At 43.7% G+C, this 121,896-nt stretch overlaps 1 protein-coding gene across 2 annotated transcripts; it reads left to right on the top strand.

Annotated features, from left to right (window-relative positions):
- Positions 1-55,918: 55,918 nt before the first annotated feature.
- On the top strand, positions 55,919-117,581 carry nrp1a (neuropilin 1a). Of its 2 annotated transcripts, none has more exons than XM_064332360.1 (18): positions 55,919-56,461; positions 57,882-58,280; positions 60,356-60,530; positions 77,841-78,022; positions 85,605-85,832; positions 88,722-88,877; positions 90,768-90,934; positions 99,423-99,578; positions 101,651-101,795; positions 105,193-105,524; positions 107,202-107,346; positions 108,551-108,661; positions 108,977-109,024; positions 110,415-110,561; positions 110,932-111,209; positions 111,947-112,043; positions 112,205-112,258; positions 114,298-117,581. In XM_064332360.1, exons 2-18 carry the CDS (start codon positions 58,214-58,216, stop codon positions 114,585-114,587), a joined length of 2,778 nt encoding a protein of 925 aa, XP_064188430.1. In that variant the 5' UTR covers positions 55,919-56,461; positions 57,882-58,213; the 3' UTR covers positions 114,588-117,581. The 2 variants fall into 2 exon arrangements, with proteins under 2 accessions (XP_064188430.1, XP_064188431.1); XM_064332361.1 differs by having other exon boundaries at positions 55,920-56,461; positions 108,551-108,640.
- The last annotated feature ends 4,315 nt before the right edge of the window (positions 117,582-121,896 follow it).

The raw sequence follows: 121,896 nt of genomic DNA on the forward strand, positions 1-121,896 counted from the left end.
CAAACAGGTCCTCTCTAATCCATCTAGCCTACATGTTTATTACAGGCACAAGGGCCTCATTAAAGCTGATTGGATTGGCTTAGAACAGCGAGGCTACATCATATTTCAGCCAGTATTCCAATTAAGATTTACAGCGGCAGGAGTCTCAGGTATGTTATTAAAAAATAAATGGAAAATTAAGTGTCTCTCACAGTACCTCAATTTAACTCAGTTGTAGCAAGCAATAAAGCAATAAAGAAATAATAAGCAAGAACTCATTTGTTTTTATGTTTAGTCTTTTTGGGGTTTTTCTGGGTTGGGGGGGGCGCTGTTGGGGCAGAAGACCAGGGATTGCTATGTTGTCAACAGGGCTACAGGGCAATCATTGAATCCACCCATTAATTAAATTAGATATGTGTCACACATTTTCCATGAATATTCCTGTTTTAAGAGTTCTAACTCCCCCGTCCCCCCACACACCCCCTTCTTGGCCTCAAATGGATGTCCCATAGGGGCCTAAAACACTGTCTTCCTCATCTGTAAAAGGTCTTCAGAGAATTGAGCTCTCTGCTAAAATTAGCTACCGAAAGGACACTGGAAAAGTGGATCCATTAAGTGGAAATTTGAAGTGTGTGTGCGTGTGTGTGTGTGTTCACCACATGTGCATTGGTGTGTGTGTGTGTGTGTGTTCACTTTTTTCTGTCTGTTATAAATCACAGAGAACATTGAAGAAAGAAAAATAATTCCTTCTCTATGTCTTTTGGCCATCCTGTAGTCGTGGATAACAGAGGTAAGATGTGAACATATACTGTACATTATACATTAATAAACAAAAAATTATATATTCACAAATGGTTTAAATATAAATCCTTGTGTTCTGTTTACTTATTAGCATCTGTGAAACTGTTAGCCTAGGTCAAATAGACCCCAAGACACTATTGAGATTTTAAAGCAATACAGAAATAAAATACATATTTTCTTTATCTTAATTCCAGACAGTGTAAACTATGTATGGTTAGTGGTTGCCTTTTACCTCTGCTAGTTCACATTTAACAATGAAAGTTTCATACATTTTTTGTGAAGCTGTGATTTACATAAAAAATCACTATAATTGAGGCATGGGTGCATAAATAATATTTACCTTTGAGAAATTTAAATGAAACAAGGTTTTCATGCAACAGACTATTGATATTTATTATTTTGAGCTTTGAGCTCATGAATTTTAAATCTTTTTTTTTTTTATTTAAAAAAACATTTAAAGACAAAGTAGACAATACAAAGGATGAACAACAAATCGAAACGTAAAACAAGAACCAAATTTACTCTGATTTATTGTATTATGTTTAATGTATTATGAAATCCATCTCAAAAGTGTCATTCCTCTTTTACTAAAATGGTAAAACGGGTCAATTTGGCCTAAAATGAACAAAAGGGTTAAAAGTGATATTATATTTTTGATCTATTGGACAAAGACAGTTTTGCTCATGATTGACAAGGATCTGTCTCAGTTTCAAAGTTACAAGATGACAAAGCATTTATGCAATCAGGCAGTTTTGTAAATGATTAAAATTAACCATTTTAAATCATTCATGAGACATTTATAAGCAGCATAAAAACTGTATATACATTGATTTTGAATGCCTTATGTTCTCAATATTATTTAGGCTGTTATGCCATGGACAAAAAATGTATGTATACAGTATATTCCTGAATGTATCTCGAATGAGCCCTTCATTATACATTCCTTACAACCATACAAAGACTACACATCATCTGCATACACATTATTTCACTATTTGGGATTGACCTGATCTAAGGACCACAGACCCGAGAATGGTACACATGTAACACATTCTTAACACTTTCCTGAGTACTCCAAAAAGAACATGCACAATAGCAACATTAAAAGTTTACAGTTAGCAATTAAAAGTGTGCAGTTTAGATCCTTGTGGTAGCCCAGGGGATTACTACATGGATTAAGGATTTGTCTACCCCAGGTTTCAACATATGGTAGGTGTTGTTCAAATGTCAGCTTTGCAAACAAATGAACAAAATTAAGTGTTCTATTCAAAGGCCCTTGTTAATTAATTGCTTATTAAATTATTTGTTAGAATGGGTATTTGCAGGGATGTGAACAAATAGTTTGGGGGTCAGGGGCTCAAAATAGGGCACCCCCCATGCTTCCACTTACACACTATTTTAATGTTATCATCATACCCTTCAAGTTCATTTCTTTAGTGTGCCATCTATGGATCGTCCTTACTCTATATTTATATCTCTCTCTATATATACTCTGTATCACCTTCACTACAGCATCAGTTACAAACTATCAGCCATAATCTTATATGTCATTTATCTTATAGGAAGATAAATAGTATAACAGAAATTCGATATATAGCAAAATATTAGCAAAAAATAAACTCAAGGTGAAGCTGAATGCATGAATTGGTTGTAAAATAACTCCCTCTGTCTGTTTATTTGGATCTGCTGCTCTTCTACCTGTCCCAACATTTGACCTGACCTGGCTAGAGGATCAGATTTTAATGTTAAATTAGACTCAGTTCCTTTCGGCAAGAGACATGTCTCTCATATATAAAATGTTACTCATAAATGATTCATAAAGGAATGCAAGCTCCTTTGACTTTTTACCTCATCATAATGAGAAAGAACAATTTTTTCTTGTCCAAAAATGAGTTTTAATCACACAAACATGACACATTTCTAGTTCACATTTTGATGATATATGGAATGTCTATGATTGCAAATATTCCTGAAAACCATGACAATGAAGCCTTGATTGCCATAGGTACCCGGCAAGCTTGCCTAGCCTGCTGACCGAGCAACTTTTCTGTGATGAAGGAGGATGGACTAGCCTAAAAAAGACATTGCTTGAAGGATAAAGGAAATTTAAACTCCAACTGACTTTCCATGGGGCTCTTCTTGTTCTTTTTTTCTGTTTTTTAATTTAAAAAAAAATGCATTTAAAAGTCTTCATATTCCCTAAATTAAGAGCTGTGGTACTGGACAAGTCAATCAGCTGACCCAAGTCAATGATTGTAAAACTGGATGGTTGTTCATATAAGCCAGCTATTGCCTTCAAATAGTGGGGAAAAGGCACCATCTGTAGCACTTCTTGGTAGAAGTAGATTCTTGGTTAGCAAGCTAAATAGCACTTATTGAGATTTCTCAGATATCATACAATGCAACAAACTTGTGTCTTTATTAAATTTGGAGGAGTAAAGGCCCTTTGTATTGCTAGATTAAATTTAGTGAATATCAATTCAATCACTCTGTAGAAAGCCCTTCATTTTTCAGCAAGTTTCACCATCTGGCTACCTGTGCTTTAGGTCACATCACCCAGTCAGGGCTTATTTTGAAACATAACATAGACATTTATAGGTGTATTTATACATTATTTCTAGGGAAATATGATGCATACATATGATGCACGATATGAATTTGCGATTAATATAAACGACAAGATGCTATCGCATACATTTGGGCTTGCTCAGGACTTACTCAGCTTGAACACTAACAACAATTTTACCTTGAGCTATAGCGATAAAACAGATATAATTGCTGTTCTAATAACTTTACTAGTAATAGCACTTACAGTCTTTTTTGTAAAATATTTGTGTATTGGTTAGTGTTTACCATCATTAAGACTTATTGCACTTCTTTTAATTGTTGTTCTTTCTTTTGCCTCTACTCAATTGTTTGTCTAGTTTCTTTTCTTGGGGGATTGGGAATTGAGGGGGTATGGGGGAAGGGCTGGTATCAGTTCCAGCCCTAAACTCCTGTACTGAATTTGTGTGTTTTTGTTACTGTATAATGTTATTTAATACAAAAAAGGCAAAACATTTTTCAATTGGGAAAAAAAACTTACCGGCATGATCACAACCTGTTTGGGTGCATTATTTACTGTTAAAATATGTGCTCATTAACTTCTAAGATTTTCTACCTTCTCTTTCAAGCCTGTAGCTTGTTGCATCATACAATGAGGTGATACTTAATTTATGGTTAAGCTGCATTGCCAAGCAAAAACAGCAAGTCTGTAATGAGCACTGCATGCTTTACTAATGACTTGCAATCCCAAATGAAGTGTCCCTGAAGCAAACCTCAAGCTTAATTAGTGTTGTATTGTCACAAACAGGTCTTACTCTGCAGTTACTCTTTACCGCATCTGTTTTGGCTCTTCCTTTTAACTGAAATTATCAACACTCACAAAATAAAAACCAGTGTTTTATCACACAAAAATCTAGCATGCATGGCAAATCTTTGCTGAGGTAAAAAGATCTAAAAAGTTCTGGAGCTGAACATGAATTCGCAAAAAAGGTGAGAGACAAAGGAAAATCAATTTGACAGCCTTTGATCTGTGCGATGAATTGAAACAAGAAAGGCTTGGTTGAACCACCAGCCGTTTTAAACTTGAGCGGTAAAGCATCTCAGTCGACTAATATTCCCAGATATCACCGGGGGAGGCACAGGGGAGCCCCCTTCCAGCTGGGTGAGGGAGCCAGGAGCTCTGTCTGTGGGGACTGGACCTTGCCTGGGTTCGACAGGTAAGGTCAGTCCTAGGGATAAACGGCAGTCTGAGAGGACTCTCAGTGGAGATGCAAGGAACGCGTCCTTGGGGGTGGAGGCATCTCACTTGCTTCAGCTAGGGTCAATTGGCCCCACGTACTGTGTACGGACTGGGCGCCATTTTGGATCAACAGGTCAGACTGACATTTCAATCACATGATCACGGCTGGACATACTTATCACATGGTGACTGGGTACAGTATATCAGTATATCTCCTCTTGTCTGCTACGTTTGTCAAGGCACAGTCTCTTCATCCCACCAGGGAAAGAGAGAACCATGGCCTGGAGATCACTTTGTTTACTAATTTTTACACATTGTTATCATTCTGCAACATAGCAACAAGTAAACGTGTGTAGCCGATGTACCTTCCCGTTACAGCGAATCAGCTTCCAGCTACAGGAACAAATCTCTGAAAAGACAGAATCTCTTCACCATACCAGTAACAAGGAACACCACAACAGGACACCGGCTTCTACAAGGACTCCCAACCTGCAGATGCTGCCCACGTATTTCCTTGGAAAAGCCGGCACCACGTGGACCCATCTGAGCTCCAGTAGTAAGACTGAACACCATCCAGGCATTAGCTAAGTGAAACTTTTTTACATTTTCACCAAGGTATGTTATCAATTGTTACAACGTGTTTTGATTGTATCACGTTGCTTCTTAGTTAGCTACAGGCACCTAGCACCACGTAGCTACCGTATATACTTTGTTACTAAAATTAGCTTACCATCCGCCTCTTTCTTTTAACCGAGATTTATGCATGCCATTTTCCTTGGACTAATATCTAACTTAACACATTAGACATATCGACTCATGTGTTTAGAATGGCAAGGTGCACTGGGATCAGCTAGATGTAGCTAAAACTCCAGGAGCCGCCAGTAGCCTTAGCCTCACATGCTAAAATCTGGTTCATATTTCACTCCATCAAGAGGAGCCTTTGTTATCCTGCACCACGTGTGATGTTGAGCACACATATGACTCACGTACTTTACAACACTCTAGTCCACTTCCCATATCCTCCATTATTAAACCTTTTAGGAATGTTAATTAAGATGTGAATAAATTCTATTTTATCAAACCTCGTCATGGGTCTGATTTATTTGGATAAATGCTTGAGCCAACCACCTCGAAGAACATTGCTACTTTATTATTTTAATATTAAATGTTGAAATTTATCATCATGATTTAACAATTAATTTTATGACTGATTAATTATGAGACTGATTATACTTTTTCACCAGTTGATTATCACATGAGATATTATATATTTATAGTCCCTATATACCTTGGGGCCTACGTGTGAGGATTGTTGAGACAGACACGTTTTAAGTAGTTATCCACACTATTCTTTAATTCGCAGAGGTATTTGCCCCTACAATAATGTTCAGCTGCACTCTCCTCCTGCTCCTCCTCCTCCTTCTCACTTTTTTCAAGTTCTTTTTTTGTTGTTGTTTGTTTTGCTTTTTGAATTGGCTGAATATAATCCTGGTGTCTCGTATTGTATCAGACTCTATTTATTTAGAGTCAGGACCTTTGTCTGCGGGAGATTTGCTTTTCTGTAGCATATTTGCCATCCCCCCCACCCCCTTGGGCAGCAGGTGGTTGTATCTACATCAGATTTTCTGGCTTTTTCCCGGCTGACTATTACATGCATTGATGGCTTGGTGTCTGGTCCTGGCCCCAGTCACCTCCGCCTGTCACGTTCTCCAACCGATCATTCAGGACTATCAGCTGCCATCGTGATGCCCCCCAGCCATCACTCCCTCCTCCCCCAAACCCCCCCCCCCCCCAACCCTCCCCGTACTGCTTTCATTAAACCAGTTCCCTAAGCTCCCACTCTGTCTGTCTGCCTCTCTCTCTCTCTGCCAGCTTCATGTTAAAGTCCACTTCTCTCTCTCTCTCTTTCTCTCTCTCTGCCTGGCCTCTGTGAGATGAACAGAAATAAGGAGTGAAGCATGGCAGCAGAGTGGCATGCACTCACCCACAGACACTTGAAAAACCTTCTGACTGTTTTTCATCTTGGGTCACAACAGAAGGGTGGAAAGGGTCTTATTTTTTTTGTCTTTTTGATGAAACTTTCCATTGATTTTTCCACAAGGCTGGAGTATATCAATATCTCTGGTTCCAGGATCAAATCAATTGAAAGCACACTTCCAAAGGGTGGTTAAAAAAAAGCATGAGACCATTGCTTTATTAAAAAGCCTCCATCCACTTCCTGCTATTTTATATGCTTTGATGTTCCCTAGCGGCCAGCTAGCTTTCGTACATCAAATCCATAGCATATATTAGTTTGTATCTTTGAATATGTTCTCTCCCTCTCGCTCATAGCTGCCTAATTTGCGTGCCTAACCACTTCCAGCTTCTTTTCCCCTCCAAACAACACATTCTGCCCCCCAGATGGACTGCCCATAAGTGGAGTGGTTTTTTATATGGATTTTTACAATTCTTTAAATTAGGTGGACAGGATGATTATATTTTAGTTACTCGTTTTTGTGTAAGGACCTGCTAAGATATAGTATGTTTTGCATTTTCTGCTGCTGTTTTAACACAGCATTGTAATTTACCTTGTTACCATAGTATTCCAGCACAGCAATTTCAGACCCAGTTCAAAAACCTATTTGAAATTCTTTAAATAAAGAAATTTGTTCTGAATACTGCTGAAAATAGATTTTACCTTTTTTAGTAATGTGCGGGAGTTTCAGAGGTGTCTAAAAGATTTATGTATTTAAAATTAGTATGTATTCCCATACACACACACATGCACACACAGGCATGCATGCACACACACACACTCACGCACACACACACATGTGCATACACACATGCACAGGCACTCATGTACACACGCATACACACACACGCACAGGCACTCATGCACACACACACACACATACACACACACACACACACACACACACACATGCACACACATATGAACCAGTATGTTACCCATTATTCTCCTCACTCTGACTGTTGCTGTTCTCTGTAACTTTGAATAACATGACTGTACTCTGACATGACGGGAGGCTGGCAGGAGTGGGGGAATGGGGTGTTGTGCCTAGGGTTCAGTTGGGGCGAGGGGGTGGGGGGTGGTGGTAGAATAATTGGAAGGTGGTTTTTCCTTGCAGTGCTCCATTGTGCACAATGCTAATTCTTCCTGCCGAGCTCCGCGTGGTGCAAGTCTCACATGGTGATGTCAGCTAATTACTCAGTGCGAATATTTAGGCCCATTAAAAGGTGTGAGACCCCACTCTCTCTCTGCCTGCTTCCAGAGCAGATGGTATCTGCAGCCATTAGGACACTGTTTAGCTAATTACCAGTGCTTTGGCGGTCCAAAGAGGGGGCAATGGTGAGCCCCTCCTTCTGGTACCTGGGGGTCGAACCATGGTTAGCTCCCTTGTGCAAGAGTGGATTGCAGCTTAGGGTAAATGTGCAGGGGGGCATTGGGGCCCACTGGAAGAGAGCCCACAGCAGTACACTGTGTGGTGCCCCTCTACAGGCTAATCGCACCGCTGTGATCCCCATGGAGGTGGCCGATGTTACATCCAACTGAGAATGGCACACCCTCGGAGGTCAGTTCAGGGAAGCTGTCACACTGGAGGACCCCTGTCGCCACTGGCACAACCTTCACATACAGTCACATGCAGACATTGCTCAAAATACATTTTATATAGTATGTTTCATACCAGAGTGCCCCGAACATTAGTAGAAAATGGAACACATTTCCCTCTGGGTAACTTCCATTTCTTCCTGTAGCAACTGAACGGCAGAAATAAAGTATTTTTTAGCTGCGACCGCAGCTCTATAGCTCTGACGGTTGGTCAGTTGGTTGGCACAGTTTTCGCCCCAGGAGGCTGAAATTTGGCATGGACGTTGGTCATGAACGAAGGTAGAGGTGAGTAACTTTCAAGGCCGATTGACCAAGAGGGGGCGTGGCGATGGGCGTGGCCTATCACAAAAAGGCACATAACTCCCGAATGGATTCACAGATTTGCACAAGATTTTGTGGAAAGGTTGGTCATGAACCAAAGAAGAGGTCACGTGTTTGTGTGAGGGTGTGTGTGTGCATGCATGCACACATGGATGTATGCACGTGTGCGGTCGCAGCTATTGCGGATTCGCACTTGTTTAAGTGTGGGCAACACTGCCTGTCACGCACAGCGCCAAGCTCTGGGCACCTGTCACACATGGTGCTCACCAATGACGAGCTGCCACACACAGTGCTCACCAATGAAAAGCTGTCACACACAGTGCTTACCAATGAAAAGCTGCCACACGCAGCGCTCACCAATGACGAGCTGTCACACACAGTGCTCACCAATGACGAGCTGCCACACACAGTGCTCACCAATGAAAAGCTGCCACACACAGAGCTCACCAATGAAAAGCTGCCACACACAGAGCTCACCAATGACGAGCTGCCACACACAGAGCTCACCAATGACTAGCTGTCACACGCAGCTCTCAGCGCGGGAGAAGCCTCACGCAGCGCTCAGCACGGGAGGGCCACCACGCTGTGCTCAGCGCTGGAGAGGTCACACACGCTGAGCTGCTCTGTAAGAGCGCGTAGTTCCTCCCAGGTGGAGCCCTGAGAGGCTGTCCTCTAATTGAATACCAGATCATTAGGGCGCCACTGATCTGAGACCAGGGAGCTCGGGATAAGGACAACAAATCCAGGCGCTTATGCATTTTATAACAAATGTGACATTTACTGGATAATTGCATGCGTGGCTCCTTTTTTCATGCATACATTATATGGAGGAAAAAACGAAAGCTGGGTGATTAGACACAATGAGCCTCAGCGATAAATACAATGCGAGACCAATACAGCTCATTTGTAGGATATTTGTACATGCCATTTGCGTATACAAATGGCATGTCCATTTGTTTGTGCAAATTGTATATATTTGAATGTATACATATTTTATGCAATTCACATATAGTTCAGTAAAAGCACGGCTTCTGAATCAACATGCTTGTGCTTTCCTGCACATGAATAATTGGAGAATAATACAGTAAATTGTAGCTTGCATTAAACCAGAGCTTGCCCTCTGGTGTGTAGATCATCATACAGGAATAAAGCAGAAAATAACCACTACGCCAAGATGACAGCATGTAAAACCTGTATGGTGCAATGAACCTTTAATATTATTGATGTTTTCATATTTCCATGTTCACACTGAAACTATAACTCAGCTGAGCTGAACTGCTGTCTGTGTACTGTATACTGTATATTATAAAGAGTCCAAGGTAAAAGTAAAATAAATAAATGTCATACCTTTATAGAGTGACTTGCAGGCAAAATCCTTGAAGACTATTGGAGACAGTTGATGAGACTGTCAGAGTTATGAAACTGACCCGCATAATCTTCCCTGGTGTGAGCCATCATTATTAAAACTAATGAATATGTCACACCTCTTGAGTGACAGATGGAGGAAGTGCCCTAAGCCAAAGACATCATTCGGGGGTAAATATATGCCATTTCAAGACACCGTCAGACCAGATTTGTGGCAGTGACAGAGATCCCAGACTCTTTTCACCTGGGTGATGCGTGTTCATGGGCAATGATGGGCCTCATGGAATACCCTCTAAATCTAACAGCTGTTTTTGGCCATGGGTTATGCCCAGTTTGGATAAAGAAGCGTTACCAGGCATCAGTGCGACTGATATAAAGTCAGGCCCATCACTAATGACTGAATTTGCATTGAACCAGAGAGAAAAAGGAAGTCTGTAAGTTTTCAAAGCAGGTATAATTTCACACTTGCTTACACTGTAATACCTTGGAAACAGTGGACTGCCTGCTTCATGTTAAAGTCCACTCCCCTCTCTCTCTCTCTCTCTCTCTCTCTCTCTCTCTCTCTCTCTCTCTCTCTCTCTCTCTCTCTCTCTCTCTCTCTCTCTCTCTCTCTCTCTCTCTCTCTCTCTCTCTCTCTCTCGCTCTCTCTCTCTAAGGACATTGTGCTCCCTGAGTTCGGGGTTTGTCAGTGGGACCACTGCGTGTGTGTCCGCCCAGAGGCCCTAGCGACCGGGACAGAATGCCGTATTGCTATAGCAGCGAGCGCAGGGGGGCCCGTCTCTCCTAGCCTCAGCTGCGGGCAGAATCCAGAGCAGGGCAGGATGGCCTCTAATTATCTCTGCCCCTGTGGCAGCTCTCCTTTTCACTATGGGCCCCTGCAGCCTGCGGGGTGCTCTCTCCCATTTGTGTATGCGTCCTCCGGTGGGGAACCTGCAACCTGCCATTCTTGATTGCTGCCGTTTTACAGAGACAAAGGAGCATTTGGCAAGAGGACTGTTCTCTCAAGGTCAGGCAAGGATACAGAATCAAATGCACCTCGCCGGTAATGGGGGGGGATGGTTATTTTTTTGTTTTTATATGGTGGGCCGAATTTGCAGGTCATTCTTGTGGAAATGTTTGGCTTATTTTTCATTGTCATCTTTTCATATCCCGCTTAATTGAGTCCAAGCTACTTTTCACTTTTACAAGAATGATTCTGTTTATAAGGAGGGAGGTTCAGTAGGTGAAGATCCGAAGCCTTTTATGTAGGTCAAAAATTTAAATTGATTGTTTTGACTGGAACACCACCATATAAGAGATCAGAGCTGAACTGAACAAATGCATTCAAATGTTTTTTTATGAATTTATTGTCTCTGTTTTTATTACCTACAATGTCTATCATCAATTCAAGGCTTTTGTAAATGGAGAAAACAGATGCTGGTTAACTGTGATGAAAACAGAACTGAGTAAAGCAAACATCCATTCGCTAGATGTCTAAGGAATAAATCTGTGAACTGTACTGTTGCTAAGAGGATGAGACTCACTTAGGCATCAGTTCAGTCTAAACACAATGCCCAATTAGTCTTAATTTCATCTTACTTAAGTTTTATGTATACTTATATTTATGTTACAAATTTAAGTTCGTCAAACATTTTTAATTTCTTTGTCCCTCTACATTCAGGAGCCACTGAACTGATAATGCTGCATCAGAAAGAAACAAAAACAGGAAGTGATCGTTTTCATACGTTCATTTCAATGAACTATTCTGCTTTTTTCTGCTGATAAAAAACATGCATTGTGAAGCACGGGAAACTCATTGCACATGTAGAGTTCCCCAAACACCAGGCAAAGTACAATGTGAAATGCCGCTCCAGTGCTACCTCTAGTCTAACGGTCAGTGTTGTATTTTCCGCAGCACATTCAAGGATGAAGTGCCATGTCATTGTTCTTAAGGAGGCTTGCGTTAATAAGTCTTCTGGCTAATCTGGAAAGCTGCACCTCTGCCTGTTTAGAATATTATCTTCTTAAGAGTATCATTGAAATGATACAACCTTACTTGTAGTCAAATGAAAATCATTTTTGAATCTCCCGTAATGTATTATTAATAAAAATGCAGCTTCTGGAAATAATTTGGGACCATTTTGAACTTGTAGCTATATTTCGTACAGATGTGTCACTGTGATTGTCCTTTTGCCTACTCTTAGCTGACAAACAGAGAGTTTTATAAACAGTGGTAGGATATACCTTTCAGAATTCAATAGCTGAAATGTTGGGTTGATGGAAATTGCATTAAGAACACTGGCATTTCTATTGATGACTGGATTAGTATGCATTATATTGGCAGCCCTGCAAGTCCTTTTCTCTAATTATTAAGCATTTTATTAATGAAATGCAGGAAGGGCTGATCATATTCTGAATTCAGGGGTGTGGTTGGGGGAGGGGGCTGCAGGGGGGCATTGGCAAGGGAACTGTGTGACATTGTGTGACAGGAATGCATCCACTTTGGGTTGGAAAGGGCATTAGCAACAAGGGACCACCAAACTATCTCTTCTCCAACCCAGAGGTATGAGAGTGATTATATCTGGTCTGATATTGTGTACTGTGGCCACAGGCGTTCCGTGGCTGTTTCAACAGTTTCAAAAGAAATGTCCCCAAATCCCCATGAGAATTTAAAATTTAAATATTTTAATATTCCCCTTAAAACAGCCATGCATTTACCATTCACAGCCACATCGTGGCACATCTGGGTACTCTCCTAAATTCTGACCTTTCAATGATAATGTCCTTGACAACTGTAGATGCCAGTTTCAAACTTTCAGTTATATTCTGTACACATCCATCTGTAGGTGCCTCCCAGAAAGTAAATAAAATAACTAAACATTGTAATATTCTGGTGTAATACTATAGGGAGGCACTCCATTTTTAGACTAGTCTCTGATAAAATATAGCATGGAGGCTTCTGAAAACTTTGCTGCATGACTATCTAGCTAGCTTGCTCTAATGTTAGCAGGAACCCCATGAAAATAGTGCAAGCGCTACATCATAACAACATTACTCTGAGTACTGTGGGATTGCAAAGGCAAGCAAGACACCCTTTGATGTCTGTGATCTGGTTTTTTAGCAGGCTTGTGGGTGAGCATGGGGACTGCTAGAACTGTGTAAGAACTAGATAGGAAACAAGATAAAAGTTATGGCGAGCCATACTGCCTAATGTTAATTAGCTAACAAGAAAGATTTTTCCTGCTTTTGCTCATCTGATGTGGTAAGATGCTGCATGTGTACAACACAAAACTTCCACGACACTAATGATTCTTTGACTTGTATCGCCAGAATGCGTTGCGCTTTTTTTTTTTTTTGTAAATAAAGTTCAGCATTCACCTAAGCGTTTGCTGGTGATGAAACTCCAGTGTTCTGTAGGCGTATATAGGCAAGTGGCTGGTGGGGCAGCAGTGAAAGGAGAGGAGAGGGCCTCACGGCAGAATTTTAAAATGGCCTCCCATGGGCCAGGGACTGTCTCTGACTGTGGCCAAATCATCTCTGCAACCACACTTCACATCAGGGCTGCAAAAAAGCAGGGCTTTTTAATGCCCTCATTTTCAGCTTCAGTGAGCTCAGAGCAAGCATAGGCATAGGCCCTCATTCGTCTTCAAAGAGCGGTTTGACTGATAGGAAATATAGCCAGAAGTGAGGTTTAATTATGAAAGTAAACTAAGTTTCCCCTGTTGAGGGAGGATTAACCAAAGGTGATTTATGGTGTGGGGTCCGCCATCCCGACGTCAGCTGACATTATTTTTGTGCCTGCTTTTTCGTCAGAAAACACATAGTCATGGTCCAGTGGAAAATGAACATGATTTGTAATTAAGATTCAGGCTTATTGTATCCTGCACTTCTCAAATTTAGATTTATTGCCCGGTAAGTAGCGACCAAGCTGTTTGCCATGTTTCTTTCAAATGACGTTGAACCACCGAAAGCTGATTAGCAGTGGAATAACTTGACTAATTATCCTTGAAAAAGCCTTGTGGAGTTGTGGACGCCATTAGTATACGATTATGCGCCAGCATTCTCATGCTGTCCATAACGTGCGGGAACGAAAAACACCCACAAAATGGGGCGCCTGCCACAGATGAACTCCACGAACGGTTAGCTAATTATGATTGAGATGGAAAGGTATGTTAAAAATAATAATCCCACCTGTAAATGTTCAAACAAAAAAAAAAACACTAATTGCATTACCATGGAAACTGCAATTACGTGTCTTTGAACGTTCCCGTTTCCCCACAGGCAAGGGGCAGAGAAGGTGCACAAGGTGGTGGTGGACTGTACGGGTATGACGACGATGAGGCACGTCAGTGATTATTAGAGCTCCAGCCCCCCAGTAAATAACAATGGCCTGCTGATGTTTCCTGCTGGAAAGCTCACTTTTTTCCAAGAAGGTTACCTTGGAAACCATGAGGGAAAAATGCCCCTAATTTGTTATGGATGGTGAGAGAGGGACAGGAACACACGTGCACACGTACACAGGCACGCACGCAAACACACGCATGCATACATATACACAGGCATACACCAGTGGGCAAAGGGAGAGAAAACGCACAAGTTTGCTCCTTTGCATTGCAATCATTCACATTATGCAGCAGTCTCCAGCAGGCGACACTGAGATATGACGAAGGAAACGAGCCCCAGAAGCAGCCGGGGGGCAAAGACACCTCCCGTCTTCCTCCTACTTGCTGCATTAACCCTGATTTTTACTGCATGAGAGTGGCACAGAAAATAACATTTGAAAAGGTGCCCAAGTTAACGCTTATATTGTCTTTCCACTGGTGCTGATATCGACATACATGTATAAAAAGGGCTGTAACTCCTACACAAATCGCTCAGTATTGATGTAAATACCCTCAAAATAAAGCAGACAGTCTGCACTTTTGCCACATATTTGTTGTTTCAAATTCAATGCGTTGGAGTACGGAGCCAAAATTACAAACATTGTGTCCCTGTACCTATACTTCAGCGCTTAACCGTATATTTTGCAATGTATGTTCTCCTTTGATAGTGAAATGCTTTGCAAAGTGATTAAAAGAAGAATGCTAATCATTATGGCCAACTGAACCATAAAAGAGATTTTGAAAATAATTTAGTAGCATTTTTCCCCCAAAATTGAGAGTCTCCAGTTATGCCAATTGAGTTGTCAGTGTGTCTTTCTATTTTAAGAAAAAGAAGGAGAGAGCAAACAACCCACCCTCCTTATGTTTTTTAAAAAACTTTATTCAGACAGAGGGAACACAGAAAGGGAATCACAGTAGAGGAAGTATCATGACTGGGAATCGAGCACAGTGGGATTAGTATATGGTTTGTGAGTTGGTGGCCCTACATACTGCCCCACTCATCTCATCTGCTGGTCTGCCTCTTGCTGGTAGCACTATAGCTGACTGGTGTGCAGCCAACATTTTTGCAGGCCACCATGATCTACAGGAAATCTTGTGCCAGTTGTAGGAGATGCACATCTCTCCCTGATGAACGTTTGCTGGCCTGTGGGCTACTAGTCTATTTGAATGTTGCAGTTACCAGAGCATCCCTGACCAAACCACCCGACCCACAGCGTATGAGACATTGGGCCGTTACAATTGTCACAAGCACGTTCACCTTCTGAACCACTCAGGAGCCCCTGAAACAGGAGCATTCAGTTCTATACTGCTCACTTTGGGTAGCAACCAGAATGCATGTTGCTATTGTTTTGTAAGACATTTACATTGCTTTTAGACAACAGTATTGTGTTTTCAGAATGCTGACTACTTTCTTTTTAACTGACAAGTGAAAGCTGTCGCCTCGTGTCCTAAATCACTCATGCATTAATTAGTGATTTTTCTTCTCTTCCAATTACACAAGCATGAACAGAAAAACAAAATAAATCATCCCGACATTGGCCTAATATATTCAGAACATTTTACATGCACAGATACTTCCTGGTGTTCATTTTCATCTAATTAGAGACTGATCAAAGTATCGCTTGATATGACAGGAAGCATAAAAATAACTTTGTTGTATAATTCTTTCAGAAAATAAATGAATTTATAACTAGATTAATTAGTAAATTAGTAGTTTAATTATAAGTTTGAACGTCTCTTCAGAAGACTGTATGGAGAAAGAATACTAAATTAGCGCAACGAAGCGCAATGTGATTCTCAATTTGAAAGTGTTGCACAGGTTTTAAAATGCATCTTAATTTTGTTAATACGGAAGTTTTATTTGTCTGCCTTTGTTATGGATATTGAAAGATTTAATTCCATGCTACTGAAAATAGTGTAAGCAACATCACACACACAGAGGAACTGACATTCTTTGAAAACCGCAGACAATAAAAAAGGGCGGCAGAGAAATGTAGTTTGCCCTTCAAAAAACAGCATCTCAAAACCTTCTGTCAAATTCCCACCCAGCAGCTTGGTTTAAACACTACTGTAAGGCTAGATTATGTATGAATTTCAGACACTGTTTTTGTCAGTTTCCATTAATTGTGTAAATTAATTTAGTGGTTCCCAAACCTCTCCTCGGGTACCCCCAGCTGGATCCAGATATTTGATGCATTCCATCTCAAGCACACCTGATGCAACTAATCAAGCCCTTGGTTAGTTACATCAGGTGTGCTTGAGATGGAACGCATCAAATGCCTCAATCCAGCTGGGGGTACCTGAGGAGAGGTTTGGGAACCACTAATCCAACTAATCTAATCTCATTCAAATTCAAATCATATCTAATTTACATATTTGAAGGTTATTTTTAGATCTTGGTTGTTTTTGTTGTTATTTCCAACTGGATTAATTTGCATGGATCATTCTACTCAGGGGATAAGAAGGATTCCCTTCACCTCATCTTCTCTTCTGAAACCTTCATATCAACCTTCATATTCATATCAATTCTGCATATCAATGTCAGATCAGACGCAGTCTCATTTTACCAATGGAATTTTTTTATGCCAGCAGTTCCTGTTTTGTCTGACTTTAAAAAGTAAATCACGGTAATAATAAGTTCACTATTGTTTCCAGTGGAGTGGTATTCCTATTTCCATTTCAAATACTTGACTGAAGCAAATCAGTTTAATTCCAAGAATTGAGTGGATGCTTTATAGCTGAGGGAATATCCAGACATTTTAACTGAATCATTGAATAATTATATATAAAAAACATAGTTTATATAATTTTGTTCCTGAAAACTGTTGCAGAAACAGCTTACACAAAATGTCCCCTGCCACTCCCCATAAAATGGTCGCAAGGTGTATCATGTTTTTAATATGGAAATGGTAAAATGGAGTTGGGGCGGTCAAACTTAATTTTGTGATCCATGGTTTACACAACACATACCCTCCAGATAGTATGGTCATAAAGCTTCAAATGGCCTGAGAAACGATCTGCTTTTCCCTTGAAAATAAATATAAGAGACATCTATCACTGTTTTCCAATTTCAGGAGGACAGAGCGGCAACTTATCTTGCTGTGACTGTAATAAGAACCGATTATTTCTTTTATTACTCAGAGTTTAACAGCAGCCTCCACTGCTCACTTGTGGCTTGGCAGCTCTCCATGCTGATATTCTGATGAAGTTACTGAATCTTTCTGATTCCCGTTGCAGAAATTATGGAACACAATTTTCCAACCCTGAATCTTCATAATGCACAAGCTCTACAGGAAGCCTAGACCAAAAAACCGATAGAGCAAGAAAGAGAAAGAAGAAGAGAGAGATGAAGGAAAGACAGACAGCTCAACAAATAACATGTGCATCTGGATTTCCAATTTAATCTATAATGTATGAAGAAATATGCTCACCTCACTAAGCATTGTTCAAACAGTCAGTCCTCTGGCTCTCATCCCAGCACAGGCCAGATCTACAGTGACTCCAGAGGGGGTGCAGAGGGAGGAGTGGGGGGCGGGGAGTTGGGGGGCGAGGTGGCTGACCAAAAGAGCTGCTGCTAAAATATTGATCAGCTGCCTTTGTTTGCAAAAACTTCAGTTCTTCAGTCGGATTTCTTATGACATTGAATCACAACAAACAGGGGAAAAAGGCCACACAACAAAGAAAGGAGATGACTTTGATGTGCCATCTCTCCCTCTGTGTGCATGGTGGAGCAAGCTCTTCTGGTATTGCTGGGAGACCTGGGGCTCACAATCCCAACAGGCAAGCATGGCCATCATCTTAAGGGTTCCCCTTGGCAGTCGGTCAGTCACAGTGGAATAAAGAAGGGTGACTAGACTTTGAGTGAGGTTAAATCCACCTACTGCGCACTACCTCCTTGTACATATTTACAAACCAATGGTTAATGAATGTGTCTGTTATCATTTATCATTTTATCATTTTTACATGAATGCTTAATTGTCTATGTATCCATAGTTTTCCTGGATAATATTACCCTGTATGCTTTGTGCATGGTTAGAAAGAGAATGGGTGAGACTTTCGGCAATAAGTGTTTTTCATTGATTGAACATTGTTACTGCTGCAATAGACCATGAACCAGATGACATCAACATACCCATTTGCTATTACCACATTAGACTACCATTAGCTATATCTACCGTACATTCTTTATATAGCCACATGTTGGCTACTGTCAACATATTGCTCCCATTAATTAATTAACTTAATTACATTTTGTGTATTTTTTGTGTCTGCTGTGGTAGCTGGACAGCACAAATGAATCTAGCATAAGTATACAATTTTAAAATACTTTAAAATATCACTCAGAGACTGTAAGCCTACATGCAAAAGAAATGTGGTTTTATAAAGGACAGCACAGTAGGTTACGCCATTTCATAAATTAAATCTCTGTTCCTACATAGCATGTTTATATGTATTACACAATAAACACTATTTATGGGTTTTGGTGTGATGACTTCTCAAGCTGCAGAAGCACAGAGACTTGATACCATACTATTTAATGAAAACATCATGCTCACGGTGCTGTAGAATGACAGTGTGAATAGATGTAGACAGAGTAACTACATATAAAGTGACTTCACCTGGTGATAGAACAGGTAATACTGTAAATAGTTTTCTCAGATCTGCATACTTCCATCTTTATGGCACTAGTCGAGCAGGTTATGTGCATTTAGCTGCTGATGAATGGTGGATTTTTGCCCTCATCCTCCTTTGGCAGCTTGTGCAATGTAAATAGCTTTGGACAATGACTTTCTGAACTCTTCATAGGTTTGTGATAATCACATTAATTTTATGTTAACATCCTCGGACAGAATATATTGCTCCCGTGCTTTCGCTTGTCAATATTGTGAACACTTTGTCTCTGTCGCTTTCTCAATCAAAACAGATATTTTGCCCATTTTGCAGGAAGTTGTGTAACATAACAGCCATTGAGAATTGGGGGAAATGGAAAAGAAGAGATCAGAAAGATACAGGGCTCATGATCATCTGATCTTCCATGCCCTTCAGCCAGTTCAGGAGTGAGTGTAACAGAGTAACAGTCCTCAGTTCTAGTGTTGACAGGTAGCATGCACTGCCACACACACACACACCCATAGATACGTACACACACACACACACACACACACACACATGCAGGGTTCCAGGCCTGACTTTGGTGTGACAGGCATGGGACAGTTGCGAAGCTGCCCATTGCATCTCTTCGGCATCGGCCTTCTCTGCCAAAAGAAAGAAGCCAGGCCATGGATGTGACACCAGGTCTTTCACCCTATCATCCTGGACCACAGCCCAACCATCTGCCACTGCTGGAGCAGTTGCCAGTCTCAGCGGCCGCTAGACAAACCCCCAATGGCGACTCCAAGCCTCAGCAACTCATGGCTCTACGGACTCTGCGAAGACCGTCAATTGGTAGGCATATTGCAAAAGTATCCAAATGCTTTTAACAGGGGGAAAGAAAGAAAGGAAAACATCTTGAAGAATAAATGTGTTGTTCTAGTGGATGTGTGTCTATAGGCTGTCATAAATCCTTTCCCTGTCAATCAATTTCTCTCCTGAGAGAAAGCCTGGGCTGAGAATCAAGATGGGCTACCGATTTGACTGATGACATTTCAGAGTACATTAGCACTTTAGCTGGCTTCGATATACCACATCAATAGCTCGTCTGTTTATATGGACAGACAGTTTTTTTTTTTTGCTCTTGCTGTTTGTTCTGTCTTTCATTAACTCAAACCCAGATGGCAGGCATTGGTGAGATTTGTTTACTTCCATGACATTTTCTTTGACATCAGTAATACATCAGCTGTGCCATACCTGTCCTTTTTCCTAACACTTCTGTTGATAACAAACACCTAGCAATAATAGTGCACTGTGTCCATCATAAAAGAAGAAGAGGAAGCCAGTCTTCCCATCATGCGTTGCTGTGGATGACCTGGCCTGTACGTGTGAAGTTACCTTGTAAAGGATCCATCATCGTTTTCCATTATTATTGACATTGAATTTAAACTGAAATCACCAAGGCCACCACTACTTCTCCACACAAGCACTTAAGCACAATGTATTATAAACTTAATTCACAGGTTAAATTTGCTCCAGCTATTTTTATTTATTTATTTATTGTTGTTTTTTTGTGTGTGTGCGTAGCATGGTTGACAAGGAGATTAATGTTGTTTTGGGAATGTAAATACTGAAGTTGTTTAAAGGGTGCGGGGGAAGACAAAATGATGAATGTCTGGTGGTGAAGTGCCACATCCCTCCACCAGAATTTCCCTTTAGGGCCAACCGCTCCCAAGAGCCTCAGAGCAAGCCTTATTCATGCAAAGGGAGGCTGTACCAGGGGTCATCATGCAACACTAAGCTCAGCAGGGCAGATTCCCAAAGATGCCCCACAAATCTTCTCCTTAAAACAAAGTGTACTGCCAAGTAATGATACAGCAGTCAAAGCTGTGGGCAACAAATGCATGCATATCTATACTAATCAGACTCCATTGCTGTTTCTGATAAGAGTGCAATATCAGTCACTTTTAGGGGTCTCTGTATAGTTTTAAGATATGAAGATTTATCATTTTCAATTTATATAATAGTATTTATAATGATAAATATAATGATAATTGCGTATATCATTGTGTATAGTTTCTACATTAGTTTTACCATTTAAGAATAATTGTAAACAGTCATATATTGTATAGCAAAATGACAAGAAAAATAGCAGTCCACTATTAATAACCACTTTTGAATAAAGAATTCTGATAGAATCCTATAAAACTAAACTCTCAGGTAGCTGTAAGGTATAGTTGGTTTCAAGATGGGAGAATGTAGAATCCTTGTGTGTGTTGTCGGATATATAATTCACCATTTGGTCATTCTCAGCCATAGGAAGCTTGAGTGTGGATTGGTGTGTGTATGTGGTGTGTGTGTGTGTTGTGTGTTGTTTGTGTATCAGATTATGTACATTTAAAATGGGTTAATATACCTACAGGCACTATGATGCACGTTCTGGGCAGGCCATACCAAAATAGAATGGAAGTCAGTGTCACTGCAGACTTGGTAAGTTGGTTTAATTATTGCTTGATTTAGTGTCTCCAGAGTAGGTCACAAACATTTCCGTAATAAACAAAGCTGTCCATCCCAGAATAATCTGAAAATCCTTAATATGTAATGTCACCATAATGTTCACTGTGAGAGAGGGTTAATTGACCTATAAACTTAAAATGATGTGTTGTACTGTAGATGGACCTGAACCAATAACTATATAAGGGAATCAATTAGTACTTCCTGGATCCTCCCTGTTTAATAATTAAATATGCACAGGTCAGGAGAAGAGGGGGTGTCCATCCCTCTCACCCCTCTTCTCTGTCACTGTATTAAATATGCAGCTTTCTTTTGGTTAGTAGTCAGTTTGAGAAACTTGGCGAGAAGTCAGTTGGTAACATTTAGCTGAAAGTGGGCATCCGAGTCCTGCATCCAGGTCTGGTGTTTCATTTAACCTCTGGTCTATTCTACTCTGGTCTGTGGAATATTCTACTGTCTTTTCATTTTTGAGTTTCAGTCTTGCACATCCTTTGCTATTATGGGACAAACACGTTGTGGTTTGGTTATTTTCTTTCATTCCTTGCTGGTGTGACTAACTTGTCCATGTTGGTAACCTTCATTATTTTCATTTTCATTGCACTCTTGTGCTGATAACCCAAATTGTAAAACATTTTAAAATTATTAAAAGAATTAAATGTTGTGATGTCTGATATGATCAACAGCAAAACAAATAACATTTTATCAGCTTCTTTAATGGAGGTTTGCTGTTTTCATTTAAAGCAACAAACTGATGTCTTATGTTTGTCCAATTCTTTGTTTGAAGGCATACGATGCAGGATTTTTAATTTGAAAATATAATAAAATAACTGTGCTAAGGCACATGATGCACTGGCTCTATGCACTTTCGCCGACGTGCACATTTACCTGTATTTGTTATTCTAAAATGTCGGGACGTTTCTGCGTGTGGCGCTCTATTCTGTGTGGGGAGGGGTGGGTGTGACTACAGAGCCTGTAGTATGGAATCAGATTTCAGCTGAGTGTTTGTTGCTAGCTAGCTAGCCGCAGTAATGGCCCAGATACAGGGAAGCAAAAAGACAAGCCGATAGTCATTCAGAATAGGTTCTTAACCTTGCAATGGTTTCATCAGTGACATCAGCTGAAGTTCACCAAGGCAAGAACATAGTAGCTGCTTGTTTCGTTGACCGTAAGTAACCTTAGCTATGAGCTAGAGATGCAATGTCCGTTAACCAGAATGTCTGGTTTTCAAATTACTTGTACATGTCCGGTTCATGGTCCCAATCAGACAATGTAGCTTAATGTCCAGTCCGAGTAATTGATGGGAGAAATTTACCAGTAGTTTCTAATTAATTTGTTTTTGTGACTCAGATGGGTCTCTGATTGTAAACACTTTAAAACATTATATTTGCTTTAGTTGCAAAAGTGAGCAATTAAGAAAGAAATTGCTGTACATTGATAAAGGAGCTGAACTTTTAATGGTAAGATTTAGCACTGCGATACAGTCATATCATATACAGTAACTATTTTCCCTGTGATTTGCGTCAATGTTCTAAAAGAAACAAACAAACAAAAAATTTCATGTAGAAATTTGCACAACACATTTTGGGCAGGGCCTTGGTTGCAAGCGATGACAGAAATGAAAAAGTATTACCTAATACACAATTTCACCCAGCAACTCACAGAATGCACTGGAAATGCCAGAAGTTGTCCTGCTGTAGTGAACAATGTGAAATGATTTATTGCTTTTTAATACAGACTTTCACCACTGTTATTGTAAGACTTGAGGAAATAAATACAGGAGGACAATGCTGTGGCAAACCTGGTTTATCAATGAATGATACTTGCTATGAAAATTTCTATTTGGCGGGTTTTTCTTTTTTCACAAGAGCATTAGCATAATGCCTTATTAACTCTTTGATGTTTGCAGGTACATGACATGGCCAAAAGTATGTGGACACCTGACATCCAACATCTTATCCAAAATTATGGGCGTTAATATAGAGTTGGCCAATCCATTGCTGCTATTACAACTTCCACTCTTCTGGGAAGGCTTTACACTAGATGTTGGAGCATTGCTTCAAGTATTTGCTTCCATTCAGACAGAAGAGCATTAGTGAGGTTGGGAACTGAATGGACAATTAGGCCTGGCTCACAGTTGGCTTTCCAATTGATCCCAAAGGTGTTGAATGGGGTTGAGGTCAGGGCTCTGTGCAGGCCAGTCAAGTTCTTCCACACTGCTCTTGACAAAACCATTTATATATGGACATCACTGGGTGCTCGGGAGGATTGTCATGCTGAAACAGGAAATGGCTTCCCCAAACTTTTGCGGAAGCGCAAAATCATCTAGAATGTGATTGTATGCAGTAGTATTAAGATTTGCCTTCACTGGAACTAAAGAGCCTAGCCAAAACCATGAAAGTAATATCTGCTGGCTGCAAACAAACTTGTTTGCCGCAGTAAGGTTATTGCATGCTGATTCACAACATCCACCAAAATAAGACACAAGTCGCATCTTGTGTTCTCATATTTGACTCAGCTTTACGAGTGGAACATAAATCTCATAAGAATCCAGACTTCTGGCTTTAGTCTAGCAGCAGCATTGAGTATTAAACAAGCCATATGATTTTCAAAAGGAAAAAATACAGATACACCAGAAACCCAGTACTCTCATGTTCTAATTACTAATTAAATATAATTGTTCAGTTGGACACTCAATTTGATGTTATAGGAACACTATAAAAGGCAATGCCCTCAACAGTGCTAATTTTGGGAAAAACTGGAAATTGGCGTATTTCAACAAATGAGGAAACATAAAATGGCTATATGGCTAAATACATAGCTAATTTAGCATGTTTTTTTAAATCATGAATACATGATTATAGGGATAGAAAGACTGGAAACCCTGATGGATGCTGTCCTCATCCAGTGACATCCCTCTTTTGCATGTTAGATTAGACCCGCGGAACAGAGTGGGATTGTTCCTTCTGATTGTTTAGCGGCTGGCCATCAGTCCATGCACCTGAGATACAGTACAATTAACAGAAAGGAATTCACCTTCCAATGGGTGTGGATCTCTCAGCTAACTGACAAGCTTGTCAGTCTACCAAAAGAAAGATAAATCAGGTATATAAAAGACAAAATGTCTGTCTCCTCACTTGCTAGCTGAGGACCCGCCACAGATGTGCTCGCAGTGCCTCGGCACTTGAAGTTACTTTCACTTACCGCCACCCAGCTGTGCGCTTGGTCTCAGGGCACTCTCGCACTGTCACCATGGTAACGAGTCCCGACAATCTCATCCACTCAGGGTCAGGATGGAAGTGATGCAGCCTTTCCCTCTCTCTCTTCATTTAATGACGGAGCACAACATTGTGCTTTACTGTTTTCCGCTATTTATGCGGCTATTGTTTCAACAGATAAACCGCCTGGGAATTCTTTTGTTACTCTTTAAGCAGCAGGCTACACTTATATAAGTAAGTCATGGTTTTATTTCTCTGACTACATTCTCAATAGCATCCATGCTTTTGTTAAAATATGAAATGGTCTCTGAGCAATATAACAGTACAGATACAGTCCGTGGGAATTAGTGTGGAGGAGCAGCGGCTTAACATCTGACCTCTCTCACAGCTGAGGTCGATAACGGCCACAGCCATTGCTGGCCAGTCTGTCCGTGTGCTGTTTTTCCACAGTCTCAACTCCACAGTCTCATCTCTTTGTCAGAGCTCCTGGACTTGTTTTGATTATTGTCTTTAAAGCTGCCCATGTACCCTTGAGAGCAGACACTTACTTCCATTTCTCAGTAGCCCCTTAGATTGGGCCTCTCCACCAAACATGCTTGGCCATTTCAAACCCGATCCAGGCTATGAGGTGTGGACCCAGTGTGAAGCTGGAATACCAAAATTGCACAGTGGATTGAAGACCAGGCAGAGCTGCCCTTGCAGACTGTCAGCCAGGGTACGACAGCACCATTTATTATGTTTAAGCCTCAAATCCTGCCACTTCTGAATCTCATGTAAATACTTCTAGACTTATGTGAATACATTTGGGTGGTCCCCAAAATCTACACCACACTGTGTATTGTATCTGAAGTAAAACACGTTTTCAATGCTCCATGGAAGAACACATCATTTAAATGAATGTTTTCAACCGCTGATGAACACTTACAGACCTGAAAGGATATGCTTCTGCATATCTTTTCAGGGGTGGTGTAGGTAAATGTCCAATGGGGAGACATATTGTTTGTGGGCTTGCAGCATTGTGATGATGTAATCAGGCAGGAAAAAGGATAAAACGCAAAATCCCCTAAGTTCGGGGTGTTATTGTGCGGACATGTGAAGTTGTTCGCAAATTCTGTCTGTTGAAATGGGGTCAGAAGGTACAGGAATTAATGTTTTTAAGGGCTGAGAGTCCCAGTGTGGTTATTTCTGTAGGAAACCATGAAAAGTGCCAAACTCTCGATGCTGTATAAGTATGGGGCATGCCGCCCCGCCAAGGCGTAACGTGGCGGGATGGCATACCTGCCATCCCAATCATCTGTGTGCCATCAAATGGGATGTACCCTGTTGCTGCATTTGTTCATTTTGATTTAAAACTTTTTGAAACATTTTACTTTTTAAAAGTAAAAAGTGGAACCTTGTCTAAAAACTTTTTTTCCTGAAAATAACAGGGCAACAAAATCACTCTGCGTTGATTCGGTGGTTCCGTGAGTGTCGAACGCACGCCTCAGTCAAGATGTACTTTACAATCAGCGTACACACAGTTGTGAAAAGCTTTCCTTCCTCTCCGTTCGGGCCATTCAAATTTCAGACTTCAACATATGATTACGTGAAGTGATGATACTCTTTCATCTCCTGTGCCTCTCACAGCAGGGAGGTCTATTTCCTGTGTAGGCCCTGGATCCCAGAAGGAGGCTGTTTGTAGCGCCGACGGCAGAATGCAGAATTCCCCCTTTCGGGATTACTATCATTATCGGCGGGTCATTCACTGATATCATGCCAGATAAGTAATCTAACCGCCACCTCTGTTTGTTGCACCAGAACAGATGTAATATGTTAATGCACTTCACATCTATTAAGGCCAATCATCTCCATAACGTTTAGAAATGAAAAGTGAACAAGTCCTCGACAAGAGCTTAATTTATCCCATTATTATAACAATGTGTAACAAAGCTCCCATTGCTACCTGCAATACATGGCTAATTAACTATTACCGGTAGAGGGCTATTGCTGACAAGCAGACATTAAATAATAATTTTGCTGCGTTAAATATCATAAAAGTAAGTAGATGACTTAATGTTTTGACATGAATTCATTGTTGAATACAAGAAAAATGTCCTAATTTCCACACACAGTTCCCTGTGTCCCTCATCCCCTCTCTTTCCACACACAGTTCCCCGTGTCCCTCATCCCCTCTCTTTCCACACACCGTTCCCTGTGTCCCTGATCCCCTGTCTTTTCACACACAGTTCCCTGTGTCCCTGATTCCCTCTCTTTCCACACACAGTTCCCTGTGTCTGATTCTCTCTCCTTCCACACACCGTTCCCTGTGTCTGATTCCCTCTCTTTCCACACACCGTTCTCTGTGTCCCTGATCCCCTCTCTTTCCACACACAATTCCCTGTGTCCCTGATCCCCTGTCTTTTCACACACAGTTCCCTGTGTCCCTGATTCCCTCTCTTTCCACACACAGTTCCCTGTGTCCCTGATTCCCTCTCTTTCCACACACCGTTCCCTGTGTCCCTGATTCCCTCTCTTTCCACACACAATTCCCTGTGTCCCTGATTCCCTCTCTTTCCACACACCGTTCCCTGTGTCTGATTCCCTCTCTTTCCACACACAATTCCCTGTGTCCCTGATCCCCTGTCTTTCCACACACAGTTCCCTGTGTCCCTGATACCCTCACTTTCCACACACAGTTCCCCATGTCCATCATCCTCATTCTTTCCACAGAATACCCACAGCAGGTGCATTTTGACACAAATCATTCGCTGGTGCATTTTAAAATCCACTTATGTCGACCGCACACTGTGCATTTCTACTGCCTGTGCTTAGGGAGCCTTCATTAGAAGTTCAGTTTAACGAGACATCACGTCATTGTGAAGAGTGCGGGAGAGAGGTCAATCTCATCTGTTCCTGTTTCCTCCCCAAGACCGGGAGGCCTGCAGGACCATGGACAGCAGTAACCTCGCCTACATGTGTATATATGTACACGCTTCTGAGGTTGACTGTAATCAGCACAGGTGTTGCTCATTGCCTGGGTCAGGCACAGCCTGCAGCACCATGTGGGGGGATAACTTAAATACGGATATACAGATGGGTGACAAATTAAAGGAAAAACCTGAATAATTGAGTGGGGAAACATAACTAATGCAGATGCATCCATGCAGGAGTACTGCATGATACAATTAAGCAATTACCATCCTATCATGCTCTATGGCATGTATAAAAATTCTGAGCAGGCCCAGTTGACCTCAATCAAGATGGCAATAGGAAAATATCTATGTGACTTTGAAAGAGGGTTCATTATTGGGGCATGGATGGCAGGAGCTTCAGTCACAAAGACTACTCAACTGGCTAGATTTTTAATAGGAACAGTGACGAAAGTGACATCTGCTTTAGATCTATGGGAAAGACATCAGTAAATAGGGTCATAAATTGTGGTCAAATGTGTACATGCAGAAATTTGTAAGGAAAAAAGAAGAGAAATTCTTCCTCAGGTGACTGAAAATGTCAATGCAGGGCATGATCAGAATGTGTCAGCAAGAACAGTCTGTCAATAACTACATAGAGAGTTGGTGGGCCTCGATGGGCTTCTTTGCCTGGGGCCTCTCAGACTCTAGGATCACCACTGATAGAGAGGGATATTATAGTAGGGTTGCCATTCATAAACCCCTCATTACATAGACAAACGCACATTTGAGAGTTCAGTGGTGCAAAAACCACAGACACTAGTCTACAGAGATGTGGAAAAAGTGATATGGTCAGATGAGTCACCTTTCACTATATTCTCGACAATTGGGCGTGTGGTGTACTCCAAGAGAACAGTACAGGCCTGAATGATTGACCCGTACAGTGAGGGGGTCTGGTTTTTACATTTTCCTGGCATGGTTTGGGTCCACTTGTCCCCTTGGGTCCATGGTAACTACAAATCAATAAAAAGTTGTTCTGAATGATCACCTTTATCCTATGATGAAACATTTCTTGTCTGGTCTCTTTCAGGATGATAATGCCCCTATCCACAGGGCATGAGGGGTCACTGAATGGTTTGATGAGTATGAAAATGATGTGAATCATATGCTGTGGCCTTTTGGGTGAATGGTGTTCCATCCCTCCAATAGAGTTTCAGAGACTTGTAGAATCAATGCCAAGGTGCACTGAAGCTGTTCTGATGGCTCATGGTGGCCCAACACTTAGACACTTTATGTTGATTTGTCTTTGAATTTTTCATCGGTTTGTAATTGGTGCATGTTCTCTTATGGTTTGTTCTTCACCCTCTGTGCTATTCGGAGACACGTACCGTAAACAGATTTCCATTCTCACTGCTCCTTGGGGAGAACAACCGATTTTGAATCATATAAAATCAAATATTTTTGTCTGTTTTGAATGCAGATTCATTGGGCCTAATTCACAAAACATCCATACAGTCAGATTTGATTGTAAACTGTGTGTAAGAAGATTTTCATCAACATTTCAGCATTCATGATTTTTTTCTTATCCTGACTTGTTCTTTGGTATGATCCAAATATACGTCTGCATGGAAACAAGCACAAAGGCTTATACGCAGCTGAGGTTTCTATTTAGAATGAGAAAAAATAACAAAGCAGTCAATTAAAGTAGTTACAGACCTGTTATGTCCCAAATCCGCCCACAATACAATAACAAAGGACAACAAAAACTGGAACACAAAGTCCCTTGTGCCCAAAGCAAAGTAAAGTTCAAAAGAAACGTACACAATTATTATAAAGACATACAAGAAAACAAAATCAAAACACCACAAAAATGTGTATACAAAGCAGGGCCTACAGAAGACTACAAACCCTAGGCTACTACAAGTAATCAGTGTCCTTCCCGATGGAAACAAGAGTGGTGAATCTTCTGCAGGTTTCCTACTTTGACCTAAAACTGCACTAAAACAAGTGCATAAAAGAAAACAAACATTCCCCTTCTAATTCCACATAAAAAGAATGAGAAATAACTGAAACAAAGTCACAATTCTGCATCACGGTGCAAGGCCCAGCCACAAAATTGCTCAGCAAAAGCATCTCCCCTTTCTTCAGCTGCAGCAGGGCTTTTGAGGGCCACAGGCAGGTGAAGCCAATCAAGTGATCAGCAGCTCCTTAAGAGGGAGCACAAAGTCACAGGTAGAGAGAGAGAAGCACAGATAACCTACAGGGGGTTAGTTTAAATCACCAGCACGTAACCGACAACAAAGTGTTTACCAATACAATTTTATAGGTATAAAATAGATTGTATTGATTTTAACAAAATGCACGTATCTGAATAAGCTCAAATCTTTTTTAATTTTTATTTCGTTTTCTATTTTGACTTCATTTTCAGTTTAGTTTTAGGATTGAGTTTTAATTTTAATTTAGATTTTGTTTTTAATTTTTTGTTTTTTAATTTTTGGTTTATGATTATATTTTTTGACATCTACTTTTCATCTTAATTTTTGTTTGTGATAATAACCTTGTTGGCAACACATGTACAGTAATTAATTTCCTTTACTGATAAAAAATGATGATCATGATGGTGATTGATGACCATACATAAAGTCCCATATGCATGCAGTCAAACCTACGACAGCAATGCTGCTTTTGGATTACTTGTCTAACTGTGCTTTGGGGAGAGAGTGTCTTTAGGGACCACAAAGATGTTTGCAGGGAGCGATTATCTTTGACATAGTCACTATGCCTTTTATGGAATTGTTAGGGTGTTTCCTTATGCTAATCAACATGAACAGGCTTGTGCATCAAATTTAAGAATAATCAGCATTCATTGTCTGATACACCTGGGATTTGCACAAAAACAAAGGTTTGTGTATACCTCATTAATCCAATGCTGCTTTTTGTAGAAGCTTTTCTTAAGTAAGAAAATTTTAAGAAAAGTTTTGAGAATTAGGCCCATTTACAGTGTTTTATTTTGCAGCACAGAAAACTGAAAAACATGGCCATCCATCCATTATCTATACCCACTTATCGTGAGCAGGGTTGCAGAGGGTGCTGGAGCCTATCCCAGCATGCATTGGGCGAGAGGCAGGAATACACCCTGGACAGGCCGTCAATCTATCGCAGGGCACACACACCATTCACTCACACACTCATACCTATGGGCAATTTAGAGTCTCCAGTTAGCTTACCTGTATGTCTTTGGACTGTGGGAGGAAACCGGAGTACCCAGTGGAAACCCACAGGGACACAGGGAGAACATGGCCACGGTGGTCCTATTTACAGACCTCACTTGAATGTGATTTTTTTTTTCATTAACATCAAGCTTTATGATCACAACCTGTGCCACCGGTGTCTTAAAGGAGTACCATGGTGATTTTCACACTTTCTCGGTTTTATGTGCTATTTGCACAAGAGGCATTGAAGAAACACAATGAGTGAAGTATTAAATATGTCCGTTCTGTATTTTTGGAGAAATATGCATTTTAAATTTATCGTCCTATTTTCAACCGGTTGAGAAAGTTGTCAACTTGATGCGTCAGGAACACAGTAACCACTCCCCTTTCCACGCCCCGTAAACCCATGGATAACTCGAGACCCATAGTTTGCGCCGCTGGCTTACAGGCAAGACAATGCACATATTTGACTAACGTTAGGTTCACTTAAATTAGAGTGCCTTTTAAGGACTATTAGATTATTTCTGGTTATATTCATTTAGCTAGCTAGCTAGCTAATGTTAGCTAGCTAGGTAGTTTGCTTTCATAAGGCAATGTTATTGTGGTGGGGTGGGCGTGGTTTGAGCATCGGCTGCAGAGAGAGAGAGAGTGTGAGAGGAGCGGCTCTCGGATCCTTCGCCACAACTGTCAGGTGGAGGTAATCAGCGCCGATAATTATCAATTGTTTAATTGCGCTGATTGCCTCTGATTGTTTTTCAACAGTGAGCCTGGGGTTTTTAAAAGCGGAGACCGGGAGTCTTAAAGAGAGAGCCGGAGAGGAGAACGAAGGCCCGTGAAAAGAAACCTACGAAAAACCCTGTGTTTCGTTGTTTCCGGAAAAAAAGCCGAGGGCTTTAATAAAAGAGCACGGAAGTGCTACAAACTCAAATGGTTGTCTCCCGTGAGTGTGTTGGAAAACAGGAGGGGTGGCACTGCCACAGTTATGGATAACGTTAGCTAGCTAGTTTGCTTTTATGAGGACGTTATAGTTGTGCTTTTACCTTAACTTGGCTAGCTAGATAGCAAAAATTATAATTGGATATAAGTCAACGTCCTTACCTTAGCTATCTATCAATACTTGATATACTACTAAGCTAGCTAGCTTGTGAAAAGTCTCCCAAAAAGAGCGCTTATCATGGGGGTAGCTATGGTAACGGGGCACGGTCTGTCAATCATAGCTAACAATCATTACCACGCCCAGACGGTTCGGGTGAACTTTTATAGTGGGAAATTTAGGCTTAGAAAAATACGTTTCAAAGTACATTGAAATGACTGAATAATAAAAAAATTATGCACATTTGTTTTGTTGTTGCCTAAAGACGACTGGGAAGTGTCACGTTCAACCACCATGTTGCTCCTTTAAGAATCAAATATCCCCTGCATCTGTCAACAATGTGGATTCACCTCTCAAAAGATGCAGCCCTCTGCTTTTCAGAAGACGCAAATGATAATAGCATGTTTTCGCCATCATAACTTGGCACCTAAATCAATCTAACCACATTGATTGCAAGCATGATTTGTTTTGTTTTTCTAATAGCAGAAGCTGTCTTTTCTTTTCATTAAGCTATTGGACTGTGTGAAGAGCTTTACAATAAGATCTGCTTCTGGGTGTTTTCCGAAGATACCATGGAAAACTACACAAAATAACTTTAATGATTACAATGAAGCTTCAGGAAAGATCCACACTCTGTTATGTTTAGTTATGAAAGATTCATTATTGATGCTGTAGATATGTTAAGTACTGATTAAGTACCTCCCTGAAACTTGAGGCTCAGATTTGCAGTGACTCTCTAGTTTTACCTGTTGAGATGCATTAGGTATATGAAACTGCCATCAACAGACAACACCGTTTAAAAAACATTTGAATTTTAATGAGGAGCCAGCATTAAATATGTTGGGCTTGAGCGATTGAAAAAATTCTACACTTTTTTTCTGTGTCTGAAATAAAGCAACAGGATAGTTTTGTGCCTAACCCGCCGACACAAATTAGTATCGTTACTGTGAAGGTCAGCACTCCTTGGACCCAGACTGCACTCTGTTGATAATTACAATGTACTGAACATTATGAGACTTCACTGAAACTCCCATAAGCCCTATTTAAAGTCCCAATACAAATTTAAGCTGAACCTTTAGGTGGAACGTATTTGGGGGCATACGGCGTAATAGCATTTCCGTGTATCTTTCTGAAACAGAAGAAAAAGACTCAGCAGGATCAGTTTAATTATACGACATCCAGATGTTTGCACTATTACAGACTTCTGTGGAAAGGTGTCGTCACATGCACCTGTAGAACATGAGGCATCCATGTGCAGCTCTCTCTGCGCTGAGCTCCAAGCTGGTCTTTATGAGGGGGGCCAAGACTCGATATAGCTGGGTGTTCAGGCAGGGTGAGGTCCTAACCCCCCCCCCCGCCATGCGCATCCCTGAGAGGAACGTGGCATCCAGGAACACTCGGCTGATAGCGCATTCCTGGAGCGCTTTGTGGTCTGGGGAGAGGTGAGAGCCATTAGTCGGAAACAAAAAACACACCCCAGAGGGGGTGACAGGAAGAATGTGAAGCAGCATCAAGTGGAAGCAGGTGCATTTTAATGGCTCGCTGTCTTCCTGCTCCAAAAGAGGAGCTGCCAGAGACTGGCACAGATGTGCTGCCTCTTATTAAAAACTCCTCACTCTCACATCATCCCACCTTGCAGCATATGTGTGCGTGCACAGGTGCTCGAGTGTGTGTGTGTGTGTGTGTGTGTGCATGCTTTTAATTGTGTCTGCGCGCATGCACGTAAGAGCTCGCTCCTGTGTGCGCGTGTGTGCATGTGTGTGTGCTGCGTATGTGTATGTATGTGTGTGTGTGTGTGTGTGCATACATGCACATTTGAATGCATTTGGGTGTGTGTGTGTTGCGCTACTTATTCACAACAGTTTAAATCCCACTTCTCTTGTTTCTTCATATTGTTTTGCAGCTTTGACAAAGCTGTTCTCTGAGTCTTTGGCAAGGTTAACCTTACAGCATTTTGTTTGTTCTGTTCGTTGGCTGTGAAACAAAGAGGGAATCTTTCTGCAGTTGATACTGTTTACTCTACTCTGACAAAATGTTATAACTTAACACAGCTGACTATCAGGATTTATTATTTGCCAGGACAAAAAAGGGAAAATTTGTATGTCCTTGCATGTGTTTCAATTATTCTTGGAACATCTTGCTTGACTCAGTAACTGATAATATGTAACAATGGGTAATACTTTTATTCATCACCAGCTTATCCCCTCCCTTAAATTATTCTGCACTTTGAACAGTATTTGAACGGTATTAAGTTCAAAAGGGAATTAAGCAAGGACTCCCCCCATCGGTGGCTGATTGCCTGTTTACTTGATTGTAGAAAGTATGTGGTAGCATTAACTGTTGTGTTCATTGAATTTATTATTATTATTATTATTATTATTATTATTATAAATAATAATAATAATTCATTTTACTTTTTTACATTTTTAAAGAGATTGGTTACAGTCAGTTCACAATCAAGATTACTGATACAGACCTCACTCAGGGCTGCATTTTTACGATAATGGACGTTTTCATTTTAAAGCACACAGAGCTTTTATTGGCATTGCCAGTAAGTTAGACACAATATCAGTATGTAAGATGGAGCCATCCACTAATGGCTCGCTCTTTTTTAGATTGCCGTGTGTGTTAATCAGAAGGTAATCAAAGACAGGCTAAGAATAGTTAACAATTTACAGGAACATTTCATTCTTTTCTGCCATGCTCGTGTGCCTCCACTGTCATTACTGTATCTATTACCAGAGACATTGATTCTCACAATGCATTATTATTTGACTGGCACCTGACTTTTTCACACATACCTTTATAGAACAGCTTATTTAATGGGTGGTAGCAAACCTTGGATAAAAGCGAACATCCGTTTGGTTACGAGGCAAAACCCCTGAAAACTATAATGCCAATAACAGTGTTCCATTTTAACTAAAATAGGTAAATTAGGCGAAGATGTCATTATTAGGGTGTTAGTCTCTGATCTTATGAACAGTTCATGGTTTTATTACTAAGCAGTTGTGTTGATTGGCACATCTCATTGACACAACTGCCAACTGCCACTGCTTCTTCTCACTCCTTAGTCCACCAGTCACACTACACGCCTTGCATCAGAGGAGTGTACTTCATGTGACATGGACAGACTAAGATGGGATTGTTAGCAAGAGGAGGTGTTGGTGCACATTGGCAGGAGTCATTCATGTGAATTGTCATCTTCCCTTGGTGGGTGATGGCATATGATTTGTTATTTACTGCCTTGTGGCCTACTGGCCACCAACAGCAGTAGTACAGTCAGAATTTAGTAGCAAACCATGTTTAGTACCAATAATTAAGTATAATTCATAATAATGCATTATATTAATTTTGATAATTACTCAGAGGAGGTTTTTAACAATCAATAATTATATATCTCAAAAGGAGAGGTGTCATTATGGCACTTCTGTTTTCAATATTCTCCCTTTGTAAATCATCTTCTAACATACTGGTGGGGATATTTGAACATTCAGAATACAGAATCTTTTAAAAGTCTTCTGGTCCTTTGGTCTTTGCTTGTGGACTGCCCTCTTCATTTCATACCACATATTTGTGATTGGGTTCAAGTCCAGAGGTAAAGATTACAACTGTAATGCAGTATGCTTGGGATCAATGTCTGGCAAAGTTCCAGTGAAAATTTTCAATTTGAAAGTTTTTTTTGTTATTTATTATTTTTAACTTTCTGGAGGAGGATACCTGGTCTTTGGCCAAAATTTGTTTTTCCTTGCTGGGGTTCTCACTCTCTCCTTCCAGAACAACCCCATAACATCCACCATGGCATCCACCACCATATTTCTCCATAGTTATGATGTCCTTTTCAATCAGAATTTCTTCTAACACCAAATCCACTGAGGGTGTGCCTGGCTAAAACTATCAGTTTTGGCCTCATCTGACCAAAACACCTGGTTCCAGCCGAAGTTCCAAAGTTTAAATTTTATTGAAAGCAGGTGCTATGGTCAGATGAGACAAAAACATAGATTTTTGGCCAGGCACACTAGCAGTTTTGTTTAAAAATCTAGTATTCCCTGGCCCGGAAGCTCAAACTTTCAAACAATATTTTCCCCTAGCATACCTAAAAATCAACCAAGAAATCTTCAACTGACCACATAAATTATGTGTAATGACCTTCTCAGACTCCCAAACTGATCAAAAATTAGTGGTTGAATTGAGGACACAAGTGTAAAATCTTGAAGGATCTTGTATTGTGAAACGGTGAAAGATCCCTCAATATGTTTATCAATCTCATAAGTCATTGTAGAATACAACTCAGTAGTCTTTTCCTCTGCAAAGAGAGAGAGAGAGTACTGAAGTACTATTCTTTTCTCTGAGCAATTGTATTACTTAAAGAATATTGTTTTCCCATATTTTTGAGCCTATAATATAGCTCATTGCCAGTGTTGTTTGTTTTATGCAGCCTCTTTTGGTTATCAAGGGTGCTAATAATTTTGGAGGGGACAGCACGTATCCTGCAGTTGGCTGCTGCACGGGATGTGCTCATCTAGGAGCCACGGTGATATGGGAGGAGTCTGTGAAAGAAACACAGCTGCAGGGTGTTTCCTCCATAGAAACACCGCTAAGGTTCCTGGCTGAGGACTGCTGTGTTTAAGACGTTCCTCGATTGCCTGCTTCATAGCCCCCCCCCCCACCCCACCCCCCACCCACCACTACTATTTGGCGCGGCGTTGCAGAGAAAGTAATTATATGAGAAGAAAGGCAGTGCTGAGTTTCATTGTGTGCGCAATTACTAATTTTGTTATATGGGATCTTAGACGTTCCTTGGAAACACAATATATCTGTATGTACATTTTCCTCTATGTTTACATTTATTAAAGCTTTGAATTTCAAATGTCCTTCTGATGACAGTAAAACCTCAGTTATGATGCTGGTCACAGCAACCATGGTTTAATTAAACAGATAATAAATACAGCTGGCAAGTGTCATCTTTGTCTCTGAAAGAAATTGCACAATTACAATCAGTAAAATTAAGCCTTGTTTTCAGACACAGGACATGTTCCCTTTTCTAAATTGCAACGCCTGTGCAGACAGAATGGGGCAAAGAGAGCAGAATAAAACTTTTAATCATTATAACTCAAATTACGTGTTACCAACTAAAGCAAGGGATTTTTTGAGAAGAAAAGCATTATTTGAAAAGAATTGCATATTAACAAAAGATGCAAGCAATTTGATTCAGAAGCAGTGGAGGGAGAGGAGATTAAAAATTTTAATAATCTGCGAAGGAAGAGTACAATTCATGGTTAAGGGCACAACAAAACAATATAGCCCTCCAGGGGAGAGAAAAATTATCTTCATCAAAACATGTCCTGTCCTCCCCAAGAAGGAGCCTCCGCGTCATTTGTTGGGGATTAAAGCATAATTGCATACCTGGCCCTTCTGAACACAATCACATTCCTGGCCTTCTGAACATGATCACATTCCTGGCCCTTCTGAACACAGCTGCATTCCTGGCCCTTCTGAACACAAAAACGTGTGGCTGATTTTCACTTTTACTTGCATCCTCATTAGAGCAGACAGTACGAGCCCCTCCTCAGATGGGCCTACCAAACAGTCAGGGAGATGGGGGGGGAGGAATTAGAGACAGAGTAGCGAGAGGGAGAGAAAGATAATGTCACATACATAAAGAGAAAGGGAAGGAGAGGAGAGACTGAGAATAGAGAGAGAGGACAGAGAGAATGTCAGAGACAAAAAAGGTAAAGAGAGAGAGAGAGAATGTCAGCAATGGAGATAGAAAGGGATAAGAGAGACAGACTTGGTGAGAGAGACCAAGAGAACGAGGCAGATGGAATAATAAGGAGTGAGAGGGAGAGATAAAGGGTGCTATCCCCGTGCCCACAGATGCTACATTCTGGAGCTTGGCTGACAGGTCCAGTGCATGACAGGTCGCATGTAATTACGCAATTTGAAACAATTTAAGGAGCGACATTAGAAATCAAAGCCTTGTCCTACTCTTTTTTTTTTTTTTTTGCTTTTCAAAAAAGCAAATGCAGGGTGTGGACAGGTGTTTGTTTTTAAGGAGGGAATGACATAACTCAGGCAGCTTTCTGGAGCAGGAGTAAAGGTTGAAACAGCCGTCCTTTCTCAGCCTAACAAAGAGGCTCAGTAACCAGCCTCTTAACCTTAACCAACATTATGCGGGGTGACACAGCTGGGAAAACAGGCCTGTAATGAAAAGTTGCAGGTTTGATTCCCCCACTCCTCACCAGCGCTGCAGTTGCATCCGTGGGTTAGGTTCTTGCAACAGCAGCCCAGAAGCTGGGATTCCAACCCATTAACTTTGGGCTACAAGCCTAGTTTCCTAACCATTTTACTGCACTACAACCCACCTCCTAATAAAAAGGAAAGTGCACACACAAGATTGAGATACCTTGGTTTGTAGATAACAGTCTGATAACAGATATCTGTGGTGGCTGTCAGTTGGAATCAGACAAAGCAGTGGATAACAAGAACACCTGTCCAGAACCTCATAACTTATATCATCAAGCAAACTATGCGCTGAAGCATTTTTAAAAAACAACTACAAATCAACATTAACTTATTATGAAATTAAACTATCATTATTTGTGTGTACATTTAACTGCATATCAAGATGAGATAATGTTAGCAAAAGATCATAATGCTGACGTAAGATCAGATCACATGCTCGAACAGCAGCGTGATAATAGAACACTTCATCAACAGGAAGATGCTCGGGGGAGAGAGAAAGCGAGAGAGAGAGAGAGAGAGAGAGAGAGAGAGAGAGATAGCGAGGGGAGGCCGGGGCACCATGGGAGAGAATCGGGCCCACGTTCCAAACAGCTGCGCGGAGGGGCTGAGCCTTCCTCTCTTCCTGTTGTGTAGGGGAGCTGCTCATTGTCGGAGCTTCGCGTGGCGGCGATGAGTCGTGCATCGCCGGGTCGCGGGGCGCCTGCGGACGCCGGCGCCGTTCGCTCTGCTCCTGATGGATGTGGAGCGTCGCTGGCCTCCGAGTTCGGGGGGAGACGCGGGGCCCAAACAAAGAGGGACAAATTGAGGCGATTATTAAGTCGGCGGCGGTGCGCAGTTGCGTTGTTTGCGTCGCGTGCGGGCGAGCCGCAGGCAGCCCCCTCCTTCCTCCTGCCACGCCCGCGCTGATGAATCCTTTGTGTTCGCGTCAGCGGGGCTCTCGGCAGCGCCAGGCAAGCGGGTACAGCGAGGGCATGACTGCTCCCTCACACAGGGGGTTGGGTAGACTAGAGCAGGGTCCACTCTTCTTTTGATTTTGTGCATTTCAATTGCTGGCAAGTGGTCACTGTGGGTTTGTCACTTTGTCCGAAGGATATAAACTCATTTCAGCAGGACGTGACACGTGCACACCCTGAAAACAGGGTGAGGCTGTAATTCATGGATCGAACGTTTTGAATTATAAAGTGCAAATTTATCTATTTATCTATTTAAGATTGGGCAGTTTCTGTTTGGGTTCAAACGTGAATGCCACTTTCCTGCTCTGCTGCTTTGCTTCGAGTGGCCACCGCCGACTTCATGCGATTGTGAATTTGTTTGCAGAGTAGAGATTACGTCCACGGCCCTGTCAGACCTTGCTACTGCGCCAACAGAAGCTTGTGTTTCACCATCATCAAAGACAAGATAAGTGATGTCGTGCATGTGGTGCTCGCAGTATGACCTCTGTAAACACACCCAATCTGCCCCTCCATCCATCAGAGTCCAAAGCGTTTTCCATTGAGTTAGGCCTTTGTCTCCTCAAACTGCACATCACATGCAGGACTTCTGCTACGGGGGAACAGTTCCCCACGCTCCCTGAGTTGACTTCCTCAAGACCTTCTGTCTTTAGTAAAAAATGCACAATCCTGCCAATTATCCTCCCTGTTGCACCCAGTGGCGTTTTGAACACAGACGTGTTTCTTTCTAAATAAAAAGGTGCATTATGTTCAAAAGACACATTTCTTAAAACAATAGAGGCCAAGAGTCTTCATTGAATTAATTATGTTGCTAAAGTATTAATCCTAACACGCAGCCAATACCTAACAGGCAATAAACAGAACCATTTAAAACTTAGTCCGGACGGAAAGTCAAAGTCATGTGGAAGTACTTTGCAGTGTCATTGCACCCCCAGATCTCAGCTGAAATCTCAGCTCCATGACATAATCATTTGTATCCCTGGTGCTACTTGTTTTGCTGTGAAACTTGTTTTTCTGTGGCTTTTCTGTATTTTTGGGTCTACTCCACATTAATATTAATTGCATAGGTGCTCTTTTCCAAGAATTTAAAAATGCACTTCCCACAGAAATGATAAAGTAACATTGATAACATCCACTTGATTTAACCTATATTTCCTAATAACACTTACCACTTGATGTGTTTTATTATAACACAGAGAAAAGCCTTATTTAAAGTGTGTTTGCAGTTCCAAGTCGTTGCTTGGTGGCATTTAAATTGAATGAAATATCAGGCTGTAATGCAGTTTTCAGAGAGGGATCCAATAAGAATGCAGAGTATTAAAATAAAAATGGTGATAACACAGTTATGTCTTAATGCATGAGAAACCGGAAGCCAATGTGGAGGGGAGAGGAGTGGGGGTGATTGTTTCCTGGCTTGTGAATGGTCATTTATTTTACATCTGTCGCACGCGTTTCTTCTTCTCTCTTTAAGATGTAAAGAATGAATTGAGGGGTTATTTGTTTTTGTAATGGCCTTTAGATGTGAGGTAATTGTTCTCGCACATCTCACCCGGGCGTCGTCCATCACCCGGGGGATGAGGTCTGCCAGGCTGAGAACAGGCCTGTCTCGCTCGCCTTAGTGAATAATAATGCACAGCTCAGACTCCCGGATTGACTCTACCTAACATGTCACCAGGCACAGGGGGTGATGGAGTTGGGAGGTGGGGGGAGGGACGTGGGGCAAAGGTTTGGTGCACCCTGACATTCAGAAAGCAGATTGGGAAAGAGAAGTCTATCACCATGGCTCAGATGAGGTGTCTCTGTCTTCATCTCTATCACATTTAGGGCCTCTGCCTCTTCTAGTTGGGTGTAGAGGGACATGGAAGTCCCCAAATGCGCCTCGCTTGTGTGATGGCCGAGAACTGAGGCTGCTCTGCAGGACAGCAGCATCTGCACCCATGGCCACAAACCTCCTGCTGGCATCAACGGGCAATGTCCGTGCCCCGCCAGGAGGATCAACAGCACTACACCATTTCCGCAGGCACTTGCAATATTAAAAGGAAAACTATTATTGAAAGGGAGTTGTACGGCGCCTTCTGGCGTGGGGTTGTACTGTAAATGCAGGACTCTCCTTCGCTATTCAGCTTCTCTCCAAACTCCAGAGAATAATCTCCAGCATCTGGAGTTAACAGACAAGATCATCCTATGTCCCCAGGTACACCACAAGCCAGGATACATACCTGTAAGAAATAACAACGAAATCCCCTCCGTTTTCAGGCAAAAGGACAAAATTATTGTGAGACGGTGCTGGTGAACTGTGACATGCAAGATTCTGTCCCCTGAAAGAACTGCAAAAAAAAAAAACGATTGGTAGTTCTCTCCACATGGGAGCCCGTCTCACCCTAAGTCCATGGGACAGGAGGAGGAAGAGGAGGAGGAGTAAAGACTCCCATTAGTCTCCTCTCCTCCCCTTTCCGAGCTGTTCTTTCACTCTATGATGCAGCAGTTTAGTATCTTTTTTGTGCTTGAAAGTGACAGATGAGCAAGCTTCTCCTTCTTACAGTAGGAAATAGTACATTAAATTGCATCTTACATGGTAAATGCACAGAGAGGCGATTCATTTATCAAGTAATATACTAAATGAGCTGGAATTTTTAGTGGTGAACACAGAGCAGTACTTCTATTAATAGCCACGGTGCAACACTAGGTGACATTTAGATGGTGATAATTTATGTTGCATTTCCAAAATTCCAGTTCAGCTAATTCTAAAATAAACAGATCATATTATATCATGCCTTCATAATATATGTTTTAATGTGTTGTACAGTCCAGGGCCTCATTTCAAAAAGCTTGTGTCTTTTCCAAGCAACATCAAATAGCTGAAAGGCATCTTAATAGAGTAGTCTGCAGCCTGTCTCTGAGCTCCCAGCATGCACTTTGTTTTCTTCACCTCATCTGTTTCTCCTCAGCATCACTGTGGGACACCTTAGCTGCCCGAAATAGCGGCATGCCTTATCACAAGAGTCTGTGGCTGACAAAGCAGCATACTGAGCTGATACAGTGGAAACACTCACTGCGCTTGATATGATTAGGCTAATTAACCAGGGGAGTGCTCCTAACAGTCAGCTTGCACCAGAATCTCACGCAAGACACATGTTCAGGCATACCGGTTTCATGTCTGGAGACAAGCAAGGAAGAATTCCATTGTGAATAACCCTTCCAAACAAATAGAGACAGAGTCTTTTGGATATTGCTCATATTCAATTGAATGTTGTGTGTGTCATCTGGGATTTTTTTCTTTGTTATTTTCCCCTAATTCTATTTCAAACCTATCCTTTATTATATTTTGTGTTCAGTATTAGCACATGCATGTCACTTCCCGTGAATGCTGGGTAATCCATCATGCTGTTTAAATCATTTTTTTCCTCATATGCGGTTTGTTCCATATTAGCTTTCTTGAAATTAATGTTAAATTAAAGCCTTAATTGGCTCCGTTGCAGCAAATACCAAGTAGCTCTTATTGGTTCTCTTTGCTAAGACGTGGTTTATTTGTAGTACTTATTCTTGCAATCATAAAATGATATATGAGTTTGTAGTTGAATCAAATTAAAGAAAGCACACCTGATGATTTGGGTTGTAATGAAGAATACATTAATGAAGAGACAATTCCTTTGTTTTTGTCTGAAAGCTGATCATTTGTTTTCCTCAAGGGTGAGCACCCAAGACATGGGCCACTTAATGAAAGTCTTGTACCACAATTAGTATATTCATAAAGTCAACTGACAAAGGTACCGAGGAGTTATTTCCTGGTGAGATCGTTATGAATTATGTCATAAACAGGAATTACACTTGATATATGGCTCTCATGCTGGAGTAATCACAAGGCAACAAAAGGACATTAACTTCTGCACTACCTCCAGGCCATTAGGTTGAAGGCACTGACGTGCCAAAGTCAAAGACACCTCCTATCAATCTGGGAGCCACAGGAAACAAGCAAATAATAACAATAAATCTATCCCTGATGCAGATTATGATGGTTCAGCTTCCATTATCAGCCCTTTTCAACTTCAGCTGTGGTACTCAGTGGGCCATTTTGTTAGAAAATACTGGGAGCTAAATTATTAAAGGACTTAAAAGATGTTCCAGGGTTCAATTCAGTCTTCAGCTCTCTGTAATTCTGTGCTTCTTTCCAATTTTCTTCAGGTTTTTTAAAACTTTTTTTTTCTTTGGGGGGGTAAATATTTATATTTAATATTCATTAATTCATTCAGTCAGTCAGTCAATCATTCAGTCAGTTTATTTAGTTTTGACTTTTGTTGAATGTCTTCGAAGTGAGGTTTCTGGCAGCAGCAGTAGGCTTAACCACATACTGAAATAAGCCATGTGAACAGATCCCAGCGACTTTCTGCAAATGTAAATATGTCAGAACTTAACAGCTGTAATGTAAACTGTCAAATAGAATCGTCAAATCTCAGGAACCGTTCTGGAAAGAGAGATTTTCCAACTCTAACAGTTTATTCAGCTGAAAACATTTAGGAACACATTTCATAAAGAATATCCCGATTAGTTATTCATCAGCTTGGAAATGCAAAATAGTGGCAAATACATCTCCTGAAAACATGTGGTTGCTGCACAAGTTGATCACACTTTCTGCTGCAAGATGAGCAATATTCATTGTTAGACAAAATTAGCATCATATCAAAGATAAAGCTGTATGTAATAACTTAAATATTATATTTGTATTTGAGAGCATCTAAGATTTGGCCCGCTGTTCATTGTATTGGCTGTCCCAAAGAGTTGGGTTTGCACTTGGTAACTACTGATTCTTCAAAAACAGGTAATTTGATTCTGAAATCCTCCTGAAATTGCTGTGTTTTTTCCTGTATGTATAAAAGGAACGATTCAGCCAATATTCAATAACATAATATTGTTGCATCAAAATGTGCAAGTTTCTGCTGCCTTACTACCCTTGTGCAGATTGTACAATTACTGAGCGCCATTAAGGTCCACATAGTTACTGACCTCTCAAATAGCATTCTGCTTTATGGGAACCAGTGTACAATATACATACATATTGTCTCATTAAGTGCTGCATAAGACAACATAACAGCCGTCGTAAACATTCATGACCATTCATGCTTAACAGCCCAGAATCAAACCGCGGGTGTGGACCTGGTTCAGCAGGCCTCTGTTGCAGACAGTGTGTGGTCCACTCTTCCACTCAGAAATAGCTTATTTTACACAGGGGTCCTTTGTAATTATGGAAGGTGTGCTATAGACGGTATTCTCAATAGCTTTTCTCATTAAAAAAAAAAAAACATTCAGAGTGTGTAACCAAAAACTTCATGCCCTTCAGGTAGGGCTGGGCGGTATTATTTTTAGGTATACCGGAAGGCTATTTGCAACAGTCGGCTATGTGGTTTTTCAATACCACCGTAAACACTGTGTTAGTGTTTTTCATCCAATGAATATTAAAAATTGCACATAGCAACAGTATGATAAAGAATTTGCTAAATTAATTTTATGAATTGTTTGTTTTGTATGAAACTAGCACTATTTCATTTTAAAAAGTGATGTTACAAACGACACCTTACAAGTTTGTGGAAACGCATGATGCAGTCAGAAACAAGTGACACCAGCAATAAAACCTCTGCTGCGTCTGCCCGCAATTCCAAATTGTGAAGGAATACCTGGAAGTACGGCTGGGCAATAAAGCACATTGACAATTATCAAATGTTTTTTTAAGCATAATAACATTCACCTTTCTTTCTTTTCTGCAATCATGTGATGTGTTTTTAACAGTCACGTGTAAGCTGCAAGGATGTGCTGCCGAATGGATGTCATATCAACAACACAGATAGGAATGTTGTATATTATCCCCAAAGCATTTATTTCATGTGGCCTCTGAAGTTTGGATGTTCATGTTCCTAATAAGCACTGTGAAGTTGATTGTTGACGCATTTTGATTGATCCTTATTTTTTTACAGTTACAGTTTATTTCAGTTGACTTCTCGCATAATTTGTAAGCCTATTGGAAAACCAAATACTGTCAAGTGCCATCATACCATCAATAATATGAAACATATTATGATATGATACTCTGGCTGTATTTTGGCCCACCCCTAGCTTCAAGCACTTCCAAATAATAATAATAATTCAGTACAGTTCTGCACTCAATTATTGTTAGATGTTCGTTCGTTTTTTGTTTTTTGTCTTTTTTTTGTTAAAAAAAGGCTAAGTGCTGTTTAATCCAGAATTTAAAATAAATGTGTAACGTGTAGAAGTTCATCCCATTGTGTATTGCATGAGCTTTTTGTTTCCATTGAACTCCTTAAGGGCCAGAGCAAATAGACACAGACAGTCAGCTCACATGACTCCGATGCCATAAGTATTAGAAATCAAGTGGTGTCTAAAGTCCAAATATTGCATCATTTGGACGAGCCAAAGAAAACAATCCTTGGTCCAGAACTCCAGAAAGAACTTTTGAGGAGTTCTGAGCTGACAAAAGGAGTACATCTGAACTTGATTAAAATCACAACTGGTGTTTACAAAAGGGGTGTCAGTCTGTTACATTTTCCCAACAGTATCCTCATTAGTCCTAGTTATCATTTTGGCAGAGCAAATTAACGCCAACGCTGCTGCCAGTTTGGCCTTTGCAATTGTGCGAGAACGTGAAGCTTGTCTTTTCCTTGGTCTTATTATAAATGTTCTGTCCTCAAACCAACTGTTTTGTTTCTTTGTGTGCACTTTTTCAAGCTGCCAAGTTCTCAAATGCCCTTCTGTGAACCTATTTGCCATGTATTTGTGTTTCCAATTGGTTTCTCTACATTGACCTCACAAAACAAAGATGAAATCATCTATTTAAATGTCATGTACTGTAACTGCCCTTCAACAACCCCCCACCTCCCTTCCACTCCTCCATCACACACACACACACAATAGGTTGAACAGAGGGTGCGATGTTGAAAAAAACATAACCTTTGCATCAGCCCCATTCATTCTAATGCCTACTGCCTGTGAAACCATGCTAATCTGACAAGCCCTTTTGAAGGCTCGTCAGATTCAGTTCAGTGGTTTGTCAAGCATCTGATTCTTTTTTTGGGTGTATGGCAATGTTAAATTTCAGAATTTTTTTAAACTTCTATCTTCAACGAAGCAGCTGTTTCAGTTAGGGAAGAGCCATAAGAATTAAGAAATAGCCTTGTCACAGTACGTAAATAAAAACAGAAATGTGACTCATATTGGTCTTGCTGATAATAGCACTTTACCATTGTTGCATTATTTCACAGTAAAAAAAAAACACTCCTTTTCCTTAGAAAAAGCATCATTATAAAGCTTCATTTCCCTGTGATGATAAGGGTATGTTGTGTAATGGTACACCAATATATATATATAATAAATATATAATATATATATATATATACATAGAGCAAATTGTGGAGGCTAGGAAAGATCCAGAGCACCCCCCCCCTCCAGGTCTGTGAAATATGGTGGTGGGGGGTGTTATGGTTTGGGCATGCATGGCTGCTGAGTGACACAGCAGTGTATTTTTCAGATCAATTCACACATAACATACTCATTAATTTTCTGAAATATATTCCATCAAATTGGTTTTCGAAAAGGGTGGTATGTTAATTCAAGTGGAATTCAGGTGCAGTCAAACCCAATATATGCAGATAATTTACCCCAAAACGGAAAGTACTAAGCCCAAAACAAATGCACACAAGCTCCCCGTCCAGGTCTAGCCAGCAAAAATGAGGGTGGTAAATTTTATTTGTGGTGTACCAAGCAGACATAAAACTCATTCGGTTCACGAGGGGGTCATAACAGAATACTCGCCATAAGGAAAGTACCATCCGGACATGGACTATAAACTTTGCTGTGGAGAAAAAACTAAAGTTATCATCACAACTTGTTCTTGGTCTTCACAAAGAGACCCACTACACATTCTGAATTACCGAAAAAATACATATACTCCGAGATATTTCTAAAGTAGCCAACTGAAAACATGGTTGCAACTGCTCTTTGTGTATTAATAAGACTAAGAAAAACCTTTGTGTTGCCATTTGCAGTTCTCAGCAGCAATCCAGTAGTTAAAAGTGTAAAACTAAATATATCCTGGATGATCAAATGATTTATTGATTGATCATCATATTGTTATTAGCCTATCACATAACTGACTATGTGAAAGCCAGCTTGTAAGGCCTAACTGTTCAGGTGCAAGGTGTGTGCGTACGGTGAATTTACTCATTTACTCATTCTACTCTGTACTCCAGACTCACACTTGAATCAGAAATGACATGAGCAGCTGGCGAGAGCATAAGTTAACGCCTGCTCAGTGCACTCCACCCCAGGTGTCTGACACCACATACCTTCCAGGTAGACAAGCAAAACAGGCCAGAAACCAAGCAATCTGGCAACATGCCAAACATTTATGTAAAAACAAGAGTAACCATGGAGATGTTTAATCTAAAAGTGTACTGTTTTCTGTAACTTTATTTGACTAACGGATTAGCTGGGACATAGACCAGCATGTACGGGGAATGGGTGGGGGGGAAGGGATGGAGGGGGGGGGGGGCTGAGTGTGTGCATAGCTCTGATCCTGCCTATTAATCCTGAGACAGATGCCACTGCTTACATCTGTCTTCGGTTTATCTCAGCAGAAATGATGACATATATAATGACACGCTATCATTCCATTTTATCAATGTGACAACAGAGCTGGCATGCATTGTAGTAAGACTACTCAAATGGTACAATATGATATCCAATACGGAGCAGTGTTGGCATGGGTTGCAGGGCGTCTCCGGGACTAATGACAAAGAGATAAATTAAGTCCCCATTTGGATGAATTTCTCAGGGTTTCACATGACAGAACTGATGTCCGTGCTTCACAAATGGAGAAAAAAAGCTGTACATAAAACTGATTTTTAAACGCATTAATCTCCATAAGCATCATCTTGAATGAGTGTGTGATGTGATGTTGATTGCCCATGCCATACTGTGATGTGATAAACTGCACCCCTGCCAAAGGTTTGAATGCGATCCTTTCGCAGTTCTGAGACTAGGCAGATTAACACTGCAGTGATGTGCCTCTGAACCAATAGAGTCTTTGGAAGCAGATGAGGTCAGAGGTCAACCCCATTGTACTGACAGGCACAAGTACAGTTGTCAGTCGCATTCATTGGACGTGACAGGGTGAATTAGACTGACTTCTTTGAATGTGCTGGTACACTGTTGGGTCACTGTGTTATCTTTTTTATATTACCTTCCCCTCTTTCTCTCAAATTTGGAGTGCCCAATCATATCATAACAGAGCTCATTGCTGCAACACAAGGGTGGGCAAATATGTGCTCTCCTCCGAAGAATGCTGTCAGCTGCAGTTTGAAAGTTAGACCGTGGCTGACATCAGGAGAAGACATTTTGTGTGCAGCTCCACTAGCAGACTTGCAGGCATCCAGATGGACCAGCGAAGGCCGATAGTAAATGATGAGTCATTGTCTTCCCAGCCGAATAAAACCCTCCCATCCCTGAGCTATGCTAGAGCCAACTGCATGTCACCCCACAGAGCTGCCAGCCATAGCCAGTACTGGCACAATCCAAATTTGAAACCAGCATGTGAGGCCCATTCATGCACTAATATTGTGTTCCTTAACAGACTGAGCCACCCAGCAACCCTGGAATTCTCTTTTAGCAGTGTTTTAATACCGCTGGTAATTGTGTAAAACAGCAGCAGGATAATCTAAGGCCCTGCTAAATAGACTGGGTTTTTATGAATGCTACATACTTCATTATCAGAAACAGGCAGCATATTTTCATATCTTTATATGTAATCCTGCCCCAGGTTGTGACACCAGCAAACCACAGCATGTTTTCAAACCTGTTGCTCTCTAATTACTGACATAATATTTACATTGAAATGTGCGCGCTAAATTAATATTCAGCTAAATATGGACTGCCTGTTTATTTATATCTTTCTGCCAATAGGCTTAGAAACCTTTTTTTGTGAACATAAGCTTGTATAACCATATGTTTCACTTTAAACATTACTATAGGCCATCTTGCAATTTGCATGTCCGTTCAGCAAAACAGCCACTTTGATTAAACACTTGTCAAATGACAGATGAACATCACTAGAGGCGCTGTAGCAGTCTGCCATCCGGGTTTCTGACCTGACGATGCTGGACAGCAAAGACATCACGATAGACACAGGCCATTATCCGCAATGTGGCTAATCTGGCACCGCAGGTCTCCAGGACTTGACCTCCCTCATAAGATCTGTTCCCACGTATCAACACGTGGCCAACTGCTTATCTCTGTCCTTCGCTCCTCATATGAAAGCTTGATCGGTACGTGTATATTTCAAATATATATGCACATATTTCAGCAAGCCAGATAAGCAATATCCTTGAGATGTGTTTACATTGGGAGACCCGCATTCCTCGGGTTTCTGATAACCTGAGCGGGCCGCAGCCGTCGCACAGCGGAGCCTCTGTCCATCTTTATTTGTCTCCGCAGACAGCTTGATTTCTCCCAGGGCCGCTCTCTGACACCGCGAGATGGAGTTGCCGCCTTCGACGTGCCGTCGGAGTAACAGCCACAGGCATTGGCAGCGACAGCGGCGCAAACTTTGGGGGCATGATGCACTGCAAGCCCGGGGTGGCCGAGCTGAACGCCTGCGCTCAACTGTCACACTTTATCCTTAATTAACCCCAGGTCTGAGAAAAATGGGCAGGTTTGGGGGAAGGGGGTAGAAATTTGGACTTTCATCCAAATGTGTCAAAGTGCCATCATCTGTGCAGTACCCGCAATTCAGGTTAACCCTTTAAAATTACTGTGAGTCACCACTATGTGTAAATATGTTTTTCATTAATCCCAAAGTTCAATGACTTTAATTCTCAAATAACACTGGGTCACCAGTTTGAGAAAATGCTGACACATTGTAGTTGAATTGAATAGATCCTCAAGTTTTATACAGCGGCTTCTCTGTCCAAGGCCTTAGTACAACTCCTGTACTGTACGTTTTTCCTATTTTTTATTGAGTGCTAAGAATGCATCAAGCACTTATTTTACTTGCATACAGACTAAGCAGATTACAGGTCTGTTGCTCTTAAAATGTTGTTTCATGGTTAGTGTGTTGTTGTTCATTTTTGTCATGGAGACAGTGAAATCCAAGATAGTTTTCCAAAGGATAAATTAATACCAACACATGTCCTTTGATATCTCCGCCCACTGTGCTGAGCTCAAAGAGAGGATTGATCTTTTGAAGACACTGCTTCCCAGATAAGAGAATTATGAATTTGTTAATTCCTCATTCCTCATTTGATTCCTGAGAAAAACCTTTTGTTGTCTCAGGCAGCTGTTTGATCATACAGTATCAGCAGTCTGTGACCTCTCCCCACATCAAAGGCATTCCCAGTGAATGCTCACGTTCAGAAATGTGTGCACATGTGTGTGTACAGTAATGATTAATAAGCTGAGTGTGCTCAACCAAAAATGTGGGCACTTGTTTATGCATCAACGGTTTATAAGCTAAGTATCTGAACCCAAGTATCTGTGGGCATTTGTGTGTGTGTGTGTGTGTGTGTGTTTGCGTGTGTGTATGTGTGTGTGTGGGGGGGTTGGAGGGTGTGTATATGTGTGTGGTTCCACCCAACAAAATTATCCACAATCCAACAACATGGTGCTCCTCCACCTTATTGAGTCATAGAATTTGACTTGTGGAATGTGCTTGATTTTTAATGCTGACGACATGACCTTGGTGTTTAATGCCATTTAACGCTGAAAGAGATTGTAGCTATTAATTGAGCACCCCCCCCCCCCACACACACACACACACAAACACAAACACACATGTAATAGCACATAAAATTTGTATGTTCTAATCTCACACACCAACCCTTCATGACTCTTTGGGTAATCATTACCCTCCCAGAAGTTACCTCCACCCTAGTGTTGCCCGCTCATCATTTTAAAGACAAAAACCATTGTGCACAAAGTGCTGAGGCCTCAGTCCTCTGTTCCTTTTGCCCCTCTTCCTGAACCTTCACCTCCCGCCAGCAGGAAAGCCAGCCCCAGCCCCAGCCCCACTTTCCATCCATGCTGAGTGTGGTAGCAAGGATTTTCCATTTCAGCCAGGGCTGGTTTGATCTTGCCATGGAGTAGACAGCAGCATCATCCCATGATGCGCACCATACATAGGACTGCCTGGGCTATTTACTTCAGTCACAACTGCACCCAGTGATAAGTGGGAGAGGGTGGCAGGAATTTTTGCGATTCACTCTGAGATGGGAGTTTTATTTTTGGAAATGGATGATTTCTCTCTTTTTTAGAGGGGGGGGGTGGTTACTCATGACACTTCTTCAAGCTGAAAGGCAGAAGAAATCCTGGGGAAATGGAATCAATCTTCCTGAGAAAGTTTGTTGATACAGGGCTGTACTATCTCAGCAGCAATCTCGATTGACCTACATACGTTTTCTCCAATACCATCCTCAGCCAATAGCACTTTTATTCTATGATTCTCGCCTTTATTTTATTTTTGGGAGGGAGGAGGGCTCTCTGTGGGGTGTGATGTACTCACTGCAAACCCCTCATATACACACGCATGCACTGAAATCTTTTAATCTGAGATCAAAGGAAGATCCACAGGGCGAGAATACAAGCAGCCCTGCAAAAACATCTATAGTCATATCATTTAGCTGTATCAATGCACTGCTGTCTTACCCCATGCAGTGTTTACAGTGAAGTTGTCGGGGAAGACTTCAGTATGAATTTATAGCTAAAATTTAATTGGGCAATAGGCCTATCTAGCATGCACCATCTCAAAAAGAATAGGCCTGATTGGCTATTACGCATACCCTGCGAAGCACAACGCTAGCGCTGCAGAGTTCACCGCATGTGTGCGTAAAGCTATGCGTGCCCAATTACAGCTCCACCGCACACATGGTTCTGGCCTCGTCATTAATGCAGCACCCATCAGTCCAGCCCTCCATGCCCACAAAACCCTTCAATATTCTCTGGCGGCCTTATGCATATATTCACTCGCATTTCATCTGCTCCACTAAATGTCACAGTAAATGTCTTTTCTTGCCTAATAAATGCATTTTCATCTTTGTTTTATTTCCTTCTTCTCCACATTCATGTATTCCTCATTATGCAAAGGAGAATGAATTACAAATGCAGAAGCTCATTTGACTGGTTTTCTTTCTCGTTCTCTCTCATTCGTTCACTCTCTCATAATGAACAACTTCAGATGAGTTTCTCTCCTGAGGTAATTCCATTTACACCTGGTTTCACCTACGCTGGAGCCTCTTGAGAAATACATTGCCTGTGTTAATATCACCTCTGACTCTGCTCTTGTGTAATGCCCATGTTGCACAGTGGTTAGAAGCATTTTTATCTGTGGTTACTACAGGCAGCACTGTGCACGACAGAACAGGGATCACTTTCCAGTGAATGGAGCCACCCGCGGTCAGATCTACGAAGGTACCTTGGGTAGATAGACCCCTTCACACAGAAGTCTTCCTCTGAGTTATTTAAACCATCAGTCATGGGATCCTTGTACACTTCTGGTAAACTACATGCTTGAAACATGTCCAGGTTGGAATTTTCTGAGTAGTCATAACTGGTTTTGTTAGTGTTATTGATTTTGATGGAGCAAGGCATAAAGGTGCAGAGCACACCTGCGCTCACTCAGACTGCACACACACATGCAAAAGTGCAAAAGACACTCTTGGCTGTTCAGCTGTGTCATACAGGTTGAACAAGTATGTCATCCATTTAATTTTCTCTGGAAACAAACAACCAACATCTGCAATGAGCACGGACACTGTGTACTGATGTTTTACCACACTACTCAAAATAAAAGCACCATTAAGCCCTGCGGCAAAAGATAGACAGCTTGCAGAAACAAAATAATGATCTTGTTTGTAGGCATAAGTGTGAACCAAACAGACTTCCTGATTGGGAAGTGACCGTGTATTTTTTTTCATGGCACACATTTAACGCCACATAATTAACATTTCAAAAGAAAAGCTTATGTTTAAATGTTCTTACTGGTTCAGAAATGCCAACTTCAGTGGTTAGATATGGCAGAAGGTCAAGAAGCCAAGCTCTTCAAGGCTGCTACCACATGCTATAATTTGGCATGTAAATGATCATTTAAACTGTGTTACATGGTAATATTGAAAGCCCTGCATGGTAGTCTACTTTATTAATGCTTTGAGGTCCAATAGCTAATTGGAAAAAAACTACACCAGCTGAACCCATAAATGGGATCCAGTATTTCCCAGGGTGACATGACATCAGCACTGGCACCATACACCCAATCATTTGAGGGAAGTCTCAGAATATCTACAGTGGCTGCAATCAGAAAAATAACTGACTTCCTAAATGGGTGGCCACATCCATTTCTGTCACGTCACTTTAAAACTTTGCATTCCTATTTGAAGACTTTTTTATTACAGTATTTTATACATTAATTAATTTATTATCTTCTCTGAATTAACATCACTTTTTGTCTCAGCCAGTTACATTGGAGGAAATGCAATCAACCAGACCATTGTCTTGAGGGGTCAAAAAAAAAAACGTCAGCCATGCAGGCCTAATTATTCTTTAAAGATTGCTGTGAAAGCATGGAACAAATCCTTTAAACTAGTATTTATTTGTTCCTTCACAATCCTCATTACAGTTTAGGCGGCAATCACCCCCCTGAAATTATGCAGTCCAATTTTGTCTGTCGCTTGTTCTCCAAACGATACCGGGTCCAGTTCATATTGCTTAGACTGGGAGTCCCAGTGTCACTCTTCCAGTGAGTGTTATCTATGAGTACATTAAATTACCCACAGTGGCTGTTTAAAGGTGATGCATTCTTGTGTCGAGGAAATATACCATTAGCATGCTGCATCAGTGAAACTCTAAATCAAGGGTTCCACTTCTGTGTGAGCATAACTGACAATCTCAATTATGATATTTGGAAATGCACTGCAAGAAGAGCATGCATCCATATCCTCTTATTGTACTCCAGACAAGCGTATTGCAATATGAATTGAAATTTTAGTTATTTTGAACAATGTCAGACCAGCACACACACATATACTGTGCACAGACATTAACATGAAACGGGAGGCTTTACCTCAAAATGATATTTTTCTTCTGCTGAATAGATAGTGCAGCTCATCCACTCAAATAGTTTACATTATCAGCTGGAATTTTACTGAACAGACGTGTGTGCAGTGCTGCACCACAGCAGCAGTGTCTTTACTGGTCACCTGAGAGCTTCTGATTACGGTAACGTCCCCGTGATCTCGTTATATCACCACAAAATGGGAATGCGCGCATCGTGCTGTATGAGAAGGGTGTAACACATTAATATTTTTGTATAGCTTCAAATGTGCTTTTGTTTTGCTGGAATCATCTTCAGACACATGGAAACCTTCTGGCCCTGGGGTTTGAGGTACAGCATAACGTGAGTATCCACAAGGATATCTTCTGGGCACATCTGCGATGCCAAAGCATGAATTTTCCAACGGACGCGGAGTGTAATGTATTTTTTTAAATCAGGTTTTAAGACCTTCAAGCACTATCAATTAACCTATTTTGTGCTACCCCCAAATGATAAAGTATGGCCTGAGCATAGCAGTAAGCCATACAAAACATATTGTGTTTGACTGCAAATAACATCGGGGTCCACTGTCGATGGGACTAATCAAATATAATACCTCTAATCCGTCATGCTGCTCGTGTCACTGTCTAATTTCATGTTACATTGAAATTAATATGTGATCGTGTATTAAATTATGAATTTAATAAAAAAAAGTGCAGAACAGACTGTATCTTGACCTGCCATGACGCTTATTTCAAACGCAGGAGAAATAACTCTGGAAACGTTTTTGGACACCACCTGCAGAGAAAATCGCAACATTAGCAGCAAAGATGAACGCGTCTCTTCAGCAGTTCCTCCCTGTCAATTCTATTAATTCTTCCTTTTTTGGAATTGTAAAAAGTATAGAGCATGCTAGAGATTATTTGCAGCCCAGTACAGAGAACGCGGGTAGTTTGTATTCTCTTCGCTCTCTACTGTTTGTTCACCTGAGGTTCATCAGCGTTTGAGTTAGGTTTGCCATCATCAGGCCCGGCTGGCTTATCTATGTCTTGCGCGCTCCCTGTTGGGGGCTGAATCCAGGGCATCCGCGGAGTTTAAGCTTTTCGTTCTGAAGAACTGCCCTGCCGCGGCGAGAATTCACTGAACAAAAACATGTCGATTCTACAGTAATTCCGCGGAATGGTGCTGTATGTTCGTTTAATAAATGGAGTTGAAAGTATTTTGTCATAGCGGTTCAGAATTGTGTTGTGTAACTGTTATTTTAAGCTACTGTTGACAATAGTCACAACAATTACTTAGCTTATATTACAATGACAAAAAGGCAAAATTTCCTTAAAAGGATTTTTTTTAAAGAAAGTTTAAAAGTTGATTTATGTTGATATGTAATTTTAACTTTTTTAATAGCAGTGTAGCAATACATTTTAATTTTCCCATTAAAGTACACTTCGCATTACTGTCCTCCAGTGTCAAACTTGTGTGTTTCAACACGTTAACTGATATTTAAAAAATATTTTACGCGCGACTGAGATAAAGAATAGTCTAATAGGCTACCACTAAGCCTACAGTTGCTCATAAAATAAATTCGATCGCATGTCCCATGTATTGGAAGCCTGCTGACAATTGAAATAGTCAACTTGTGAAAATGGCTCCCATGTTTAGTCCTGTTGGCGTGATATTTCACGACCCGGAGTTGGCATTTTCTATATACGATAGCATACAGCACTATCTCAGAAAGCTATAAACGTGACAATGTGGCTGTAGCTTATTGTGTACACGCTAGTGCTTCGTGATTTTAGCAGATTTATTATCTGTACTGTTATCAAGCATTCGTTGTTATCTATTTGACAACCCCGGTGTCAAATCTGGTTCGATGAGGCAACCCTCACAAGAGGAGCATGTGGCTGAGTAATAACCAACGTCTCGGGCGAACTCCTGTCTTCAGTGTTTGCTTGCGCGTAGCATACAACACGGTGACGTGCGGAGGGAGAACTTAATTCAGTTCTGAACAAGGGAAGAACCATCTACCCTCTTCATTTTTACCTCCTCCTACCGACCGTTTCCTTCACCCGCCCCACGCTTTTTCGAAGTTCGTCGCCGTATCTGTCAGCAGACCCGCATTTGATCTGATAGTGGTGGGCTGGCTGTCCTGGTCTCGTGGAAGTGGCTCCAGCATCAACGGCAGCAGCTGTTCGTTTTTGCGCGGAGCGCCACTTCTGAATAGTGCTGCTTGATATCAGTAGCCAGGAGAAGAGATCTGCAGAACCCAACGTGATTCACAGTCTCCTGTATTGCAAATACCCGTCCTGTGTTTATTTCCAGGTGTACATCATTTGGGAAGGTTCGCATGCTGCCGATTGTATGTTACCGTTCAGTCTGGTAAAATCAATGGATGTGATATTCCCTTCGTCCTGAAGACACTGGATGTATATTTGTGGATCTTCAGGAAACAGGTGATTATTTTATCATCTTTATGTGATGCGCGTAGTAGTTTGGAAGAGGTTGCGGGTCTTTGTCAGTCAAAAGAACACTGCGTAAAAGTGGATATTATTTTCTCTGTTAGACACTTTATTTGCCATTGATTCTAGTAAAGGTTTAGAAGTAAAGCTTAAGATGTAACGTTGTATGTTTCAAAATAGCTATACTGAATGTTTGTTTATTACCTATTTTATAGCCTAATTTAATAGGCTATTTATCACAACAGGCATGCAACACGTAATATTCATGTGACCGAAACATTTGTTTTGGATTGTATGTCTGTTAGCTGTTAATGTTTTATAATTCATTTCTTCTGTGTAACAGTCTGTCCTTCTGGTTGTAGCTACAGAGCAGTGACCGTATTCTCAGTAGCCTATATTGCCTACGTGCATTACATTGACAAGAAACTCCACGGTTCAAATATGTTGCCTATGTATAGAGCGCAAACTCATTTCAGTGTTTTTAACACCTGTGATGTTGAACCAGTAATCGCGCCTGTTTAAATATGTGCTTAATTAAATACCCATATATTTTGTCTTGTACTTTGAAATTACACTGAGCTCCTGCTGTGCATGTACCTGTACATTCATGCAGCATATTGCTGAAATGTAATCTGAAGTAGCCTTTTCTTTATCAGTAGTTGCCGATATCTACTGAACGGACAACGCACATACAAATATTTATTAATTTAATATAAAACTACATAAAATATATAGCTATATTAAATATCGAAGGTTATTCTCTGTTGCGTAAAATAAAATCTTCGTCAGAATATTGTGCTATAGACTACTACACGAGGAAAAGGACGTAGGTCGAGGAATGTAGATATGTCTGCTCTGACAAAAACGAATCAAGCAAAAGATACAAATGCTACAACGTGAATCTGGTTGTTTCTCTACGGGATTGCCCTGTTGATGGTGGCCGACTTTGTTGATTAGCAAGTTTAGCGACATGCGGTAGCTAGTCACAGCCCTCTTCAGTGCGCGAACAGAGGGCGTGTGCGTTTGTGTCCTGTCACTTGCATATCTGCTTGAGACGGCCGAGAGCGCGTCCAAGTCTTAAAGCAGCAGTGACTGCGTCTGCTCTTTTAATGAGGGCTCCCTAGGTCAATATTGCATATCGCAATTAAACCAATTTGAAGCGCCTCCGAGGTTTCAACACAGCCAGGCCAGTTATCCACAGGAAAGAAGCAATTGTAATCAAGGAGAATATCGCTTGCCTTAAATTTTTCTAGGGGTAGTGCCGCTCTACTGATGTTTGTATTACTAACTCCTGTCTTGTCAGAACTGAGACTGTGCAGGACACCAGAGACAACACGAGCTTCATTTGCTAATCTGTCCACTTTTAAAGGGAAACATCGCTTAGTCTCTCAATATTTTTCTTCATTCTTGACAGCAAAGGATTACGTCTGCCCAGTCATCGTTTTCGAGGAGTTTTGTGAAGCGGGAGTTGTTTTTTCTTTTTCTTTTACTGGCTCAGACTTTACTAGGAAATGGCAACGCCAGCGCTTGGGAGAGGAACAGGATTGGAAAAGGAGAGAGGAAACGAGAGCTAAATGACAGGATGCTGGCGACCTTAGACACATAAAGACGAATTTCTACAACATTTAAGACACTTCTTGTTCTTTTATTTCTTTGCTGAAGTCAAGCAAGAAGAATCAAATCCAACAAGGATAACCTCGGCGTTTTGTTTTCTTTTCTGATTTTATTTTTTCTCACAATACAAGGATGCATTTTGGATTAGCGCTGATCCTCTTTTCTGGAATCTTCTTCATTGCCAGGGCTTTAAAAAATGGTAAGTAACAACTGATATCCATTTTGAAATGTCTTTCCTCAACACTGTATAGCCTACAAACCTCAAATAGCACTGAATCTTAACGTTCGCTTCCTATTCACCTGCCTACGCGTCTGCGATGGAGATACTGCTCTACCCGGTGCACCCGTTTTGAAATCCAATTGTTTGAAAAACTTACCTCTTCACTTTTGGATAACCGACTGTCATATCTCTCGCAAGATTCACTAATAATACGTTGTTTCAGCTGCAGCCTGTGGATAGTGGACGAAGAGTCACTAGTTGTAAATACTGAAAACATTGTAACCAACCTCATAAAGGTAGCCTATGCTTTCGCAACCATGAAAAATTAATACGTTTCTGGTTCGGAATAAACTGGATCAAATTAACTTATATGGCTGGCTGTATAAAAACCATTCCTATTTACTTAGTCCAGCGAAGAGCTTCGAACATACCCGCCAAACATTAAGTGTGGAAAGTAGCCTACAATTCTCCCCTCAGAAGTATGTAACACTGTTCAATTCCGTGGACATGGAGTGAAATAACTTAAAGTAGCCTGATTACATCGTTTATATACCTTTACAATGGCCCAACATCCGTAACAGCGGCAAAGGTGATGTTTTCTGTTTTCGTTTCTCATTGATTGTTTCGGGCAAGATTATCCCGATGAGCTGTAGTATCAGTAAAGACCCTGCTACATCAGATGCATATGTTACCTAAAGCTATCTAGCCCAGAAGTCGCTGAAATGAACATTAACCTTGTCTCGTGCTTCTTGGGCGCTCTCTTAATGCCACTGACCAGTCCTCTGTGCACATCTCTGGCCGTTAAATTCATTCATTATCCGATCTGAAGCTAATGGTTCTCTTGATCATTTAAAGTTGTTCCTCTGAACTGTTGGCGATACTTCACAGAAACTATGATTTAACGCTTAACGTCATGTCATTTTTGTAAAGGATAGCCTACCTCAGATTTTAAATAAAAGTGACAGAGGTTAAGAGTTTAATGGTTGAAAGAATGCTCACTCTGGCCTTTCCTTTTCATTTTACTACAAATAGGCTTTAATCATAAACACTAGCTACTTTTTAAAATTTCAGTCTATTTCATTCGTAATGGACATGCGGTAGGCTACCATCTAAAAGTGATCTTTGTAGTTACAGGATTTTTTTTCCGCCGACAAAGAAGCTTACCTTTGTTGATTCACCTCTGTTCGGCAATAAACCACGCGACTGATTATTAGTAATTGCGTGAAAACATTTGCTTTAGGAATATGTAGTGCCTTTAACTTTTTGGTCAACTGTACCTTAATTGCTGAACCATACGACATTTGGACTTAAAATTAATTCATTTTTGTTATATAGGCTCCTGATCAGTGGTGTTTGATAATTTCGTTGAGAAGCCAATTATTGTCTGGAATTTACTAATGTATTTTTTTAAGGCTGCTTTCATGTTAAATTTATTTAGTTAGTTGATTTAGCATATAAAACTATTTTTCAAGTTTGAAATAGACTAGGCCTTTTTGATGGCAGCCTAAAGGCCAACATGCACTTTAATCTATTTTGATTGTATAAACATCTTAAAATATGCATTGTGTTTTAGATGAATTCGTGGATTCATTTATTTAGCCTTGTATCCATGCTTTGTATCTTATGTGAAATTGTGCTGGCCAACTTGCGGGCCTCATTGCAGTTTGTAGCCTACTAGCCTACTGTAAAGCATGTTCGCTTGGAAAAAAAAATATTGTAGCACTGACTGGATTGTTTATTTAAAATTTTATAATCAAATACACCTATGTTATAGGTACAGGAGAACTAAAAGATTTATGTTAAATTCATGCTCTCAGTGATGTTCGAAAACGTCATTATACTGCTAACCGAATCCATAATTCGTTGTATATTGTTTTCATAATACGGCAAATAGACCCACCTATTCACTTATGAATTCCTTATATTATTAAGTAAATTCTGTCCCCTCCCATGATTTAAAGAAATACTGAAGATCTGACATAGCCCAACCTATATGTACTCCAGTTATGTTGATAGCTTCTAATGAATGATGTTTTCTTTTTTATAATTTACAGATAAGTGTGGGGATAACATCAGAATTACAAGCGCTAATTACCTGACTTCACCTGGCTATCCAACGTCGTATTCGCCATCTCAGAAGTGCGTGTGGGTGATAACAGCTCCAGCACCGTACCAGAGAATTTTAATCAACTTTAACCCGCACTTTGATCTGGAGGACCGAGAGTGCAAGTAAGTATGCGGTCTTTTTGTTTTTGCGTGAAACTGCGCCATCTGCTGGTCATGTAAGTGTTTAAATTGAACGTACCTCCACTTAAATCTAACCGCTTTGTCCAGAGGAAATTACTTGGTTTCTGTTTTTTTATTTTACTTGCTATAAAAGCAATAGATTAGATCCATCAGATCAAATATTTAACCATGCATTTGTTCTGCTAACTCAAGCAAAATATGTTACTTTAGTCATATTTGTCACTCATCTTTCAAATAGTTTAGAAATGTGGTTTTTCTGTCCCTTTATAATAGTATAAAAATATTTCATTTTTACAGTGCTTTGTGTATGCCTAAATCTATCTTGTTGAAATGTGTGTTTCAGTTTAATGAACAGCTGTTTGGTTTCATTTTCAGTGCTTTCTGGGGTGCTTTCCCTCTTGTGTTGCGTGTAAACGAGTCTGTAGATTAACAGCAATGCCATACCCTTTCTGGGGGGTGGGCCTAATGGTGTGGCTAGCTGCCCATGTTGCTTGGCTCACGTTGTTTGCTCACTGACTGTAAAACAAGCATGCCACATCTTTAGTTTCTGCCAGAGGGTGCAAGGACATATACTTTGATACAGAGAATACTGTTACTGCATCCTGTATCATTAACCTCACCACCCACCCCCACCCCACCTACGTACCCGCCCCGTTTACCCACCAGATAAATCCACGTATAATTTGCACTTTTTACCAAGGTCCTTTCTGTTTTACAGCTCCGCAAACTATCTGTATTTTATGGCCCTGGTGACTACTTGCCTGTCTAGTCAAACGGGACTCTCATCTACTATTGGGCAAGATTTCATCTGTTAGGTACAAATTTCAATGTCTGCAGACTTGAGGATACTCCCAAAACCTGAAAAGCAGACGTCTATGACAGAAAACTATACATTGTGTTAATGGACTAATGCAGGAATTTATTTCCTGTATAAAAAGTGATTTATAGAATGGAACATTCTGGTCCTGGATGCTGATTGCTCAATACAGTGTTCCAACTGTGCTATAATACATGATACATTAACAGCTATGACGAGGCCACCTATTCACCTTACATGTTAAAATGTTTCCAATAAGCATTCCACACATCTAATGCAGCATTACAAAGTTAGCTAGTTAGATAGCATCTAATCACTGTCCACTGAAACGCGCAGTTGTAGGCAACACTAACTTGAATTCTAGCTAATTTGTGTTAATATTTCCACTGCATTGTTGTGTTGGAAGTTGGCAACGATTCAGTAAGGTTGTTATAGAACTATATTGCTTGGTAGAAAAATGTTACTATATTTTCTATTAATGAATGTTTGCATGTATTGAACAGTGCTGTCTTTTTTATTCAGCTATAACGTTAACAGCCGTTTTATAAAAGCAATAAGGCTGTTGAAGCTGTGCGATATTGTGAGCATAGTCACAGTTAAAGGGGTTGGAGCCACTCTACTTCACATCGTACCTGACAACGCCCTTTAGCCATGACTATATTCACAATATAGCGCTGCCTCTCGTGCCTTATTGCTTAATTATAAAACGGATAGTTTCGGTCCTGGATGCTCATTGGTCAATACAGCGTTCCATCTGTGGTATAATCCCTGATAAACCATGTGTGAATAAAACGTCTGCACATCATTTTAATATCAATTTGAGTTTGACCATTTAAAATATTATAGCATTAATGGATCCATTAGCTTACACAAACAGTAAAAGTTAGTTAAAGGAAGCTTTTTGCACAGAGCACAAAAAACCTCAGATATGGGTTCTCGTCCTTGTTGTTTGTACATCCCACCACACAACGATGTAAGAATTTCTATCATTTTTGATGATCCGCTGACTGATAATAATGACTATGGGCCGCAACTGATTATTTTCCCCCATTATGGGCGTGGCCTTTATTGTGTGATGCATTATGCATTGTCTGTATTTTACTTTTTTACCAAAATGACGAATTTACTTTTTATGGCATCCTAAATCTGCTGAAAATAAAGGTGATTTTGCACCCTCATTTTGGGGTTTTTCCATAGTAAAACAAGACGACAAGAATTGGAACTAGGATTTGATAAGAACTAGATTTGATAAGCAGAATCGAAATGGTAACCGTAATCAATAAAATCAAAACAATACCCAACGCTAGTTTTCAAATGTTAGATGGCAGCACTAAGACTACAAGTTTCTACAAGTTCTTTCTGCCAGATGATATTATTTCAGAAATGTTTAAATCATGGCATGGATTAAAATATTTAATTATAGAATAGGCATACAGACTCATTTACAGATTTTTTTTTTTTTTAAAGTGTAATTATCTATGGTGTAATTACCCTTTAAAGTTGTTGTGTTTCTTTGGTGAATTTATTTTACAAAATCACAGCTACGGAGTTTGCCAGCACTCTGATTTGCTTTGCTAGCCATGCCAATATTCATGATATACTATGGGTTCGAGTGCCATATCCCTTTATTAATCTGTGGTGACAAAATACTTTTTTGTATAATTCTGCCTTGCCAGTTGATTTGTTTTTTCCCTCCCTTGGGTGAAAGCAATAAAACACTATGCTCTTTGGCCTGGATTAACTTGCCCGTTGTGTTCATGAACAAACAACAAACTGTGCATTTATAAATTAAGGGAAAGCAAATGCAGAGTTAGGGGCAAAGTTAAGGACAAAATTATGACTGAAACCTGGCCATTCTCTGGGATAAAAATAGCTGCTCTAGCTTGTATATTCGGTGAAGTGGACATATTGTTGCTGTCAGTTCGATCCACAGTTCAGCAGTCACATGTTCAGAGAGTGTCTTGATTCTTGTTCAGAGAATCAAGATAGGCACATGTTCAGAGAGTATCTTGATTCCTCAGATAATTGAAAGTGACGATGGTTAGAATTCTTACGTTATGAGACGGTATATCATGGATCTATGATGCGTTCCTCAGTGTGCTCCCTGCAATGAAATTATCTCTAAATAGAACACACAATATGCTACAAAACATAGTTGTCATCAGAAAAACAGACAAGAAACACTCAACATCCACTTGTAATGCAAGTAAGGACTGAATTCAGCTTTGTGGCTTCATCTATAAGGCGACACTCCTGTGTGGAAAATATTCAGCTTACATCAAAGGAAAAGGGGGAAAATTTCAATTACAGGGCAAAGTTAGTCGTGTAGTCAGAATTTACTTGTGTTTATTTTTCAAGTTCTCCTGAGAACTTTAAGGCCCCAGCTCCTTGTCAAACAGAACTGCTTGGGAAACTAATAAAATTAGTAGTAGGAATGTCTGTTGATAAGGCAAACATTTGAACTATTTTTCAAAAGTCTTGGCCCGAGTGAACCATTTCCCATGAGCAAATGGCCAGAAAATATAAATAACCTCAATAAGCCTTTTGTGTGCCAGTGTTACAGTTTGATGCAATGTTGTGTGAAACTGATGACATACTGCAGAGATTATTTATCTGAACTTTAAGTTTCACAAATTGTGGATAGTTTCTTTTAAGGGCATTTTAACTGACCTTAGTTAAACATTGGCCTTCTTTAATTTACCTTTTAGAGAGTATTTGTGCAAGCTTATCAATGTAAATACACCTATGTTGCTCTAGTTGCTTGAGTGTGTCTCAGAGTAAGGCCATTATGCCCCTACCCTACCACTGTGGCTGTTGTTGCTCTTAAATTCCATTTCAGAATCCATATTTTCGCTGACAGGCTTTGACAGCGCAATGAATTATTGATGCGTCAGGATTCGCTGACGAACCAGAAAGCTGGATGTGTTTTCTGCCTGTCGGCCCGGTAGAGTCCTCTGCAGCTGCGCAGACTGCAGTGACCCCTCTGAGGGTAGAGAAGCCTGAGAGCACAGCGAGAGAGCCTCATATCCTCCCTGTGAGCGCACCGCTGGTCCTCTCTGGCTGGACTTTGGCCGGAAACACAGAATTCCAGTGTGGCAGACCCATCGTGGAGCGGTCAGGGTAGTTTGGGGTGGAGGGGGGGCTCGCTGGAAGTATTCCGGGAATGCCCATTCAGAATGGCCCTTTGTGGAGGGGGATAGACTTCAAAGCCCCCTCTCACAATGCCCCAGTAGTGAGCCCCCAAAAACGGAAAAAATGGGTATCAGCAGTCTCCCCCCCCCCCTATTTAAAATGTGAGTGATCCCTGGAACATCCGGAGAGGCTAGTGCTTCCCTATGGTGAGAGCAAACAGCCACCGCTGTGAGCAGGGACAGTCGTCAGCCCCCAGCCAGGACGCTCTCAGCCCCCAGGCATGAATTGCAGGCCCCGCTGTCCCGTCCCACACCTCCAAATGAAATGGACTCTACCAGCATAACGACTGTTGTTGTCATAGCTGACAATATCCATGCAGGTTGGAACGGTTGCCATGGTTTCAGGAATAGTGCAGTCAGAGTTTGTTTAGAGGTGTTATAACCTGGAGGGTATGGTCCTCCTTAACAGGTCCATGGGGGGTCCCATGCCATAGCAGGTTTGCCGGCAGCGCGTGCTCCCAGGGTTGCTGTATGGAGCAGCCTGGGCTGAAATTCTAGCACTGGGCATGCCGATTTGTATTGGGTGGGGACGGAGCATGGAGGAGGGACCTACTGAGGGTGCGTGACCTGGGGAACGAAGCCATGACCCTGCCCCAATTCAGGGGCTCTCTCCCTCCCAGTCTCTTCCACAACACAAGGAAGAGCAAAAGAAACACAATGTGGAAGTTGACTCCTTTCACACCTTTACCCCTAAACCTTCATAAACACGAGAACCCCAGTGTTTTCTGGTTCAGCCAAAGGGTCTGGAAATGCATACAGTGCTGTGTTGAGTCTGAGTTGCAGATAGCGTGTGAAGGAAAATAGCATTTATTTATTCTATGTGTCCAAAGCATAAAGCGCTGAATTTTTTTTTTTCATCAAAAGGCGTGTGGTAATGTATCCCCAATAACTCCTGTCTGCTAGACATGCTGATAAAGAATCTGTAATTGATGCTGATGGAAGGGGAGGGGGGTGGGTTCTGCTTGAAAAAAAATGCTGGTCTAGAATTAGCGCATCCAAAATAATGAGCTAATAGCTAATTTGTGCCCCAAGTGTGTCCAAAATAAGTGAATTGCTGTTCTATAAAGAAAGCAGGCCATTAAACAGCAGGCTAAGTTGTGTTGTCATTCGAGGAAGTTAGCCATTATGGAAATTGTACTGCCATTTCCCGACCCAAAACTATCCCAAATCGAGTTTGTTCTGGGTGTTTTAACTTCTGCAGACACAAAAGAGTCAAAAGGGGAGGGAGGGGAGCGTTTTGGCCCAAACGTACACAGCAGCAACATCAACTGACAATCTGTGGCCAGTGGCATTTAGGCTTAGTCACAGCTGAAATATTCCCCTCCAAAAAAGAGAGCGGTGTCACAAGACTGGTCTATCTCACTGCTCGGCTAGTCATGTGAATCACCGTGCATAGAGAGTTCAGCCTCCTCCTCATGCTTGGATTCTGTTAAAAGACTAGCAGGAGTAGCAGAGAGGGAGAGATTATTGTACAGTATAGTCTCTCTCTCTCTCTCTCTCTCCCCCTCTCTTCCTTCCTCTCACTTTTGCCTGTTCTCTCGCTTGTTCTCTCTCCTCCTCCTTCGCGCGGCACGTCGTGTTCGCGGCGGAGAGGCCTGGTTGGTGGAGGTGCTAAGTGGAGCGGGTGCCAGGTGGGGGTTGCTGGAGAGCGTTCACCTTGGCCGCGCTGGAAGGGCAGCCTGATTGAAAAGCTTCTTGCAGTGACATCTGCCTTCCTCCCTGCTGCTCTGTCATGCACTTGATTCATGTGCGCCTGGCTCGCGCTCTCGCACCATGGCAGGCTGACGAGCCACTCTTTTACCCCGCATGTGGTGTCAGGACTGGGGACTGAGATGGAGGAAGAAGTGGGGTGGGGGATGGGGGGGGGGTTACGGTGGCTGCAAATAAGATGCTGGATTATTTCTCCACTACTAACAAATTTATAGCATTCAGGCTTTGGAAGCAAGGAAGCAGGCCACCAACAGAGGCAGGAGCTTAATGCCCTATTTACTCACATTTGTTTCTTTGCCGTTCTGCAGCTGATGGTAGTGCAGTATGGCAATTTCCACTTGACCACTGTGGTGTCCAAATAGCTGATGCATTTTTCGGTTTTATTCTGTGGGCTTTTAGCTGGTATTGGTGGAGTGTTTATTTCTCAGAGGACAACCTGGTAAGGAACCAGATTCATTTTCTTTCCTCCCAATTTAGCTGAAAAGCATAAAACACTGAAGTCATAATTGAATTGAGTGCTCTAATCCAACAGAACTGGCACTTGAATCATGCCTTTCATGAAACATAATATCAGTAACAGGTTTTTTATTTAGTTCATTTTTTCATTATTCAAATTTACACTGTTTGGCCTTTATAGATGTGTTTTTTTTCTAGTAAGGTTGCTTTTTACAACAACAAAGGAGAAAGCAGTGAATGGGTAATTACAGTTCATGAATAGGGAAACAAAAGCCCTGTCAGATTAATGGAATACCTAAAAGAGTACCTTTGCTCAGTCCCTTCAGGACAAGAGAAAATTAAGTGCAAAAAAAGAAAGGAAAGCCGGTTTTAATTGATGTGGCCCGTTGGAGTTTTGATCTGACTCGTCTGGCCGTACCAGCAGCGTTTAGTTTCATGTAGTGCTTCAAAATGGGACCTTTGGTTTGATTGATGTGCCGCGCTCTGCCACAACCTGTATGTTGCCGGGGGCCCTAGGCGATCGGGGTGCAGACTCTACTGATTGGCCCGTCTGTATGTTTTTAGGTTTACCCGTGGCACAAAGAAATATCCAAAAAAAGAACATATTTTTAGTCACCACCTGGTCTATTTTCTGGTCGGCCTCTTGGAGACTATATCATATCAGGCATTTTTTTTGTTTCTCCCAGACGTCTGCTCTCCCCTACTCCCTTCCCTCAATGCTTGAGGTTGACTGCAGCAGGTCTCAAGGAGACAGTGATTGATGGAGCCAAGCGGGCCCTCCCTGATTCACTTAGAGGGGCCGTGCGGTCTCCCGCTTGGATCAGTCTCACAAAATCAGTTTTGCTGGCCTGAATTTCTTTTTCACAATGTCCTACGTCTCACTTTATTAACAACAGTGGCAGGTCAATTTTGAGTATAATTCGAACTCCTACTCTCCAACGCCATGCCCCCCCACTCGCAGAAATGCATCGTGGTGGGGTACTGGAGATCTCACTGCAAATATCCCTGTCGCCCAGGGAGTCACTTCCAGCCCACCCCCTGGGTCGGCTGAGAGGGCCCTGTCTCCTTAGCGCCCTCCCCTAATGCGCTGCCGGCGTGAGATTGTCAGAATGTGGAGGCGGCTAATTACGAGGCCGCCTGGATCCCACTTGGCAGTTGGAGCAAGAGCCGTTTGAGTGGGTAGGTCAGCTTGCCCTCCAGAAATTTGGCAGGAGCATGGGCCATTGGTGCTTTGATCGGCCTGTGGCTCACTACAGCCCCCCCCACCCCCCCATTTTCAGACTGAACCAGTTGCTTCAGAACGGTGCCCGTTCTTGGATCTCGATACACCGATGTGTCTGAGCACCACGAACAAAAGTAAAACAACGGCAATAGATAAAAACATGCAGATAGGACGATATCATCAAGATCAACCTGATAATGGGAACAGCTTCATATCTCTTCCAGCAGTCTGGTAACTTCAACAGATCTTCTGGAATAGCCTATACCCTAATATTATTGAAAACTGTCTGATGAGTAGTATAGTATTATATGTATGATATCGTCTGGAAACAGTTTGATATCAATGATAACTGTCTGATGTCACTGGGACCAGCCTGATATATTTTGGAACAGTCTGATATATTTTGGAACAGTCTGATATAGGGGAAAGCTTATATTTTTATAAATGTTCTAAGCAGGAATGAATCTTGTGGAGTCCCCGTGTGTGGAACATGTGTGGAGCTCTAGGATTCCACCATACTGTGTTTCCCCATATTAACAGAAATGGCTGAGTGACCAAAGATGTAGCAGATTTGTATGCATCCTTGTCCTCTTTCACAGCTGTGCTGTTGGAGTACAGTCATAACTGACTGCTCAGCTGACTTGGGCACAGAGACAGAGCTCAGGCCCAACCTTCACCTCCACCTCCGCCAACACACGCATGCACACACACACGCACGCCACACGCACGCACACACACACACACACGTACACACATGCAAACATGTACACACACACGCACACACAAACATGTGCTCTCTCTCACACACACACACACGCACGCCACACACACGCACGCACACACACACACACAAACGCACACACATGCAAACATGTACACACACACGCACACACAAACATGCTCTCTCTCACACACACACACATGAACGCACACCACACACACACACACACACTCACACACATGCAAAAATGTACACACACACGCACACACTAACATGCGCTCTCTCACACACACACACGCATGCTCACACACTCACACACACACGCTCACACATAAATGCACTCACACACACACACACACACACACATGCACGCACATTGCTCCTGGCTTTTACTGAATCAACCCCAGTGCAGTTGTTACTGCCACACTGCCCCCCCGGTCAAGCTAAGCCAGATAAAAGAACCAGGAACGGCTGGATGAGAATGGCGCAGCTGGGCCTGAATAGAGACCACTGCGTGATTCATTTTGTCACCCATTAGTCTGTCTTTTACAGTCTCTGGCTCCCTGTTTCTGTCTCTCAGCCTGCATTGTTGGGGGGGGGGGGGGCAGCACCCTAGGGCTTTACCTCTGGGTGACCCCTATCCTGTCCTCTGGGGCATTCAGTAAACAGCTCATTAAGCACAGGGGGACATGTATTTCGCTAGGGCAAATAAATTGGCTCCATAGTTTGTCATTGTCTTTGTTTGCTGTTTTTTTAGTATATATATTTTTTTTTTTACATTACTGTGTATATTTTGTCTCACGCTGCTGCAAATAATAAACCATAGCACTAGTTTTGTCCTGATAGAGTTCAGTAAGTCATATGCCCTGGTTATTATTTTTATTGTATTTTTTTTGCTGGCTGCTCACGTCAAAGCCATTTTATTTTTGTTTCATTATTATTTATTGTTGTTTTTTTGGTTTCGCTTTGTTTCTCGCTCTGTTCTCGGGTGAGTTACACATACCTCTGTTCATTTTTATCCTTTCCAGAGTTGGCACATTATGGTGCATGTCCATGTTATTTCACTTTCATCCGTCAAAGTCCCTGTTCTTTCGTGCTCTTGTTATTATTTCTGAATCATTTTTGTGCCCTGTGATAAACCTGGTGTACAGCTGTCGTGTACAGAAGATTCTGCATGGGTGTGTAAAATATTTTTGTAAGTATATGATCGTTGCTCATGCTGGGCTGGGATGACCCGCTGCTGACCCACTCATCCTGAATGACCAGTCTCTGAACCTTTCTCTTTGGCTTTGCCTCCCGGGACACTGCCAGAGGGAAAGCTTTAATGAACTTTCTTCATTAAATAGGAAGTTGCTCAGTTTCTTCGTGTGGCGTTGGTCGAGGGACAAGGGGTTGGGGGTAGGGGGCAAAGACCTTGGCACTGAGCTTCAGCACAAGAAGCCGGGGGTGGGGCAGGGTTAGGGTTGTTTGCTTATCAGCAGACGGTGTGCGTCTGTTCGCTGGAGACCACTTTCACCCCCGCCTTCTCATCGCGGTAATAAGGCTGCGCCGATTGCCGCCACTTCCAACAGTAGAGCCACTCACTGTAATGGCAGCCTCCTCGGGTGTCAAGGTCAGACAAATGGGGTCCGTTTCTTTCTCTGTGATTGTCCCAGAAGTACGCTGCTTGAACAGAGGCGGTTGGCAAGAGACTGTTTCCTCCTCTCACTGCTTTTGGTTTCCTTTTTTTTTTTTGCCCCTACTGTTTTGTGAGAGGTATCATACAGATAATCATTTACTGGAGAAAGCTTGAAGAATCTTTTAGGTGCACAGAGCTGGGGGCCAAAATCATGTGATAACCGGGTCAGTTTCTATTTAAAGTCGTGTAGCCTCAGTTGAATGTGCCTTTTATTTATCCCATATCCACAGGAAAACTGCAAGTAGTTTTTAGACTTCTTAAGATAACAGTCTGGGGAATATCCAACATATATGTTGAAATGGTCTCCTGATAAGATTGTTTGCCTATATTTACTAGCACTTGTATATTGTAAATGATTTCACGGGTGCCCCAGAGAAATAATGCGGTTCATTTACGTTGTGAAAGCATATTTCCCCTCTGCCTTAGGCAATTTTCTAATTAACTGTAATGGCTCTTTCCAGACTTCTTTGTAATAACAGGATGTGTTATCCACAGTAAGGACTTTCTTTGTCAAGTCCCAACCTCCCCCGTTCCGCTCTGAATACTTTGTTCTTTACTTGTATTTTTGTTAATGCTGAACCATCAAAAGAAGGATATTGCTATTCAATGTAAGGTTGTAAATTAATATGTTTATTAATTTTCTTGATGTTACTTACATTTTTAATTACATTTTCACACTGTTCATTATTCACCTGGATATATGCGAAGCGCCATGTGCAAATTTAAAGTTGTGTTGCCCAGCGAAGCACTTGACCCTGCAGCCCTGTGAATTCAATGCCAGTTCACTATGCACACCAGTACACCACTGTGACAACCGTACAGTCAACTCATTTCTGGCATCTCTGATATGATTCTTAGTATTGAAAAAATCCTCTAGTTGGGGGCTGATACACTGGTAAAAGACTGTTTGTGCAAAGTGAGGGGGACCGAGCTATCTGTTGAAATGTTATCGTAAGCTGATGTGCGTGTAGCTCAAAGTTCATAGGCTGGTCAGACGTCTCTACAGATATCTGCACAGCCTAAGGATTTAAATACATTTGATTAGTCAGTTCATTGCTGTTCTGTACTTTGTGTGTGTTAACTCGGACAAAATATTCTTAGATTATTTGGAGTGAGCACTAGCTGTGATGGCATTAGATTTCCGGTACAGAGCCAAGCACTGACCATGATGTGAAATTCCATGTTCTGACTGGCAAATTCCCCTGGTGTTCCCCTCTCTGACAGCCGCTGATCAGTCCTATGGCGTGTTCTATCACGCCACTGAGTTCACCAGGATGTTCACCATCCTGTGATACTGCAGTGTACGCATCTATAACATGATGGGAATACTGCAGGTCTTTTGGCACGAGGGGTTTACCGTGGGGCTGGGGAGGGACTGGGGGGGGGGGGGGTGGACAGATTCCAGGCAGGGTGAAAGTGCCAGCTGGCCAGGCTTTTGATGCTGAGTTGCATATGCTGGATGAGGCATGCTCAAACAAGACATATCTGAGAACCCTACTAACCCTTAAGAACACTGGGGGGGGCCTTTGTAGCAGCCTTTTCTATGCAGGAATCATGTGTGCAGCCAGCGTCACACTGTCCATCCTCAGAACATTATTGTGTGTCCAAAAAGAGACCAAATCGGGCACAATTGGGTCTGAGAAACACAAATTTGTTTCATCCGGCCGTTCGGATCTCTTTGCAGCGTAGTTAGACTGAAAGGAATCATGCTAATCCATCCATGGTGACAGTGATTTTCCTGTACAGACCCAAGTCCAGCTGAATCGAGAGATGAAGCAACTTGTATGTAGCTCAGCAAGCCTCGGGCAGCTATAATGGTGGGCAGAGATCCCAGCAGTGAGACCCATTTCATCAGAGGCATCTTGGTTGGATTGGTTAGAAAACAGAAACCCAGGAAAAGGGCCGTGTTGGATGTATGACGAAGTTGATAAGTCAACTCACCAGGGCCAGCATCTGCTTTGTGTGCCCAACCGAAAACGTTCTCCATTATGTTCGTTTTTCCAACACTTCCCAGAAATGTATTTAGATTTTCAAGTGCATAATGAATGGAGGTTACTGGAAGTTGGACAACTGGTAATTCTCCAATGTGGCATGCTCTAACTGAAAAGTCAGCTGAAGTCAATTCACAAAGAGTGCACAGAGTCACAGAGCTTTTGGGTCTATCAAGCTCCTTGAGAGAGCTGGGACTCTGGTCAGCTCTCCAAACTCTTGTTTTGTTTTTTTTCCTCAGATGGAAAAAAATCTCTTAATTGTGCATCCTTTAGCCCTCCTCCAAAGTCTGATTCTAAACAATATTCAACGGTGGGCGTTCCAAGCGGGCGGCCTGAAATCACAAAGCTAATAACTGTTAGAGACTGTTTTCATTTCAGACCACTTAATGCACCGACAGCTCCAGCCTGTTCCTTCCTTGTCTGTCAGAGCAGCTGACGAGAGGTCATTACCGACCCGAAAATGGGCCGCGGGGTGGAAAACCATTATTTTTGGGTGGGTTAATTAATGTCACATGTTGAAGGAAAGCGCCGTACATTTCAATGAGCTGCGAGTCCCCTCCGGGCACCTGGAAACACGTTGATAAACCCGTCCCAGTCTTGTTCTGCTGGTAACAATGTCATACTTTTGGCACTAAGTGGCAGTTTGTTGATGGTTTCACTTACAGAACGGTGGGGTTAGGTGCAGATCCCCTGACAGCTGACAGCAGCCCCCTTTCTCTCGAGCCTCCCCGCTGCTTTTCCGCGACTTTTGTTTGGACTTTCCCTTCTAAGACGCTGGTGTTACCCTGAGATGTTATTTTATGAGTGTTAGGAGAGACAATTTCAAGAGAAGGTCCAGAAGGACGTCTGTGCTAGAAAGGGTATTATTTTAAATATCAAATGCCAAAAGTAAAGCATAATGCAAAAAAATGAAGGACACACATCACTTTTGCCCTTGCTGGTGGGTTTTCACTAGCTCTCTACAATGTTTTTCTGCCTCTTTAATTATTTAAACATTGACAAATGTATATGCAATGACACTCCATACATAAAATCATTAACTGTCAAAGACATGCATGAGATGCACATGTCATGGAAGATAAGCGTGTGAGTCTTGGGCATCAAGTCTATGCTAAGATCACACAAACAGGGCAATAATGTGGTATTACAAGGTGAACAGATGTTCATCATTGACACTGCCAGATTGCCCATATCTCCAGGTCCACTGTGCTAAAGGATGGGCCGTCCACACCGTTGGATCTAAAATTAACCGGAGAGGACGGGTGGCGGAAAATTAGCACAGGGCTGAGGGGAGGGAGGGAGGAGGGAGAGACGGCGTCTGGTCTGTGAATTGTTGCGCTGACGGAAAGTGGGCCGCCGTTGCTGAGATCGCTCCGCTCAGCCGCCGGTCTCCAAGGTTTCCCCCGGCGATGGAAGAGAAACAGATCTCGCGCCGCATCTGTCAACCGTTCCGAATTTGTTAAACACTCTGGGCTAGATTATACTACTCGCGGCTACAGCTATGGATTAGTGATGAATTTATACAGTGACTCAGGGTTGGCAACCCCAGAGTCGTTCCGAGCGAGAATGTGATAGGCGAACAAGCTACAAATGACCCCGTAACGGCTTCCAGTTGACAGGAGAACCTGTGACTGCCTCGGAACATGGCCGTTAGGCCTATTAAAATGGAATGGAGCAGGAGCGGGGACAGGTGAAGTGCCATTTCAGAAAATGATGAAAGGATGTTCAGAGAACCATTTTTCTCAGGGGCATAAAAAAAAGCACCTCCGTATTTCAATCTACATCTCGTCTTCTCGCTCTAAAAAGTCCATCACGCGAGGTGTGTGTAGTGTGCTATAAATGGACTGTCTGGAGGAGGTTGGGGGTGTTGACGAGCAGCCCCGTGTTTTTGCGGCCTCCTCGGCGCTCCTGTTGGTGTGTCACCTCCCCGCGCAGGAGGTGGCAGATGGAAATCCGGCCTGGCCTGACCTCCCTTTCCTGGTGCGTGTCTGTCTGGACCATCCCCAGCTGAGGAATATCCAGGTGCAGATTGTGTAGGTGAGTTACGAGCTGAGGGATGTAGCACCTCGGCTGAAGATTGATGCTGGTGGAGATGGAGTAGCAGCTGTTTGGAACACCCGCCCCACCCCACCAGCTATCTCTGTGGATACACTTGCTCCCCACCCCACCAGCTGTATCTGTGGATATACTTGCTCTGCCCTGGTGTAGAGCGTGCAAGCCAGATTAAACCATGAAGTGTGAAGTACACGACCCCGGCCAACCCTGTCACACACACATATATACGCTTACAGCTCACGTCTGCTCATGTGGGATACTGACAAAGACAACGGTGCTTAGCTGCTTTTCCACAGAGAGAGATTAGCTATTTGGCCCTGAATCGAGAATACAATTTGGCCAAGTATCTCTTCGCCGTAAGCGATACAAAGCAGAGACAAATCCTAACCTAGTGCCGGCTCAGTGACCACACCTTAGAAATTCAAAAAGGAAGACACAAAAAACATGATTACCCAAAGACAGGAGAGGTGGAGAGAGAGATGCATTTCCTTTTGTATTGCAAAACATTTCCAAATATGTAAGATATCAATTCTGAAACAAATTTCCCTCCCTGGCAAATGAAGAAAAGCTGTGTCCTTTTAGGAGAAGGACCAACAGCCTTACTCACAGCTGAGTATGTTTCAGCCTGTCAACCTGAGGAACAGTGACAATAAAGGACCACTATATAACAATAATATATAATAATTAATTGAATCATATAATATCTAATAGTTAATAAATGTTATATTACTGCCATTTATGCTGTTATTGTTGCTTGTTTTTGTATTCTTACTATGATTTTTGTTATCACTATGCTTTGCAATATGTATTTTGAAATATGTCATGCCAGTAAATCATTTGAATTTGAGAGAGAGACAGAGAGAGAGCTCTGCAAATAATGTGCCTCTGGATTTTCCGATTTCATCTAGAATGTATGAAGAAATATAATCACCTCACTAAGCACTGTTCAAACAGAGAGAGACAATAAGGAGAAGGCCTGGTCTGAACATGGGGCACAGGGGACCTTGCACCCCTTTTGTGTGGTGAAGCTTGTTGAACAGCAGCACAAAGGAAGGCACAGCCACACAGCCGCCCGTGGCCCACATACACACAATCGGGCTTGGGCGCGGAGGTGCGGAGGGTGCGGCTCTGCTGAAGCTGCCGCTGTTCGCCCAGAGCCACTGCCGCTGTTTCCACAGCTGCTTCTGAAAGAGAGAGCCGGGCGGGTCCCTGCACACAGCCGGAGCAAACACCGCGAGCTCATTACTGCACCGGCCCCCATTCCTCACCCCTCCAACGCTGCACTGGTAGCCATGGCGTCCCGCCGGTCTCTTTGAAGTGGAAATCTCTGTGTACAGACAAGTGATAGGTCACACCCCCATCCCCCCCATATCTCCATTCTCCTCCCAAACCCTCCCTGCCCGAAACTGGTCCTCTCTGGCCGCGGGAGTCCATCAGCTTCAGACAGACAATGCAGAGGAAACCGGGGTGACAGCGGGGCGTGAGTGATGAGGTGATATCACTTCCAGTGAAAGTGGCTGCAGAGCAGGGTGAAGTCATTCCTGCATTATGTACCTCCTCTGGGGACCTCATTTTGCCAGTGAGGACAGAGAGCCCAGCATGCCCCAGCGCTTCTCACATTCCCCCATTTATTCATCTCTTGTATTAACCCTACCCACACATTCACACACACACACACACACATGCACAAACGCACATACACACACGCAAGCACGCACACACGCACTGTATGGGTATTCCCAAAACCCTGATGTGTTTGTGCATGACTACACAAAGGCCGTTCTGCCTTCATTAAATTTTTTTGTAAATTTGCCTTTGAATTTGAAACAGGTTGAGAGGTTTTTTTTTTTTGGGGGGGGGGGCGCTCAGGGAACAGGTAAGGGATGGGTTTTATCCCCCTTTACCCTCCTGTTCCCAAATGCCCAGTCTTGAGTTAAGGCCTGCTTTCATAACACAGCTTATCCCATGGGGAACAGTAATTGTTTCATCACTCATTTGGATAATACAGATATTAGATCTACTATGCTGGCTGCTACACAAAATGGGGGCTTTTTTTACATTTATTTACACTCGGTGTGGTGTTGCTGTTATTTTCCTCCTCCAGCGGTAATGAAAACGGATGGGCTAGTGGGCAGGGAAGACTAAGGGCTGCGCGGTAGCACATTGAGCGGGCGCCCCGACTTGCCTCTCCTGCAGATCCTGTTGGAAAGTGTGCGTTACGGTTGATTAAATGCCATGGTAACCCAAACCTGAGCGGGCTCAGCTCAGTGCCACTTGTCCTGTCAGTCAGAATGAAACAAAGCATAAAGGATCTTTCTCCCCGGGCGCTACTGTTCGCTCCATCGCCGCTGCCACCCCGTCTCCGATTGTGCCCCCCCGAGCAAGCGCCCGCTCCCGATTCCCTCTGATCTGTCTGATATTACTCACCTGAGACCGCCCTGCATGCAGGCTTGTCTCAATTAGAACGCTGACCTGCCAATAAGCAAGAGTATGTTATTCTATTTGAGGGAGCTCCACGGTGACTACAATGTGTGAATGTGTATGTGTGTGTGGAGGGCCTGTGAAAGCAGGCAGCTGATTTCATTAACACCTGCCTCATGTACCATCCCCCCCACCCCCTCAGGAGGGAGTAGATGTGGTCTGTCACGTTAGATACTGTGCACTCTATAGGACCAGCATTTCCTGTGTTAGTAACTACCTATGACACGAGCAAGCCCACTGAAGCGCAGAAGAGGCTGGATGTTTATTAGTGACACAGGCTTTCTGGGATTAAAACAAGAACAAAGGACGTTGTTATCCCGGGAGAAGCAGTGTGTGTGTTGATGCCATGTCTTGGGAGGGACTGAAAGCAGGTGTGTTAGCGTTGCCAAGCGCGGCTACCTGGAGAAATGCCATGTGGAACAGATAATGGCTTATCTGCCTGCCGACAGTACATTTTTCTGAGATGTGACTGTATGGGACTAGTAAGAGTATATCTTAACAGCCCATTTGTGAATGGAAATATACTGTATATGGAGCTATACCATGCATTTCAGGTACACATCTGCTCCTCAATAGTCTACTTAGATGTGTCTATCCAGTACTGAAAGGCAATAATAATGGCTCACTGCACTTTACCTACAGATTAAATATTGATGGTTTTAACTTTGGGAATCTTTATGGCAGGTGCTTTGTATTTAATGTGAAGTAGCCAAGGGCGTGCAGTTTGACAGGCACACAGGATGGACAATCTCTGCATTTCACCTTGGAACTGTGCACCTAGTATCCAGAACCACACAGGGTAGGGCAGCTGCACCCTCGAGGGCTTACATGCAGCTGTGCAGGGCTGCGGTGTGCCGCATACAGGCGCAGCTTATCTACGGCCTGCGTTCTCAGATGTCCCTTTGGCGCTGTTCCACACGATAAGAGGTCTGGTTTAAACATGCCCGCCGTTGTCTGCTGTCCTCCTCAGGTATGACTACGTGGAGGTCAGAGATGGCGTGGACGAGAACGGCCAGCTGGTGGGGAAGTACTGCGGAAAGATCGCCCCCTCCCCCGTCGTTTCCTCCGGCAACCAGCTCTACATCAAGTTCGTGTCCGACTACGAGACGCACGGAGCGGGCTTCTCCATTCGCTATGAGATCTTCAAAACAGGTGAGCTTTGCTTGATACAGTAGCCCTTACCGAACTGAGGATTTAAGAGCTAAGCCCAACTGTGCCACTCCAGTTTAGAGACATCATGCTACATGGGTGGCTTAGACATGAAACATGTTCTTTTAATCTGGTGTGGCCATTGGCTAAGTGGTTCATTTGATAAACAACAGCGTGTTTTTTTACATCATTGTGATCAGGCTGTTGTTAATTCGATTAAGGCACCATGCAGTGGTGCAAGGATAAGCACCAGTCTCTGATCGAATCCAGACCGCACCAGTGCCAGCTGTGGCAGGTAGCTCCCTTGGGCGATGGACAAATGACGATTGCATCACTCAGGGTATGGGAAGGTTCAGCCAGTTAGGGGTCTGCGTTTCATCGCTTTCTAATGATCCCTCGCTGCTTGATCAGGCGCTCATGGACATCATGTCAAAGTCACATATGGAAGGGCTTGCTGAGACTCCGCTCTGAGCAAGCTTGGCTGTAGGCTGTGGTGTGAACAGAAGCAGAATGGCAACACCACGTGTTTTGGAGGAGAACGAATAACTACACTTGAATAAACAGCGGGACTCACATGAACGCAGCTGCGATTGTAGATAGCTGGAAATCCCAAATTAGGGTCGGAATTGGACATGTTCAGCCACATGCAGGGCGTCACTTTTTTTTTTTTTGTAAAATATTTGATTTATTTAAAAATAAATAAATAAATCCTTTTGACATTTGGACACTAATGCCGAGGCTACACTAAGTGCCACATTAAATCAAAAATGGTACTGTAAAACAACCAGTCTTCACTTTAGCATAATTTTTGCCAAATAGTATGCATGTTTGAAGCAGCAGAAGTATATTGGACATTGGCTGTAATTACATTATAATTGTAAATGAAAGAGTAATTAATTCAGAAGGATTTCTTATTTTGCACTCCTCGAGTTTTCAGATTTACGTTGATGAAACAAATCTGAATTGACTCTTGGTAATTTGTACTGAGTTAGCAATGACCCCACAACCCCTAAGTGGGCCCCTGAGTTAAGCCACATCTGAGCCAAGACTAAGCCACATGTGCTGGTGGTTTGTGAAGAAGAAAGGGGTAGAAACCCCCTATTGTCATCGTTGAAGGACTAAGGAGAGAATAAACATCCATATAAGGGTTTAAAGACATGAACTGCTTTAGCTTGCTTCCTGTTTTGTGTGAGTGGAGTGAATATTTGCGTCCGGTGGTAAGATTCCATGGGAGGCAACACAGCTGGACCTGATGATAATGGAGGAATTCCGAAGTTCCTTCCTTATGAACACGTCACCTAAAAAGTGGTCCCAGCACTGGTCAATTAGAGTCCAAAGATTTTCTGTTTGGTGCAACATTTGGGGATTTTTTCTCTCTTATCTAAACATAACAGGAGCAATAAGAGGGGACTTCCTGTTTTTTATTTTTTTACTTCCTGTTTGTCCAACCACTTCCCCTTTCCAGGGAAGGGGAAATCTCCACCAAGCCCTCATGTCCTACACAAGTTAAGGAGGCTTCACTCCATTAATGCTGCTTGTCCCTGGACTTGCATGTTAGGACCACATTTTAATCAAGTCAGGCCAGCAAAAGAGGGGCGGGTGGCAGTTTGGTAGGGGTGCAAAAGTAGAACTGTGGATAGAATCATTCCGAGTGTAAGGGCTCAGTGCCATCAGCCTATATCACTCCCACGCCCCACTCCCTCCCCAACCCTTACCCCACATCTCCTCTGCCCCATCTCCCTTACCATGGGGGTCAAACAGTGTGACACTGTGCATCCCGATCATGGTGAGACATTGTACAGCCTTCAGCGTTGTGGTGTGACCAGCTCCCGGCTCAAAAGTACAATCAAAGAGGTGCCTGAAAATACGGAGATTGGAGAGCGGAGAATCACTGTAGTGCCGAGGATCAGACTAGACTTCTGTCTGGTTTGTGCCCTGCATTACAGTAGTCAACGTGTGTGTCTGCACCGAGCACAGCCAATTCACACCAGGCACTTTGCTCCAGCCTCACCCCTTCACGGAATTGTCATGGGAGGGTCCCCCGGTCCCTATGCGGCTTGAGACAAATGTTTTGCTTTGAAATCACGTTGTGTTTTGACTACGGGAGAGGCAGGCGCCACCGAAGAGATGGCACTGAGATCAATTAAAAACGCACAGGGAAAGCGACGATGACATCGTTAGGGAGGCTCATCAACACAAGTGCATTAGATAAATAACATCTGCGCGATTTCGGCTGCCACGTGGTGCACTGATGTAAGATGTGTGCTTAGGTACAGGCGTTTGCACGCCGCTGTTTATATAAACATATATAACTGTAAATGAGATTTATAAAAGGTGCGCGTGTGTTGTGTGTGTGTGTGTGTGTGTGTGTGTTGGAGCTGGAAAATTGTCTCATATTTTCTAAAAGAATTGCTATTTGAAAATGAGTGCCAGGGAAATTGTTTAGTCATTGCCCCTTACATCGCAGAATCGTAAATTCTCAGTACTGCACATCCAGCCAAACCCTATCCCTGTGTTTATTTCTCATAGAATCTCCCATGGTATCATTTAAGTAATGAGAGGCATTTACAGTCCTCTGGGACTGCCAGTCGGTGCACCGTGCGGTTTAATATCATCGGGTGAGGCTGATGATAAAATGTCACTGCCTCAGATGGGTGTTGGATCACCTCTTTTTTGAATAGTATTGTGGTTGAAAGCCCATCTATGTAACTGCCACAATCTCTCAGCAGCGTATAGCGTTGACTGCTATTCCAGAGGGGTTCAGATGTGTCTAATGCAGGTATACAAACACATATACATATACACAGATACAGTACACTTATAAACATACGCATGTCATTACAAATACTAACACACAGACACACAAATGCTCACACTAGCATACGAGAACATAAGCACGCGTTCCGTGCACGCTTTTATACAAGCTGAGACACACGCACACATTCACACATGTGAGCACAGACATGCCCATGTCCAAACACACACTCACATGTACACACTCACATGCACACATACGCACTGGGTCACACACAGGCACACGCTCGCACTCACTCACACAAGCACACACAGATGCAGTGTTTAATCCAGAGACCAGGCCTGTGAGGGGTGGCAATGGGAGGGGGTCAGCGGGGGGCAGGAGGGATGCCTAATTGGGAGAAAACTTGTTAGGTTTTCGCGCTCCTCCATTGCTTTTCAAATGACTTTGCTGTTTTTCAGTCCAGGCATCTTAATTAGCTCTGCAATTTATTTTATGGGCAGCAAATTGCCGGCCTCGCTTCACTGACCCCGGAGTATGAGCGGGAGCACGAGTGGAATATATGAGCTCAGAGCTGAGGGCCTCATGACGGAATCGGCTGCGCCCATGAATGCTATCGCTAAGCAACGTGGGCAGCGGTGGGGGCCTATGCTGCAGCCAATCAGGACTGCCCTATGTTGGTCCCACCTGCAGCAAGAGGGCAAAGACAGTATGTTTCAGACCTAGACCTGGAAACCCCTCCTCACCCCCAAGCAGAAAACTCTGCACATTATGCATGTTTGCTGCATCTTATAACCCTGGAACCCCAAATAGGACGTCCCTTACAAAAAGGGATCTATGTTTGTCTTGTCATCTTGATTCGTTCCACCCCTGCACGTTTCTCCCGAACTGAAAACACATGTCTCCGGTAGGAGGGCCTGCAGTTGGCAAACCCACATCAAACCGGGCCAGGGCCCCATTGAAGTGGGCAACTCTGGGGCTGCTCAGTCACTGGGGTCTCAGTCGGCACGGAGCGCCTGCAGCTCCTTCACCCGCCGATGCCGTTTATCATGTCACCGCTATCTGCGTTTACGGCAGCACCTGTGTCAATATCGGAGTGGCCCTAACCCCGGGCGTGCGGTCGCGTAGCTTTTATGTGCTGCGCGCGAGGACGGTGCGGGTCACATCTGGCACGGGCGGGGCTTCACCCCACCCTCTGGAAACCCAAGACTCGAACTCTCTCTTTAGAGTCACAGACCCCCATCTATTTTGGGTGTCACCCCTGTGCGAAACGAGCGTGTGTGCGGTGTGTGTGTGCGCAGATCGTGTCGGTGGGTGATGGGAGCGGGGGTTCAGCAAGGTCAGCGCGTTTAAAGTAACTTCAGCACCTAGAAGTGGGAGGCGGCCTGCAGCTGGGCCTTGAGGTTAATGTTTGATTGTGTGTCCAAATCCATGTAGCTAGTCCACCGGCAGCCATTAACTCTGTGAGTGTGGCCGAGAGGGTCGTGTCTAATTATCAACCGACAGGGCTACAGAAAATAAACACGAGCAGCTGGCATGCTAGCCTTAGAATAACACCTCAGGCTTTTAAACCTTTGCTACCCAGATAACCAGAAAGGCCATCATTTCACGAAGCTCTTATGAAAGCCATTTTATTTTGTCAGCAGCAGCTGAAGGTTAACATGCAGCCCGCAGTATATCGAGACAAGACCCAGTTTTTTTTCTTTGCAAGCCAGACAAGTGTTTTTTCTTAAAGACTTAACACTTATCTCTTAGATTTTAAGAATAGGGCTTTGTAAAGATATCAGAAAAATTCAGCCTTTGAGGTGTTAGATAAACTTGCTGTTTTGTGAAAATTTTGTGAAAGCGTCACTGCTCAAACTGATAAGGTGGGTCTTGCATGTGACTTGCAATAACATTCATGAAAACCAGTTGCTAATGCCACAATAAACATTAAACACAAGCAGCAACTATAAAGCAACCCTTCATTTTCAAACACATTTTTCCCTCAATCCTGTATAAATCCATCCAAGTGTCTGAATCCAGGGTTCTATGTCTGTTTTCCATTATAAGGACACAGCCAAATCAGCAGTTTGCACAATGAGGACTTATTTAAACTCATCTACCAAAGGAGACTAAAATACAAAGTTAGGCATGTATTGTTTTTAGGGTGAGTGCACATCTGTATTTACAGGCTACAGGCTGCTTGTTTACTGTTTCACGTTTGTCCTCGCTCCTTCTTTTTTTGCACTGGGCAGTGTCAACAAAAGAAAAGGGGGAGGAAGAAGAGAAAGAAAAGAGTTTTTTATTATTGGCGTGTTAACAGGGCTGTGCAATTGTTTCCCAAATCCTTCTCAGAGACGTCTCTGTAAACAGCCCCGGCGTCTGTGTCCGACTTCAGCGTAAATACCGGCCGCGGTCATGCGAGACAAAACACTCGGCGAGGAGACAAAATGGGAGCGCAGGCCCTCAGACGCAGGTCTTTTGAAAGGCCCGATAAAAGAGATCTTTAGGCTTGATTTGCCAGGGACAAACCGGGCAATTGTCATCTCCTCTCAGCTTGGTGTCCATCTCCTTTAAAACACACAATGGCTCACAATTGCAGGGTTCACCTTTCGGTGTCACCCTTTTAAAAACAAGCAGCATCGGGTGAAACGTAAAGGAAATAAAAGCTGGAATGGGAATCCGCATCCCGGAATGGAAACACACAGGACTTGTGGTACTGGAGATGAGTCTGTTTAACGGGTCCTGCGGATCCTTATCTCCCCATCCCCTGTGATCTTTCTGCGAGATCGCAGGTCTTTTCAAACCCTCGTAAAGCTTTGAAGTCTGCGCATCTCAGCTGTGCAGAGAGATTAGCCACGATAAGAGATAAGTGTCCTTACTGTCCAATGTGGGAGTGTGAACTGGGCGGCACCACCTAGTGTTGCCTGTGAGTCACTTATTTAAACCAATCACAGCACCTTCCTGTTGAGTGCAGAATCCATTGTTTGGCTAATGCAAGCCAGCGGTTGACACTGCTGTAGCAGCTACCTTTATTTTGGAGCAACTATACCCTGAAGCTTCACCCTCCCATCCTTACTGAAAAAGCTCACACTGGAGCTCCGTGTCTCCGAGGAGCCGTCTGCATTTTCTCGCAGTGACTCATTCGTCTGTCCGTTGGTATTCACGGCCCTGCCAACGCCCCCTTAGCGGATCAGTGCACTCCTGGGCAGCCCCCAGCTGATGATCGCACACAGAGATTTCCCCAGCCCAGCGCGTTACGTCCCCGACGTCGGCCTCTTCAGTCCGCCAACTCCCGCCAAGGGAAACCTGAGCTAAGAACAGCCTCAGTGGGCAACGTCCCACGTACCGTATTTTATTCTCTTTTGAGGAAGAGAAAAAAAACGGGAAAGAAGTGAAAACTCTCACTGTTCTGAAGGACTAAAAACCCGGTAAAATAAATTCCCCACCATTTGAGAACCCCAACTTTAAATGCAGTGCTAAATGTCAGCTCCTTTTAGAGTTAAACTCTTGCTCTTGCCATTTTTTTGTAAAAGCCACTCTCGGTTTTATTATAGTGTGTCAGATTTGGCTGAAGTGGTCTTGATGGCTGGGAATTATGGGACTGCTGGATGACTGAAATGACAAGGGGGCAATGGTTTCCCGCATTTACTCTGCTGGATTGACAGTTGCAGTAAGCTCGCAGATGGGTGCCTTCTTCTCTGAGGTAAATGGATTCTCTCCAAGAAAAGGGCATTGAAGAGCATCAGAGTAACCCTTACCCACCATGTCACCTGGCCACAGCTGACAGCCTGAAGCCACACACTGATAATTACTATAATCAGGACACATATTAATGAAAGCTATCTTTCTCACTAAGGCTCTTCAGCATCACCTCAGGGAAAAAGCATAATTGTCAAGTTGACATTTCAAAGGGTTATACAGACCTTTCAGTGGGAAGAGTAACATGCTCATGGGATCAACATGATGGATTCCCAACACTTGCATATTAATTTTAACATTTCCACGGAACTTTTTTTTTTTTACATTAAACTGGCTAATTTCACTCCATTCTTAGCAAACCAACCCTTCAGGGAGCTATGAGTGAATGTTTTGAGGTGGCGGTACAAAAGGGCGTGTTTGTGTGTGTGCGTGCGAGCTTCCATGCATATGTGTGTGTGCATGTGAATGTGTGGATGTTTGTGTGTATATGTGTGTGTGTGTGTGTTTCTGAGTGCATGTGCATATGTTTCTACATGTGTGCTCTTCCACCAATTGCAGACCAATAATCTTCTCCAGGCTCTTGTCATTTGTTGCACAGAAGTGTAATGATAGGGCGAACTGAAGAAAGACCAGGACACACCCAGTCAGATGTAAATCTGTGTCTCCACATGTCCCAAGCTGGCAATTGCTGGTATGAGTTATAAACACATGTTGTCCAGATGTTGAGCAATCAGGCTTGGCCCAACACTAGGTACACACATGCTCTGGAATCAATCAATGAGGGTTGGGTTCCAGAGCACATGGAAGGGGTGTACCATGCTAATTTAGGGGTAGTTCTGGGAATAAACCCTTTCTCTTATTCTCCAGGGTTCTCCATCCCCCCTTGTAATTTATGGTGAAATTTGGGCATCACTTGTAAGGAGCTGTAGGAACTATGAACCAAAACACCAACCCCCTGCCTCAGTACCATTAGCTAGAAGGTGCAGAATGAGAGAGGCAAACATGGTAACCGATTCCAAGGCAGACACTTTTGTTCTGGGGTCGTAAAACGTGGTTGCACAGTATTAACTGGGGTGACTTGAATTTTGTGGTTTGGTTCCTTAGTCTGAGAATGACTTAAATGACTGAAATGTTGTTGTCTTCCAGGGCCGGAGTGTTCGAGGAACTTCACCTCCAACAGCGGTGTGATAAAGTCTCCAGGATTCCCCGAGAAGTACCCCAACAACCTGGACTGCACCTTCATGATCTTTGCCCCCAAGATGTCTGAGATCGTCCTGGAGTTTGAGAGCTTTGAGCTGGAGCCCGACACCACGCCGCCCAACGGGATCTTCTGCCGCTACGACCGGCTGGAGATCTGGGATGGCTTCCCTGGAGGTGAGCGGTCAGCAGGGGTCAGAGGGGTTATTTGCTTGTGATATTGACCGTATTCTGTTGACATTGCAGTTGAACATCTCATAACCTTCTGTTATTTATAGCCGTTAGTATTTGTTTTATGCAGTTATGTTGTGCATGGGACTGTGATTACTTCAATTCTAAATGATGAATCATTTACACTGGTGAGATTCATAGGCAGTTGTTAAATAGACTGTGGAATTCAATTCTGGTATTGCAGGGACAAAAATTCATTTCATTAGTTGTAATCATAGCAGTTTTCATTTTTTTATGTTCAGTCATTATTATTCAGAACACAATGGATGTGTGCAGTAAATGTGGAACATCACTGGATTCAGAAATATGGTAACATCAAGCCACCTGAATGTGTGGATATCATATAGGTTTGATGTAAATGTCAATAAATTATGTTCACTTCCCTTTCAGACCAGTTCACAAGTTGAGCGTGACCTTCAACAAGAATAGGATATTTTATACTCACAGTACTTGTATGACATTCTTCTCAGAGCATTCAGTGAGCAGCTGACTTGGGCATGTACTGGCATGTTAGTGTGCGCAAGAAGAAAACATGAAAGAATGGTGCATTCCCAAGTGTTCTTTTGTTTTTAGTTTCTTTTCATTTCTTTTGACTTTGCTCCCTGGCCTGGAGAGCACGTCCTCACGTGGCTTTAAATCCCCTGTTTGGAAAGGAGTGAGGGATGTTCTGGCAACGCCTCAACACAAAGGGGCGGGGCACTCAGCACACGGACAGGCGCTGTTTCCCACCTATGCCTTAGCCTATCCGAGGACCCAGGACTCCCACAGCTCGGTACCATCACTCCTCACTGAGGAGCGTTTTTCTACTCTTCCTCAAGGGAAGCTGTGGAGAGCTGTTGGCCTTCTAGCTGACTAGCATGTTTCTGAGCGTCTGCAGAATCGATCCCTGTTTCAGGGTTCACAGTGAGAGCCACTGCTGCCTTTTGCCCTCTTGGTTCTCAGCCAATGGGTGTAGAGCAAGCTCATGGGGCAGGTGTGGTCACCTATCAACAAGCTGTGCGGGGCACTTCATTTTTTAATCATCTCATTTTTGGAAATATGGCCGCTGTCTGTATCATTTGCATTAATTACCTCCTGTTACATTCTATCAGTATCTCTCAGCTACTGAGGTGTGTGCGCGGCTTTAATGCTGAGCGCCAAGTTGTCTACCCTTCGGGAGAGGTGTCAATAAATGCATTCATTTATGCATTTTTGTTTCAAGTATGGGGGACATTGTTCCTTTTCCAATTTAGACCTGCGGAGGAAGCGCTAATTAAAAAGGCTGCGAAGTCCTGTAGGGCTCTATCTGCTCTCACGTAATTATCACCTTTATTTCTGTCAGAGGGTGGAAAGTCACAGAGATCAGTGAGGGAGATGTGTTCGCCCGGCACCGTTCATTGCCTCATAATTACAAAGTTAAGTTTTTTGCCCACTTAACAAGCCATTCCTAAAGAACGGATTCCTTCCTTTGTTCCGTATTCAAGCGAGTCCCTCTCGTGAGGTTTCTTGTTCCTTCAAAGCCGGCTGGCCTACAAGGACTCGGCCGGGTAGCATGGGACTGAAGCACCTTTGTTCAGCATTTCAAGGTTTTCCTTTTTCTTCAAATTGAAAGAAAAAAGATGAAGTAGAAGACCCGGCACCCTGTGATCAGATGTGTGAGACAGACAGCAGGGTTTGGAGTGTGAGGGGAATGGGGGGGCGGGGGGGGGGCTGCTGGGGGTTGAAGGGGAGCTGGACGGGCGAAGCCATGATTAAAGCCGTGCATTACCTGCGGTGCCACTCGGATCAATACTGCATTAGCGCGGGAGGCCGCAGTTCGCCCGCGACGGAGGCGGCTGGGGGGCTCCCCTGGCGATGCGTGCCCCCCCCCACCTCGTCCCGAGTAGACAGTGCTGGTCGGGAGCGCGGCAGGGCGCCCCGCCATCCCAGGCCCCCATCCGGCCATCCCCAGACGGGCGGGGCGCAGAGTTCACGGCAGAGCTCTTTAAAATTTCATGCCGCGGCGTTGAGTCATGCAGATAATCTCGTAGATGGCTTCTTTGCACATCGGAGCTTAGGTCCTGGATACGGTTATGGAGGTCCGATGTGGCCCCCTCCACTCCTCCCCCCTCCCGTCTCCCACACCACCACCACCCCACCCCCCTCCCGCTGGGTACATGTTTTCTGTGCTGTGAGGATCACCCTGAGTCACCAGATCCCCGCCCCCAAATCCCGGTTGGCAGAAAGGCTTTCATCTGGCTGGCCACTTGTAAATCACATTTCTTAAATGAGGAGAGGTAAGAAGGGACTGCGGCTGTCACTCGTCAGAGATCACAGGCTCCCTAATCAAAGATAAGCAGCGGGTCTCATGGTCTTCCTTTCATCCCGCGGCTCACGGAGGACGGCTAGCGCTCGGCCCCTCTGAAATATAGGCACTCCCGCATTCAGCGTGTTCAGTGGAACGTGTCGAGATTTTACATTTATTGCTCTGTTCTTCTGAACTCCCATCCCTCCCCCTTTCACCATTTGTTTGCCTTTACCCTTTTTTCCCTTGTAGTGGTATTTGGGAATGCTTTTTTTGTCGAGGCCATGGCTGTCTTGAGAGACGATTGCCATTCACTTTGAAACCCCAGGAATTTATTGCTGAAAAAAGTGCACGCACACAAACGATGACCTTGCCCCATGTCGATGAGAGCTCCTTGGAGGTTTTTCCCACACGCCAGTGTGAGGTAACCCACTCAGTGTTTCTCACAGCACCCCAGGATACCTAACCTGCATCGCCAGGGGAAAAAATGCTCATTAACTACAGCTTGCCCTGTTAACGAGCCCCCCCCCCTCCCCGTCTCTCTCTCTCTCTCTCTCTCTCCTTCTTTGCAGTGGGGCCCTACATCGGCCGCTACTGTGGCCAGAACACCCCGGGCCGAATCCTGTCCTACACGGGGATCCTGGCTCTGACAATCAACACCGATAGCGCCATCGCCAAGGAGGGCTTCTCTGCCAATTTCACCGTCATACAGAGGACCGTACCGGAAGGTGAGCCAAACGGTTCGGAAATCAAAAAGACCCGAAGACCCGCCACGATCTCCACGCCTCGGTCAAATTTTTAGCAGGGGCAACAACCACAGGAGAGGTATAGGGCTAAGTGGGCCATTGCCCTACAAATATCAAGTGCTGGCATTTAATAATGCATGGATGTGGCTCTTCTGGAGCCCTGGGACGCGCTGACGCCATAAATCACACTGGTGAGGTTTTTGGTTAATCAAGTACGTTATGAGGCATCCCTCTGACTTCAAACTGGCTCAATACAACGTCTCAGACAAACAAGGTCGGCCAGACAGTTCCCAGACACCCCCCTCCCGGGATATTTAATATTTCCCAGGGAGCTGACCCTCTCACCCCAATTTGAGAAAGGCTCTGACTTAATGTTTCGCCCGTGAGCAGAACCAACATAAGCTTGTAAATCTGTCCACAGACAACAGTCCGGCTGGGTGCTATCAGAATCACTGGTGTTAAATAAAGCACTAATTATCCCAGATGGCTAAAGACACCCACAGGGATTAATATGCATTTTCACTCCAAGTGTAGCTATGGTGACTTCACCAGACTGAAGGATGAAGGCACGCTCCAGCAGAAGTCTCTCCTCAGCTGAAATGCAGGCACGCTGAGCGCGATTCCACCACGTTCACCACGGGAGGACCGCGGTGCCATTCGTCAGATTTGTTTTTGTTTTCGTTTTTTGTCGAGTGGTTTGTGTGCACACCTAGATGGGTTTTTACCCTGTAATTTTGCGCACTCAGGCAGGGTGATGTTGTAAAGTTGCTTTCGAGCGGTGCTCCTTTTGAATGATCGCATTACTCTTCACAATCACAGCTGAATGTCAGCTTTTATCCCTCAGTTCAAGTCATTTGGAGAGAAAAGAAATCACAATTGGCTCAAATTCGTCAGTTTATGCTCCGAAAGACCGGAATTGCTGGATGGCATTTTTTTTTTTTTTCGGAAACGACACCCCTTTCCTCACCCGCCGTCATCCCGCCCCCGACCCAAAATGGAGAAGTGTGCGCATGAATAAAAAGATGAGCGGTGGTGTCAGAGCGCGAGACGGCCCCTCGGCTCCTGCGCGGGGCGGCGTTTGGGGGTGGGGGTGTCAGAGCGGGGGGGGAGGGGGGAGCTGCTCCTCGGGTGGCGGTCCGTGAGTGATCGCAGATGGTCCCCCCATCTGCCGCGCTCTGTCAGACCCGCCCCTCCTGGCTGCGATGCCCCGCTCCCCGCGTATGCGCCGGTTATCCCTGGTCAGGGGGCAAGCTCCCGGCCCGTTCCAAAACTCCCCGCCGCTTTTGAGCATTGCCCAACCGCCCTCGCCGCTGGCTGGACGTCCCGTACGAACGCGAGGAAGAAAGGAAGCTTGCTTCCATCTCACGCAGCGATGTAGCGCCATCTTAGAAGTGCAGAGACACCGGACCGGGAGAGTGCCTCTCCCACCATCCATTGCTTAAATTATAAAATGTGCACAATCTGCAAAGATAAAGGGCCTGTAGGGAGCTGTGGAGGCAACTTGCAAAAGATGCAAAATGCTTACCAGTCCCCCTTTTTCCGCAAGTGTAAACTTAGCACTGGCACTGAATCTTTTATGAATAAAGCTTTATGTTCCGTCCTAATGTAATACACTTGCACTGTGTACTTCCATTAATGTTTTTTTTTCCCCCTTTTCCGTGGAAAGAGAAAATCGCTTAAGCAGCACTGATCTGCACTTTATTCTCCCAACCAAGCAGCGTGTGTGTGCGCAGAGTGTGTGCGCGGAGTGTGTGTGCGCAGAGTGTGTGTGTGGAGTCTGTCGGTCTCCGGGGTGTTCAGGGGATGTCACGCACTTTGGCTGTTCCGAGATGTTTCATAACTTCCTGATCGACGGCCGGCTCTGACCCGCAGACTTCGACTGCAAGGAGCCGCTGGGGATGGAGTCTGGCGAGATCGCCTCAGACCAGATTGCGTCCTCGTCCCAGTATAACCCAAACTGGTCCCCCGAGCGCTCGCGGCTCAACTACTACGAAAACGGCTGGACCCCGGCATACGACACCAACAAGGAGTGGATACAGGTATGCGCCGCAAAACAGAAATTATGGGCTTACCAGGAATAAGTATAACAAAAACAAGGGGATTTACCCATGACAGGATAGCAGCAATTACTGATGCAGAACAGCTACTCCTTCCCAGAAACTGTATCAACTCTTCAGCCACACTTAAGAAAACAAATACTTGACTTCCAGTGACTTTTAATACTGTGTGTTCACTGTTTTGGTATTTTAAGTATTGTTGTTTCTTCATCCAACACTCAAGTCAGTCAATTTTTCTCCCCCCTGAAAACTACTTAAAGGCAAATTGCAGAGCTAAAAAACAGCAATGTCTGAGATATCAGACTCACAAAAGCCCAGTTCATCCGTGAGCCATTCTGGTTTCCTTACTGAATACCTGAAAGAGCTGCTTTCCTGTCTGGGAGAGGACCAACTCAGACTGGGCAGGCTGAGAACTCCCCCGCCCAAACAGCATAGCATACTCGCACATCCACATCCTCCACCACCTCCCCCCTCCCCCCCCCCACAACACATACGTACCGTCCACATGGGAACTGTTTGCATGTGAGGGCGTATCGAATCATTCACAGAGCATACGGTGCTCTAACAGCAGAATATTGAAATCCCATCTGAAGCCATTGTTCAGTCTGGTTGTTAAGTGCCGTGCAAAAGCTACAGCCATGCACTCATTGGCATACATGACAGGCTGAATGTTCCAGCTTCACGGCACATATAAATCTGTGCTGTGGCAGGCACAAGGTGGGATTCAGTGCACTCATGCCCAAAGGCACAGTAAAAACCACAAATACTCCGGGATTTTTTTCCCTTTCCCCCACAACCCGGCTGAAGGTAGGGCCTAGCAAATTCCTCAGGGGGGCGATAGCGAGACTGTCTCCGAGCTAAATATTTGTTCAGGGTACTTCATGAGCGAAGTTTCCTCACCGCTATGAAAATATTGTCCCAGGGGCCCCATGTGGTTTCCAGACTAATTCAATCAACCAGAGGCCCTTGGACCGGTGGGTGAGCGGGAGGTCTGAGCAGTGCATCTCTGAGTCACTGAGAAACAGGCACACCCCCACCCTCCCCCCCCCCCCCACCCTTTCCTGTGGGATCATGGGAAAGTTCCAAGGCCGTCCCGTGCAGCAGCTAAGGAGCAGCCAGGGCCCTAAGCGGATCATCTAGTGAAATTCCTCGGTTTTAAGTTAGTCACACCCAGGGTCCTGGGCGAGAGAGCACAAGGAGGCTTGGACATTTCGCTCCCATCTTGTTAGTGAGCGGAACCTGCCACGGCCGAACTACATCTGCCTCTGTGGTCTCTGGGTGTAGCTGTGGATGTGATCTGTAGGTTAAAGGCTGAAGAAATGCAGCTGGGCTGTCACTCAAAATGCTAGGCAAGCACAATGGTTTAAAAATGTATATGAAACAGGCAAGAATATCAGCTCGATGGTTCCATGCCTGGGATGTTTTCAGGAGGTGGGAAATGCTCGTTGTTAGTCCTTTGGGTGTAAGCATGTTGATAATTAGAATGTATTACAGGAGAAGAATCCCACAAAAAGGGGAGGGTTTGTTAGGCTTCCCATTGCAGTTGCCTCTTCGAATTTTATTCAGAATAATGAAGTAGACTTCATCGTCACTTTAAGTCTTTCTCGCTAAACCCATTTTAGTCATTCCATATTTTAATGAAATCCTAAATAGACTATCTCCCACGGAGCAGCAGCGGGTGAAATATAATAAAAATTTGTTGCCATTCAGGGGTCTCAATAGAAAATTGATCTAGTTTTTTTCTGCAGAAAAATCCTTACGAAAAAAAGAGAAACTGGCTGTTTCAGCCATGCTCTGCTGGGCACCGCAATTCCCTTTTAACCAATCAGATGTCAAAGTTGAGCTCTGCACATCTGTTTCCAAGGGAACAAAAAAGAACCCTGCTGTCGATGTTTAATTTATAATTTAAAGAAATCTGCTTCCCTGTGCCCCGCTCTCCTCAAGGAGTTTAATTATAACAAGTGTTATTAAAAGAGTGGAATTCTTCATTCCGTTTTGATTAAGTACGCCGGAGCGCGGCGCAACAATCGCTTGCTAATGGCATGGATGGTCTGAATGCACAAATCGTCTCATTTGCTGTTCAATGCACATAATGAATTCATTATTTATTTAATTATTTTCTGAATGCATTTGCACCAGACAGTTATATTATTCATGACGGGCTGGGGTTGGATTCCCAGGCATTTTATATTTTATTCAAAGCATATTCAGGATACCATTTGTCATCCATTTTAATGTTGCCTCATTCTCATGCAGCGGACGAGGGCGCGTGCTCCAGTTCGCCCTCGCAGAAATTACGCGGCGGTCTTGCGGCTCCGCGCCGAGCTCTCGCTTCGCCTCGCGGTTAATCAGACCCCGTGCGTTACAGGAACGGCCCTGGCGTCAATGCAGAGACTCTGCGGCTTGGGCCAATCGCACGTCTTTGTTTCCGCCCGGCGTCGCGCGTGTACGGTCCCGTAAGCGGATTGGCCCGCCGAGCCCGAACGCTGCTGCAGACGCTCCTCCACGACCTTTAGGCTAATGCCGCGGGCATCGCTGAGATGCAGCGGGGCTTGCCGAGGTGCGCACGCCAGTCAGGGAAAATTCCCCGTCAAGCGCTTGTGGGAGCGACCCAATTCTGTGTGGGCTTTGTGTGGAAAAAAGCCTGTGTCTGCATCTGTACAATGCGCTGAAGCCTATGGAGGGATTTTCTATTAGGGGATGAGAGAGAAAGAGAAAAAAAAAGAAAGGTTACTCCAGAGGCTGGAGGGGGACGGGCCCCTATTTCTGACTCCAGGCAAAGAGTGCCCCCCCCCCCGTCAGAGAGACGGTTCGGATACCGCTGCGCGGTGCGGCAGCAGAGCCAATCAGAGATTCCCTCAGGCGAAATCATGAAAGCAAAAAAAACATATTTGAAAACTAACTAATTCTCAGAGGCTGTGCATTGATCACAGACGAGGCATGAATTATGCATCTCGTCCAGAACACTGAACTGTCAATACTTTAAAAGCTTTTCCAGTGTCTTATCATAAAAAGGTGGGGCACAATTTGTGAGTCCATAGTTCTTTTTTTTTCTTTTGGAGCACTCCATAATACTGCCATTCTCTGTCTGTATAATTTATTTACAAAGTATATGACCATCATCATAAATCTTGCAATACAAATGCATTAACATTCAGTTTGTTCTAAGCTAATATTGCACCTCTTGCTGATCGTCTAAATGGTTTGATTGTGGGAAAGGAGGTCAATACTTCAAGTAACATTCTTGTAAACCTGGGTAAAAGCAGGTCAGAAGAGAACAATGTGTTTATAAAGGAATATTACATATGTTCCTGAAGGGACAGCCTTGCTCATCTGACACAGTTGACTACCGGTTCCATAGGAAGTATTCAGGCCCTGATTTATTGTGCTAGGAGCAGAGATGGTCGGCCTGGGAATTGCTATTCACTGAGAAACCAGGTATGTCCCCTGCTGGGCAAAGCAGAGCTGTGCGGGCCTGTTCATACAGAGTAGCACCTTGCTTAGTCATTGGGGTGAATTCGGCTGCTGCCGTCACCCAGGCCCTCGTTACGAACTTCCCGATTGGAGGCATTCCCCTTCACCCTTCATGTCAAAGCCAGGATGGGGAAGCGCCAAGGCTGAATGGCAAGGTCTAAAATAACACAGAACGCTGTGATTTCCCGTTTGCGCTGAACGGGAAATACGGACTTTCAATTAAACGCAGTCGGCCAAACGCAACGCTGTCGACTCGCCACTGCTTCCAGTTTGGGCTCTAAGAGTGGCTATTTTGGGCCACACTTTGCTCAACGCCAGGAGATGAGTAATTGGAATATGGGACCGAAATTAAAGAGGACCTTTCATCGGTCGAGTGTGAAAATGGCTCTTTTGGCTGCAGCAAGTTCCACTTGACACACAGGGCCCCCTGAACGAAAAACCCTAGGCATCCCTCAGAATCCTGACTCTGTCGAGCTCATTGAGTCTTGTGCTTACTTTTTGATATCAGTAAAAAAAAAAATTTATTTGCAAGTACAGAGACCATAGTAGAAGGACATGAGGAATGAAGCTTCAGTCAACAGTATAATCTACCTGAAACAAGCCAGGGTTGAATATTTTGCCACTTTGCTTAAACCAGAGCCATTCAGTTAATGATTATTAGGTTGATACCCCCCCTCAAAAACATACACACAGCTTTCTGGCTGTTCATATAATTTCTCATTGTCAAGAAAATAGATGATCACCATTCAGGAAGAGGTGCATAATTTAATGGCACAAAGAACCATGGAAGCTAAAAATACCGAAGTAATTCTGTCAGGTAAATTCAGTGATGAATTAAAGGTTGAGAGTAACTGTGGGTCTCTCAGCATCAAGTAATATAATTTTCATGTAAGAGAATTAATTATACCTTTAGGTAATGGAATTCTTCAAACCTGAACAGCAGCCAGATGCTACCCATAAAATTAGAAGGAGAAGCTCAGGTAAAAAACTGATGAATGAAATGATGTTATCTGGCAATGCACATGCCCTTCTCTTCCTCTTCATTTCTTTGGGTAAATATAAATCAAGCTTTCCTCTGCCAGGACTTTGACCACTGGCCATGTAACGCCAGCTTGGACCAGATGGTATTTGAATCTTAACTGTTCATGAGAATTCCCTTTCTTGTGATCTTTTTTTTTGTTATCTTGAGAGAAAAAAGAATCGGTGAGACATTTATGTGCCTTCCCCTGAGTTCTGGATTATTCATTCAGCCCACACAGACAGATGGGTAGCTATTTTTCCCAACAGTCTGAAAACGACACTGAGGAGAAAAAAATCTGAAACTGGTAAACTTTCTTTAAAAGATTATTTATTTAACTCCCCCGGAAGGATTTCACAAACCAGCCATCCTCCCACCATGTCAATTATGGGAACAGGCATAACCGCAGAACAAATCTGTGTCCCACCCCAAGCCCCCCCCCCCCCCCCCTCCACCACCACCATCACAAACCAATAAACAAACAGCACAACATGACCCCTATGCCTGGTTATGCAGTGCCCCCCTCTCTCACAGTGACTGCTGAAAATGGTGTACCTGTAATGAGAGGTGTCACTGCGTCATAGCAGCGACACCACAGCAGCTGGCAGAGGATGGTGGTGAATTCATTTCGCAGGGCCTCCCTTCCTCGCGCGTCCCGGTAAACCCCTGCTAATCTAATTGCGCTCCGGGATTTGCAGGCAGCCTACCAGGCTAAACAGGACTAATTCTTTGTCTGCCTTTCTGTTTCCATTTGTCACTGTAATGATTCCAGTGTTTAGCGTCATGGCAAGACTGACAGCTTAAGGACCCCGCCATTGTGGGTCCAGGCAGGGAGAAGCCATTTGCGGTTCATTGGGTTTAAACTCCAACAAGAAGGAAAATATGTTTTTAAAATAACTCCTCTTGCAACAGAGATGGGAGATGGCACGTGTGGTTCATTTGGGTACTTTAAGCGGAGTTCTTTTGTTGTGTCAGCATACTTGCTAAGTACTTTTGCCATGTGAAGGGATGTGAATATTTGATTATTTACTCTTTTTTGCACAATGATTACGGGCAAGAAGGCACTGCGATTATTAACGGCTTTCTGCCAATACATTCTGAATAAAACAAACTGCACCGTGTCCGTTGGCTCCAGTGCTGTTTGCTTTGAGTAGTGATATGTGTCCATGTTGTTGGTGCCTTGAGCAGTTTTCCATCTTCGTAGCCTTTGCAGTTTTTCTGGCTGTTGCATGTGAAAGGCTTGAGACGTTCTCCCGCCTGACTGTCAGGACCATATTTTCCCTGCCTGTCTGAAATCAAGGCCCATAAATAAATCATGGGCTGCTCATTAGTGCTGCACTCTTATCAGTTTCTGTCTGGGAAACCGATCCACCCCATGCTTGTTACATGATCTCCTACAGCGTTTGGCCTAAACACCCCTCTCGCAGTGTACTGTACTTGCACACACATACTCACCCTTCACGCTTTTCAATTTTCAAATAGTCAACTGCAACCATAGGCCTGTCCTGTCACCCCCTCGACGTACGTTTGGGAGAGAGGAATGACACACCAAAGCATGTGAAGTAGGCAGTTTTAATGCTCCTCCACAATTTTACTCTAAATACTGTGAGTAGCCATTTGGCAATGCAGGGGGGCTGAAAGAAACGCTTCCTTTGTGGATGAAGCTATGACCTATTACGCTTCACGCTGCTGGACTGGCTGTCATAGTTTTAGCCAAAGGGCACACGTGCACATTTCTGGCTCTCCCCTATCCTACAGCTGGTCGTAGCTGGATTTTTCAGCTGGGATAGGTCTGTATTATATTAACATTTCTCCTTAACTTTTATGTACAAGTAATCGAGAGCATTAAACTGTTTTCACGTAGCCTCAGTTTGGCAAGTTAGCCTAAGGTCTTGCTGAACTCACCAAACTGTTTGCAAAGAAAAACATTTTCTCTTTTACTTGTTAGTAAAAAGTTAAGAATAAGTGTTCTAGCAAGGCGCCACCGCAAACGAAACTTTGCCAGGGAGCTGCCAGGCGGGGCTCGCAGGTGGAGGGCACTCACGGCTCGTCAGGCTGGTTTCAGTGAGCGTGCTGACGTCTCCCAGTCGGCACTGGAGCATCCCCAAAGGGTCTCCTCGGGGAGGGTACCTTGAGTTCAGCTTTCATGGGTGAGCAACTGCGTTTGGGCCTAATGAGTCCAGTAGGCCTGTAAGTCCCTGGGCGTATCCAATCATAACAAGCAGGCGGTCAGCCTCTCCTTCATTGGCCCGGTTCAGCGGCGAGTGGCGCATCATGACTGGAGAGGGAGGCCTGTCGTCTTCTCGCAGTCTTTGTCCAGACAGCCGTCTGACTTTTCAAATTCCTCCAGATTCCTCTCTGCGGCTAGAGGTTGTTTTTCTCTGTTATTAAGAAATAAATGGTCTAAGTTACGGGATTCTACTTAATCTATGTTTGTGGGGCCAAAGTTTCAGGGCCTTATACAGTAAGCCTGCTTCCTCCTCAGTATGAACTCCTGGTTTCTTTTTAATGTGGCTGACCATTATCATTTTATACATATTTTCTGTCCTTTTGCAAGAAAAGCTACAGCACAAGGAATGTGTGTGTGTTACCATGTACACGCCCATCACCTTGTTCTCTTGATATTCTGGGTTGAAATTCTGTTAAATAAAATATGAATCGCAACCAATATGTGTGTCGTACTTTTGATAGTGTTAATTCACTTGGACTCCCAACTGCACGTTTGGGTGCACTGGAGTTCCCTCGTATAAATATTTGCATTTCAGAGAGGTATTTCATATCTGAATTGTGACTGCTGCATTGCTTGTGACATTTACAGTGCGGTGTAATTTATTCCATCCCAGGTTTATTAAGTAATCCCCCAGCAGCCGAGCCGCCATCCATCAGAACTGCAGACTGCCTGCGACTGCATCAAAGGCATTTCCTATCGCTCTGTGCCAAAGAGTCAATTCAAGATGCATTAATTCTCCTGCAAATGTACATTTGATTGAGCCTAACTGTTTGCTTGCAGTCACATTATACCGTGTCGCACTTTGCCAGTTGCAGTCCTGACCGCTGAACGTCAGCGGTCGGACATCGTTAGCATACCAGACCGCGACCATCTTAGCAGACCAGGGCTGTTTCCTTTCTTCCTTGTTGGCAGGATTTGACTCAGGACTCTTGTGCGCTGAAGCAACAGGCATCTGCCATTTTGGAGCCTTTCTTTTGCTTTATTATTATTATTTGAAATAAAAAACCCAGACAGTAAAACCACTGGGCATGAGCGAAGCGACAGGTTAGCGTGGAGATTTCACAGCAGCGGATTTGGGTGCTTTGAGAGAGAAGCACAATGAGGTTAAAGAGACCTGCCCTGTGAAATAATGGGAGTCTGACTCCTTTTCTACAGGCCAGTAAACTGAACAGGGCTTCATGCCTCTTTCTACAAACCAGCAAACCAAACGAGGGTTCTGCTTCTCTCTACAAATCAGTAAAAACTGAATAAAGGAGTCTGCCCCTGTCAGTAATCTTAAATCCTTTCTAACAGGAATCTGACATTGTCAAAGAAAAATTGTGGTTTCTGACTCCAAAAATATATATGAAAATGTAATGACCTGCTGTAGTGGTACTGGAATTCATAATTTCTTAATGAAATCATTTGTAACATGGGGAATGTATTTCAAAATCTACCCTCTCTCATATTTTTGTGTTTTTTTCATGAAGCATACCAACTTCATTCAATATATTCGCTTATATCCGATAAGCGCCGGTCTCCTGTCAGAGGAAATGAAATGTTCATCTATTGTCTTTTTATTTAATGGGAAATTAGTTTTTATCCTGACTTATTAAAATTCAGTCATGCCCCTTCTCTGAGATATGTTATACAATAACAGCGCTTCCTGTGTAATACTCATTATTTTCAACAGGTGTGTTTTTTTATATTGCAGTTATTGCAAGTATTTTAACTTTTAACTTTCAACATTTTTTTTTAAATTCTGTCAGGTGGACCTAGGTTTTCTGCGGTTCGTCTCGGCCATCGGAACACAGGGAGCGATCTCCCAGGAAACCAAGCTGTCCTATTACATCACGTCCTACAAGGTTGACGTGAGCTCCAACGGCGAGGACTGGATCACGCTGAAGGAGGGATCCAAGCAGAAAGTAAGAATGCGCCACCTTCTCCTCCTCCTCCTCCTCCTCCTTCTCCTCCTCCTCCTCCTCCTCCTGCTCCTCTGCTGTTGGAAAAGCTCTTAGCCTGAACCAGCCAGCATGGAGACGGCGTTCTCTGATAGGTACTGGCGGAAATGGGATTCAGACCGTGGCTAGGACGGCCCTGTGATCAATCAGAGCTAACGTGCGCTTCCGACCCTGCTGACGCCAGACGGATAAAAGCCTTGAAGGTCTAAGCGTCTAAGCCACTGGCCCTGTGGAGCTGATTTAGGAAGCCCCCCTGCCGTGCTTTCCACACAGACCGCTCAAGTGAGGTGTTAAGTCAAACGTTGTCCCGCTGGTGCCATTAGAGGGCTCACGCCATTACGCAGCTGAACACAGCTACGGCCAGGTTAGCCGCTGCTGCTGTTGGATCCGCTGAGAATGTTGGTGAAGCGTGAGCCTCTGCGTCAGGGCCGCTTTCTGAAAACAGTGATGTCATTGCTTACAGGGCCTACTTTCAGTATTGTTTGGCCTGGAGAAAACAAAGTCCTAACAACAATGAGAGAAGTTTCCAGGCTGAAGGAATGAGGGCCTCAGAGGGCACATATGACCGAGTTCAACCAACTTTGAACTGTCTGTGGCCCCGCTTTCGGCCGGCTGGTACAACAGCTTTCTGCTAATCTGCGCAGAGTCACCCTGCGTTTGACCGGCTGGCTCGACAGCTTTCTGTTAAACTGTACGGCTGATCTTGGCAGCTTTCGATCGATCACCAATCAGGCGGCAATAAATAGCCTGAGCCTTTTCCATCACAAACTGGGACTCTTTACGTTGCCAGTAATCAAGAGAATGTGTGTGTGTGTGTGTGTGTGTGTGCGCGCGCATGTGTGTGTGTGCATCTTTAACTCCAGGGGCTGTAGCTTGTAAATGCAGTCATCAAACTTTCCTTACTGTGTGTAAGTGTGTTTACTTTACCTGAAGACCCAATTTCTTATATGTCTCTGAAGTATGGTTTTCTTCAAAATGGCCATGCTTAACAGTGATGTCACGAGGCAGTTTGTTTTGGCTTTTTCCATGACTGAAGTGCTTTTGTGGAGAGAAGGGTCCATTTACTGCGTGCTGACCGGGCGTTTTTTTGGCTCTCGGCATTATCCATGAAAAGCCATTTAATACTGTAGGCTGCAGCGGAGTGGAACATCGGCACAGCGCTCGGAGAGTGGATGTCTCTTTGCGTTCCTCTATCACGCGCAAGACAGCCAGTGTCCTGGGACCGTGGCGACAGAGCTCCCCGATGGACTAATGGCCCTCTCCGCCAGCGCGGCGTTGCCACGGGAGACACGCCCTGTTCCCCGCACGCCCGCCTGTGGCGAGCTTCTTTCTGATGGGGGGGGGGGGGGCTGAGGGGCCTGGAGGCTGGAGTCGCCCCGATAGATCCGCCACGGGGCGTCGTCCTTGCGCGGGACTCATTTTATGGTTTTTGTGAAGAGGCGTGTAAATACCTCAGCGGTGGGAGAGAGTAACTCACCCAGGAGTGTAGCGCCGCAGGCTAGCCGTACAATAAGGAAGGAGCAATGACGGAGGACTAATCCCTAACTCAGAAAAAGCAAAAAAAATATTTCATTGTAACTAGGCATCTGTATATATAAAGAAAGAAGACAAGCAACCTGCATGCAGTAAATCAATTACTGTTATCATTAAATGTCAAGTAGTGCTTTAAACAGAAGAACAAATAAAATAGCACATCATTGTTTGGATGTCAGCAAATCATGTCTTGACTGATCTGGTCTTCTGGCTGTGTCACATATAAGACGTACTTCTGCTTGTCCATTTCTCGATCCGTTGTCACGAGTGAAATGTATTACAAGTGCAGCACGTCACGATAAGGACAGTAACTTTCTTTCTGTGTCTTTCATTCCCCCTTTCTTAGATTGTTAGGGAGATGACCTGAATTAGGCTCTTTTTCATCATTCCGTGTTTCTGGGACAGCGCTGGGTGCGAGGCCTGGGTCTCCACAGCCCTCCTCGCGGTCAATCCCTCAGACAAACAGCCTGAATAATTCAGACCCGTCTTTGTGCTCTTCGCAGATTTTCCAGGGGAACTCCAACCCCACCGACGTGCAGGTGGCGGATCTCCCCAAGCGCACGCTCGCCCGCTTCGTCCGCATCCGCCCCGTTTCCTGGGAGTCCGGCATCGCCCTGCGCTTCGAGGTGTACGGCTGCAAGGTGTCCGGTGAGTCTCCTCCTCCTCCTCCTCCTCTTCCTCGGGAGCAGCGTCCGGGTGGGCGCACCCGACGCAGCGCACGCACAAAACAGTTGCCTTCTTTCGTTTTGCGTCTGCTGGATTCTCTCTGTTCTCCGTTCACCTTCTATTGAGCGTCGAAAGCGGAAGAGACAACACATCTATTTGTTGATGAATTCGTCCTTTGTTGTTCATTTGCTGTTTGTTCATCAAAGACTGTGTTTGTTTGGAGAGAGAGGCGGGAGAGATAGAGAGAGGTTTTGGGCAGTGCTGCTCTGCTGGGCTCTCTTTACTGCTCCATTCCATTTTCGTTAATGTGATGGATATTACATTCATATCACCGTACATTACTTTTTATATATTTTTTTTTTCATTTCTGTTTTAACATGAAAGCAAATGTTTTCCTCTAGCCCCCAGTGCCCTCAGAGAGTGGCTCCTGGAGCGAGCCCGGTTTTACATTATGAATGAGGGGCACATGAAGTTTATTACGTATTTATGTTACCTGATGTTTGGATGTAGTTCATTCAAAATGAATTGCGCTAATGACAGGGCCGCCTCAGCTGTGCCCAGACTCAGTCTGATTTACATTCCCCCCCCTTCCACATTTTTGGCAGCACGGTCCTGTCACAGGGCTCGGATGATTTGCGTTGGGTTTCCGCAGTTTTTTTGTGTGTGTGTGTGTGTGTGTGTGTGTGTGTGTGTGTGTACACCCCTGTAATGAAAGGCTAAAGTACTCTGCTGTGCCCGTATGCACATATTTTGTGTATGTAAGTAATCGCACAAGTATGTGCGATTACTTACGCGTGTGTGTGTGTGTGTGGTACAGACAGACAGCTGGATGCTCCATATTTGGGAGATAACTGGGTTACACTGTGTGCTCTGCTTAGGACCCCCTGTGACATCATCAACCCGCTGCTGGCACTCTACTGATGCACAGCTGGCCGCAGCGCGTTCCCGTCAATCAAAAGCCCCAGAGCACCTGCTGGCGGAACCCAAAATGGCCGCTTTTTTTCCTGAGCGCTCCCATGCAGGGCGCGCAAAGCCGCGAACGGCCCCCGAGGCAGCGCGGAACGTGGCGGCTGCATAGGAGCGGCTCTGTGACCCGCCTCAGGAGAACAGGCCTTAGACTGAGCCTCTGGCGTGCAGCAGTCAGTGCAGAGCAGCTTGTCCTGCGCAGACTGAAGGACAGTGCAGCCATGGGCTTCTGCTGAGGGAGCAGACTCACAGGCGTCACTTTCGACAGGCAGGGGTCCCCTCTCTCCCGTGTGTTCCCCAAAGAACCCCAGGCCCAAGCCTGATGGCCACTTCCAGAGCAGCGTGCCAGTACACGCTTTCCTACCTGGAGGATCAGGTCATCCGCCCCCCCACCCCCCGTCCCAGGACAGCTGCTTCAGGGCAGTCTCTCACTGAGGGCCTTCCTCCTGACCAGTAACCGTCTTCACATCCATGGGCTTCAAAATGGCCGAGTGGCCGAGATCCTGGACCCTGCTTTGAAAATTAAAAAAAAAAAAAAACAGGACTGAATCAGAGATCGAGTTCAGAATGTTCTTGGCAGCTTTAGAAAGGGAAGTGTCACAGGCCCTGAGGGAGAAGGGGGGGGGGTCTAGAGGGCGGGTCCATTCCCTCGCAGCGCCCAGCCGGATTGGCCACGGATTCCTGGGCACTTGTGAGAGTCGCCGAAAGGCAGTTTTTCATTTCGGGGCCATTTATTTGATGATAAGGATGAAAAACCGACCGGGAAAAAAATAAAAAAATACGACCGTGCCGTTCCCAGTGTGTACATTCAACACGGTTGTCTGTGCTTCACATTATATACAACCAGAGCTTCCAGGAGAACCAGGGCCTTTATTCCCTCCCCAGGAGAATATCATAAAGAGGGTATTACTTACCGAAGGCCGGCCTCTCTCAGTCAGGTGATTAACTGCCCGGGGAGGAAGCGTGTGGAAGCAGACGGTCTGTCTGCGTTTAACCGCGGTGTCTCCGGGAGACCCTCCCCCCCCCCCCCCCTCCTGTGAGAGCAGCAGTGGAGAGTCTGTCTGAAGGGCTTCCTTTCATTGGCAGCCTGCAGAAGCCTTCAGAGCAGGTGAAGCCAGCTTTCGGAAACCGGCCAATGGCAGGAGCCGGTCAGGTGGGGGCGGGGGGGGGGGGGGGGGCGGAGCCGCAGCGTGTCGCCGCGAGTCGAGCGGACGACCGGAGAAAGCAGGAGGGGAGACAAATGAGGAAAGGGAGGCCTTTAATTAGACGCCTGGAGACTAATGCCGCGGGCGGAAATGAAGCACGCGAGGGGTCAGGGAGACATTAATGGAGGCGTCCCGGGGGAGAGGAGATGAGGCGATGACGGCGCTCGCGGTCCCGAGCGCTCCCTCGCTCTCTCTCGGGGCGCGCCGGTGATGTCACCGACGGGAAGCGGGCCGGGGGCTCGGGGCTGCGAGGCGGCGGGCGGCCGGCCGCGCAGACGGGCCCGTGTCGAGCTCATTACGCTCCCTCCCTACACGGCCGCTGCCCGCGGCGGGGCCGTCACGCGCTCAGCGCCGACACTCCGCCGGCGCGCGGGTGCAGCTCGTCTGGCTCTGCGCGTGTCCCGCGGCCGCCATCTCGTCTGGTGTTCGGAGCGAGGCTGCCTGGAGAGCACTGTCACCTGCCCCTGCCACAGGAGTCCTGCGTGTCCTTGTGAACACACACATACACACAGGCACGCACACACTCACACACACATACACATACACACACACTCGCACACACACACACACACACATACACGCACACACACACACACACACACACACATACACGCACACACATACACACACACACACACACACACACACACACACACACACACACACACGCACACACACACACACACATACACATACATGCACACTCGCACACACGCACACACACATACACGCACACACATACACACACACACACACACACACACACACACACACAAACGCGGACACACACAAAGAGTCACGCTGTGCTCCCTGCTATGATTCTATGTAAAGACTGAAACCCTGACATGTTCAGCATAGTGTTTTCTCTATGGACTTTCATGCACATTGCACGAAGCTTTTTAAGATTGTTTATGCAATACTTTTTGTATGTTTTATTCTGCAACTGGGTGTTCTGTACCTAATAAATGTATGTGCTGCCTTTGTAAATAATCTAATGTACATTTAATATATTTTACTATAGCGACTTTACAGATCACTAGTTAACAAATGAACGATGGTGATGTTGATTGTGAAGATGATGATGATCATTAACATTATTATTATTATTAGTAGTAGTAGTTGTATTTGATTGTTGATGTTGTTGTTGTGCAATTACCATTATAATTTGGAGTCTGACATTTTCACATCCTCACTCCCACCTCACACAGAGTACCCCTGCTCAGGCATGCTGGGAATGGTCTCGGGCCTGATCTCCGACTCCCAGATCACGGCCTCGTCCCACACGGACCGGAGCTGGGTCCCGGAGAACGCCCGCCTGCTGACCAGCCGCTCCGGCTGGACCCTGCTCCCCCAGCCCCAGCCCTTCACCAACGAGTGGCTGCAGGTGGACCTGGGGGAGGAGAAGCTGGTGAGGGGCCTGATCATCCAGGGAGGGAAGCACCGCGAGAACAAGGTCTTCATGAAGAAGTTCAGGGTGGGCTACAGCAACAACGGCTCCCACTGGACCATGGTCCAGGACGCCATCGGCAACAAGCCCAAGGTGAGCGAAGACAACTGCAAAGCTCCCTGGAGCTACCGATAGAGAGAGTCAGAGAGGTGGACTGGGAGGGGTTAGACACCAGGAATATAAAGAGTGGTAGCAGGGTTAGGAGTCAGACACAAGAAAAGGAGAGGGGAATTTGCACGGTGGATTAGGAGTCAGACAGTGCTGTTACAGACAGGCAGCGGCGAGCTATTAATATAGGGAGGAGTCCAAGAGGCCTGATACTTTAGAGATATAGAGTCAGAAAGTGGAGTCAGGAGGGGTTTCTGAGTCTGACACTAGAGTCACAGAGATACGTAGAGTCAGCCAGGAGGACAAGGAGCCAGGCACTGCAGAATAACACAAAGAGAGAAGGAGAGTCAGAGAAGAAAAAGTTCACTGAGAGCTCTCTGTCTTCTCGTCGTAGATAGGTCAGATCATACACTAAGCTTTGAAGCCACCACCCACTGAAAATAGCCCATTAAAAAGAGATTACAGAGGTTCTTTTAGAGAAGAAGCTTTTTAACAAGTGGTAGCGCCAATTATACAACTGAACGTATTACTCTTCAGCAGTGCTGCAGGATAATTTGAAGGAAAATAATGGCCATCATGATAAATCGGCATTAGCATTTTATGTGTGAAGCCAAGGTACTTATTTAATTTCAGATATGCATTTGGAGATTTCACTGAGTGTTACCAAGAATATGCTTAAGGTGCACCCAAGATGTTATAACCATTTTAATGTAACTGTGCTTCCACTGATGGAGGTCATCTTAAAAAATTAAAGGTATTCACTGTACAGGTATTGTGCGTGAGCACTGGAGCGTTGAGGGGCCATTTTGGATAAAAGGCTTTGTGAATTCCTGCTGCCTTAAGTGGCTCCATTTAGGGCAACTTTTCCTAAAAGCCTATTCAGGCCCACTGTTCAACTTCTTTTAAATTACTCTCGAGCTCTTTAACCCTGGAAGACAGATTTTGCTCTGGAGCTGGTGAGGGGGTGCCTGAGGTTGCAGGGAGGCTCCTGACGCCCCACTGCAGAGCCCTAAAGCATCCGTCCCAAGGTCTCCCAATTACAAATGGGCCGGGCAGGAATATCAATCAATTCCAGATGGCCTGATTCTTGATTTGCGAAGTAGGAGAGTCTGGATTCGCCCCTGCCCTACATCCTGTCTCTTTGTCGGAAGCTTCGCGCGTGCCCCGTTCAAAGAGACTGGGAGCTCGCGTTCGCGTCTCGCGGTCATTATTCTCCTCGCACCGGTTCGCTGTTGTGTTTTGTTACCAATTACCCGGAGAGGGGGGTCTTTGTCTTCGACCGGAGCCCGGCTGAAGTGGAAGGCACTTCTGATGCCGGGCTCAAAGCGCCGCTCCTTGTCTGATCTTCGGTGCCTCGTCGCCTCAGCCACCAGCTCCGCATCCAGAAGCTGGTATCAGTCAGATGTCAGCCGGGGGAGCCTGCTCATTGTTTCATTGTTTTTTTTTTTTTTTTTCAAAACTCCCCTTCTTTTTGTTCTGCTGGCTTTCAGAGGTGTTCCAGCAATAAGCTGGCCCCAAGGGCACCTTGCTTAGGAACATATATCAGTCAGCCCGTTGACACGTACAGAAATGTCTCCTCCAGTCCCCCTCCTCTCTCTCTCTCTCTCTCCATCTCTCTCTCTATCTCACCCTCTCTCACCATCTCTCTCTCTCTCTCCACAGGTTTTTGAGGGGAACCAGAACTACGACACGCCGGAGCTGCGGACGGTGGAGCCCCTGCTGACACGCTTCCTGCGGGTGTACCCAGAGAGGGCCACCACCGCCGGCATGGGCCTGCGCCTGGAGCTCCTGGGCTGCCAGATCGAAGGTGAGCCTCGCCTCTGCCCAGAAACACCTTGCCTGCCCACCGCGGGTGTAGAGACAAGGGACGCGAGGGGCGCGACCAAAATGCAGACGGTCATTAGCGCAACTGCCCCCAAGCAGCCTTCAACGCCAGATCAGGAATGATGGGTTATGGTGCCCTCAACTGGAGCTGGGTGGTACTGCAGGCGGACAGGAGATGAAGGTAATTTGATCCATCCCAGAGCACAAGACAAGGTTGCGTGTGGGGCTTTCCTGCATCCGCTCAATGATGCCACTCCTCCCTATTGTGACATCAGGTTAAGACCCCTTGTCACACAGATCCACTCCAATCTTCCTCTCCTTCCGCCCCGCTCACCGCCATCGAAGCTCAGCGTAATGAAGGCGAAAGGACTAGTGGTTCCGTAATGGGGGAACATGCTTAGGCAGGCCGCTGTAAGTGGATTTGCATATTGGATTTCTGGAAGGGCTGCGGGATGTGGCTGTGTAAGCCGATGAATCCCGCGGGGGCTTAAGTCGAACGATAATGCTTGTTTTCGCTGTTAATGCGAACGCACTGGCAGGACCGGGCCACACACTGCTGAGCTCCTGCAAGCGTCCAAATCTGCAGCATCTCCAATGGACCCATCAGATAGTGGCGCAGTGTGACCTCTGACCCCGTGTCCCAACACGTCAGTGACTCGATTTATGTTGACTCCCTGCGCAAACTTTCGCTCCACCCCCCCCCCCCCTTCTTGCTTTCCGAGGCACGGCGTGTTTCGTTTCTTTGTTTTGTCGTTTGTTTTCTCTCCCGCAATGGCTGCCGTGGGGCAAGGAGACCTCATTACGGTCTCAGAGTAAACAGAGTGGGTCCCGTTAGCCCCGCCCTACCTCGCCCCGCCCCCCACGCCCCACCCCCTCACCCCACCCCGCCCCGTGGGCTGAGATTTTCCCACATCCAGCAGGGCCAGCGGGGCGTAATGACAGGACGCAGTGGCCCCAGCACAGCCCAGGGCGGGGCAGAACGCGCCCCAAGCTTTTTTTAGGGCCTCCGCACCCTGATAAAAGCGCGCTGTCTGTTAATAGCTCCGTAATGAAGACCAGCGGCGGTCGCATCGGGAGGGAACGCGAGCGCGTCGCACCGCGGTCCCACAAAGCTCTGCTGGGCACTACTGAACGTGTCCCCCCCCCCGCTTTCCCTCTCTTTCTCTGTCTCTCTCTCCCTCCGCCAGCGCCCACGGACCCGCCCACCACGCCCGCCGTCTCCACCATGGTCCCGGACGAGTGCGACGACGAGCAGGCCAGCTGCCACAGCGGCACAGGTGATGACTACGACGCCACAGGTGCTAACACCCAATGAGGCCGAGCCGCCCCCCTCCAAATCCATCCCCTGAGTGCGTGCGGTCATCACTAACCTGAAAGGAGATGTTTGTGTGTGTGTGTGTGTTTGTGTGTGTGTGTGGTGTTCCTATTTATCAAACTGCATTCTTCACCCTTGTTCAGTACACACCCCTGGCATGTACCCCCCACCCCCATCCTCACTTCCAATCCCTAAAATAGTATGAACTATAATCCTGTTTGGGGTCTGAAAGTGCAGCATGACCCTGAGCCCCACATTACAGTGTAACAGACTCTCTGTGCTGCACTGTGTCTGACAGGAGGAACCACTGTAGCAGAGACCACAGTGGAGGTGGACACTATCCCAGGTGAGAAAGAGCTTCCCTCCCCCTCTCTTTCTCTCCCTCCCTCCTCTTTTGTTCTTTCTTCCTCCCTCTCTTTCTCTCTCTCTCTCTCTCTCTCTCTCTCTCCCCCCCCTCTTCTCTCTCCCCCTCTCTCTTTCTCTCTCTCTCTGACAGGCCTTTATGATCTGTGCTGTTTTGCGTTTTCAGCATAATCGCTAATCAGCTCGGTCCTGTCCGCATGTTGATGAGGTGGATCCCAGCTGGGGTGGAGAAGTGTGAAGATGGGGGTGGGGGGTGAATGTGGCGACCTTGGCTAATTGGGGGAAACAGAGGCCTGAGAGCCCATCAGTTCATCGTCAGTCTCTTCACGCCGAAAGCGCCAATTCTGCATTTCCATCACCTTCTGAAATATACATGGGCATTCCAAGTATGACCTGAAGCAGACGTACAGTATATTTGCCTGGTCTGACTCTTCCCTGCACTCTCCTATTTTACCTTTTTTAAAGGAGAAAAATCATGCAAATTTGCCTGTTAATTTGCATGGAAAAAACATCCTTCTTTCATTTTTTTCTGTCGTTGTAAAACATGGCAGCCGTCCAGCATTGTGGTTTATGGTTGAATTCTTTCCTTTCTGTTCAATGAGCGAATACCTATGAGCCTGCAGACAGGAGCTGAGATCCCGTGTTATTAAATGAATGCTGGTATGTGTTCTCACCTCCTCGCGGCACAAACATGCCCTTTCTGGAATAGCTGAGATTCAATATATCTCCCCGCTCGCTGTCCTGGGAGTTCCGCTCATTCCAATTTGATAGCAAAACGATGCTGTTTGGCTGCTTCGCGTTCGTGCACAGCCATCGCAGTCCTCCGGGGGAAGATTGTGTTGGGAAGAACGCAGCCATCTCACAAACCATTTCTATGGTTTTTTTTTTTTTTTACAGCTCTGCTCATTAAAACGACCCTCTCTGTGGGATGCTGTTAGGAAGGCCTTTCTTGACATGTACATTTTTTTTTCTTTTTTTGCTCCTTGTTCAATTAACCACATCGAGTTTTAGGTATATTTATTGAAGGAGATTAATTCAATCCACGCTTAGACGTGTGCAGGGTCTGTATTAAGTCTGGAACGTTCTCCACCCAATTCTGTCAGGATTTCTCTCCCCTCGTTTTCATTGTCTTACTAGCTCTGAGGCACCCAGATTTTGGTACCGCCAGAGCATGGGCAGCTCTCTGCTGCCATCTTGTGAATGCAAGAAATAGTACACTAATAATGTTTTGTCACTGGGAACTTGACATCGCCTTTTTTTGTACAACATCCTGGATAAATGTCTCATTTAAATGTCATTCATTTGATTGAAAGAGGCAATGACTCGTCGAAGCCAAATGCAAACAGGTGAAGATCAGGCCTGTCTGTTCGCAGCATACCTGTGGTTCGCCTGTGACTTCGGCTGGGCTGGAGACCCCTCCTTCTGTGGCTGGACCTCAGAGAAGGACAGCAACTTCAAATGGCAGATCCAGTCCAGCGGGACCCCAACACTCAACACAGGGCCCAATATGGACCACACAGGTGAGGATGAGGAGAGGCGTGGTGGAGTTAATGAGCCAGAGAGGTTATAGACTGGAGAGCTGAAGGACGAGTCCAGTGACCTGCCAATACTGATTATTATCACACAGAAGGTTTTTAAAAAATACTGATTTGTGTGTGTGTGACAAAGGGAGCTCCATAATACCATTTGAGTTATGGGTCTTTTAGCTCTACCCTTCACGGGACATTACCGCAGCGTTGTACCCAGAGATGAATGATTGTCCCGAGTTCTTTGAAGTCGAACAGAGGTCACGTAGTTTTAGTCGTGTCTTTCTGGGACACCCCTCCTTTAAATTCCTTATTGGTGCAGGCCAGAGCCCACGTGACTCCCCCTTGCGCTTCCTCCTCGCAGGTGGATCGGGGAACTTCATCTACACGCTGGCCACCGGCGCCCAGGAGAACGCGGTGGCCCGCCTGTTGAGCCCGCAGGTCACCGCCACGGACGCCGACCTCTGCGTGTCCTTCTGGTACCACATGTTCGGCGCCCGCATCGGCACCCTGCACATCAAGCAGCGCAAGGAGACCGCCGACGGCATGGCCGACATCCTGCTGTGGACTGTCAGCGGTCACCAGGGCAACCGCTGGAGGGAGGGGCGGGTGCGGGTGCCCCCCTCCAGCAAGCCCTATCAGGTACTGACAGACAGAGAGAGCCGCTGTCAAACAAAATGTGTGTGTGTGCAATGCGTGTGCGCGCTGGCTTACACGCAGGTGCCGTGTAGAACTGCGTTGCTGAGGTTGTATGTGCAGCTTGAGCAGGGCTGCTGAGAGGTTTTGTTTTAACGGTTTTACAGTTGCACGAGACACAGTCTGAATGTAACTGTATCTGTTACCTTTTCTGAATGTTACTCAGAGATTGCATGTATGGTCTGACTGTGTTCCAGAAGAGTTATGTGTACAGTCTGTCCGTTATGACAAATTATGCACAGTCTGTGTTAGCTTGGGGGTTGTGTGCATAGTTTGTTTTTCTACCTCGAAAGTGTGAAAATAGTTTTTACACAGTGAAATGCCCAGTGTTAATTAAACTCTAATAGATAAAATTTTGTCCCAATGTTATCTGTGAGAGTTGACTTAACAGTGTTAGAGTTTAATTAACCGAGGGCATTTTACTGTGTACTTTGTTCGTGAGGTTGTGTGCAGATTCTGACCTTTACTAGAGGGCTGTGTACGCAGTTCTGACAGTGTGAGGTTGCGTACGTACTCTCGACTGTCAGTGAAGGCTTCTGTACACAGTCTGGATTGTGTTACTGCCCAAGGTGTGCACAGTCTGACTTTGCCACTGATGTGCTGTGTATAGTTTTGTCTGTGTAGCTCTGTTTGTGTCTATTGTGTGCCGTCTGTGTTACTGAGGGACTGTTTGCTCCCTTCAGGTGGTGATTGAAGGGGTGGTGGAGAGAAAGAGCTGGGGGGACATCGCCGTGGACGACATAAAGATCCTGGATGGCCTCAACATGGCCGACTGCAAAGGTGAGCACAGTGCCTTCCCCTCATTACCTAAACTTGGTGCAGAGCAGAGCTCATAGTCTGTGCTCCATGTAGACAGCCAATGGTAGAAACCCAGTCTATTCTGTATATTCATTCAGAAAAGTGTTTACTGTTTCCTTATTCAAAAACATTTTCCCCCTCAGATCCTGATATTCCAACAGAGCCAGTGGAACCGGAGGATGACTTCAATGAAATCAGTATGTCATTCTGTTCATCTTTTCTTAATTAATTGCAAACATTCCACCACTCATTTATACAACTGGATTTTCATTAGGGCAAACTAGGTACCAAGCTCATGAGAACTTGTGGCTGGCAGTATAAACATCATTGGGGACAGCAGTGTTGCCCTTCATGAACAGTTTGACTTACATTATATTGAAGATTATATTGAAGAAGTGATGTTTAAAATGCTATGAGCTTGCTCTGCAAGACCACAAGAGTCATGTTTTTCTCCACAGAATCCCCACACTGAGCACCACATTATGACCCAGTCTTGTGGGCTAAACCACCTGGGTTAAAGAGCAATAAGCTACACTCTTTATTATTGATTCTGTCTGCCTAACTGATGTGCATATACCAATATTTACATTGTGAAGGGCAACACTGCTGTCCCCAATGATGTTTATACTGCCACATAGACTGGGTCATAATGTTATATCTTCAATATAATCTTCAATATAATGTAAGTCAAACTGTTCAATAATCATCAGTGGAAACTATCATTCACACGTTGATAAAACCTAGATTGCCATGACTTGAAATTATGTCCAAAAAGTAATTGATTTTTCAGCCTAGCCCAAAACCACTTAGTCAGTGCGTTTTATGCCATTGTAATTGTGTATGATTGTTCAGGAGAAACATATGAGCTTTGAGTTTTGTATTATAAAATGGAAGTTTTCAAATTGTACTCTGCTTCAGTCAGAATTCTGACTGAGGCAGAGTTATTTTGGAAAATTGCACAATAATTTTTAAAGAAAGTTCCAGAAAATTACCGTCAAATGATGGTTTTTAGTTTTTAGATGGTTTTTGCATCCTGTGTTCTGTTCTGCTCCTTGATTGGTTTTGGGATGAACTTTTATTGATTTTAAAACAAAATTGTCTTAATTTCATATTGAAAAGATAGAACGTCTTTGTCTATAGAATAATTTAGCTCTATATCATGGCTTGCTTTACGATATTGATGTTGTAAAATGAACATACACTATCTATACTTACCTACACTCAGTGTCCAAAATAAACCTCCTCGCTCACTTGCCAGTGGCAGGTAAACATACATTTTGCCAGCCAGAATTTTCTTTTACGAGCCAACAATATTTGCATGCATTATTTCATAAAAAATATATTTAGGTTTTTAGTACAGAAACATTTCATTTTTAGATACGATTTTAAAGCGAAATTTAAAATCAGAAAAAGATTTACAGCTTTTTTCAAAACTTTCCTTTCCTTTTGAGCAATTAGCAGTGTATGAACTCTTTTTGGTGCAAAAGAATTTGTTACAAAGCTACTTTCTTTAGCATGTTTGGGACACGCAGCACCCGCCACTTTAGTGCCTGTGGCACTGTACTACAGCCAGGATCTTAGAGCACCCTTGTCATTATTATGCCCTCTTTTTTCTTATTCATTTTCTTCATTTTTTCTTTTTGGTGGCCTAACTCCTTCAATGTCTCGCAATGTGTAAGGCTAGATGCTAACTAAGTTCTTAACACAATGAGAGAGAGTTCAACTGACAAAACGATTCAAGAGAGAAACCGCAATGCCGGGCTGCCTATCACAGGCCTGTTGGATCTGTTAGTGGGTACGGTGGAGGGAGAGGGTCATATCATTGTTCCCACCATCTCAGCCCCGAAAACATAGTGGTTTAAGCCAAGCAGTACAGTTTCAGAAAAAGTTACCGGTCTGCCTTGCAGGTGACCCCAATTTATTTATCCGCCAAATACAATTTTTATCTGCATAAGGTGCTTGCCGGGTGGTAATTTCAGACCCTGTCTATCGTGATTATCTACCACACTGGATACAACCATCACACCTCATCTTAAAATTGCTTGGAGGAGATGAACAGTTTCTGATTCACTGAATACAGTTGGATATCCACGCCAGAGGAGGCCTCATATATCCTTCATAAGGTGGCATTTCTGTGAGGCAGTACAAGTAAATAGGGAATTCATGTTTGGGAAGGCAGAATCAATGGTTCATTTCATTGCATTGTCTGACTTTCAATCTCTGTTTAACCCCCCAGTAGTGGGAATCACGGATTTCCCCGACGTTGTGAAAAACAACGAGATCGGAGGAGCGGGGAACATGCTGAAGACCCTGGACCCCATCCTCATCACCATCATCGCCATGAGCGCCCTGGGGGTGTTCCTGGGGGCCATCTGCGGGGTCGTCCTCTACTGTGCCTGCTCTCACAGCAGCATGTCTGACAGGAACTTATCGGCGCTGGAGAACTATAACTTCGAACTGGTGGACGGAGTCAAGCTAAAGAAAGATAATAAACTCACCACACAGAATTCGTATTCAGAAGCATGAGTGCAGGGCTGGACAAGACCTCATGGGCTGGCAGCAAGGGCGAACAGGACTGGCACTAGCCTTTTCAAGAAAGTAAGAAAGAAAAAGCAGAGATTCGGTGGGAGAGGTGGTGACTGAGCCGTGATTTTCTCAGGAGCTGCAGTGAAAGACACCTACCAGTAGGGGGACACTGTGTATAAAACTGAAGAGAAAAATATGTACAGTTAGATGATTATTTTAATTTTTTCATTTTATGTTGTTATTGTTTGTTTTTACTTGTTTTTTATCAATCCTTATCAATCAGATGCTGGTGTTGAGACCAATTAAGATAATGTCTAAAATATTTATCATTTCTCTGGAAGGAAAATCATTTATTTTTTTTATTTCAAAGCCATTATTTTTGTGTAGAAGGAGAAGTGTCAAAACCCAAAATTAACCATACTGACAAATATGTAGTATTGCCCCCTTCAACCCCCGCCCCAATCCAACTCCCTATGGGACATTCTATGTGTAACACCCCTCCACCCCCCACCCCTTGAGGGTCCTGTGACTTTTCCCCCACCCTCGATCCTGGTATGGTTTCCGACAGTGCCTTTAGGACATGTTTGTTGGCTTTGTTTGTTGATTTTGGATTTTCTCATTTCGCTAGTTCTGGAACAGTAGCAAAGGACATCAGCTGGTTGAGTCTGCAAATCAGAAATCCATTTCACTGCTCTTTGTCCCACATATTGTACATAACTTTTAATATATTTTAATGCCCTTTTTAAAAAAAAAACAAACAGAAAAAGAAACTAATGAGCAACAGGCTGCAGTATCTCTTTTTGTGGGTTGTGTGCTGTAAATACAATCGTCTGGCTGTTATTTCTGTGAAAGATGACTAAGTGTGTTGGTGTCCATTCTCTCGCTTGATGGCGGGGCGTGTACCATGAAGCTGTTCCATGGTCCCATGGTGGGCGTGGCCTTCTGACTGACGAATCAGTGCCCTCCTTGACCATGGCAATGCTATGGTTTCTACGGTTGGAGTGGGCGTGGCTAGTACACAGCAACAGAAGCTATTACAGTGTGGACATGGGGGTTCAGCAGCATTTGCCTTTAACTTAATGATCTATGTACGGTGCAGGAGTATTTCAATCAATGCCTGTGAGCTCCAACCTCATCCATGTGAACCATTGTATACGTTTAATTATGCCACTGTACTGAGTAAGCTTGTGTTGCTCGAAAAGGTACCGAGTGTGGTGCTTCTGCATTAGTTTGTACTGTATGTGTTCCTGTGGCACTGTTAGGTTATCTTTGGGACTGAAAACTCACATGAACCTCTCCCTCTCTACTAGCCTCATGCTTCATTGTGTCATAGCTTCCTATCTCCCCAGTCGAGGTGTGTTAACGTGACGATGAACTGATGTGTTGGTCCACTGCGCTGAGCCGCTATCAGATGTGTCTGCCAGCTTACCCGTGAAAAGCATCACAGCGCTGCTTTAGTTGTGGTGCAGACCATATGCGAGCACCATTCCTGGCATCTCTGTCCTGTCCAGAGTGCTCTGAGAAGCACTTCCTTTAAAATGGGTGTAGTCTCAATGCGCACACTCATCAGTCCTTCACTGTCTAACTTCATTTCAAATTGTGTGGAGTGTGGAGGGCCAATCAAAGAGGGAAGAACTCCTATTTTCAGTGGCACCAGTTGTCTTCAGTGCTGAGCCCTTAAATAACATGGGTAAGAAACTCTAGGGTGCTCGATATAAAGGGTCTAGTGCTGTGTGCAATGTTCGGTCTCGCTTGAGCCCGCCGGTGGGCCCTGAAAAGATGTACAGAAGCGGTGCTTTTTTTTTAGCCTGACGCTGGCTAGCGCATCTTGAGGACCCTGCTCAGGGTCTTTAACCAAAGGTCCTGTTTCCTCTCATCATGAAGCTCATTCACTGCAACATTGTGGCTGGATCACACAGGAGCTGAGCCTGCACTGTTCAAGACAAGACACGCAAGAGTGGCGCATGTCAATCACTGCTGTGGAGCCCCCCGACAGGAGGAGCTGGCCGATAATCAGGGACAGTGCTTAAGGACACCTTTATGGGCTTCGCCCTTCTGTTTATTCCCGCAGAAGAAAAACTCTACGGTGGACTAAATGAGTCTGAGCCACTCAAAAGCCCCTGGAAACCCTCCAGCTGAAAAATCCTAGCCACAGGCAAGTCGACGGAATAATCGTTGCGAGGAAAAGGGCAAGCCAAGGCCATAACGTGTCTGAGACACAACGGGCCGACGCTGATGAAGGCACAGAATCAGAGGTGTGATGTCATTCATGCCCAGAAATGAGATTCCGGTGAATTTCCGTTGTTATGTTGTGTGTTGCTGTTAATACATTTTCCGTTTGTGTTTTTGTTTGTGTTTTGTTTTTTGTTCCTGGTGTAATTCTCTCAACAATACTCACTGCTGAACGAAATATGAATCTGAATATGCCTACAAAGAAGGCCCATGTTGCTGATTCAGTCTGATAACTAGAGGAAAAGGATACTGTAGCGTGAAAAGAAAAAAATGTTGCACTGATAAATATATTTAAAAAGGTTTATGTGTTTATAATATTAATTTGTAAAAAAAAATTATTATTATTATTAAAAAATACAGTGTTACATTTTTTTTCTTTTTATGGTTTCAGATTATGTGATATAACTCTGAAATGTACAATTAATGAGATGTTTTCATTATTGAAAAAGGTAAGCAAATTTCCTATAGTAATGTTTCCATTTAACTGGTATATTATTGCTTCGTTTTTGTACTGTCATAAAGATTTTGTGCAGATTTTTTTTACAAAAAAGTTTTTATTTTCAATACTGCTTCTGTAATTTGCTGTTGTTAGGGAAAAAAACACAAATAAACAGCAAGGCCTTAAAAATTTAAAAAATGTTTGTACTTTGACACCCAAGATCTGTCTCAACAATTCATCTGTTTCTGTTCTAAACATGACTGATCTATGACTACTACATTCCAAAGATTCAGCTCAAATAAATGTTTTGTTAAGATAAGACATTTTTGATGCTTTATTGTTTTTTCTTATTTCCACACTGCTTGAGTATGTAAGTATGTAAAGTGATTAGGATTGGTGGTGATTTGAAGGCGATCCAAGTTCAATTGGCAGCACACCTTGTTTTTGTTTTTTTTATCCTGAGGGGTCTTCAACCAAAGATGTAGCTGGTTCCCTCTTTTTATGTCAAAATGGGCAATCAATAATAACACTAGATTTGGATACAGAAGTTCTCTGGCAAAGATGATGAATTTGTGTTTGTGTCCCCCAGGCCAGGGCTGCCAAAGGGACTTATAAGTCATAATTTATCAACTATTTATCAGCTCTAGTTGTGGTTTTCCCAAATTAGGAAAATGAAACTGAATTCAGTTATCTCTATCAAGGACTTGTGGACAACCTTTCATGGATGACGCAAAAAGAAATTCATAGAAAAGCAAGAATAATCCATCCGACAAGTGAAACGGACTTCAACGAGCAGATGACCAATGGAAATGGTCCGTCTACATTCCACTGTTGCGTATATGGGTCCCATCCAAATTAAATGAAGGTGATGGACTAACAGAGACATTTCTGACCAGAAACTACTTTTCCTGATTCTTGAAGAATTAAGAAGAAAATAAATACCAATTTACAGGTGCTCTGCAATAATAAATATTTGGTTAGTAGCTATTGTTTCTTTTCTGTTTAAATACCCCCCAGACTATTACCATATACCTGAATCATTCTGTTGCACAATATAGTATCTGTCTTTCATTTTTTAAAATAAGTGCTTCACTAGTGCTGATAAAGAATATATCAAAACCAGTTCTAAAATGTGAATATTATGGATGTACTTGAGTAATGTAAAATTGTCAAAACAAATTCATTTTAAAAACACAAACCTTGCTTGATTTCTACTGCTTTTGTGTGTTTAGACATAACAACAATATAGGATTATATGAATGGATATATAATGGAACATAGTGTTCCACCAACTGAAGATAAATTTAGGCACATTAAACAATGTGGCAGAATGCTTTTTTTGATGGTTTAAATACAAACAATTATAGATGTCTAGGTTGATTGGCAAGACTATTGTCAGTCACCTGTTTGTTACTACATAATTACAGATCAATGCACAATTCTGCTAATATTCTAAGGATCTCACAGCATACGCATAGCATAAATGTTTGTTCAAATTTATGTTCCTGATAATTGCCTTTTTTGTATGTCAACAATGAGAAGAGATAGGACTACTTATACAACACGATAACAAAAGATCTCTGAGTCTATTGATAGTGCATTAAGTATTAAGTCAAGATTGCTGTTTTGACAAGTATAACAAAGCTTTAATTCTGAAATTCACCACAAAGTAAAAACAACTCACTTTTGCTTCATCTAAGTGATCCATTAAGTAACCATTACAGCCAATGATTATTTAGAAATAAATTGTGGTTGATTTGATTCACAACATATTTTTCATTGGGCCAATATGAAAAATTAGTGTTACAAAGTAAAAGAACCACACAGACCCAGTCCTCTTCTTACTGAAGGATGGTTGGGCATAAATCACCCTCTCTAGAATTCTCACTGTGCTATTTTTTTTTTGTGTGTGTCCTCGCTAGTAAACCTGTTTTGATTGGGCGATATGGGAAACAGCACAAGGGTGCATTTGAATAAATGGGAAGGTAGTGTAGCGGTCACACACCGGTCAGGCAGTTGTGGCACAGTCTGGTTGGGGCTGGTATCGCTATAACGCAGCTTTGAATAAAACCGTTCACAGTTCAATTCCTCATCTTTGTCATTTTCCAGGGCCTCTGGCTGTAGCTTCATGTCTGACATATTGATCATGTATCGCACCTTTTATCTGTTCAACAATGTCTCGTTCAATTCAGTTGCATGGAAATTATTTCATTACTTCTGAGGACAGTACAGGTGGCAACACTCACAAAGAAACGTGAAAATACGCAATAGACTAATTCACATGAGCAAGTAGGCAAACTTGTTTCCATTTATTTGATTACAGAACTTGGTGAGATTTGTTTATTAAATGAAATTTGAATAGTATGAATATGTTTTCAGATTAGACCACACTAAAATGTTGACGTCTAGAACACCAATGCTCTCTACGTGTCTATTATGGTTCATCGAAGCTTGAAACTTTGTACCCTCTATGAAAGCATCAATGCACTTATTCTGTACGTCACTCTGGATAATTGCATCTTCGAAATTGTTAATGCCATGTAATGTAAAACTTTGGTATGGATAAAAACAGAAGAAAAAAGGTTCATTGCAACAATAAAGTTTCACACATGAACTTGGACTAAAATAATGCTGATCTCTGGAGAATACCTACTGCCACTGGCTTGTTGTGTTATATAAAAATAATTGTGTAATCTGTTGACGTGTGTTTGATCTTTGAATGCTCTGCATCTGAGCACCCATGGGGACAGGCTACCTCTGTGCATGTGTACAGAATTCCACTGAGGCCCATGCTACACCAGCTGCACCATTCCAGGGGGCTCCTGCTGTTACCAGGGAAACCAGACATGGGCATCAACCCATGAATCACATCCAGGTGCAGTCAATCTGAAGTGTCTTTGGGGCAGGAGTTACTGCATGGGATGTGGTGTTTGATGGCTCTATTGAAGCCACATGAGAGTTACGCTTCAGTGCAAATGCATTATGAATCTATTGAATCCATTCCAGAGCACTGCAACAGTGTTTTAATTAAGCATTTAATGCATGTGGGTTTCAACAAGGCAAAGAAGCTATACAGTTATAAATATGTATTCCATATGTAGTATTTATTGAAGCTATATCCGCTCCAATGAGAGTTACAGCATACAGTGTATCATGGTTATATTTAACCGACTTCAACTGAGGCGTAAATGTTGCTAGTACTTCTATGGTATCCATAAAGCAAGTGCTTGTCTCTCCTTGAGATTCTTTACATAAATCACACTAATTCTGAATTGAATTTTGAATGAACGTAAAATTCACCAAGTAGTCAATTTTCAGAAGAACCATCAAAAATAAATACTATGATTCCAGAAAAATATTTCTACATTTTGTGTGGAGAGATGTAGTAAAATGAATGGCAGGGTTTCTGAATGTATGACAGAATTTCCTATTGCTCGTGCTTATGTGTTTTCAAGACATTTAGCACATCATTCAAAGCACTTAACACACAATTCTTTACCACGCTCCCATATTTACAAAACAAAGTTAAACATGCAGAACATTTATGTTATGTCCACGTTCATGGATAAGTATTTTTAAAATGCACAAATTTGCATCAAAGCAAAAGCATCAAGCATTAAAGTTAAATAGTTATACAAATAGAACAAAAATAGAAATGTATTCATCAAAAAAATATGCAATACAGTAAAATAAGCAAATTAATATTCTGAACCTATCATTCTGATTGATCTTGTCATTCAAAGTTAACGTTATAACGGATCAAGCTCTGACATTTCTGATCACTGGCTAATTTCATGGTTTCCAGCAGAGTAGTTTGTTTGATAGATAGAGATAACTTCCACTTCCCTGAGGAGAAAAACGCCTTGGCAGGGTTGAGGAACACGGAGTATGGCAGCAGGTATAAAATATTAATTGTTGGTACCCAGCAAACTACTACTGTACTGCTGCAGTGTGGTGAAAACTGTAATCATTTAGACTATAACATAAGCCTATGTTACATCTTTACCAGCTTGGCTAAGTCAAATCAAATTTTCAAATCCGATTGTATGTATATAGTGCATTATATCAAGAATATGCTTCAGCTTCACTGCCTGAACCCAGGCAGTCTTTGATGTAACTCCAAACATATTTAAAGAAGAAATACTTTATTGAACCCGTGGGGTAATTTGTCCTCTGCATTTGACCCATCCTTAGTTACCTAGGAGCAGTGGGCAGCAGCCTCTCTTGTGCTGTGCCCGGGGACCAACTCCAGTTCTGAGGCAAGTGCCTTGGTCAAGGGCACCTGCAGAAGCACACCTAACATGCATGTCTTTGAGTGTGGGAGGAAACCGGAGTCCCAGAGGAAACCCACGCGAACAAGCAAACTCCACACAGAAAGGCCCCAAGCCGAGATTCAAACCCACGACCTTCTTGCTGTGAGGCGACAGTGCTAACCACTATGCCACCGTGCCCCTAAAGCTGGGCTGTGTTGTTGTAATAGAAAATGTACGAAGGCCCGTTCTCCAAATAATCAAGCAAGAGATTACAAATGATTTTTTCTTCATTTTCAAGACAGACAAGTTTCAGCAAATGCCCTCTTAAATACCATTCAAGACAATTAATGAAAGTCAGGTGCTATTTGAGGTGTTCACCTTCCTA

Source organism: Anguilla rostrata, chromosome 4 (assembly GCF_018555375.3).
Source record: "Anguilla rostrata isolate EN2019 chromosome 4, ASM1855537v3, whole genome shotgun sequence".
NCBI lineage: Eukaryota > Metazoa > Chordata > Actinopteri > Anguilliformes > Anguillidae > Anguilla > Anguilla rostrata.

Excerpts from the sequence above, each read along its gene's own strand:
- nrp1a (XM_064332360.1), top strand. The coding sequence starts at position 58,214 with ATGCATTTTGGATTAGCGCTGATCCTCTTTTCTGGAATCTTCTTCATT. Across the intron at positions 58,281-60,355 it reads TGCCAGGGCTTTAAAAAATG|ATAAGTGTGGGGATAACATC; the intron begins GTAAGTAACAAC and ends TATAATTTACAG. Across the intron at positions 78,023-85,604 it reads CTATGAGATCTTCAAAACAG|GGCCGGAGTGTTCGAGGAAC; the intron begins GTGAGCTTTGCT and ends GTTGTCTTCCAG.